The sequence below is a fragment of the Rhipicephalus sanguineus genome, chromosome 4, assembly GCF_013339695.2.
Source record: "Rhipicephalus sanguineus isolate Rsan-2018 chromosome 4, BIME_Rsan_1.4, whole genome shotgun sequence".
Classification (NCBI taxonomy): domain Eukaryota; kingdom Metazoa; phylum Arthropoda; class Arachnida; order Ixodida; family Ixodidae; genus Rhipicephalus; species Rhipicephalus sanguineus.
This window is the reverse complement of record NC_051179.1, coordinates 99,659,655-99,803,833: the sequence shown is the minus strand read 5'-3', so window position 1 is coordinate 99,803,833 and position 144,179 is coordinate 99,659,655. Positions and strand designations below refer to the sequence as shown.

The 144,179-nt window shown below is 45.6% G+C and overlaps 1 pseudogene; it reads left to right on the top strand.

Annotated features, from left to right (window-relative positions):
- The first annotated feature begins 51,042 nt into the window (after positions 1 to 51,042).
- LOC125758262 (uncharacterized) lies at positions 51,043 to 129,970 on the top strand (annotated as a pseudogene).
- Positions 129,971 to 144,179: the final 14,209 nt, after the last annotated feature.

Genomic DNA, 144,179 nt, shown 5'->3' with positions numbered 1-144,179 from the left:
CATGGAATGATCCAGTACAGTGTACTAAAACTTGTTATAACTCACAGTAACTATACTAATACACGTAGTTCCGATCAACATATTGCTTGAACGCCGGCGTCATTCGCCGCGCATTCTTTCATGGAACACGGCCACACGGCAGACTTGGCTTGCGCTCTTCCATGGCAAAGATAGGTGGCATACCAAGCGTACCGATGGCTGCTCACGACCGGCTGTGGTGAGGGAGGGTGGGTAGGATGGGTAAATTAGGCGAGAAAGAGACGGTACTTGTACAGCCTTTGAAGGACGCACGGGCAGGTGTTTGGGATAGATAAAAGCACTGAAAACATGGGAACAGTAAGAGAAGAGGAGAGAAGGCAGAGAAGCATACTTAGTCCGGGACGTGTTGAGTCGTCATGCATCCGGCTATCCAGCCCATTGTCCTCCATATGTTGCATAAAGGCTCTGTAGACTTGGGTGTACTAGCCGATAGGAAGCACAAAGTAGCTCCGTCCTGGTCCGAAGTTTTCCGATTATTATCGTATCGCGGTTGGTTTTATTGAGGGAAAATGGCACAGAACATGCACCAGTATCCAATTTTCCCAGCACTGTCTATGCGGTGCCGAATGTCCTGCTGTGTCGGTAGCTCCAAGCACGACCAGCCATGTTATACCACAGCGATCATGTGCACACCAACCTGAGACGATCATTTGTCCTTCAGCATTGTGGCTGCGTTTGCTACGGATCCAGGGAGTCTAAATCCTTTGTTGACGACTCTGCCTGATGAAATTTGAGGATGGCATTGCCATCTCTACCCTCATAATGATGCCTATATGGATCATTTTGAAAGAAGATATCAGGTGTTTTCACAAAAAACGACCAGATTTGAAGCGAAGACGTACAATGCATGACTGCGCCTGATAGGGCTACAATGTATCACGTATCATAAAGCGCATGCGGTGTCTCTAATACGCATGAAGAGGGTCACGTACAGGATTGTGCATACGTAAGATGTCGTAGAGCGTTTCCAAAACTTTAGGTAGACCGCGAGGATCAATTAACTGAGGGAAGTATCGCCTCTAAGAGGGGTAAGAACTGCTTTTTAGAAGTTGCACACGTTTGCATCACTTCTTGTGCAGCTCAACTGGCTCGCATACAATTGCTGTCTTTTTCTTAACAGATTGATTTTTAATATGAGGGAAATTACCGAACACATTAGAGGAAGAAGCTGAATATGCTTTTTGTCTGCTTTGAACGAAATTAGAAAATATACAATACCTGTCGTTGCAGAGGCAAGCAGAACAACTAGTTAGATAAGAAAGAAGGTTATTTACATTTTACCATTCTATGAACACCTTCATGCCGCCCAGCAGGCCACAGTAGGTGAGGATCTGTGTGTGTGTGTGTATGTGCGTGTGAGGAGTTACGTTGTTTGTATTTCCAGTTGTAACGCCGATATACAATAAAGCAACAACATAACTTGTGTTCCACATAAGCTGAGATAGCATTTTATTCGGCGTTCAGATATTTCACGCTGCCAGTTGTATGATCAGGCGATGAGCTGGACTTTTATAAAAAACAATAAACCAAGCTGCTTTTTGTAAACATTAATCGACGCACACGAAGCAGTTTAAAATTTGTTTGCGTTTAAAAGGCATTTTTACATACATCGGAAATAATTTTGTCTCTGCATGCTGTATTTTTTTCCCTTAACGAAAACTTGAAACCGATTTTAAAGGCAAACTACGCATTGCGCAATAGTATTTTACGTAATTTCTTGCTCAACAACCATTCCGATCTTGGGGCTTTGAGGGCATAAATGACGTTTTGAGCTAATTTTTAAAGAGCTGGCAGCACTTGCCTGAACGTGTTTCTCTACTTGTTTATCACTTTTTAAAGATAATACCTACGCACTGCTGGATTGCCTGAAAAATAATGAAAATAGAAAGAGCAGAATACGTTTGAGCAATGCGGGCCAGTTCCTGAGTAACAAACTTGCTGTAAATAGAAGAGGCAATGACTTCATAATAATTCTATGTTAGAGTAACTGTACTTCAAGCTGTGGAGACTCGAGGAAGGTTATCTTGATATCAGCTGGTTGACGTCGAGAGGTTATATTAGTATTGCGCTACACTGGCTATGTGCAGCGACGCATAAAAAACCACATCTATCTACGTAGCACATGTTGCTTGATGAACTCGCTCCATATCCGTACCCATTCGACGTTATTTTCGTAGACTACTACAACAATTCTTGTTATGCTGGTTTTATTACCTGGTAACCCTTCCACACTCTATATGGTGACGATTATGCCCGTGCTAGTAAGATGTCGCGTGATGACGAAGTCGAGGGATGAGGTCATCGCGTGATGGCTTATTGTTACATCATCATGCCGTCATAAACGTCACAAAGTCAGGTGATCTGTGACTTCATTTGGAGGTGACATAGCATCATCATTGATGGCGTCTTCTCACATTGACGTCATGTGACATTTGGTACGCCGCCTGTTCACAGACATTCACTTGAATATCACATGACTTTTGACCGACATTTATTAGGTTTTTTGCGTAACTCACTGTGACGCCGACGATGCCGACAAGGTCTTGCGAATTATCGTCAGGTCTCGCCAAATACCTAATACTGGTTGACTCACAGACATAAAGCTTCCGCCATAATATTGCAACGCGGCGCTGGAAGAGCGCGGAAGAAGAACGAAGAAGTAGAACGGGCACGAGGGATTTGGTGACGGCAGCATCTGGCCGTCTTTGTCTTTTGCCTGCCGCTTCATTGACCTCATTGTAAATAAACCCATATCATTGTTATGAGTGAAGTGCGCGAGTGTGGTGCGTCCGAGGGTTGGAACAGCAAAGACGACGAGGACGACGTACAACGTGCTACTTGCGCGAGCGCGCCGAGCATCGGTGCATTGAAAAAAAAATACACACGGAAACTAAAGAAATCACCGAGAGCCACTGCGCTGAAAAGAAAAAAATTGGCCGCGTATCTGCGTGCTTCGCTGCAAATGTCGTCTAAAGACGATAGAAGAGGCGCTGCGTGAGATGTGGACGTCATCTGGCAATACGTCGGGAAACATGAGTGCTGTGTTGCGGGCTGGTAGTCCTGGCGCAGCAGCAGGCGAATAGCGGCGGTGACCAACGCGACCGGTGGGAACGCCAGCCAGCGCGAACACGCGGTTTGGCACGAAGCGCTGAAGCAGAAGAAACTTCCGCACTCAACGAGTACTCTCCACACACTCTTTTATTTACACGTCTCCTGGCTAAAACAGGAATGCCAGAGCGGCGCCCCATGGCATTCGTACAGTGCAATACAGAACCGAAACCGAAACACAACAATGAGCTCGTGCAGAGGGCACGGAGGAAGTCAAGTTTAACGCGCAGTCGCATTTTTAGCGCAGCTTAAGGAACTAGGGTCTTTAGAATGACGTATGTATACATTTTCTATTGAAGGAACACACCACCTAATACTTACCTAATGATGTTGTGCCTCAGATATGCGTAATGTTTGCTTTTTGGTCGACAATCTACACAAGTATGAAGCTAGTCAGCCGTTCAAGATGGCAGGCCCTTGGGCAAGTGGTTCCGCTTTGGCCGAGTGGTTGAATCGAGGGACGTGCCGACAAACAGAAAGACAGAAAGGCAAACCAAAATTTCTCCGTTTAGATATCCCAAGAAAGACTATCGTCTTTAAAAGAAGAAGAGCCGGGCTGGCTGTTCGAGTAACGTGGCTAGGGTGCGAAATGCGAGCTTGTCGGGCGCTTGTATCCGGGCTCTGAAGGCGTTCACCTAGCCGGCGCAGGCCTGCACGCGGACCCGGCGACCATTCTACCGGCGTGGTTTTTGCTGAGGCCCCGGCTTGGCCTGGTTGTGGTGCTCGGGCGGGAGATAGCACCGCCGATAACGGCATCCACCGGGAGCGGAAGTGAGCCGTCGGGCTGAGGGCCCGAGCTTGGAGACTTCTACCACCGCATCCTCCTCACCTGAATGCTTGTGTGTCCAACCCGTTGGTGAGCCGTACCACTCTGTTTCCACATCAGGACTCTCCTGACGACGTTAGCGTATGGACATGCACGATTCTAGGCTTATGATAAAATTCCCTTGTTTAAGGAGAACTCTAGGTATTTGTGGTCAGGCTGACGCTTGTTAGTTTACCTCTTGTTCATTCTAGTGTTACCCTTTCGTTTTTTTGTGTGTGAAAATATATTTTCATTTCTCTGAAAATCAAACGCTCACCTCCGTCTCTTATTCAAGAACAGTATTGCACAGCTGATTCAACTGGCTTTATTAAACGAACCTGTCACAATCATACATAACAGTTCTGGTGGACGTGCTGGGTAACCGATGCCCTGGACGACACTGTCGCAGAAGACCTTCGAAGAAGCCGAAGCCTAGCCTGACTACCTCCGGAACACATAGACATGACCGACGCCCGCGAAGGCACGTCGGCCGGCAACGCCCATGCACCAACCGGTGTTACGGAACAAGGCAGCCACCAACCGAGACAACCTAGTTACTCGCAACCTGAGCCACACATATTCTCAGGTAGGACCGATGAAGATGCGGACGATTGGTTAAAGCACTACGATATAGTAAACCGCTATCACGAATGGAATACGTCGGCGAAGCTCGTGAACGTGGGATTCTTTCTCGCCGGGACCGCTCTACTTTGGTTCGAGAAACATGAACATATGCTGAACACTTGGCAGACCTTTGTTGAGGAATTGAACGCCTGCTTTGGGGACACAAGTTCTAAGAAAAAGAAGGCTGAACAAACACTCACGCGTAGAGCACAATTCCCCGGCGAAACTTGTAGGACCTACATTAAGCAAGTACTGAAGCTGTGTGGCATTGTTAACACGAACATGTCCAATGAAGACAAGGTCAGACATCTGTGAAAGGGCATCGCTGAAGATGTTATCATTACAGAGGAAAAGCTGAACACACCTTCCGAGGTTAGGCAGCAATGTCGGGCATTCGAGGCGCTGAATACCATACGAATATTACCGAAGTTCGCGCGCCTTGAAAACGTCCCTACGGTTCCAAGTATGGTCGTCGCCACCTGCGAAGAACTCCCTCTGATCGTGCGTCGAGTAGTTCAAGAAGACCTAGCACGGCTTCAGGTAGCAGAGGCTGGCTATCAATGCGCATTCGACGAGTTTCCCGAAGTACCATCCTTCTGGAAGCGAGAGCGTCGCATCGAGTATCGACCACTATCTGAGGAGACACACTCCAGCACAAGCTTCCGATCGCTCCCGACAAGTCACGGTCCCCGCGGGATGTCACCACCTCGTTGCGCTGCTGCGGAATATCCCCCGGCACCATGGCGTCTTTCTGCAGACTACTACGAGACGACACGACGTGCGCCTGCGGAGTACCACCGAACTCCGCGAGCCTCTGCTACCACTATTTCGAACCGCGACGTGCCAATATGCTACACTTGCGGCCTCCGAGGGCATATCTCGCGCTTCTGTCGCCCCCAGCCGCAGGCGCCACGTTTTTCGGCATACCCGGCTCGTGTACACGAAACATCGACCTCTCAATTTATCGTGAGCCCTCTACGACAGCAGTGGTCTAACAGATTGCGTGATGAGTCCCCAGCTTCCGAGCGAAACCTTACACCACCTTCGAGACGACCACGCCGTTCGCCGTCCCCGCGTCGTCGGTCGCGTTCTCCGCCCCAGATGGGAAACTAGCTGGTGCGACCGATGGAGGTGCGGTCGCGGGACGGTCACAATCGCCAATTCCTCCTTCTGCTGTGATGTTGAAGAACAAAGTGCGTGTTTGTATAGACGGTGTAAACACTACTGCTCTGGCAGATACTGGTGCGACAATTTTGGTTATGAGTCTTCATTTTAAAAATCACTTTTTGGACATAAATTTATGTTTGCGTGGGATCGTAATGAAACTACGTGGAGGTGGAGGAAAAATGTGGCGCCACGTTGGTTTTTGTTCAGTTTTAGTAACTCTTGGAGGACGAAGCTTTAGAGCAGAATTCATTGTATTGGCGCAAACAACTCATAGTGTCATCTAAGGGATAGACCTCCATCGTGAATGTGGCGCTACGCTTGACTGTGGGACTGGGGAAATTATTCTCCAAAGCACGTTGCCAGCTGCCTTCACTGACGATTTTCGGACTCAACCAGCCGACGTTCTTTCTTTGTGTGAAAATGCGTTGATCCCTGTTCATTCAGCCATGTTTATTCCCGCGTACTCTTCTCGTGTCCTGTTGGGATCCTTAAGCGGCCTAGTGGAACCAGATCATACCAACGCACTTAAAAAGAATGTGCTGGTCCCTCCGCCGTTTATTCAAGTCATCGACGCACGTGCTTTCATGCGGACAGTCAACGTTTCTGCAGAGTCTGTCTGTCTGCCAGCCGGATACAAATTGGGAACGTTTGAGGAGCAGACAACACTTGACGTCCGGACGGTCGAAGGGTCCCCAGACATCCGTCTACCAGTGCCTGACTACTCAGCCGACTTTTCGCGCATGATAAACAAATCGCTCTCTTCTACCGATATGGATGTTCTTCAAGAGGTACTTGCTAGATACACGCCAGTCTACGATGTTGCTCAGAGTGATCATTGTTTTACGCTGCCAAAATCCCGTATGCACCACCGTATCAACACGCGAGATGCTTCACCGATACGCCAGAAGCCTTAACGCGTACCCCCTTCGGAAAGGAAAGTTATCACCGAACATGTGAAGGACATGCTGCAGAAGGGTGTTATTCAGAAGTCCGGCAGCCCTTGGGCAGCTCTGGTCATACTTGTCAAAAAGAAAGACAACTCATGGAGATTTTGTGTCGACTACCGCCACCTTAACGCCGTCAGGAAGAAAGACATGCATCCTTTAGAACGCATCGACGATGCTGTTGATTGCCTGCACTCTGCCGCGTACTTTTATTCCGTCGACCTCAGGTCTGGGTACTGGCAGACACCAATGAATTTGTCTGACGAAGGTTATGGGATCGAATCCCGGCCGCGGCGGCTGCATTTCCGATGGAGGCGAAAATGTGTGAGGCCCGTGTACTTAGATTCAGGAGCACGTTAAAGAACCCCAGGTGGTCGAAATTTCCGGAGTCCTTCACTACGTTGTCTCTCATAATCATATCATGGGTTTGAGACGTTAAACCCAAGATATTATTATTATTATATTATTGCATCCGTCTTACAAAGACAAGACTGCTTTCATTACGCCTGACGGCTTATTGAGTTTAACATTATGCCATTTGGCTTATGTAACGCTCCAGAAAACTTCTAGCGATTTATGGACTCCATCCTTCGCGGTCTCAAATGGGAGACTTGTATGTGTTATCTCGATGACTTCGTTATTTTTGGCAGGACGTTTCACGAGCATAACCAGTGGCTGAGCGTTGTTCTCAATTGCATCAAAGAAGCTGGTCTTATTTTAAACTCAAAGAAGTACCACTTGGATGAGCGCCAAACCGTTGTACTTGGATATCTAGTTGATCAGGACGGCGTACGACCAGATCCCAACAACATTACTGCCATCCGCAACTTCAAGCCAATAAATACGGTGAAGGATCTGCGTAGCTTCGTTGACCTTTGCTATTATTTTCGCAGATTTATTAAAATTTCGCCCAGCTGGCTTATTCACAGACAGACTTGCTTCGGAAGGACATCTCCTACTAGTGGACCGCTGAGCGTGAGGCTGCTTTCGAACAGTTGAAGTACTTGCTCAGTTCTGGGCCCATTTCGCATCATTTCGACCCGGAGGCCATCTCGGAACTGCACACCGGTGCGAGTGGCGTGGGCTTTGGTGCTGTCCTCGTCCAGTTTCTCCAATGACGACAATTTCGAAAACTACTTTCCGATGATATCCTTCGACTTTCCTAGTGTAGACGCCTTCAGTCAGGAGCAGCGGCGCGACCCATCACTGAGACCAGTTATTGATGCGACCAACAGATCTCGATGTGCAACGCAATTCCCGATTGATGGCGGTGTTTTGTACTGCAAGAATTACTTAGGCAATGGTGCCCCACTGCTTCTCGTCGTCCCAGAACGCTTGCCCCATGCGGTGGCCTGAGCAGTGCACGATGACCTTACGCCTGGGCACCTTGGATTTGCTAGGATGCTTCATCGCATCCGACAGCGGTTCTACTGGCCTCGACTGTGGAAGACGACGAAGCAGTACGTTGCAGTAGTGATGTATGCCAACGCCAAAAGCAACCGACTGCTCTTCCTGCAGGTACACTGCAACAAGTTGCGTCACCGACTCCGCCTTTTGAAAAAGTCGGCATAGATTTGCTCGGCCCTTTCCCCAAGTCTTCCACCGGATGCCGCTGGATTATCGTCTGCGTGGATAATCCAACACGTTACACTTAGACGATGGCACTTGCTTCAGCCACCTCATATGATGTGTCCTGGTTCCTTCTGCATTCAATTATCCTCCGTCATGGAGCTCCCTGTGTGGTAATAAGGTTCATGGCCGGCTGTTCACTGCTGACGTTGTCGAAGAACTACTACGGCTCTGGGGGTACCACTATCGGTATTCCACGCCTTACCACCCGCAAAGCAATGGGCTAACTGAGCGCACCAATCGTTCTATCATAAACATGCTTTCAATATGTCTCAGCGGGCCATAAGAAATGAGATGCCGTATTACCTTTTATAAAGTATGCCTTTAACACCGCCAAACACGAAGTCACAGGTTATACACCTTTCTTTCTGCTCTACGTTCGCCATCCTCAACGTTTCCTCAACAACGTGCTTCCATTTTCGACGAATGAAAACGTAAGTGTCGCGCAGATCTTGTGTCGCGCCGAAGAAGCACGTCAACTGGCTCTGCTCAGAACTCTATCGTCCCATTCCCGTGCAAAGAGCCATTACGACGCAAGACATCTGCCAGTCATCTTTGAAACAGGTGATCTCGTGTGGCTGTCGACACCAGTAAGAAAGCGGAGACTTTCCTAAAGCGTCTTTCTAAGTATACCTGCCCATTCGTCATTATCAAAGGTATGAGTGACGTCACGTACGTCATCACAAGAGTGGCAGATGGCAACCGCCTTTCACGCAAGACGTATCTTGTCCATGTCGCACGACTGAAGCCCTACACTTAGCGAGCCCTCTGACTTGCTCGGTGAGCTTCGTCTCGCCCCGAGCAAAATGGAACGCGGCGCTGGAAGAGCGCGAAAAAAGATCGAAGTAGAACGGGCACGAGGGATTTGGTGATCGGCAGCATCTGACCATCCCTTGTCTTTTGCCTGCTGCTTCATTAACCGCATTGTAAATAAACCCATATCAACCGTAACAATATATATTTCACACAGGTATGACTGAGCACGGGTGTCGCTCAAGCTAACGTTTCGACAAGTGGTCCTGTGTTCTTCAAGTTACTGCCTTGAGGAAGCCAAGAACACTTGTGGAAACATTGTGCCCAGCGACACCCCGTCTTTAAGGATTTTTCATTCCTTCAAGCTTCCATCTTCCCCTGAAATTTTACAGCTACGTCCGACACATAAAATGTACTATATATTGTCACGTGGTCGTGACATCGACGAGGGCAGCAGTCAGCACGTCACAGATCAAACTCTTTACTTGGGCGAACTTGTGGCCGGGAAACTGAAAGTCAAGCTACAGCAATACACTGATAGCGGCGAACAAAGCGTCGACCGTCGAGCAACTGACCAGCGGTGAAGTGCGTCGGCATTTATACATGTGCCATCGATTACTCCAGCGCTATCGCTGGTTGTCGCGCAAGTTCTACAATAAGCTGGAGTGTTCGCGTCTTGCGCGCAATCTTAACAAAACGATCTACAATATTTGCGAAGCATCTCGAACAATGAGGCGCGGTTCGCGTTGAGCGTTGCTGTCACACTTTGTGGGCGAAAAACGAATACAGCAAAAGTGATAAGAAACGCACGTGGCAATGCCCCCCTCTGTAAAAGCATCGTCCCGATGCCTAAAACAGAAGAGGCAACGCGTGCAACAATAAATAAAAAAAATAAAGCAACCAAATAAAATAAACAATAAGCAAAAGCAAAAAAGTACAATAATAAAGCAAAATGACAGTCCTCAGATTCGCTAACGCGCGTAATATGGTTTGAGGCGCACGACATGGACGATATCAGGTCGCGCACGGCGCTGCTGAGAGTTCGTAATGCGTCAGGGACAACCTCGTAGTCGAGTGCGCCAAGGCGTGGAAGTACCCTGGATGGTCCGAAGTTACACAACGCAAAGTAATTTTCGTCAATGGACCTCAAGAGCGGTTACTGGCTAATAGAAGTTGACGAGAGAGACCGAGAAAAGACTGCCTTTATAACACCAGACGGCCTATTTGAGTTCAAGGCCATGCCTTTTGGTCTTTGCTCGGCACCTGCGACTTTTCAACGGGTTATGGATACAGTACTGGCCGGCTTGAAGTGGCAGACGTGGCTTGTGTTCTTGGACGACGTCGTTGTGTTTTCCACAAACTTCGACGAACACCTTCGGCGCCTTGAAGCTGTACTTCAAGCAATCAAGACCTCCGGACTCACTTTGAAGCCTGCAATGGCCGCTTCGCATACGAGGAGCTCTTGTTCATGGGTCATGTGATCAGCAAGGATGGTGTTCCCCCTGACCTGCGGAAAACAGCTGCCATCGCTGCCTTCCCGACGCCCACCGACAAGAAGGCCGTACGCCGTTTTTTTGGCTTTTGCGCCTATTACAGACGTTTCTTCAAGGCATTTTCACGGATCGCCGATCCGCTAACTCACCTCACGAAGAGCGAGTTCAAGTGGGGAACAGCGCAAGTCGAGGGATTTCAAGAACTGAAACGACGCCTGCAGACGCCTCCGATACTTGCGCATTTCGATGAGCACGCCGATACGGAAATCCTCACCGACGAAAGCAGAGTAGGACTCGGCGCCGTCCTTGTGCAGAAGACCGACGGATTGGAAAGGGTCATCAATTATGCTAGGCGGTCGCTACCAAAGGCAGAAATTAACTATACCACAACAGAAAAGGGGTGCCTGGCCATCCTCTGGGCTACATCGAAGTTTCGCCCCTACAGCTGCGGCCGGCCCTTCAAGGTTGTGAGCGACCACCACGCCTTCTGTTGGCTAGCCAACATGAAGGACCCTTCAGTTCGCCTCGTACGGTGGAGCCGTGCAAGGCTTCAAGAATTCGACATTACCGTCGTTTACAAGTGCGGCAGCAAGCACTCCGACGCCGACTGCTTGTCTCGTGCCCACTTCGACGCACCGCCGCAGGACGACCACAATGATGACTGCTTCTTGGGAACCATAAGTGCTAACGACTTCGCTGAACGACCGCAAGCCAACCCGGAACTCAGGGGCCTTGTGGAATACCTCAAGGTCAGGACCGCCGTCGTTCCGAAAATATTCAGGCGGGGATTGGCGTGATTTTTTTTGAAAAACGACGTCATCGAAAAGAACTTTTCGGCACGGGCCAACGACCTTATCTTGTACATTCGGCACTGAGACCTGAAGTACTGCAGGCCCTGCACGACGACCCGACGGCTGGCCACCTCGGCTTTTCCCGCACGCTCGCGAGCATACAGGAAAAATACTACAGGTCACGCCTTCCTGCCGACGTCGCCTACTACCTTAAGACTTGCCGAGATTGCCAGCGGCGGAAGACACCACCGACTAGGCCAACGGGACTTCTGCAGCCAATCGAACCACCTCCCCGGCCGTTCCAGCAAATCGGGATGGACCTACTGGGGCCGTTCTCGACATCGACTTCCGGCAACAAGTGGACCGTCGTAGCAACTGACTACCTCACCCGCTACGCCGAGACAAAGGCCTTGCCCAAAGGCAGTGCCGCCGAGGTAGCCAAGTTCTTCGTGGAGAACATCGTCTTGCGTCATGGCGCCCCAGAGGTCCTCATCACAGACAGAGGTAGCGCCTTTACTGCGGACCTAACTCAGCCGATCTTCAAGTAAAGCGACACGAGCCACCGCCGCACCACCACCTGCCACCCACAGACCAATGTCCTCACCGAGTGTCGAAATAAGACCATCGCCGAAATGCTGGCCATGTACGTCGTCCTTGAGCACAAGACTTGGGACGCCGTCCGCCCATACGTGAGCTGCGCTTACAACACGGCCGTCCAAGAAACGACGCAGATGACGCCGTACAAGTTCGTCTGCGGAAGGAGCCCGGCGACGAGACTTGGCGCCATGCTACCCAACGTCACCGACGAAGAAAATCTCGACGCCGCCGCTTACTTACAACGTGTCATTGATGCTGAACAGCTCGCCCGCCTGGGCATCAAGACCCAGCAGCACACCGACAGCCGTTGCAACAATCTTCGACGACGCTTCGGGAATTACCAGCCCGGCGACCGCGTCTGGGTGTGGACGCCAATAGGCCGACGCGGATTGAGCGAGAAGCTTCGACGATGCTTCGGACCGTACAAGGCACTGGGACGTCTCGGCGCACTCGACTACGAGGTTGTCCCCGACGGCATCACAAACTCTCAGAGGCACCGAGCTCGACCCGAGGTCGTGCATGTGGTGCGCCTTAAACCGTACTATGCTCAGTAAGGCACATGAGGACTCTAATGTTTGCTTGCTTTATTAGTTTTCTGTAGTATTGCATGTATTCATGTTCTGTTTTTCGGCATCTGGACGATGCCTTTTCAGAGGGGGCACTGCCACGTGCGTCTCTTATTGTCACTGTTGTTCTATTCGGTTTTCGCCCACAAAGTCTGTCAGTAACGCTCAGCAAAAACCGCGCCTCATTCTTCGAGAAGCTTCGCGATTATTGTAGATCATTTTCTTAAGATTGCGCGCTAGACGCGAACACTCGAGCTTATTCTAGAGATTGCGCGACAACCAGCGATGTCACTGCAATATTCTACGGCACACGCATAAATGTTGACGCGCTTCACCGCTTGTCAGTTGATCGACGGTCGACGCTCTGTTGACCGCTATCAGTGCATACCGTGTGTATTGCTGTAAATTACTCTCCGTTTCTCGGCCACACGTTCGGTCAAATAAAGAGTTTCATCTTGGACACCTCGCCTGCGGTCGTCGTCGACGTCACGACAACGTGACAATATAGTACGTGCCATTCCTTGCCCCCCTTTTCCCAGCTTGGGTGGGGTGTGGTGGGAAATGAGTTTAAGTGGCCCTTGACTCGTCCCCTCCGGCGCCTCCAAGTAAATACGCTTACGTAAACTGTTCAACCTAAATTTTTCTTTCAAAAATCTGGGTAATTACAACGTTAAACTACCCCGCATTGTTTCCTTCTTTCAGTAAACATTCTTAGCTGGTAATGATTGGTCGAAACTTTCTGGGTCATGCTCACAGTACCTGCTCTTAACACGACGCAGCAAATGACACGTAGGAATCCACCAGGTAATAACCACTTGCGCACGACTATGTCAAAGAAAAAACAAAAAAAAAAGCTGCCAGATCCCGCGCATTGTGGGAATCGATGTAATGCGAAGCAGCCAGCAAAGAGCTGCATACATCGTCTTGTCTATCATTGAGGAAAATGCGTGTCAGTCATGTTATTTAGGTTCGTTACACAGTAACGTCACGCAATACCAATTTCGAATTAGACCAAGCTAGCGAAACGGCCGCCAGCGCACCATGAGCGTGGCACGTAAGTCATGTTTTACACAGGGTTGCCACTGGCTTTCGAGCAAATGTCGCCAAACAACGAGCAGAAAGTCGCCAAAAGTCGCAATTTTTTTAGAAATTTCGCCAAAAAAGTCGTCATTCTAGATGTGTGCGGCATATCCTAGTAATAGGAATTTTCACTGATGTATAACCCCGTAGAATACAGTGCCATTCAAAGCCCTTAAAGTATCTTGACATTTCTCAATGCCAGGCGCATCGCGCCTTCACCTTGGGAGTGCTTGGTGCACCTGGTTCTCCGACTAGCCGCAAGATGTGCGCGGAGGCGCAAGTATGAAAGGATAAAACGCTCATGATATCCTTCCATCCCTGTCCGCTCGTTTCAAAGGTAAAAGTGTGGTAAACCTTGGGCGAAAGCCGCGAAGGCGTTATTTGTAGACAGCTTTACATCCCCTCATATGAAAAAAAGGATTAACAGGTTTATTGAAAGTAGTAAGACAGAATTCTTACAGGTATCGTTCATTAGTGAGTCTTATACCTTTCAGTGTGAACTAATATGATACCGGACGCCACTGTCCCTTTCATATATAATCACTTATATCTACCCGCGTCAATCCACTGCGTTATAATTGGACAGGTAGACATTGTAAAATGTTATATAGAATTTGTTTTCATTGCACACGCTCACCGAGAAAAGTAGAAAATGCCTGAATAAATCATTTTTTATTGCACGAACACCCGCGTATACGCCCATGTTCGCTATACGAGCTCGATTAGGGGATACTGCAGCGGTGAATAGGTCGCCAAGCTATTCAGAATAGTTGGAGCTTTGGCGGAGCAAATGGCCGGAACACACGACCAACCCGTCATCTAGCCCCTTCAGAAGCGAAACTTTAGCGAAGCTCTGAAGCATCTAGATGAATCTAGATGAATTGAGTTAGAAGCATCTACATGAATAGGCACCGTCCACTGACCAGAGGGAGCTGCGTTGCTCGCACTAGGCCGTCCCAAGTTCGCTGGCATTGGCCGTTAGGGGCACGCAGAAAACAGACGCGCGAACGCGTCCCCCGTGTAGCCCGGCCACAGTCCGCCCACTCATTCAGGGAGGGAGACGCGCACATCGCGTTCCATTTTGAGCAACCCCGTCTCATTATTTCGTTTTTTATCCGCTAGGTTTTGCGTTTTGGCGCTGCAGTCACACTGCCAAACTCGACTGCACGGTGCCTATTGAGGAGATACACACGAGTTACAGGACGGACATACAGAACGGCGCGTAATGTGCACCTCAAAACCCAGAAAAACATGGTTGATCCCTCCGTCATAGGAATCGGAATAACACGAAAGTAAAGCGTGAACTTACAGAAGTAACTGAATGTTTACTGCACATTGATATAAGAGAGTTTGCATAATGTATATTGATGTCTGGCAGCTATAGCACCGTTTGACGCGGATGTGCCCACTTTGATGATTGGTGGTACATCTCCATTTCGACGACTAACGTCCATGTTAAATGATTACACAAAACCTTGTGGTAGCTGTAGTAGTTAACGGTGAAAGCGTAATCAGAGAAGGAGGTGCGATAGCCAGAAGAGCGTCGCATATTGGACGCAGAACTTGGCCGGCATCCCGCGGCATGTTAAAATGTGATTGAACATCACGGCCGGACTAGAGGGAAATGCAAAGCGCGTCGTGCCGCCCCGGTAGCCCGGCCGCGATATTTCTAGGGGCGAGCGCCTGAGCGGGGAACGCGGTGTTACAGCCACGTGAGGCAGGCGCGCGTCGCAGAGCTATGAGCGAGGCCGACGCTATTACGACGTTTGGCTAAGGTCGCCACCTCGCGGTGTGTTAAGGCATTGACAAAATTGAACTTCTATTGAAAAACGCGCCGAATGGGAGGGACGCGTAACGCGTTGCAGGTGCTAATCGCGGAGGCCACAGTAATAACGAAATACTTTACAGCTCCCAGAGGGCACACCACCCCGCCGACCGGGAGAGTGGTAGATATAAAAGGCGCGTTTGTAAAGCCTCTAGAGTGTAACCGTGGCGCTCTGGATAGCGTGCCCAGCCTCTGCTGTTGCGGACCGAGCGGTCGTGGGTTCGGCTCCCGTTGACGGAACCTCTTTTTCTTTGCCATCTGATCGTGTATATTTTTTCGACGTCATTTCCGTGACGGAAATACGTCACTGAAGTCTTGGTGGACCCCGGCATAAAACACTTTCGTGTTAAAAAAAGTACAGAGAATAGTGCCGCTCATTCGTTGGGAAGGCACTGAGCTTAGGATGCATAACTCAGTGGAGACCTAAGCTGAAAATCGCCAAAAATTCGCCATGTCGCCATTTATAATTTTAGGTCGCCACGGGCCTCTCAAATTCGCCAATTTGGCGAAAAGTAGCCATCATTGGCAACCCTGGTTGTACATGACATGCGTGTCATGATTTTCATGTTAACTCGTGTTATTTATGTTCGTCACACAGTCACGTCGCGCAATAGCAATTTCGGGGTAGATCAAGGTAGGGAAACGGCCACCAGCGCACCATGAGCGTAGCACGTAAGTCATGCTGTACATGACAAGCGTTTCATGATTTTCATATTAGCTCGTGGTATTTATGTTCGTCACACACTCACCTTGCAAGATATCAATTTTGGTGTATATCAAGCTAGCGAAACGGCCTCCAGCGCACCATGAGCGTGGCACGTAAGTCATGCTGTAAATGACATGCTTGTCATGATTTTCATGTTAACTCGTGTTATTTATGTTCGTCACAAAGTCACGTCGCGCAATACCAATTCCGGGGTTGATCAAGCTAGCGAAACGGCCGCCAGTTCACCATGAGCGTGGCACGTTAGTGAAGCTGTACATGACATGCGTGTCATGATTTTCATGTCAACTCATGCTATTTATGTTCGTTACACAGTAACGTCGCACAGTACCAATGTTGTTATACATCAAGCCAGCGAAACGGCCGCGAGCGCGCCATGAACGTGGCATATATATCATGCTGTACCTGACATGCGTGTCATGATTTGCACCTTCACACCTGTCAGTTATGTTCGTCATACACTCATGTTACGCCGTATAAATTTTGGTATATATCAAGTTAACGAAACGGCCGTAAGAGCACCAAGACTGTGGCATGTATATCATGTCGTTCATGACATGCATGTTATGATTTTTATGTTATGACTCGTCATTCATGTTCGTCATACAGTCATGTTATGCCATACCAATTTTGGTGTGCATTCAATTAACGAAACGAACAGGAGAGCACAAAGTCGTCGGCGGCTAGATAGATAGATAGATAGATAGATAGATAGATAGATAGATAGATAGATAGATAGATAGATAGATAGATAGATAGATAGATAGATAGATAGATAGATAGATAGTACGCTCAAAGTCGCTGACGTTCGCTAAGAAATGCTTCGCATTTAAAAAACAATAAATTAACTTCAATACAATCTATTGTTGGTCATTTGGTCTTTGCTATTCGTCAAAAAGTGCCGGTGTGCCATGAAACCGCCTCCTTCAGGAATCAAGAACGTTTATTTCCAACGTAATAGTTGGGGGTCACCCCAGGCGAAAAGCGTATATAATGAACAAAAAATATTTAAAGCAATAAAAAAACAAAGAATATTGGTAAGCATATGGCATACATATACACACTGTATACACGCACATACATAAACGGAAAGAGAAGCATACCTTAATGTAATGACGTCGGATCACGATACGTACATTAAACATGTTGGCTTTAAACAGGTTTATATCGATATAATGTTACAACGCAAATATTAAAAAAAAATATTACATTGTACAAAGAAAGAAGTATGTAGCGGTAAATACAAATAGCACTGTTTAGTAGAGTTCAGATATATAATAATCGCACCACAATTTTTTACTAGCATTGTTAAAATCAATACCCTACTACTCATATTTGTTTAAAAGATATGGTACACTGAAAGCCAGTGATTGTTACCCATACGTTGTGCGCCATCGTATTACAAACCATTTCTCGTGTCCTGCAATTCTAGGATCACCTATTTGTTTTTTTAACCTGCAGTTACTACTTAAAATGTTGTTAGTACTTTTATTCGACGTCACAAGCCTGCGAAAACTCGCGGCGTTGAAGTGAAGTGTGCACATTAAACAACGAATCACTATGATGAACAATACCTAGATGTTTTTTGGAATAACCAGACAGTGTCTCATTATGAACGTAATATAAGAAGGCTGCCCGCCAATCACATTGGCAGCGGCTAATTATAGCAGCTGGTGAGACGGATTCATATGGGTATAGTAGATACTTTTAGACGTAGTATAGCGATTTTGAGCTGTTTTTGCGCGTATAGAACTCTCTGTGAACTCATACTTGCTGAGGGAGAGGTAGAGAGAGAAATAAACATGACTAGGGAACAGACGCAATCCTTTGCAGGTGGCCAGTATTCTTCGTCCAGAAAACCGTAGACGCTAATAATCTCCCTGGTCAGGTAATGAGGTTATGGGGCCAGCTTGAAAGGTGGGCTTCTCAGTGGGCTCTAGCCCACTGCCTTATTTATCGCCTTGTTACAAGCCGCCGCGATCGCTGCAGGCTACCTTATGCTAACCAAGGTGCAGCAGGTTAATCGAATACTAAAGCGGGAACCTTTTTTTAGCCATCCTGACTCGGCACAACTAGAATGATTCACCCTTCTGCACAGCGGCGATGCCATTCGCTTTCAAAGAAATACACAAAATATCCTGAAACAGGAAGAGCATTTGATCGGGTTAGAAAACGGTTACTGGTTCCTGCCCGTATTTTCCTCGCCGAAAACGTAAGTTTCAGGCCAGGCAGAACAAAATAAAATCATGACAGATTGCCCTAATATCTTATGTTATAGAGCCCCTGCTGAGCGGTAGCCTCATCTGCCATGCTCGAGCGCAAGGCTCGAAGGCGTGGCATAGGCAGCCCGCACCGTACAGAGCCTACAGGGCGTGGTCATGAAACACGGAGGACAGTCGTCACAGCAGATTTGTAGGACAAATTTTATTACATATAATACGTGCTTGCTGCGTTCAAGTAAAACTTTGCCTTACTTGCCACTTTCCCAGTCTGCCGCCGACAGTGACTATTGTCGAAAATGATGAGGGCTCCGCACCCCTAACTTTTCTCAGTGGGGGGTGGCGAGGGGGGGGGGGGGGGCTAGCGCCCTTGTTGCCCCCGGTAGATACGCCTATGCTACTTCTGAAGGGACTATCATCACGTGCGCGTGGTGGTGTTTGCGGAATGTAATCAGGGAGGGGTGCAGATCAAGTTAAGACAAATTTAACGCGGAAGTCTGGCGCCGTGTTCGCATTGAGAATGAAGTCGCAGAAAGAGAAAAATTGCGGCTTTTACAGTGTTTCTACGCCGAATAAGTACAGGACTTGGGTGTTCACAATGACCATGAAACTGTATTGATGTAACAGACATATGATTATTGTTCTCTTGATACTTTCAATAGTTGAGCGTTAGGTTAACTCGGACATTTTTTTCCACTCTCGTTAAACCCGAATTAACGAGCTGTTACTGTACTTGGAAGAGTAGCCGTGTGGGTTAGATGGTTTCCAATTTCTGTTCAAGTGGTGTGGCACGAAGCAGTTCAAGTCTTTATTGTCGTTGCGCGCCTTGTCCACTTCACGCTACACCACCTTGGGCAATATTTCACTCTCATGAACCCCACTGAAAGAAAAGTCGTTGTTGTCGCTATGCCAAATGGGAGTTTCCTATTGCTTGATGAGGCGTTCTTTAATCTCATACATGAATATTTTCATTTCGAGATCTCATGCTATATTGATTTTCTGTGTTTCAAGAAAATTATAACGGTGCATAGAGAAACACCTGAAGTAGTGGGATCTTTATTCTAGTTGTTGAGTTGACAGGAAAGTGCTCATATCTGGTTCTCACATCTGTATTTCGTATGTAACCATATAAACGAAATGGTGTTCCGCAGAAGTTTTGACTTCCTTGCCAATTTTATTTTTCTTAGGGGTATATATAACATATGACATTAGCTATTGCATGTTTCTATTTTGTCTGTGCTTGGTGCTACGCGCTCTTCCTAAGCCTATATGCAAACATATTTGACAAAGATCTGCCTGGCTGGGTGAAAAATGCAGTTGAGCATCTAGCAATCTTGAAGAAAGGTCCAAACAGGTTTCAAAACGTCGGGTCTGCCACAAACTGCAGCTATGCCACTTGATTCTTAAGCTCCATTTTTTTGCGATCGACATATATTTCAGATGTTCTTGCGTTTATTTTTTTAATCATCTGTGGAATGTTGTGTTGGAAAGGTTTCCGAAAACCGCACACAAGGCCACCACACAGCTCGCGTTGCGGACAACTGCCGATCTTGACAAAATGTTTAACAAGTTCAAATCTTCATATGTAAAAGTCTAGTTGTACGAAATGAAATTCAGCAGTTATGTTCGAGCGCAGCTTGCCTAGAACAGCATAAAATGCTATCAGCTAAAGACAGAGTACAGTTATTCACACTATGCGCTTTTTGAAGTTCCGAGCTAATGTTTTTGTTCACGTTAGGGTGGCTGTTGTTACATGAAAACAACGAACAATATTGCTGTAATAAATGGAAGAGGTAGACCAAGAATGCTCCGATCAATGACCGGGATGTTGCTGACAAAATGTTCAGCTGTAATCTTTCTAGTTGTTCTGTTGAGAACTTACTAAAAAATATCTCGGAAATTTATTTATTGCGCGACACTAATTTTTATTCAACTCATTTTGTTGCAGTAGTATTAGCAGTAGTGTTGACTTAAATTTGTATTTCTCATTGCCTAAAGATAAATGTAATTGCTGTAATATTATTATCTTATTCAGTGTCATGTAATTATGCAACAGGCAACTTTATTCGCTGAAAAGTTTTAAAGTTTTTACTCTTTGTATTTGTCAAAACGTAAGCTTAAATACTACCACCTGCACGAATAATTATCAACTAAGTATCAACGAGAGAACTGCATGTCCGTCCATTCATCACATAATTAAGCGAATCGCTAAAAAATTGCAGCTATATCACTCTCTGAAGGTGGATGACCGGTGGAGCTGACGGGCGTATCCCCGCCTCTGCTGTCGTCGGCGTTCCTCATAAGCGCTGCTACTCGGGTGTGCTCACAATGAACGGTGGACTCATAATTACCACGCAAGACCGCGCCAACGACTGACGCGGCGAAACACGCAAGAATAGGCGTACCGCTCTACTTGAACTTTCTGTGCAGCTTCCGCGAAAAGGCACCCTGTTATATCGGTCGCACTGTCTCCAGGATCGGCCAACCGCTGACCAATCGGCGATGTCAATTAGTGACATCATGTGGCATCGTGTATTGAGGTCGTCGAGTGAAGCCGCAAAAGTTTGCGATCTTTGAAGTCGTATTGACATCAAGTAAAGACGTCGTTACTTGACGTCATTGTTCGTTTATGGGAGGTCAAGCGTCTTTTTTTCTGTTAGTGGACGGACGTGAACGGCTTCAAAAATAAAGCAGGTATGCGATTTAGAGCTCCCTTGTAATAAAAGTCTGACATAAAAGTCTCTAATACATTACATACACGTCTCTTAATTTTATTTCCACCTAATGCTCGCCATGCGGTCGCGTCACGCAGTACAAATTTTGCTATATATCAATCTTGTGAAACGGACGCGAGCGCACCATAAGCTAACCATGTCATGCCGTATGTCGCATACATTACATGATTTTTATGTGGTCGCTTGTCCATTATGTTCGTCATAAGGGTCATGCCGCGTCATACCATTTTTGGCACATATTAAAAAAGCTAAACGGCCTCGAGCGCACCATGAGCATGGCAACTTAATCATGCTGTACATGACATACATTTAATGAATTTTATGTTATTACTTGTCATTTATGTTCGCCATATAGTCACGCTTATGCGATACTAATTCTGGTGTGCATCAAACTGGCGAAATGGCCGCGAACGCACCATGAGCGTTGCATGTAGGTCATGTCTTACATGACATGCATATCATAATTTGCATGTTACGACCGGTCATCTATGTTCGTTATACATTTCTGTCACGCCATAAAAATTTTGGTACATAGCCAGTGAATGAAGTGGCCGCGAGCTCAGTATGTAAATCATGCTTAACATGACATGCATGGCATTATATTTATGTTACCACCTGTCATATATGTTGGTTATACAACCACATCGCGCAACACCTATTTTGGCCTATATCAAGCGAGCGAAACGACCGCGTGCTCACCATGAGCTTGACATGTAAATCATGCGATGCATATTCATTAAGTTAAATGGCCGCGAGCGTCCCGAGACCAGGACATTGTAAAGCATGCCTTACATGACATGCCTGTCATGATTTGCACTTTAAGACTTGTCAGTTATATTTGACATACACTGTTGTCATGGCATACAAATTTTGGCATATATCAATTTAACAAAACTGCTGCAAGAGTGCCAATACCATGACAAATAAATTATGCCGTTTATGAGACGTACGTCATGGATTCCAGGATATGGGCTGTCATTTATGTTTTTCATACAGTCATGTTATACCATGCCAATTTTGATATACATCCCATGAGGCAAACGGCCATGAGAGCGCAAAGTCGTAGACACTTGGATAGATAGATAGATAGATAGATAGATAGATAGATAGATAGATAGATAGATAGATAGATAGATAGATAGATAGATAGATAGATAGATAGATAGATAGATAGATACGCTCAAGGGCGCCAAGATTCGCTAAAAATTGTTTTGCGTCAAAAAGCTATATTGCCACTCAGATACTTTTCGTTAGACACCACTGAACACTATATTTCATACAATCAAATAACGTTAATTAACCTGCATTGCTAATTAGGCATAACTATAAAGAGTACATGTCTATTATAAGAAATTATGATCTATCATTTATCGTAGCATTACGAATTGAAATACCATCTATACTATACATGTTCTTCCACACTGACATCTGGCCCCATACGTTATTAATAATTATTACTATTACTAATTGCCTGTACGTCAGAGTGACAATTTGCATCACATCTGCTCACTTTTTCTGAGTTGTAAGCGATCAACACGCACTTTTCGGTCATTTTAGCGACAGGCAATATTTTTACCCCTGTAGGGCGGCTTTCCCGCACTTGTGAATGAGAAAAACTCTTCCGGCAAAAAATCCGCCCGGCATATCACACCAAACTGCAAAAAACTTGGAAAAGGTTGTCCTAGTGTATCTGCCACTAGAGTGCGAATTGCGAATAATTGATCGTTGCGCCACAGTTTACTTTTAAAAAGTCACCCCGTGCATTTTGAAGGGAGGCACGAAAGTGTCTCGAAAAAAAAAATTCTGCCGGCGGATGAAAACTAACCGCGATGTTCAGCATAAGAACTTTGTTGGGGTTAAGTACCTTGCGTGCAAAGAGCGAAAAGCGAGGCACTGCTTAGTAATCATTTTTTAAACATCGCTCCCCATAGAGTTAAGCTGGGCGCATCACCTTGGGGTCGACTTTGCCGCAGTAGTCAATGTCCCTGAAAGCTGGACATGACCATTACGAAAATGCCAGATATGGCCCATATATGTTTTATATACGGACGTATATGATCAAATAAGGGGACATATAAAGTCATATATGGCCATATATGAATTTATATAGTTATATAAAAGTGTTCATATAAGTCCATATACTGCCATAACCTGCCATATACGGCTTCACATAAGGTCATGTACTGCCATATATGGTTGTACTGATATGCATATAAGGGCACTTATAAGGCTATATAATCCCATATATGAGTGTATTTATATGCATATAAAGGCTTATATATTGCTGTATACTCCCATATATGGATGCAAATATGAATGTAAATGTGTCCAAAAATCGCCAAAAATAAGGGAACTGAAGCATTTGCTCGCTGCCTTCATAATTACTTTTTCTGTGGTGGGAGACATCTTGAAATGACTAGACACACCAATTACGCCATAATTAAACAAAATTAATTAATTAGCTTTTTAATTAGCGGAGAGACGCGGTCGAGTCAAAAGGGAGAATTGCGGTCCTTCCGGCGAAAAGACCATTGCCGCTTTGACATCTTGAGAAATCGGCCTCTGGTAATAATTGCGGAGCAATGAAATTGAACCAAATTCACTGGCGAAACCAAAACCGTAGCTCCAATGAGCGCAACTGGCAGACGACCAGAATGACGTCAATATTCACGACGGCGATTGCAGTGGTGTTAGTTCTTCTGCATTTGTTAACGTAAGTGCACCATACGTGCTCTAATTGCACATGGAATCCGCACAACCCCGAAACGAAGTCAATTAATCGGTGGCTGGTAAAACACGCTCGCTCATTCTGGACATCTCGGAAAGGTAGTTGTGCTGTTCCGAGTTTGGGTTTCGCCTGTGAAATTTGTCAGATTTCATTATTCGCTAGTAATTGCCAGCGGCTGCTTTCGCAAAATCAAAAAGTGGCAACAAGCTCTTCGCAGAATTAAGGGCTGCAATTCTCCCATTTGACTGGACCACTTGTCTCCACTAATTAAAAAGTAAAATAACCCAATTTCTTTGATTCCTGTCGTAATTTATTCCTCTGCTCAGCTTAATTTGCCACCAAAAAAAGTAATTGTGAAGGCAGCGTGAATATATCTCATATTTTTATTTCCGAGGATTTTCGGATACATTTCTTGAAACACCCTGAATTAGGGTGCTTATAAAGTCATATACTATGCAATGAACCTACTTTCATTTATTCTAGCTCAATCATGCAGATATGACTTCCCAAAGAATCCATATTGCCTATTTTTGGTCTCTTGACATTGTGCCCCTCATTTTTCATCTGGTTCTTCCACTTGTAGCATTCCTTATTTTGTAATATCTTGAACCATATTGCAGTGAAAAACGAAACGTTTTCAAGCAAACAGCAGTGCCACAACAGAAGAACATAATGGGTAATAGTTGGTGCATATCTGTACTTTTTTTAGTGTGCAGACAGTACATTACTAGGAGACAGCAGTGTATTAAAATATTAGAAAAAAGAAGACGGAAGGAAGAAGTTTAAATTAACCATGAGTCGAACCCACAGACAACAGCACTACCAAGCTGTCCGCGTTGCGCGTTAACCGGCTACACCACCCGCGCGCTTTTCTTTCTTTCTTTTTCTTTATTGGATACCGCCCGTGCGCTTGGCAGTGCGAAGGCTTCATTTTTTTTAGTAAAAGCTGCGACCTATAATATCTGTGTTCTACTTAATAACAATCGCGCCAATTAAATCAGTGCTACGTCGTCAACACCCGGCGTGATCTAGATATCAATAGCTCCGTACTGTTCCGAGACGCGCTAGTTGCGATCTCGCTCGATCACTAACTCCGCACTGAACAAAGGCTAATTACCTCAATAAACAAATATTTTCTACCGTACAGGGAGCTCTAATGTACGTGCTAGCGTCGTAAGTACGTAGCGGCGACACCAGCAGAGTACGATAGCTTGTTAATTCATTTTGCTTCGACGCAATGTACGTACGAAATGCCACTGTTTGAAAGAGAAAATGCTGTCTTATGTGAAAATTCTACTATTTTTTAATCGACCTCTGAATAAATAAGAACGCACTGTACATACAAGTAATGCAGAGCACTGCTTCGACCGCCGATGGAAAAGTAAAGCGCACTGCCCGCGCTAGAAGCCTGTCGTCTGCTATGAAAACGCAAACAACAAAAAAAGGCAAATCTGTTGAAGTACTATTTGGCTTACATCGCATAAATTGCTCTTCAAGATAAGCTATTATTTTCATTGTAAACTATGTTTTTCGAATAACATGCGTGCACTTTTTAATTTGACTCGCTCACGTATTTTTCTTTTTTTTTCATCAACTCTACGAGCCAAAGCCATCCACAGCCAAAGCCAAATGTCATTTATTTTTTGTTCTGTGTCAGCGTCTCGTGTGAGCTCGTTACGTCTTCAAGAACGTTAATTTCATCTGAGAACGTGCCGCCCTCCTTTTTGCGATGTGCAAAGATCGTGCGCAAGTCGTGCGCTTTTTGGAGCGCCAGTCACGTACGAGTCGTTCAAGGAATCGAAGGAATGTACTACGGGCGCTCCTAGGACTCCGCAGCATGTCCGCAGCTGATGGCTGACGCCCGTGGCTACCGACACGAGACCGGCTACCGACTGCGTGACAGTATGAAAGGTAAGTGGCACATGCTATTATGCAAAGTACGCAACTCAGCGGAAGGCTGTGTTATCGCACGCGTACGAGGCGTTGTAGAGACGCAGCCTTATGCCCATTTGCGAGTGACAAACATTGTCATTGTCCCCGCTACCGATTCGCTATGACTACGCTCATACGAGCAGAAAGAGCCACGACGCATCGGTACGGCTTTACGGAAGGAAATTTGTAACAACTGAGATAACATGCATGCGTATGATGATCGATTTGTCTGATGAGCATCATAGTGAGCAGGACGCAGGCGTCACTCGCATTGCATCGTTGTTAAGAGAGCAAAGCAATGCTGCAACGCCATTTACTGTGCAGCCTTGTGCTCACGTTCGTGTGCAATGCGATTCGTGTGCGAAGCGGTATAATAAGCTGAAACTAATGGTGAAGTGCTGACTATGCGCTTAGACACTGACTTGAACTGGGTAAACGTAATAATGTTAATAGTGAGCTGGAGCCGTGTTTTCAGCATAGCGTAGAGACGTGTTCGTGCATCCACGATTATGAAAACTGGCATGCACAATGCGAGATTTCATATTTTGCCAGAGTGACCATGTGAACCTTATCCGAAGCAGCAGATTTCATATTCTGTCAGTGTTGCTTTTCATACATGAGTGTACTGCCTTCACGTAGTTGTATACATTACACTGCTGTGTGGTAGTGGTTTAATTAGCATGGTACTGTGCGGTTGCTTATGTAAACACGTTAGGAGGCAGAAGGATCTGAATAGGCTAGTTGTCTCATGAGGAATGTAAGTGTGCTAGCACAAACAAGACAAGGACAGAAGAAAGACGTAGCAACAGGACCAGCACTCTTACGCGTCTACCTTCTGTCCTCATCTTGTTTGTGCTAAGACACGTAGGTGCATATAATTTAGCAACAGGCTGTTTATGTAATGCTTTTGTTGCCCATTTAATGCTTCAGAACAAATAAAATAGATTGTGCATATATAAACACGCCTTGACAAAGCAAATTTCATGCTGTTATGCCGAACACCTAACAAAAGCCTATCACGTGGTCACTTGCTTTTGTTCCAGCTTCTGAATACTGTTTATTTTTATTAGTTTCTAACTTCAAGAAATTGCACGTCAAATTGATTAATGCTTCTTGACCTTATAATAAGTGCATTGAAAGTATTGCACGCAGTTACAAAGTGTGACCTTACACATATTCAATGCTGCTGCCTGCACATCTCTGTCATGCTTACTGTTTCTCATTTCTCCCTAACTTATTGCTTACCGTAAAATCCCGAGCAAGCGCCCCCCCCCCCCTCCCTTCTTCGGGAGATTTCAAATATGCGACCCATTCTCTCCTCCCACCATTTTCACTGTTTTCATTTGTCCAACGAGTATGAAGGAAAACAGGGAATGCATGCGTATTCAATAAAGCATTTCATTAGAAGCACGAGTGTGCATTTTGTATTCTTAGCGGCTCATCCACGGCCACCTTCAATTTTGATTCATGACCGAGCAAGGGCCCCCCTCCAAATCTTGTCGGATTATCGCTCACTGTAGGGGTGGCGCTTGCTCGGGATTTTACGGTAGTGTTTCTTACTTTCCTCTTTTTAGACACATGCATACAACGCGGTAAGGTAGGCCGCTTTGCTAGAGAGAAAATTGGTGCAGTCGAATATGTAAATAAACCTCGTACCTCTCAGGAGTCGCATACACCTCGCATAGCATGTATAATGTACAGTACTCACGGATTGAAATAGGACACTTGGAGCGCATATGGCCGCCGGTATATGCAGCGCCGCTCGTGGATCCCCTTACGGAAATGTCATATATGGCACTTATATAAATTATATGCGGCCATATATGAGTATATATGTCTGCATATGTGGCTACCGCTTACCATATATGGATGTAAATAGGGCCATATATGGCGCGATTGGCCCATATATGGAGACAAATACAGCCATATATGGCGCGGATGGTCCATATATAGAGTGAAATGCAGCCATATATGGCACGGCCACACCATATATGTACATCAAGTAGATCCATATATGGGGTTGTGCTACCATATATGGGATGAACAACGTATATACGGCACGAGTTACTAACATATATGGGGATTGTCATATAAGGCAATCCGTACAGGAAAGTGGCCTAATTGGTATCTACACCAACAAGAGTATCAAGTATAAACATTGTTGCAATGCAATCATAAAAGATAAAATAATAAGGTATATATGTACGTGTCAGTGCATGGTTCACTCGTGTATAGCTTGTACTGAGTCTTACATGAACTTTAGGCTTCCAACAATAGGTGGCAATTATTACGACGTCATTATTATATATACGAGATGTTTTTACAAGGGCGCTATCCTGTCCGCACATATAGTACATGCAAGCTCCCAAACCTCGCTATTCTCATTAACCAAGCCGATGTGTATAGTTGTGGTATATAAAAAACGCCATGCATGCAACTTCTATTGTTCACAGTAATGCATGGTTAAATAAAAGCTAGTTTTAATGCAGCTTTTTATCTCGCACATCAGTGGACAAACTTGCTGATAATTCGAAGTTTGTGATGGCTATATGCTGGACACTTCATTTAACGAGGTTTCTGTGAACGTTGTTTACTCACATCTGGGATCACTTTCAAATGACATTTACCATAGTAGTATGCGCAGAGCAATATTTTGAGGCAGTATTTTCAAAAACAAAAATGAGACAGTACAACTCGCAGGCCTTATGCTTACATTAAAATCGGTGTCGTGCTCATGTCTTGCAAAAATGCGCTTTGCGTTTCATTTGGCTGCGTATAAGCTTCTTGACTGTGCAGATCATCAACTTAATGTTCATTTGTAATGAGTACATTCAAAGAATTCATTTGATGCGAGGTTTGGAAGCGTCAGTTGAATCTCACTCGATACATGCTTAAGGGGTATACGTTAAGAAGTGTCCAATTGACGCTCACACGATGCACATTTATTTCACCAATTATTAAGCGCTCAGAATGTTGCAGTTTTATAACACCGAATTCACAAGACTTCTATTTTGTGTGTGTCATTTCTTGATCGGGATCGCTAATAACGTGCACCAATTGCCTTAAATGTTATCTTGCGAATGCATTTATCACGAGACGTTTTTGTGAATAATTAAGGGCCTTACATAAACCAGACTGGCCATTCTATTTACAGCGCTCCGTAGAGCAGCTACGTAATAAATAAAACTACATGGGGCTATATCCTTTCAACACTAACAGTGTGGCGCATATGCTTGTGAACTATACGCGAATACGTATACATATGCGCGCACATGCATAATTACACGCTCGCGCGCAGCGGCTCATGGGTACGCGGACACACCCGTTTGTTTCAATGGGGCCATATAATTTTTGCCATGGGAGTAATATCGTTGATTCAACGTTCATCTAGGGGTTGTAGGAACAGTACATTTATTATTACCATTATTATTATTATTATTATTATTATTATTATTATTATTATTATTATTATTATTAAAGCATGAGAAGTAAGATAAATATCCGGATCGAACACGTCGTGGCAGCCAGCGTACGTGAAGCAGCGAATTGCAGATTCTACGAACGCCTCCCTCAAAGGTCATGCACCTGTGCCTCTCGGCAGCCAGCGGGGATAGAGCGAGCCCTATTGTCCCGAAACCCGCGTGACTAGTTAAACGCGGTGCTGCTTGCTCGCGGCGAACACAAGCGAGGACGAGCGATTCCGGTCTGAGGGGTGAGCAATTCGGCGAACGCATACTGGAAACTTCCACTGCACGCAGGAATACAGACGACCAGAAGGCACGTAGGCCCATCTACGGTTGCGATAAAGAAAATAGCACACGAAAAGTTTAACTTGTAAGGTGTTAATATCGCGTTAATAATTATGAAGAGTTGAAACTTTGTTTGCCAATAAGCTTCGCAAAATTTACTGCAGCGACAACTGTGTAAATTGGTGATCTCACTGACACCTTAGCGATGCATCATGATCAAGGCTGTATCCATCCGCGCCGCTGTTGCTTCTTTGCTGACCGGAGCAGCATGCGCGTCTCGTGTTCGTCACTTGTGATCTCTCTTGCTCTTACTTCGTGTTCAGCGACTGCTTTGATTTTGCACTGACTTCAACGCAGACCTGAGGAATTTACTTCTCTGCATGTGGTGCAATTGTGGATGCAGAGGCAAGTGTGTTTTTGTGGAGAGGCCGTTGGTTTGACCATCGTTAACTTTTGGTGCGCAAAAATGGACGCCTAAGCTTGCGTGGAAGTTTTCCTCGCATCTTCCTTTCTGGAAAGCTGTACGGATAAGTGTGGTCGTCTTAAGTTGCGATTAAGTTCCTCTGGATTTACTGGCTCTGTACATCACAGGTTCTGCTAAATTTTAAGGTAAGTTTATCGTTTTCATTGCCTTCTTACGCTGTACTCGAAAATTATGAAAACTCACAAAGCGTAGTGCATTGCATGTTTTGATTAGTATATGACTGCATAATAATTGTGGTTACGTGATTAAGCCGTCGTATTCTAGCTATTTTATTTTTACAACACCATTTTGTTTTGTTTTTTCTATTTCTTCCAGACATGACTCCCCCAATTTATCGGAAGCAAGCGCTGTACCAACTAAATTATGGCTTTCGTGTTATTGTAGTTTTCGTAAAAATAAAGAAAACAAATATATCTGGATATTTTTTTTTTGCTTTGACATTTGAGAGAACACCAAAAGTCAATTACAACTTACGCAATTCACAAATGAAAAACAGTTGGCAATCCGCATCCCCAAGTATGTGTCATGACATTTATGTGCCCGTGTCTTAATTTGTCAGTTCTCGCCCAGCTTTTACCTTGTTTTTAGAATTACGCTTGTCTTGAAGATAAGTGCACACGGCTAAAACTTCTTGCGAGGGCAATTCTAGAAGACGGTGTACAGTACTCACGGATTGAAACGGGACAATTTAGGACCAATTAACGCACATACTTTCATCTCCACCGTCTTCAGTTCGGGTCATATCGGCGTAATTTCGACTCGAACGCGTAGACCAGAGCAACATTATATGTAGAGACCAGATTAGTCGTGATATGATGTGGTTATATCGAGCAGGTGCGCATACCAGTCGTTATACTAAAAAATGTGATGTCGCCTTTGAATCCGTGAGCACTGTACGTAATTTTGTACAAGTCGACAAATTAAGCCCGACTGATCTGCTTAGGGCTTGCAACTGATTAAAATATTAATGTTTTAGTAGCTGTATCAAAAGCAGGCAAGTTTTGAAAACACATTTTTTTACCGTCTGGTTTTCAAGAAATGTCACTCCATTTCTACTCGCACAGAGACTTATAGCCGCCATTTTTTCCACTAGCACATCACAAGCTTGCATACCAGCCGCTATTGGTCGAACTCCATAAAGGTTAAATATCATGTCCCCTAAATCATTCAATGCACACGCAGTCCACATGGTCAGTGGCAAGTAGATAATTTAATTTGTCTCGCAAAAGAATCCCAATTGACACGCAAAAATATTCTCAATAAAAACACGGTGGACAATGTGTTTATGAAACTGAATAGTAAAAATACGTTCTTTGTGCGCAAAACGTTTCAGAAAATACAGATAGGACAGAGCGCACTCCTATCTGTCTTTTCTGAAACGTTTTGCGCACAAATAACGTATTTTCCCTTTTAGAATGCAGTACCAACCAGCCCAAGTAGCCACCCTGTTGAAACTGAATAGAATATGTCGATAAGCACTCAATTTACACACTATGTATCTTTTCGTGAAAAGTTGATGTAGCCTGAATGAAATCACTAAAAAGAAACAAGAGAGCAACTTATTTGCATGCTTTTTAGCTACATGGGCACAGAATGCTTCGATCGTGCATGTTAAAAGAATATAACTGATCTGAATCTTAGCTGCCTTGCCAAACTGTTGTTGTGCAGTGAATGTCTCCATATATTAAAAAACTTGACTAACAGTCATGTGCTGACCCCAAACAGTAATAAACAGCAAAATGACAGTTTTAGCAATAAAGCTTTGAGGATAACTGTAATTTTTCTTGGCAGGGCAGTGAAACAGCTCCCATCCCTCGCGTTGAAAACACGACTGCTACTGCAGACCGTTGGGTGGCATCAATAATCAGGGAGTATTAATTTTAGCTGTAGAATGATTTCTGCAGCTTTAATTTATGCCGTCCTCACAAGCGGAATTCATATGTAGCAGTCATCCATATATGGCTATATATAAAAGTACCCATATAAAGCCATATATGGCTTGCATTCATATATAGGCCTCATCCATATATGGGGATATCAGGAATTGGGCATATCAGGCCATATATGGCACATATCAGGAATTGGGCATATCAAGCCATATATGGCTCTATATGGCACATATATGGCGAATATTCATATATGGGCCTGATATGCCCAATTCCTGATGTGGCCATATATGGGAATTTTTATATATGTCCATATATGGGATTTTTGTAAGGGTCCTCATGGAACCAAGGTGGTGCATTGGGGTATAAAGCAAGGGGGAGAACATCTACACAGCAGGATTGCTCCTTCCGGTCACCAACAAGCCGGCCTGTAGTTCACCACGCTGAGAGTGTGGCGCTGGAAGGCTTGCGCGCTTTCATATGCCGACCGAAATGGCTTGCCGGTGTGCACCTATTATATTGCCGCGCGAGCAGAGGGCGCTCTCGTTACACGCGCTTTGGTGATGCAGCACGAATGCTGTGCAAGACTAAGGGATTGTGCCTTACAGTGTGCATGTAAGCAGTCTATTCGGCCAACATTTAAGTGCAGGGCCCGCTATCGTCGCGGTTAATCGCAGTGACAAATCACGGTGAAATGAAATAATGTCTGTGTTCTTCCCGCTTTCTTTGCCCATGTTCAATGCCCAATCTGCATCGTGTTGCAAGCAGCGGCCAATGTAGCGTCAACGAACACATGTAAGGCACAATCTCTTAGCTGAATCCTGTGTCTTACTTGCACAGCGTGCGTTCCACATCGCCAAAGCGCGTGTAACGAGAGCGTCCTCTGCTCGCGCCTCAATATAGGAGGTGCGCACTTGGGAGCCATTTCGGTTGGCATACGAAAGCACGCAAGCCTTGCAGCGCCACGCTGGCAGTGTGGTGAACTAAAAGGCCGACTAGTTGACGAGCGGAAGGAGCAAACCTGCTGCGTCGATGTTCTCCTCGTCGCTCTATACCTCAATGCAACACCTTCGTTCCAAGAGCACCCACGAGCGGCGCTGCATATACCGACGGCCATGTGCTCCGAGTGTCCTATTTCAATCCGTGGGTACTGTGCACTGCACATATAATCCCAATTAGCTCTGATCGATTCATTTGTTCAGTTATGCTCTGCTTAAAAAGTGCAAATGAAGGGAAGGTGTTGGCATTTGTCGGTTCGGTGCATTACCTGGCCATCCTTTTTTATATTATTTTTTGTTCTTACTTTAAGAACTATGGCAGCGCAAGTTAGGAGGCAGACACAAACAAAGTGACGCACAACACAAAGCCTCAAATGCTAGTTGATAGTTTTATACAGGCAAAAGGGACAGAAAACAGGAAAACAGGTAGGGGGGGGGGATAAGTGGGTCTGAGTCCATTTAGTTATGCATCACTGTCGGGAGAAAATGAAAAGTGTAAGAGCAGTGAAAGTACAGTGTCACATATGGTTGCTGAGTCGGTTGGCCTTCAAAAGTCACAGACGCACTTTTGTGGCTTTCAGCAGCCTTGATATTGTGGCAAAGTAGGACAGTAGCACTGGCAATTTGGCGAGTTGGTACGGATGCATATATTTAGCCCGGTGCAACAATTCAGACGAAAAGACGAACAATCGATGGCACTTGTGTTCGTGTGATCATTCATTTTTTCATCTGCCTTGTTGCGCTGTCTAAAAGTAGGAGAGACAAGAAAAACCAGAGAGCATGACAGATTGACCGGCTTTATAGATACTGAACAAGCAGTGTCCTCAATTTTTCATTGAACTAAGGAACCCATGCGTTTCATTGTCGTCACCATGCCCTGGCAGGTACACGTGAAATCTGTGCGGCATTTGGCCCATGCTGAAAATTGTGTTACATCGTCATCGCTATGCCGTGGCACATACACACTTCAATATGGCCGTGGGAGTATGCACAACTACGGTCCTGACATCTTGTTCAACATTCTATTTGGCTGCCAAGAGAATGCCTTGTAATCAGAGGCTCAGAATAGAAGCCAGCATGTGACAGCTCTCAGCATGTGTTCTGCACAGCACTGTTTTGCCCCAAGCTTCTAAAATCATGCTTTGTTTATGTAACCACTCATGCAGAATTTGCCTTTGCTGCTGCATTAATATCGTCTAATCTCATTTGTCGTAAGTGTAAATACAGTGAAACCTCGGTGATACAATCACAGCTGATACGAATTTCGGGGTGATACGAATTTTTCGTTGGTCCCGGCCAAGGCCCATTAGCCTGCAATGCAATGGAGTACGGTTGTTGCGAATGGATTTTCACCCAGTGACGTTTGATACGAACGTATGCTACCGCACAGGTACGGAGAGGTGCTGTTGGTGCTGTCCTGGAAGATGCACCAAGCACGTGCGAGCGCGGGAACGCAAGCGTGGGCATGTGCGCCGCACCGCCAAATTGTCAGAATCACGGTATCAGAAAACACTTTTCTTACGGTCAGAATAAACCCTCAGAGACGCGTCACGGCCTCCGAGATTGTGTGCCCGAATCTTTGAAGCTCTTAAGTGCCTCCGTGTGCCTTCGCATTTAGATTACAGAGGATATTAGTGCCATGCTTCTTTTTCTAATGCGTCGATGCGGGCTCCTGTCGTTGTACTGTGTTTACACGTGCGTGCCTCATGCATCAGACATCCTGTGAAACGTGCACGAGGACCAAAAGAAGACCAGGACGGTCTTTGCGAAGGAGTCATGCCTCACAATGTCAACATGCACGACCGTTGATTTCGCACTTGTGCGGGCATGGCCGTAAATATCCCAAAAACATCCCCAACACCTCCACGATAACAAAATCATAACACAAGACTGTGGTTCTGTAATTTTGTGGCCTTGATCCATGGCGTCAAAGCGCTTCTTTCGTTACTTTTACTGCAGTACTCCGGTGTCATGAAAAACATACTAAAATTTTAAAGGGGCTACTGCTGTCGCGGGTCACAACGCGCCTGGTTCATTAATTAAATATGCGCGTATGGGCCATATATTTATCAGTACTGGTATGACTGCCGACATATAAAAACTTAACTGACAATCGTTCAGGGTTCTTGCGGACATTGCTGCGGCCCTGAAAAACAATAAATGAAAATGTACGCCAGGTTTCTTTTGTCGCATGCTAATTTTTCATGCTTTCTGCTGATACGAATTTTGGATGATACGAATATTTTTGGTAGTCCCGTGAGATTCGTATCACTGAGGTTTCCCTGTAGTAGTTGGACATGCTCATGCATAAATATCGTTCCTCTTCTGAACTTTTGGAATGGGTATCAACGGAAGAGTGTCTGAAGATATTTCACCACCATAGAAAGGAAATGAGATTTGTCTCGTTTCTGTCTTGTCTCCCTTCTATCGAGGCTACATGTCTTGTGTATTTCAGTTGAGGGGTGATTCTACAAGAGATCAAACATGCGTGTGCAGTCGATATTTTTGTTTTGTCTGGTTTTTTCATGTTATGCGGGCACATTGAAAGAGCATGGAACCGAAAATTTTATTTCCAAAAAACGCTCCCAGCGCGGCAAAAAATATTTGAAAGCGGCGCGCGGCGTCCTGTTTTTCCTCACTGCAATATTTTTAAATTTTACGGCCGAATTTAACGCGAACTATAAATTCTGTGTCGAAAACTTTTTCTGTTGATTTTAATACACATTACTGTGAATTACATCCATGCTTTCTTTATGCCGTCCTCAAAAGGAGAAAAATGTGAAAAAATGACAAACGGCCCAAATCAAAAAAGTTTGCTAAGTTTGATGTGCCTTGGTGCCTTTTCTTTTTCACACAGAAACTTCAAAACAGTGTCAAATACACAAAAAAGCCTTTGCAACATTTCTGCTGTAGATCGTTTTCCTACAGGCAGTGCAAAAGAAGAAAAAAAAATAGTTAAAAGAAGCAACTTTTTTCTAAAAAGCTCGTCTTCAAAGAAATAAAATAATAAAAAACTCCGGTCACAATTCTGACGACAATTTTTTATCGAAAAGCACTTATGTCAATGAAAACGCAGTTTTAATATCATATGCCCTCATTTGCATTATTCAGGAGATATAACAGGCCAAAATGACCCTTGCTGTGTGTGCTCACTTCAGTGCGATTTATGGTCGTTATCAGCTTGCATTGTGCGTAAATCTAGTTTTAATTGTTTTGCTGCAGCAAAACTTTGCTCTGGTGACTTGTCGTCAAGAAAAATGTGTTCTCAGATTTTACTTGTGTCTAGCATGTGCGAAAGTGCTAAAGGGCTAATGCCTACGCAGTTTGCAGCCTACAACCTGAACTTACCTGCCATTATTCGCTAATCAGGAGCACTCAAGACACCGTGAGCACATGGTTTAGGTAACTTTGCCAAAACTCGCCTTGCACACCAAACAAAGCATCTGTATGCAGCGGCAGGCCAGCTTAATCTGTAGCTAAATGCCACAATCCGGCCATAGGTCGGCAAAAATATTGGAACTCACTCCGACTCACTTAAAAGATATATTTTGCACTGAGAGCTCACTCAGACTCAGGCTCACCGAAATTTTCCTTAGCCAGACTCACTCGGACTCAGACTACTAAACTTTTTCTCAACTGGACTCACTCGGACTCAAACTCACCAACATCTTGCTCAGCCGGACTCACTCAGAGTCAGACTCACGGCTTGAACTGAGTCTGAGTGAGTCGACTCATGAGTTTGCTGGTGTAAAGTTAGCTTTTCCGATAATGGTGTAAATGCTCTTTAACGCCAATATCTCACATAATCGGTGCTCTACAATACACCTTTTGATCTTATACCTTCAAATAGTAGTTATGAGTGGTTGCAATCCAGTAAGGACGTTTTTATGAAATGTGCGACTCACACGAGATATTTCTATCAAGAACTTCCCATGCAAGAGTTTGCGGGAGTAGGTAATGGAACCCTCCCTTAGCACCACCGCCCCCACTCACACCTCTTATCAATAAACATTGTGGTGGAGCATGAACGCTAGTGCGTTGAGGCACGTGTGAATAGATTTGAGTATAAATGTAAGCCGGTGTAAGGCTAATAGTAATGCCGATAGGTGAGTAGATAAGTCCATTGGCCGGCAATGAAGGGTGGAGCTCGCTCAGACTCGCTCAATAAATATATGTTGCGCTTAGGGCTCACTCGGACTCAAACTCACTAAAGTTTCCCTCAACCGGACTCACTTGCACTCAAACTCACCAACGTATTGCTCAGCCGGACTCACCCAGACTCAGACTCACGGCTTGATCTGAGTCTGAGTGAGTCGACTCATGAGTGAGTTTGCCGACCACTTCACTCAATCAGCAGGCGCACTGTTATTGAGGTGCTTTCTCACTGCCTGCTTGCTTCCCTTTCATTACGTGCATTGTACACTCTAACCATCTTCCCCATTCAACGCACACTGTGCTAAACAGCATACGTAAAAAGTTATCTCAGTCATTTCTGAGTCGTTAATTTCGCTTCCCGCTATCATGTTTTCGGCGTCGCAGGTAACGTCTTCCTGTATCATCTTAACCTTTACCTCAGCACTTCAGCAGCCAGAAAATGTGCGGTGCGGCACGATTAAGCCATATAAGTGGCCGAAGCTGCCCAATTTATGATGTTTTGTTGGCACTTTACTGAAGTGCTTTCCCACGTTGAGAACAGCAGACGTCATTGGTGGCGCCAGACGGGCATTATCCTTAATTTTGACAAGGAGTCTGGCCCACAAATTAATTATCACACCCCAAAGCATTTAGACATCCTTGGTCATAAAATATGAAACCATGAGTAGTTAAGTGAGCAAATGTGTGCGGCGGTGTTGAGTATAAACGTTTCGGCTTGGTCTAGCTGTTCACTACACGGGATGCATGCAGCCCATGGCTAGGTCTGAGTATTCTGTGCCGATTACTTACGCATCCGCAAAAAGAAGATTGCTGAGAAAAACATTTTCGTTGCGTCAATTTTCTTTCATTCCTGCTTTTGTTGTTGTCTTCCTCCAGAAGCTACTGCCATAGGGTGAGGATCTTCGCGACACCTGTGAGGTCTGCTAGCATTGCTTTACGCGCCTCAAGGAAAACCTGTCTACATCTATGAGAATTGCGATGAGGTAGTCGAGGCATTTCTTCAGGAAGAAGAAGCGATTGATATCTTGAACAGGTGCGCCCACCTTTCCTCTGATGCCTGTACGTGAGGTTTTAGGCTGCAAACTACATACGCGTTAGCCCTTCAGAGGATGGCAGCAGCCCATTTTCGCACACGCTAGACACAAATAAAATCTGAGAACACGTTTTTCTTGACAAGCTACCAGAGCAAAGTAGATTTACGCACAATGCAAGCTGATAACCACTGATCACACTAAGTGAGCACACACAGCAAGGGTCATTTTGGCCCGTTATATCTCGTGAACAAAGCAAATGAGGACATATGATATTAAAACTGTGTTTTCACTGACATAAGCGCTCTTCGATAAAAATTGTCGTTAAAATTGAGACCGGTGTTTTCTTCATCTTAATTCTTGAAAATGGACCTTTTTTTAAAAAAAAACTGGCTTCTCTAACTATTTTTTTTCTTCTTTTGCGCTGCAAGTAGGAAAACGATCTCCTATAGAAATGTTGGAAATGTTCTTTCGACATTTGACATTGCTCTGAAGTTTCTGTGTGAAATAGAAAAGGCGCCAAGACGCATCAAACTTAGCGAACTTTTTTGATTTGGGCTGTGTTTGGCATTTTCTCACATTTTTTTCCTTTTGAGGACAGCATAAAAAAAGCATGGATGTAATTCACAGTAATGCATAATAAAACCAACAGAAAAAATTTCAACACAACGTTTATACTGCGCGTTAAATTTGCCCGTGAACTCCAAAAATATTGCGATGAGCTAAAACAGGATGGCCACACGGCCACCTAAAAATAGTTTTTTGGCACGCTGGGAGCGTTTTTTGGAAATAATATTTTCGGTTCCGTGCGCTTTGAATGTGGCCACATAACATATAAAAAACCCAGGCAAAACAAAAATATCGATTGGACAGGCATGTTCGATCTCTCGTGGAATCACCCTGAGGTAATGTTTGCATCTCTTTCAATGTAGTTGCACCATCAGTGTCCAAATGTGCCATTTAAAAAAAATGCTGCCCAGAATATCCCGTTAACTGGAGTTGTGGTTGTGCTGCCGTGACCTAGCTTAGTGCTCTCTTTACATACAGTATAAACATTCACCTTGAACATTACGGTTGGCTTTAGATGGATTGTGGCAGCTCAGAAAAATAATTAAAATGAAGGTTGCAAATGCAGAGCTGAACTGCTAAGAAAGAATGCCTGAGTTCGCCTCTTCAAAATGGGAGCTGTTTCTTCTGCAGAACTTTGGATGTCATGTTTTAAATTCTAAAAACCTCTTCTGCGACCTTGTGCAGGTCGATCTTGGCCCACGACTGTAAATGGAAAACCAAAAGTAGCGGTGGCGGTGTTCTCTGTCAGAGAAACAGCAAAAGTACTATCGCACAACGAAACATTGCACGACTGAAGCATCGCCTGTGCCTCATGCTGCTGTTTCATCAAAGATCAAGGTCATCGCCCTAGGAGGGACTTTATGCATGGCAGCGTGAGTGGCTGAATGGTCTTCTTTTTGTTCTGTCTTAGGCCGAATAATAGTATCCAAGTGCAACCTCGACAAAAAGCGCAATGGTGAAAATGACGTCGTCCACTTACAAGTGCACGCCTCAGTTTTTACACAGGAATGTCAGCAGCCTCAACATCATCCGGAAATCCAGTCTTGCTGCTCAAGCAGAAGGAAGGAAAAAGAGAGACAGGATAGAGAGTGGCCTTTTTTCTTGTTTCTGCTTGTGCAGCAAGACCAGAATTTAGTATGAACCAGCTAATCTGCAAAGAAGTATTGTCTCAACATTATATTTGCACAGTACACGTGATGAGGTCTTGCTTATGCTGGCACGTAAGAAATTGGAGCGTTTTACTTCTGTCAGGCAACGGGAAGCTGGGAGGGCGTAAACAAATGGTGCTCCACAGTTTTCATGAATGCAGGAGTGTAACTGTTCATCGACAAGTTCTTTGCTTTTTTCTACAATAGGAAGTCAGGCCTTCAGGTTTCATGCAAATACGTCTGTAACGGTTCAATAGGGAGGCAACTACTGGCCTCTCACAAGTGTTTGGAAGAACAATATTATGTTCAGGTACTGGGCAATGCATACTCTTTCTGTAAACATTGAAAGAGAGTGCTCCATTATTCCTGTTTACCAATACATTCAAAAAAGGTAGTTCCCAGTCTGCCTCCATCTCCACCATGAACTGAAAGAAATTTACTTGATAGATTAGATGCATTTGGAAGCTTCCAAAGCAGAGCGATTAATCACACACACAAAAAAAAAGATAATATTCATAGCACACAAAAATAATTGGTTTTGGGCTGAAAGAAGCAATGGAATTATATTCCAGCCACTGCATTGTCAGATTCGTGGTGTGCCTTGGACTTGCACTTAACATGGGCTTTTCGAAACACACGTAGTTATTGCCCAGGGAAAAACTGAGGAGCCTCTTCAAGTCGTGAACATCAATTTGAGACCTTTCTTGTAGGGCTGGATGAGCGTTGAGAGCAGCAGTACGCACTTCAATGGTCATGTCAATGATAATATAAGTAACCAGAACTGTATACTTCCATGCCCACTGACGTTGTTGATGTGAAAGTCCACAACTCGCCAATGGGTGACTGTCACAGTGGCTGCAAATTCACGCCCTCACTTCTTTCAGGCCAACAAACAAACATTTCAGCCAAGCACTTTTGTGTGTTATGTACTATCTGCATCAAATGAAACCTGAACAGCGGCAAGCCTTCGCAATGGTATAGTGCGCGCCGTCCAGTTATCACCAGGGACGGGTGCGCGTATGCGCAGTGTGGCTAAACCGGATGCACGCGCCTGTCAATGGTAATGACAGGACGGCGCGCACTGTACCATTGTGAAGGCTTGCCGCTGTTTGGGTTTCATTTGACGCAGATAGTACATTATTGTTCTTGCCTGATTAAGTGCGCTGCTCTGAAAGCTTTCACACCCATTTAACTCTTTCCCTGGAGAGCTTTTTTTGGCCACAATCGATACAAAAATACCCATATTTTTTATTTGGCTGGTTGATTCTAAGTGTCTTGAAACAACTAAAGATATTATTCAAGGACACTTTATTAGCATTATACATGCGACATATTTTTTGTATGTTATAAAATATGCAGATGATTGACTTCACCGCACTGCACCACGGAAAGCACCTAACATCTCCAGCCTTCAGTGCAGAAAATGTCTCTTGGAAATTTGAAATGTAAAGCGCAATTGGACTAGTGCAGTCCTTGAAAACAAACCTTTAGCGTGCTGGTAGGCGTTTGGTTACATCTAACGGTGTCCCCACTGTCGACGTATTGAGGCACGATAGTCATCTGAATCCAGCAGTTTAGAGAAGCTATCCTGCTTTTTGTAGTCACTGCCGCATTCACAGGAGAACTGCAATTCTTCATTTCACAACACTTCGGCAAACAAGCACTTTTTTTTTTTGAATGGAGCTGTTGCAAGCAAGCACGCACCTCTTGCGCACAGAGGAGGATGCCATTTTCTAATTCCAGTTGCCAGAATCAAGCCCTTCCTTGACTAAAATGCATGTTTTGAGCGTGTTTTTAAATTTTTTACTGTGCCATCTGTTGAAGCCAAAGAGAAGACAGCTAATTGAATCAGGGTAGCTTAACTGCGGCGCCTTCAAATGCTTGTTTCAGGGTGGACGAGCCTAGCTCGTCTTTCGTGTGAGCGGTACGGTACAAATTGTGTGGACAAGCTCAGCTCATCTTTGGTAAGGAAAGGGTTAAACCGTCGGGTATATTCCAGTAAATTCACAGTAGAGATGGAGCAGATTAGAAATTAACATTCTTTTGGATGAGTTGGCAAACAGGAAGAACAGAACACTGCATTCCTTCAGTGTTTACAGAAAGGATACACAGGGACTGGTACCTGAGCTTAATGTCTGCCCATCTGTGCATAATGTCTGCATTTTCCAGAGGTCAGCAGTTGCCCCTCTTGGACCGTTTACAGTCGCGTTTGCACGAAACCTGAAGACCTGACTTCCTAAATGTACAAAACTCAAAAGTACTTTTCGACAAATAGTTCCACTCTTGAGTACATGAAAACTGTGGAACACTGTTTGTCCAAACCCTCCTGGCCTGCCAGTATCCGACAGAAGTAATGCGCTTCTTACATGCCAGGGTAAGTGAGACCTCATGACGCGTACAGTGTAATTATGATGTTGGGGCTGCTAACCTTCCTGCGTACAAACTTGGGCAAGGACTCATATGGGGAAAAGACAAGCTGCCAAAAGAAGTCCTTACAGGCATTTTCTGCAAGATTCCCTGAGCAGACTGGGCGAGTGTCTACACCAGGGAGACTTACACAGCAGCTGCACCAACTTCATAAGAATGTCGATAAGAAAAAGATGACGGAGCACGCATGAAACAACTGAGCACAATACAGACTGGCTGAATTGTATATAGTACAATTGGCCAGTAAAGAAAATGAAAGTCATGTTTGTATCTGAAATCCTTTGAGATACAGACGCTTTTCTGTTGTACTTTCTTCCATTACGATCAATGCAATCGTGTTGCCCTTTTTTGCTGGTGCCCTCGAAGGCTGTGCACATATGAGCTTAGAAGCTCCCATGATTCCAAGTCTCTTCATCGAATTAATTTTACTGTCAGTTTCACCGTCATTGTTGAACTTGATGCGGTAATCGTGTTTCTCACAATAATGGTTGAGAGCATCGCGCTCTGAACAACACCCACTTTGGAGGATTGGCTTAAGAAATGGATAGGCTAACAGAAATGGACTTATATAATTTGTGTGATTGTTGAAAAAAAAGTTAGAATAATCAGTATGAATTAATAATGGTTATTTCAAAATTTAGATCAAAATGAAGGGACAAGGGGGCAGCACTAGAATGAATACAAAGGACAAGAAGACAGGACATGCGCTGTGTCCTGTCTTCTCGTCCTTTGTATTCGTCCTAGCGCTGCCCCCTTGTACCTTCATTATGAACCCAAACCAACTCGCCTACCTATTTGTGATTCTGTTAGATCAGAATCTTGATTCAGTAAAAGATTAATTGAATTTTAACTAAAAGAACCATATTAATCTAATTAATGCTGAAGGGCCTCAAAACCAGCTTCACTATTTTTAACATTTCAAGTAAATGTGTGCTTCGAGTTCAAACTTTTGCAACGATAAACAATGCCAAACATAGCCACGGAATAAAAAACAATCTTATGCTCCTCTTTGGGCCTTTCGGTATCCCCAGAGTTGGTAGTGACGCGACCAGAAAATCTGGTCATGTCAGCAGCTGAGAGAACCTGTTTGTCTGCCTGCAGGTATGCGTATTCGCTGCTTATCCTTCTTGCACGGTGAGGAGAGATAAGTTAACGAATGGAGTGTAGCGCATGAAAGAGTGAAACGAGGGAGGGCTGCATTTGGATCATCATACGCATGTAACTCCGCTAATAGAGCAGCATTTCAAAAAATTCTCGTGGCCACATGTTCACTGTAGTAAGGCAGAGTGACCGCGACTGGTGTGCAGGAAACACGACTCGTGTAAAGGAAGTGAGGAAATTTGAAGTAAGGCACGTTGAAGCAGAATATCTTAGGAAAGAATTTGCTAGTCATGTGATATATACAGCTCCACAGGTTATTTCTTGTATGCTATGCGTAAGGAACACTTCCAGGTTTAACAAAATAATTCAAGCATCCTTATCACTTTGTTAGATCGAGTTTTCACTGTAATCACTCAGTTCTTCTGTACCTGTTACATTCATAATATGAAAGTTAGCGAAAGTTAGTTTGCCTAAAATAACCTTCCTCATTCTTGTTTTCAATTGGGAAAAGTATATTACCTGTTATAGGGAACAGAGCAAGGCAGAGCAAGGCTTTGATTAAGACTTCTTTTATGATGTCTCTGAAAGTAAGGCAGTATGCATTATTCGAATTATTTCATAAACATGGCTTCATGTGGTTGGATAAACCAGTTGCATAAATTGATGTGATATTTCCAGGAATGACAAGTTCCCTGTGAGATTCACACACTAGTTTTCTCACGCAAATGACTAGGTGGCAGTGTAAGGTGTCTAATAGAAATAGTGATAGGAACCACCACAGTTCTCGAAGTGGCTGACACCAACAAACTTTCCATAAGTACCAGTGAAACATGGCTTATTATTTGATGGCAACACTGTTCCTCAGATGTGCACCGTAGAGTAGCTCTAGGTCCCTGTCTTTATATGTTTAATATGCTACACTGCCCAGGTGCAGCAATATATGACACCCAAAATATCACAACGACGGTAAATCGTGCTGTCTCTGTGTGTTCGTCCATCGTCTTTTCCGCTGTTATTTTATGATTACGATCCAAAATATAAAAAGCTGATATATGGGCATATAAAAATTTGCCAGATATGGCCATATATGACATTATATAGGGATCCCACATATGGGTATAATAAAAAATTGGGCAGATATGGACTTATATGGCCATATAAGGCCATATATGGCCTTATATGGCCATATAAGTCCATATCTGCCCAATTTTTAATATACCCATATATGGCTTTTTTTATATAAGTCCATACATGGTATTTTTGTAAGGGGAAGCACGCAATTACTATAAGGAATGTGTTAGAAAAGCACGGCACGTTAGCCACAAATTTTCAATCATGCGCACTAGTACACTATCTGCGAGAACGCGCGGATCCGATCTACAAAGTACGTCTGCCTGAAGAGTGTCGGACATGAGGTTGCAGACTCACTCTTCGATTTTGAGGAGCAGCCCTGAATAACTCAGTGAACATGCATGCGATCCGGACTGCATAAATTTCCATCGCGCGTCACTACCCGAGGATATACACGTTACATACAGGCCTAAGCCGCTGAGTTGCTGCAAAAACAGGATTCCTCGGTTGCGCGAAATACATCAGTAAAGTGACCGAGCACGCAGAAGGAAAAGAAATTAGTTGTCCTGCAGTTATTTACGTCTCACAGGAAAGGTTAATGCTCACCGCGACCTTTGCTGCTAGATCCTGCCTGTCCCGCTACGGCCACAGGACCGATCGTTGCCTGTCTATTAAAAGAGAGAGATCAGCCTCCAGCCTCTCATTCTTGCATGGTGGCTGAACACTGCATCTTCTGGAATACAAATGCATCCCTGGAGAGAGGCGTTGCCGCGAACCGAGACTGACCGGCCTTCTTTCCTCGTGTTTGCATGCGCTCGAATACGATAGCATTTTTTTTTACGTTTAACACCTTTTTACTTCTCGTATTTTGAGCACAGTATTTCGCTTACTCCATCCTCTCGCGTAATTGTATACGCATGCTTTTATCGCGGTGTGCTTTTATTTCGGAGTACCACTGAACACCGCGCCTTTTTTTAAGCATTGTTTATGAATTCCTACCGCACAGGCACAGCTATATGTAGACTCGTAAAAGCAGCCAATATGGCATCGCATTAGCCGATGTTTAGCTGAATTGATGTCCCACAGAAATGGATTACAGATGCTTTCTGCCGATCAAGGCAATCAATTATGTGCACAAAACGTCGTGGTTCACCGCGGTTTAACAAAGCTTGACGAGCGATAGCAGCCACTGTGGAAAGCACGCCACGGCGTTGTACCGCGCGGCGGCAGCGCCACGCGGCGAGCAATGGCAAGCTGACCACATTTCTCTTCCTATTTCCGGCACTGCGGTCGCATGACAGGTGTTGAGGTCTCGAGGCGCGCGTGCCCGCCGACTTGAGGCTCACGCCAACCGACGGGGTGGGGCGCGCGGGAAATGAGAATGCATCGACATTGCGCATGTTTATTGCTATGACAATGCGCAAATCAGGAGGATGAGCTATGAAGAGGCGCAAATTGTAGATATCTTTTGGCAACCTAAGAAGGAACAATTATTTGTCGATGTAAATAATTTAGGAAGGAATTCTCCATTTTCTGATATTACTTAAACAGGAAAACAGCGAAGTTAACCCGCATGTTCTGATCTAATACCTAACCTTGTTTTTAGGTTGCCTTGTTCATATTTAACTTATTTCACGGTACTGCGCCCCATTTCCTGTTGCAATCATTGTCGACTTCCGCGTCTGATTCTAAATTCAAACGAAAGTGGCTTCCCTTACTCTTCGAAAAACTTTATTATGTGTGGTGAGCTCTACCAGTTCTTTCCTAGGGTGGTAATGAACTGGCGAGATATCCAAGTAGAGAGTAATTGCAGACTAGCGTGTGTTCAACTTTTGAAAGGTTTATTTTGAAGATACATACACAATATCATCGGCACCAGCAAGAGAGACAAACCAGTGTACGGTGAGCTAGTTTAAAAAGGAAGTCCCACAAGTAAATGAGTTAAAGTGACACTAAAGAACAAAACGATTTTTCTCATAATAGTAAAGTACTCTTTCACGATACAAAAAACACCACGCTTGCTGCGAGAAGACGCCTAGTCAGCGAGGAAACGGGCAACAACAAAATGTCGGTGGCGACGCGACCTTGAAGTTTCCGCACCATTCGCCGTGACGTCACATGTTTTGACGGCGCCTGCTAGGGACTACGTAGTTCCTAATCGGTAAAAATGAAGTACATTGTCCTCCGAGGGGACCCTAGACTTAGCGTACCAATTTTGAGTTACTTTTCTTCAGCCAATGGCGCCAAAAAACGATAAATACACTTTCGAATCCGTGACGTCACGCGGAGAGATTTCGGCGCAAAATTTAAAAACGAAACTTTGAGCAACATTTTCTCCTCTATTAATAAACCTATGATGGCGAAATAGCGACGTTAAAGTTCTCAGAGCACAATTTATTGATCTAAACCAATTCATTGTTACGCTTTAGTGTCCCTTTATGTGCAATAAAGCTGAAGGGCCTAGTAGGTATTCCGGGCTCGTTATCTGCGATTGCTTGTTAAAGTATCTCTGTCACATATGTATGGGCCCAAGGAAAGAGGTAAATATAGACTACTCAATGATTAATGTTCGTTTAGCGTTTTTTACATTTATTTATTTTGTATGTGTCTCTCTTTATTTTTCTGGCGGATAATTCTGTGCAAGAGCAAGTCAGCGGATAATTCTGTGCAACAGCAAGACATGCATTAACATATTCAAAGAGGATTTTCTTAGCAAGCCGTGTTTCAGGATATTTGGCTGAAAAACTTGAACTCTGGCCGTGTGCTTCGATCGTCACCATCTATTGCCTTGCCTCGCATGCATATATATATATATATATATATATATATATATATATATATATATATATATACATATATCTATATATATATATATCTATATGCGACACACATTGCGGAACAGTGGGCCACACACTGTCGACCAAGCTCACGAGAAGCGTAACGCACTTCGCAGACGTTGCTTATGATTGGTTTCGTATGCTTACAGAAGTGTGAATTCCCACGAGCAATTGTTCGCTCTTCAGTGAATGCATGCGCTATTGCAATCTAAGCTATTCTGAACCTGTTATCGGTTTTCGGATGCATCGAAATGTACTTTGGTCCGTGTGTGTTATTACAGGCGGGCGCTGCCCTTCCTCTAGAGTGGAAGGATAATATGGTGGAATTCAGACATTGAACATGCTGGACAAATCCGTAAAGAATCAAGTTTTTATTGGGCGAACTTGTGCCCAGCAAATCAGGCAACACTTACTGTTAAACAAGTTAACACTCAGAGTGCAAAAAAAAGCAGCGGGTATACTCGCTTGGCGTCGATAATCATATCGTCGGAGACATAGAGTTTATTCAGTACTTACTAGAGGGAACTCTGGCACTAGTGTCTATGGGAGCTGCAACGTATGGAGCTTCAGCCAGCATAGGAATGATATGTAGTACACGGATTTGTCTAAAGTTCGTTCTTTTGGCTCCATTTGGCTCAGCGCGGCCTACATCCGCTTTGTCGCAAAACGAAGTTCAGCAAAAGTCAGTAGTTCCACTTGACTACATTGACATTTTAGCCTCACTAATTCAAATCTGGTCAGGACGTTCAGAACGATACATTATTTTACCCTAAAGAAAACCAAACCACAACAATAAATAAACGTTCAAAGCCCGCAAGTACGAAGACTAGGCAAATCCGTGTACAACCCATCATTCCCGTGGTGGCTGAACGAGCGCTGCGCCAGATTCCTCTCTAGTTAATTTTAGGAAACCCTATGGTCCGTGAAAGATGCTGGCCTTGATGCACACGTCATCGAAAATTCCAGTGCCATCGCTGGTACTCGCGTTACTTCCAGGATGAACTCAACTACTCGGGTGCCGCACGCAATCTTGTCATAACATTTCAAAACAATCGCGAAGGTTATCATACACTCTGGCGTGGCCTGCGCCAAGCGATAGCACTTCTTTAAACAGAGACACGCGGTCACAATGAAAAGAAAACAAATAGGTGTAAGAATATTTACAGCTTAGAAGAGTTTACATTGAGCTATGGAAACTCTAAAACTCTATCTAGGAGCAGTATTCTTATTGAAAGAGATCAGTGGTGAATTTATTACATCGCGCGTTTACGGTGTACGAGGTTTCGTCTTTCCGACAGTGTATTCTCCCAAACTACACTTAAGCTTATATGATCTAGAAGAGAAAATTGGGCTAGTTGGTGTTTCATCATTGTGAAAGAAAAACAGTGCAAAAATGGAGGATGACTAAGTAAGAGACGACACAGCGCCTATGTCGTGTTTTCCTTAGTCCTCGTCCCTTTTAACGCGATAGCGTTAGAGCGCTCTTGTAGCAGAAATTCCGGCGTCGGCGTCACTACCGACGTTTGTGAGCGAAAAATCATCCGTGAGCGAAAACTCGAGAAAGATGCAAATAAAATAAATCAATGAAAATATTCTGTCCCATTCAGGATGTCCTACCACAAAGCCACGATGCTACTCGCAGCTGCTTCGGAAAAAAACACAACATAATTGCCACGTAGTGGAAGGAGTCTCCTTAACGCATTTTGTTCGGCAGGTGTCACGGCGAAAATGAGCCCATTCGGCGATTTGTGGATGCATTGGCGAGGCCATCAAACTGCGCTTTTTTGCGCCACGCCATGCTTCGAAAAAGGCCGGGGTAGTGCAGCCATCGCCGATAAAAACGCACACAAACTTTCAAACAGCTCTAAAAATGGACAACTATGTCCATCTAGCGGAAAACATATCAAGCCAACGCCTGCTTTCCGTAGGAGGCGTTGATCAAGCAAACAGCAAACGCTAGATAATGTGCTGCCATCTGTCTCGGCTCTTCATGGCCTCCGAGATGGCGGGCGCGCGATGTGTATCTCAGAGGCCATGCGACTCTTGCACAGGGAAGTGCTTGAGATTGAAAACCTGTACCATTACTATAGATACATCGCGCGCGCGCGCGTGTGTGTGTGTGTCTTGGTGCGTGTGTGTAACAATACACATCAATAAGTATGCACTTAGTGGTTGAAGTGTGCACTAGAGGCCGGATTTCACTATCGCGTTGAACTTTCGCTATCGCGTTGAACTCAGCCTTCGTAGCGTTTGTAGCTGCAGTGGTTAATCCGAAAAGCGCGCAGTTATTTTATAAGCGGTATTTTTCGATCTGAAAGGCTCCAAACACGCATGGAGGCTTGCTCCAGCAACGCTGAGAATTGATAGCGATGCCGCTGGCCCTTGTGAAAGCTGTCGTTGTTCTCCTTTCGCAGGAGTTACTGTAACTGTGCTTAACCACCTTTATTTTGAGCTTTCCAACCATTTTTGAAAATAGCAAGCTGTTAGAATGAGATGTGTGGCTTTATACACCTTCCCGGTATTTGTACAGCGTTGTGTGCGCCTGCACCCAAGGTTGCCTGCGCCTGTGTCATGGATGGCTTGTCCCGGCGTCGTTACTCTCTCGATACACGAGCCGAGCCAAGCCATGTAATCGAAAACGTAACTGTGCATATGCACGGCCGCACCGAGTAGCAACGCGCGTCATTTCTGAGACGAAGTGTAGGTAGCAGAGCTATGTCGCTCCAAAATCTTAGCGACATGGAAACTGCGTGCACGGTTGCATGAGCATGCTGAAAAGTTGCTCAAGACGCGCTGACGAGCATGGGATCATTACGTCACGCGAAGGCAGAGCCACTTTAATGCATACTACTAACGCAGGCCTATATGTACATTATTATGGAGTAATACTATTTAATATAAAGAAACGAACAATATTTCAATACTAACAAAAAAATCGTCGACCGCGTACAGCAATCAACGGTCATGTGGCCGTCTTCATCGGATGATTCATGTTATTGCCGCCAGAGGCGCCACAGGTCATTTTTCGCGACTTTCAATTAAGAAATAAAAATATAAATTCATCTCTCACGAAAAAAACAGGGTTGGGTTGAGTATGTGCAACGGACAATCTTTACATCAGTGGAGTCAACTCATTTCATATCCTGGGCAGTTGTCGGTCCCTTTAAGGGTCCCCCAATTTTTTAGCGCTGTTTTTCCTTACTTATATGATCCTTTTATTAGATGCGCCGAAAAAAATATTTGGATTTGATGTCGTTCCAATGGCATCTAACACCATTGTTCCTTTTTATATCATCTAAACTATCCAGCCTCTGCAAGATGATTAATGGCGAACTATTGCAAACTCTCCGAAAAATGTTGCAGTAGCTAAGCTCGGCTATGCCAGGATATACGTAGTGTAAGCAAAGGTTCAGCTGATTATTCTCGTGTCTCCGCAGCACGTTTTCGTGTCTCCGCAGCACGTTTAGCCTTCTTCTGTTCAGTCTTCCTACGCTCAACTGCTAATTGCGAGGCAACTACTTCGGGATCCGATGGGTTAAGCTTCTCCGCTATTCTGCGCCGTTGAGCAGCATTTGCGCTCTCCCTCTCCATGGCTATACCGCGTCAGAAGCGCTATCAAGCGGCTCCATCGCATTGTCAGACGGCGACAGCACAGCGAAGGCGAATAGCTGCGCGCGCGCCGGCGCTAGTGCGTCTGCGACGACTACGACGTCACTCCTCTGGAATGCGCAGACCGGCAGCGGTGAGTAGCGCGCGGCGGCGGCGAAGTGCGCAGGGAGTTGCTGGCTCCGGTGCGCCAGCTGCGTGAAATCACTTATCCTCGAGCATGTGCAGCACGGCTCTTGAGCAGGTGCTCGAAACTGGCTCGGCTAGGTCAGTGTAGCTAACGCTACAAAAGAAGCACGCGCAACAATTTGTTGGATGTCGAGGGAATGTGGTTTATAAGATCCCTGTCACTTGCGGACAGTGCTACATTGGCCAAACCGGCCGATGAATCGAGGAGTGAATACGAGAACATGCGTACTCGCTAAAAGGGTCTGTGAGTAGTCATCTTGTAGATCACTGTAGCATATGTCACTGCGAGCCAGTTTTTAAAGATTTCGAAGTACTAGGCACTTATGCAGAGCAACGCTAACGTGAAATCTTTGAGACTTTTTGCAACCAGAATAGTAGAGACTGCTGCGTCAACGTAGCCTCGCTATCACTTCGCAAATAAATGGAATGCTGTGTATTTCAAAACGGTGATTTGGCAACGCTACAGCGATGTGTTGTTCCCTGAAGTGTGTACAAATTGTGTTTTTCCCTGTATATATTGACGGTGCAAATGCAATAAAATATTGCCACGCCCACTTCTTGTTCTATTTTGATGTATTCAGGTTTGAGCAGCAAGGACCGTTGTCAACGCTTGACGCTGTCCGCGCCGAAGTGTTCGAGAAGCTTCGCGATTGTAGTAGATCGTTTTGTTAAGATTGCGCGCAGGACGCGAATATTGTAGATTATTACAGAGCTTGCGTGACCACCAGTGACAAGACTGGAAACTTCGATGCGTGATGTATAAAAGACGGCGCATACCATCCATGAGCAGTTTATCGACGGCCGACGCCCTGTTCACCTCTATCAGTGTACAGCGTGTATTGTTGTAGCTTGATTTTTCATTTCCCGGCCACAAATTTGGCCATATAAAGAGTTTCAGCTTGAATACGACGACTGCTTTCTTCGTCGACATCACGCCCCCGTGACAATATGGTTGCTGGTCAGAGCAACCTCTTTGGTCAGAGCCGTGTTTGTGTCCCCTCGTCTTCGTCCTGTTCTAGCGCTATTTCTTCGTTGTGAATCGAAATTGAGAACTTAAAGGGACACTAAAGGGAAATATGAATTGGTTTAGATTGATAAAGTGTGCGCGGAGAACTCTTGTGTAGTTTATTTCACCACCATAGGTTTATTATTAGAGGAGAAAACCAAGTTCACAGTTTCATTTGTAAATTTCGCGCCGAACTTTGTAATTCGTGACGTAAGAGGTTTCAAAGAGCATTGAACGTATTTTGGCGCCACTGGCTCGACGAAATTTCCACAAACTCGTTATGTCAAGTCTCTGGCCCCTTCAGAGGACAATGTACTTCGATTTAATCGATTAGGAACTACGTAGGCCCAAGCAGGCGCCGTCAAAAATATGTGACGTGACGGCAAATGGTGCGAGAATTCCAAGGTGGGGTCGCCACCTGTATTTTCTTTTTGCGCGTTTTCTCGCTTATTAAGCGTCTTCTCGCATCAAGCATGGCGTTTTTGGTATCGTGGAAGACTACTTTACTAATGCGAGAAAAATCGTTTTGCTCTTTGTGTCCCTTTAAACGAGAAAGAGGGCTCTGTCACTAGCACTGCTTGTATGACCTCTTTTTTCTATTTGGTGCAACAGATACTTGTTCATACAAATTACGAGAAAAGAATGTGGGTAAATACTGTCCCTAGAGGTCAACGTTTGCAGCAAGTGGGCTTCGCGAATGCGTCATCATTTCTATTGAAAATAGTGCTTGAGATCGAAAGTCGACAACTTGTATCGGTGAGATATTTCATTAGGAAAGAAATATAACCGTTATTGCGCTCACTAACACAGGAAGAAATAGCTTAATGTGCTGAATGTCGCTTCTCATGTGATGCATAACACAAGATAATCGGGCGCGAAATCCGAAGGTCGCAGGTTCGGTGCCTGCCAGCGGCAAGTTGTCTTTTCGTCCACTTCACTTTCTTCACATATGTATCACAATTATCTTTATTCACTTAAACAAGTACAGTAAACGTCCCCTATTATCTGCTGGTTTTCATTAGGTTGGGTCAAACAAAGAAACGAGCCCTCGAAAATTTGCTTCCTTCATTCATATTACATGTAAGGCCATTTAAGCCCGACCACACCAATGCAGTGCTTTCTGCTTGCGAAATACACTAGGCGAATTTTGGTCAAACAACGATAATGGAAACAGGCATAGGAACGCTTATGTACACGCAGCACTATGGTCTTTAAAACAGTACACTTCGAAATGCACGCTTCGGCACTTCGAAACGTTTGCCAAATAATAAGAAAAGCAGTATGAAAGAAATTCTTGTCTATTATTCGCGCATTCGTGTGGCGCCTCTTCCTCTCTTCCTTTATTTGTTTTTCTCTCTTCTGTCAGTTTTTTCTGTCTTTTCTGGCTTTGTAAATTTCTATCTATCTATCTATCTATCTATCTATCTATCTATCTATCTATCTATCTATCTATCTATCTATCTATCTATCTATCTATCTATCTATCTATCTATCTATCTCTCTATCTATCTATCTATCTATCTATCTATCGATATCCTCCTGTATTTATTTCTCTTTCTTGTTCTTTCTATATTTCTATCTCTCTCCCTCTCTCTGTTTCTATCGCTCACTCTTTCTGTCTTTTTTCTCTTTGTTTTTCTCTGTTTCATTCTTTGCTGCGCTTTACTCTCCTCCTCTCCTCCTTTCTCTCCTCCTCACCCCACTTGCCTTTCCCACCCCCTTGCTATACTGTGCTAACCAGGCTGTGATGTGCTCTGTTTGCGTTGGGTGGCCGAGTGGTTAAGACGCTCGCCTTAGGATTGTGGGTACTCGGGTTTGAATCCCGCCTCGTGAAGAAATTTTTTTGGCTAAGAAATTTCTGGTTCTCTCAATCTCTTTTTTGTTCTTTTTCTCTCTCTTTCCCTCTTGCATTCGTTCTCTCTGTACTCGTTCTCTCGCCACAAGAGTTATTGCCAGACTCATTGGCGCACGTAGTCTGCGACCCAAGGATAAGATACAGAGGACGAAGAGAAAGAAGAGGTCGAACAGAGCGTGTGCCGGTTCATGGTGACGATCTCTTCTGTTGACTCGTTACGCACCAATGCTCGACATAAAGAGTTCCGCCATTAAAGAAAATAACCAGCTCATTCAAGCATTAATCACGTCTCCATATTAATAACAAGCGCTTTTGTTCTACATAACCCATGTAAAAACGGCATGTATACGGCGCCAGGTTATTCATAGCGTTCATCCATCGAGCCTAGCTATTGTGTGTAATTGTGTGTAATTGTTTGTATGTGTGTGGTTTTGCGTGAGAGCGTATGGGATTGCAACAATGCAATTGTAATGAAAGCGTCACTGCTGCTGTATATACCATGGTATTTTGTCAAAAGCGAAGGCCTGCAACGGCACCTACATGTTCAATCAGCCGGGACTAAATTATAAACTGGACCTTTGGCACAACTAATTGTCGAGGCTGTAAGCAATTATGATCAAAGTGCAGGAGTGAGAGAAAGAGCGGCTCCAGTTGATTTCTCTAATTTGCTGTAGGTCGACTTGGACAGAGATTTACTCGTGTCAGGGCGGAAAATCTTGGCCGGTCTCGGAGAATCTTGGCATCTTGGCTGGATAATCTGTCGCTGCTCCTGTGGGTATGAGCTGGCCACACGTAGGCTTGGAGCACAAAGCTGCCTAAGCAGTGTCTACACCACCGATCTACTTCGTCAACACGGCCTATCTCGAAGGCGTTGCAGTGTCAGATCCCGCTGCTGGATAGTCTTTTATGCGAACAAAGATCTCTGCAACACAAAAAAGCGATAAGGCCCATCTCTGCGTCTGAGTCTACCTCCTGGAAGAGAGCTTGTGTACGGGCTAGTTGAAACATACCACTTGGTGAAATTCCCGAGCCAACAGGCTAGCGGCTACCAAATTTGGCACCGTGCTGCCAGGAAAGCCCCGTGGACTGAGCGGGGCATAGCGAATGTCATGAGGCCAAAGGAATTTTCGAATGGCATTGTAAGGTAAGAGAGTTCAGACATAGCGAAAAATGAATATCGTGAGTTGGGCTGTACCATACACGCAGTTTTTATTCTGATATGAAACTTTCATAAAGCTACGTCTACCTTGGTGATGACAGCCGAATTCCATCACGACCACGAAAAATTCACATGCATGGCCTCCATCCTGGAGTTGCCTGTGTATGCTTGACTTATGAAGCTTGTGTCGCTAATACCGACTGAGCCAATACGATACGTGACGTTTCCCAACTTAAAATAAACCTAATGGCAATACTGCTATATAACTGCAAAGTGCGTGTCCAGTTGTGAAGTGGCATACACCTACAGGGTATCTTTGGGTGCATTCATTTCAATAACTTTACACATTACTATCTTTATATATGCTGCAACTTTAAATGCGTATCCAAGGAAACTCAAAATTTTTTTTCGCTTGCATATATTGAAGACTGCTTCGAGGTGCATGTTCTTGCATCTTTTTATAATGAACAGTTCTGAGTATGTGCTCCCCTGCCCATTATTTAGCAATTCCTACCGTGGTCCTTGCCTCTTCGCACTCAAATTTTCAAGAACGCCACCGTATCGACTCGCCTCACTTTCCATTTGTTTATACGTGCTTTGTCATCCGCTGCAGTAGCGGAACCCAAACGTGTCCTGTGGTTGTGCTCTAGTGTGTAGCATTAAATTCTGGCCACGGTAGTCGCATTTCAGTGGAGGGCTACTGCCACAAAAGGAATACATTGAAAAAAAATTGAATCTAGAAATACGGTACTTGGGCTTTTCTCGACTTCTCAAAAGCCTTCAACCTCATTATTCATGAAATTCTCCTTCAAAAGCTGGATCATCATTGTATAAGAGGCATTGCGCACAAATTAATGATGTCTTACATGCAACACCACACTCAATTCGCCATAATTGAGGGAAAACATTCTTCAATAAACTCCATTAAAACAGGAGTCCCGCAAGGAAGCATACTGGGACTGTTTCTCTTTATACTTTAATTAATGATATAGTCCGTATCAATGAATCAGCCCATTTTAAAATATACACTGATGATACCAGTTTATTTTTTTTTATTCAGGCAATTATAGCAGCGAACTAGGTAGTCGAGCGAATAACGCGCTGTCTGAAATCATTGCGTGAGCTCAAGTAAACTACCTAAAACTGAACATAAATAAAACTAAGGCTGTTTTATTTCACTGCCGCCACACGCAAGTCCAGTTTCCCATCATTTCATTATATAACTCAGAAACTGAAGTTGTCAAAAGATTCAAATCATTACTCGTGTATTTTTCACAAAAAATCACATGGGATGATCACGTGAACCATATTATCAGTAAACTATCTTGGACAATCTGCATTATGTGCCGCCATTGCTACTACTTTCCTGCTTCTGTTAACTTGCTCATATATAATTCGTTTTCTTCTTTATTGAATTATGTATTTCTTGTATGGTCGACAACAACAATCGTAAACATCAGTAAATTTACCGTCTTGCAAAAGAAAGCTTCGAGTCTAGCTTGTAAAGTGCCATATCGCTGGCACGCAGCAGACTTATTTAAAAAGCACCGTATCATTCAGGTTGCATCAATACACGATTACAAACTATGTCGTCTATATAAGTTTGGTTTATTGAAAAGGAATGATACCATTGCAAGAATAGCGAGGTTAAAGAAAACATCCCTGCTTATAAAGTACGTCAACCTGAAGTGCGGTACATATCGCAATGCAGAGCAAATTAGGCAAATCAAATTGAAATTTTCAAGTGCCTACACTTCTAAACCGCATAACAAAGAAACTCATCATTAACATATCTAGCATATCGCCAAAACAACTGCGATTAATGTTTGTGTAATGATGTGCTATGAATACTACCGTTTTGTCTGTGCCTGCAATGTAATCTATTATTTTTTCACCCACGCCATGAATTCATATATATTTCTTTTAGTAGGATGTACTTAGCCGCAGACTTCTTTGCTATCCTGTGTACCAGGGGGTCAGGGCTCCTCAAGCTGTCCGAACAGATTTTACCAGCCCTCCTCGTAACAACTGCTTGTTGCGGAATAAAATTTCAATTTCAATTTCCCAACGAAAATAAGTAAAAATTATTCTGGCGCGAGTGTGATTTTCCTCATGTCCTGCTGCGAACTGGGAAAAATACTCCAATCAGTGAAATGCGCTTTGCCATATACAACTGAGAGCAATGCCACCATTTCTCACGCCAAATTTATAGGCGTAGAATATATGCTGTTCACTGACTGTTCTTTAAACCAACACTAAACAGCACAAACAACAGTTACACTTATCCATGTATTATTAACTTTGTGCCTTGACTGTATTTGCAGGTGCGGAACTCTGGATGAGCCACGAGCAGTGCAGCGGTACGTACAGTCGATGGACCACATAGGCCGCAAGGTGATCGTTCACACATGTGGGCTCATGGTCCGGCCAGCCTCCCCGCGGCTGGGTGTCACACCAGACCGCGTCGTGTACCACGTTCACAAAGATGCACCTTTTGGTTTGATTGAGGTGAAGTGCCCTTGGAGCAAGAGGCCATCTAGTCTCCAAGCACTCGCCTCACCAGATTTTTTTATTGAAGACTTATATGACATTCCACACCTGAAAGAATCAAGTGACTACTATACACAAGTGATGGGACAGATGTTCTGTGCAGGACTCCTCTGGACACACTTTATAATATATGCAGAAGCATGAATGATTGCGTGCAGAGTTGAGTTTTGTGATGACACCTGGGCAGCAGTCTCACCAAAATTGGACAACTTGCAGACTTGAACTGGAAATAATTGCGTTGGAAGTGCATGCCAGGAAGCAAGTGCAATAAACGAAAGCAGTTTTGAAAGTGAAACGTTGCTTATTGTACCTTCTATGGCGTTCTGTCTCAACTACTTAAGCTGCCTCTATGAATATACACAAGGAAAAGGTTTAGCTTCAGCATTCTGAGCTAGCAGCTATGTATGGCTGCACAGGGATTTCTTGAACACATGTAAAAACTGCCAAGAAAAACAGTTCAATAAAAATACGTAGCACTTTATCAGATTGCTGATATAAACACTTAAATAGAAATACATAATACTTTAAGGACTCTTTAGCAGGGGTGTTTGGAAGTTAGTTCAGAGGGCACACATAGTACACACTTGGTTGATGATAGGTGCGATTGTGATGGGAATACTTTCGATCATCTTCAGCAGCGCTCCAAGAGGTTCAAGTAGGTCCCTGGTGGTGAACCCCTTATCAGCCATCACAACATCTCCTTGTTCAAATGGAAGCTCGAGAAAACGACTTCTTTTCACAAGCTCCCCTGTCTGAAACACTGCCTGTCACAAGTGGGGACAAAAAAGTAAGACCCCGTCAGGGGAAGCGCAAACCAGTCCCTTGAAAATATTGCTCGATTTATAGTTAGAGTAGGTCTCTGTGTGGAAAACGAAGGAACTTGGGACTTCATATCTTATCTCTGTAGCATCGAGGATTACCCGAGTCTTTGGATACTTCTTGAACTCATCAGGTATGTTTTTGTCAGCAACAGCTCGTGACGGCCACATTGGCAGGTCTGTGAACCTGTCGAACATGTGATTAATCCAGTCATTGAAAAGACGGCTTACTGTGTTTTGGTGATGTTAATACGATGGCCGAGGTCCTTTTGAAAAAGGCCTAGCCTCAAGTTCACGAGAACCATAAACAGCTGGTTCTCGATGGTGAGCACTGGAGGCCTACCGACTCCCCTTTTCAGATTTGGTGCATTTTGGTCCTCCTCCTTCAGGTCAGGTTTAAGATATTGAAGGAGCTTGATGAAATCACCATATGATGACAGGCCGGTATAAAACTCAAAATATTCATCGTTGTCTTTAAATTGCCCAATGCAAAATTGTGCTGCAGCCTTTCCAAGATAGCTGCACCTCTGCATGAGTAGACACACTATTGCTTCAAGTTTTGCAATTTTTGCCTTTGCTTGCGCCAACTCATTTTGCAGTTGCACTGCGTGTTGTTGCAGCAAAGCTGCGAAGTCGCATGGAGATTGTGCATCTTCACAAGCATCTCGAAACATGCCTTGTGTAATGTTTTCACTATTTTCTGTGATTGGTGTGTCATTGTTCACTGTGTCCTGCACAAACATGGCACGGAGAGGATTCTTCATGGTCGGGGCAGGTCGGGCTTTTGGTGGCTTCCTTTTTTCGGTGGCTTTCTTGAACGCAAAAAAACGGATGGAACTACATTCTCTTCTAGCATTCGGCGGCCACTAACAATGTTCTTGAGGCAATCTTCCTTGTTAAAGTGCCTGGAGCACACACGGGCTGTTCTAATATTAAATGGTCGCTGCCTATTGATCGCAGCCAGCCATACTTTCCGGACGCTGCTGTCATCAGAAATGCAGCGAAATGACACCTGAAAGAATTGAGAGATGCATGAGGCTCGCACGTCTGAAATACTGATAATTATCGGGTGGATTTATATATAAGTGAACTTATTTACGTCATATAACTGAGATGGAAATAAGAAAGTGCAACTGACCTCTATCAATGTGTACTTTCTAAGCTGTTTCTCTTAACTCTTACTGCAGTGTACAGTACGTTGTAAATGCGGTTGGAAATCAAGCTTGTCTCTTTTGCTATTTCATAAAACTGATGATTTGCTCTAGTGTAAAATATGTAGTCAACACAAATATTGTGCATTTAAATTGTCAAGAATTTATGCATCCCCACGTCGAAAGTGAACACGAAGGGTGTTGTTATAAAACATGTGTCGATTGGCTGGTATTGATGCGTTTTCATTCCGAGCTGTGCTGGTAACCCACATTTTAGGTCAATATAAAATAGCGCACCGCACTCCGTTCCTCTCGGAGCATATGATAGTCATGCGGACGTAACCGCCGTGCAGCAACACTCAACTTTGAGCCGCCGAGGTAACGCTCACGACTACTTTAGGGCAACCCACAAACGCGTTTAAAAGAATAAATTTAATCAATGTACCGAAAAAGCATTCTGAGTGCCAAGCATTTCTTGCGGACTTCTTCGACTTTGAGCGTATCTACCTAGCCGCCTAAGACTTTGTACTCTCGTGGCCGTTTCGTTAATGGGATGTATACCAAAATTGGTATCACGTGACATGACTGTATGACCAACATAAACGGCTGGTTATATACATGAAAATTATGGCATGCATGTCATGAATGACATGATATACATGCCATGGTCTTCGTGCTCGTGCGGTCATTTTGTTAACTTCATATATACCAAAATAGTTATTGTTGGACGTGACTGTATGATGAACATAAATGGCACGTGGTAACACAGGAATCATGACATTCACGTAATAAACAGCATCATTTACATACCACTGTCTTGGTGCTCTTGCAGCGTTCGCTACCTTGATATACACCGAAGTTGGTATTATGAGGCGTGATTGTATGACGAACATGAATGGCAGGTGGTAACAGGAAAATCACGATACGCATGTCATGTACGGCATGATTTGCGTGCCGCACTCATGATGGGCTCGAGAGCGTTCCTCGATCATGACATATACCAAAACTGGTATGACCTGGCATGACTAAACGACAAGCGTAAACAACAGGTGGTAACACGAAAATCATGACATGCATGTCATGTGCAACATGTTTTACATGCCACGCTCATGATATGTTGGTGGCCACTTCACTAGCTTCACATATACCGAGATTTGTATGGGGTGACATGACTCTATGACAAACATAAACGACAGATCTAAACATTAAAATCACGAAATGCATGTAATGTACGGAATGATTGAAATACCACGCTCATGGTGCTCTCACGGTCGTTTGGCCATTGTGATATATACGAAAATTGGTGTGGCATGACGTGACTGTATGACAAACATATATGAGAGATCGCAACCTCAAAGTTTCATCATGCCCCGCTCATGTCATGAATGCCTTGATTTGCCTAAGAAAAAAAACAATGCGGCATATGCCTCTCCTCGCTGACTGATTCACATTACCGTATTTACTCAAATGTAGCGCAAGTTTTTTTTTTCAATATTTTGGTACCTAAATTCGGCCCTCGCGTTACAATCAAATATTGAAATACATACGAAACGCCTATCTTTTCTTGCTGGGCGCAATGAAAAGTCACCCCTTCCGTTACAATTGTGTTCGCGTTACAATCTAGTAAACACGGTATATCGATTCCCACAATGCGCGAGATCTGCCAAATTTCGCCATAGGAGCAAGACACTCCTGAGGTGTCTGATAACGTGCCGTAGCACATCGAATGCTTAAAAAAATATCCGCAGTGATACGCAAGGCATCCCACTAAACGGCAGCTTGTCACACGTACTCTAGAATCGAAAACGAAACTACATAGGAGAAAGGTGTTTCAGTACCATCGGTTCTTCATTGGAATCCACCGACGACGCGCACTAGCTTCCCATTTAGCGTGTGCCGTTACCGAAACGTAAACAAAACAGCACATTCAATGAAATGCAGGTACGCGCGAGCAGCCGCAATAAAGCTCGTTGCGTGAAGGTGGCTTCTGTGTGAAGCGTACAAATCGTCTCCACTTGGTAAACAGCTGCTAGCGAAAACGTTGCAAAAACTGCCTCGCTTCGGCATGCAGGAACTTCTGGGAGTACAAGTACAGATGCTGTTACACGTCTTATTTGCTTACAAAGGCGAACGCAAACACATTACTCGGGAGCAGTAGCAGGAGCACATGCTGGAAACGTCGACAGCCAAGAAAAAAAGCAAGGGGCTGTTTACTGTTTAACTTTTTCCCTTCAGCATCCCGTGTTCCGCTCTGTGTGCAGCAATGGACGCAGCAATACGTCGGCATTGCGGTTGTTATCCACTGCATGCCTCACGTCGATACGCGTTGCATATACGTACGTATACGCACGCAGATTGTGCGGACTGCGCCGCGCTTAGCCTCTAATATGGCAGCTATGCACATGACGGCCGACAGATGGCAGCAATTTTGCATAAGGTCTATAGGTCTTCGGAACTAGAGCGTGGTCGCTAGATGATACACCAGCTAATCACTCACTTCCGGCTTCTCAGTCGCTCGACCCCTATTGAAAATCCTAGCTTGGTGAATGCTGGAATTTTTGGTGGATATGACGGAAAAAATAGTAGACAAGGTGGAAAGAATAGTGGATGTGGTGGAAGCCGTGGTTGTTTTACTGGCTTATGATGGCGCGACTGTAAAACATGTGATAGTGGCGAGCCTCTTTTGGTGTCAAGTGGAAAATGCTGGCTGATGGTGGCGATGCAAAACAAGTTTTGGTGGATGGCTTGGTGAAGAAGCTGGATGACGGTGGAATGACTGAAGCATGGTAGATGATGGTGGCGTGATGGCGGTGCACAGGACAATATATGAAATCAGTCATTTCTAATGTTTTCCTGTTGAATGTGCAGAAAAATGTGTTTACAGTTCAAAAAAGCCAACGCCGATCATTGCGCGTTCTAGCACGCTTTTTCTTTACCCATGCGGCGTCAATAACCGCCTCAAGTTTTGTGGAGCACAGCAGCCGTGAATGTTTACATTTTGCGCACGTACGTATTAGGTTTACATCCGTGATGTGTTGCTGTATTGTGATGTTTACAAGTCTAGAGGTGTCGGTGTGAACAGCGACAGTACTGTGTTACACGGCCGCGCAGTTGTCGAGAAGTAAGCGAGCTCTGGCTGCGCAATTGCCCCTTCTAGCAGGTAGACCAGATAACAGCCGCGGCTTCATACTGCCACGCTAGAAACGCAATTCTGGCAATTCTTGCACACTCACATAACTCAGCGGCACTTTAAGGCTACAGTGAAAATGCATGCGAAGCTAAAATGTACAAACTTTAACTTCGGCCTGTCTCGAGGTAAGCCACACCAAGTATGACTTCCGCCATGATATTCTACCACCATGATTGCCACCAAAGGTTAGGCATAGCGTACCGACTGAGTCCGTCTACGTGTCATCGGCGCTTCTGGGTTTCAGGATGCACGATCACGATGAGTACGAATAATTTTACAGCGGAGCTGTCTCATCGGCTAACCTAAATGAAGCATTTTTTTTCTTGTGTACGATGTCCGCACAAGACAAAATGAACATCGATGCGACGCCCTTCCAGGAAACGCCTCCGGTCACCGGCCGGAGGCGTTTGATATAAAAGCGAGAAACGGCTAATAAACTTGGCAGTAACAGCCGGTAAACTATACCCCCCTGTCGAAGAAAACAGCGTGTCCCAGTGCAATTTTGACACTGCGTGACACTGGAAACGTTGTTTCGCACTGGAAAAGGCGCTGTAGCATGCTGTCAGACACTGGGCAGCAGTGCATTTTCGCTGGCACGCACTGGGCAGCGCTGTCATGTCACTGGTTAACGCTGTAATGTCACTGGACCACACTTGATAGCGCTGGAACGACACTGCACGCACTGGGTTTGGCACTGCAGGCTGCGGCAGCGTGCAATGCCCCACATTGGACGCTGTCACTGGACGTTGTTACTGCACGCTGTCACGCTGCACTGGCAGCGCTGCCCTTCGGCTGGGATACTTGGGCGTCGATATATTCTCTGTACAGGAATTAGAGCACGGTATACGTCTCAGCTGCCTTGCGCTTGACAGCAACCAAGCTAACATGCTACGCCGAGGGAAAATGTCGTAACGGTAGTTCACTTTTCCAGAAAAAGTAGTTAAATTGTTCTGCAGACCGGCACACGTATATCGTCCTGCCGATCACCCGATTTAGCGCAGCTTTCTGTTCCTCCCTTAAACACTAGCCAGACGACTAGCAGCTTCTTTATTGCACAGGAAGTAACAGTAGTACAGGCTGATGAAAGGCTGACGAAGCTACCGGGTCCCCACGCCGTTTACTTGGTTTACTGACCTAGGTGTGCCAGGTACGCGCCGCCGCCCTACGCGCTTGCTTGCTTCGACGTGAAAAATTTTCCTAGCTTCGCGTCTGCAGCTGCACACATTAACTCTTGCGCGTGGCAATCTTAGACTAAAAATACACGTAAGCGCCATAACCCCATTCAGGCGCAACGTCCACATACGTGGACGCAACTTGTTTTTGCCAGTTTTTTCGACTAGCCGGAAAGAAAAGCCAAGATACATTGCGCATAGCATCAATTTTACCTTCTGCATGGTCAACGTGCCTTGATTTAACCTCAATGTGCTAAGTACGACCATAACCGATCACTTTGGTGAAGGCACTACGATGTTAGACGGGATGTTCGACGTGCCGCATTCCAGGACCAACGTCATAAGTATTATTTTTCTCCGCACGAAATCAATGCAACCAAAAACAAAATGCACATGCATTTTAAGCCAACAATTTCCTTATTCTTATATAAAAATGGAGCATGACTGACTGCTGAATAATTAAATATTCAATTATTCTCTAATTAAGATTAATTAGCAAAACTCGCAAACAACAGCATATTACTTTATTTTCTTTCTTGGAATGTAATAATGAGTGCCTTAGAATTACGTTGTGCGAATTTGAGACATGTGCAGGCAGTGCATCATAATTCGCGCCTGAAGGGGATAATGTTAGTGTGAACGATCGAAAGATTTAACCATCGGCCCACACGTGAGTTTACCCGCCACTGCGGCAACTACGTGCAACTACTACAATCTACGTATAGCGGTGACAGGCCCACGAAAACGCTCAAAACCTCGTGCACTTTGAGCACCCGACATAACTGACGCACGTAGTGCGATGTTACTATGCTTTTATGCGAGTTGTAGGCATGAGCGTTCGGGTGACATTTTTATATGTAGTAGCAATGAGCTACGCGGCTTGATAAGCACACTCATGTACCGCATATCCGTGTGAAACACCCTGCAGAATTGCGAGCCAATTTTTCAGGTCACACACTATCACTAATCTAGCCGGTCATGTCACGGCTGCCTGTTCTAGATTTTCACTCCTCCCCCCTCCTGAGGATCCAACCCCTGCAAAAGGTTCTGCGGACGCCCATGGTTGTAGGCATTCACTAAAGCACTTTCTTTGCCCCAAGTTCTCATGTTCCTGCACTTTCGTGGCTTTAAGTCATGAATGTGCGCCTGTTACGTACACAATAATCTGTGCGAAAGTAATTCAAGGAAAAAACGACGTTGTTTCCATTGCCTACATTATTTGAAAACTGCCTTGCATAACTGCCCCCATTCAGAAAGAACATTTGCAAAGCAAGCATGATTAGTGTCACAACACCACCTCTGCCCACCTCCCACCATTCAATAATATGGCAACAAAATAATGCCCCCACCTCCCCGAAGGGAATCGTCAGGAAATGCGAATGCATTTCTTGCGCCGAGAGTACACGGCGTAGTAATTTTAATGGCGTAAAGCTGGACACATCGACGCTCTCAAGTGTCTCCCTTTTCGGCGCCTCTTTCAACGAACGCTTCTTACGTGCGTTCGTAATCACCTCAAAGATGTTGCCACCGCCTTCAATGCAGCACAAACGCGTTTAGAACGCGCTGTTTTCAGGCTGTGCCAAGGCAGCACAAGCGCTACAAACGCGTTTCAAACGCACTGCATTGAGGCGGTGGCGCAGGGAGGAGAGAGAGCGAACGGCAAGAGAAGGAGCGGCGAAGCACTGGACCTACCCTCTCCACACACGCGGGAGCTCCGCCGAGCCAATGCCACCTAGAAAAAAATTGCGCTGGCCGAGCTCCCGCGATGCAAGCGCCCTCACACGCCAGAGCGCGCTCCTCCTCTCCACTCACTCTCCGCTACTCCGCCCGCACCACCTGCTCTGGTTGCTAGGAGCGAGGACAAGCGCGCGCACCCGCAGCTGTAGCTATGGGAGAGGGAATGAGAGCGGAGAGGCACGCGGACAACGCCGGATGCCTTACATAGCCCGACTAAGAAATGCATTCGCATTTAAAAGACATCCAAATGTTCCTATAAAGAATGCGTTTTTTTAGTGGCGATCGCCTAGACATTGATGCACTTTTTGCAGGATTATACGACTTATGAGACAACGACAAGGTTTATGTGGTCTGTGGGTATATCAAGATAGATTCAAAGCTTTTACTTACAGTGCAGATTAGCCAGTTAACTTATAATCGTAAAATGGCAACATAGAGAACAGTAAATGAAATAACTTATACAGGCAACAACAGACAAGCAGCATTTCAATTATTCATACATAAACTTTTTATTATTGCTCAGTCAGCAGCACCGATGGTGTATTGTGATGAAAAATTATGATAACCATACATGCAAGCGAGAGCTGCATGTATATGTCAGACCGCACTAGTCCGAACACTTCATTTATAACCCGATGCCACCTAAACCGATAATGTGCAGAAAAAGATTACTTTAAAAACTGGCAAAGTACTTCCATATCTGTGGAGGTAAATTGAGTATAGCTATTTGATAAAGGACACAAAATCCATACTGAGATGAAATAGACAGGACAAGTGCCATACTTGTTTTATTTGGCCCTCTATATACAGGAAATAGTACATTCAAAATATACACACTACTTTAGGCCAACTGCTAAAATACTATTCACGGAAATAGGTAATCGTTTCATGTTTCATGCATGAAAACAGCTGCTTTGTTCCGTCTTGTGGTGTGACATAGCGCTAAAAGTTCACCACGCTAACCAGTCATAGCAAACTGGCTTGTAGCATAGCGTATAAACACACAGGGACAAATAAGAAGACCGGACGAACACAGTGTTGGCAAACGCAGGTGGCGCTTCACTCAATACACATCAACTCAGCATCACTGCCACTGCCATGTCAACTGAGGCAAACTGCAAAGACATCTGTGTACTTCGATTTGGGTGCATGTTAAAAACTCCAGCTGGCCAACGTTATTATCGAATGGCGTCGTAATGTATATGTACCTGCAATTCTATGTATAGCTGCTTTTTAAACTAAAACACATCACCACCCGCAGTTTTAGAAACTAGGCTGCATTGCCATGCCAGCTCTCTGCATGGCTAAGCAACGTATAAGACACTTTGTCAACAGCACCAGACAGAAGCTGCTCGCACCTTTTTTTACCACTGTTGTGGTCAGAACATAGCAGTGTAACTCGTATAATTAACTACCTAGCTTCACTTGCGGCCCACTCGCTATTTCTAGCTAGCTGGAAGCTAACTCAGCCGCCTTTATTATTGGCTGCACACTAATGTTGACAGAATGAAGTTCGAATGTAAAAACATGGAAAGAGTGGTCATGGAGGCCAGTGACAGTGTACATCAAGGCACAGAGCTGCAACTTGTAGCACATAGTGAATTTCAGCCCTGTCTGTAAGTTCACAACATTCGACGCTCAAAATAGCACTGTAGAAGGCCTATAAGCAGTAGCATATTTTATGTCCACTATTGGACACCATGTAGTCGATCACAGTCAATGCAAAAAATACTCTGTGGTGCCACTCACAACCCAGAGATAATTTTTAGTCAACAGAGGCTATATTAGCCTATCAACCTTCACTATTGATTCCACCAGCAAGTGTCATTTACGGTTTTAATAAAAATTTATTTAGTCTGGTAGTTTCACTCAACTACAAAAATTAAAGGTGCAACTATATCAACCTCTTTCACGTTTGACTTGATCCATGAACGCAAGATTAGGATAGATTGCAGAGTACATAGGGCAGCTGCCTTTTTATCACAGGCTTGGTCTGCGTGTCGCTATGTTTCAAATCTTCGATTTGTAGTGAATATTGATACATAGGTATCTGTTCCACAACAGTGATATATCAAATTTATTAATATTTTCCCAAAACTGGTTAGTAGTGCCCAACCTGACATCCACAATCATGGCTCGACTTCACACTCCCTTCAGAGGGCGGTAAGAGTTTCTGATAAGTACGATATAATAAAGGAAGCTACATTGGGCAATAACTGCACAGGATATCATTGTTGAGAGTACAAGCTTTATCACTGAAAAATATAAAAAAATAGTGAGGCATTAACATACTCCTGGTATAACATTAAGGTATATATAGAAAGGAGAAGTCCTTAGTGCATCCACCACTTTTGAAGGGGGGTATAAATCAACAATGGGTAGCAGGCAGAAAGCCGTCACAGCGAAAAATTGCCAGGCCTCTGCTGAAACCGCAGCACAGTCAGAGCGAAAGCTGGAAGAGCGGCGTTTCTAGAGCCCGTTGCATGCTCTCTTGCGGCTACTAATAAAAGTACACTAGCAAGGTACCCACTACGCCATAAATCACAATTTTTGTGAAGTTGCGAAGCACCTACTAAGCCATTATTCGTCATTCTGCGGAGAACCGAGGCACCAGCTACACGTCTGTAAGGCATTATGTGCACTTTGTTTAAGCGACGACATGCGCAAATGGATCATGCGCTTATAGGCTTCCTTGGCAACCAATACAAGTGCATTTGGGAGGAACCCACTACGCTATAAATCATTGTATTTTACTGAGACCACGAGGAAGTGGATCATGCGCTTATGGGCTTCCTTGGCAAGCAATACAAGTGCACTTGCGAGGAACCCACTACGCTATAAATCATTGTAATTTTTGAGATGTAGGGCAGCAGGCACTGTGCCATTTTTCGTCATTCTACGGAGAGCGTTGGTAGCTGCTAACGCATGTAAGGCATTATGCGCACTTTGTTGATGCTGTGTCTGATGACGATGAAGAATTATGGCAGAGCCCTTTGTAATGGGTTGGAAGCATTCAACAACCTACTCGTTGCGCAATTCGCATTGTGTGACGCCTGGTTACAGAATTCGCGTTGTGCGACGCTTGGTGCTTATTTTACTCTTCTACCACGCTATATTGCATATGCTAATGTGGTTCCTTCCCGACATGAAGCCTGTATAGGACCTTTTTGCAAAGCAGTTTGAAGCACCGGCATGGCTCAGAGGTTGAATACTGGGCTCCCACGCAGAGGGTCCAAGTTCGAACCTCGTTCCATCCTGAATTTTTTTTTCTTATTTCGTTTTTTTTTTCTTATTTCGAGCGATACTGGTTACGGACACCGGCGGCGGCGGCGGCGGACAACTACGGCGCCAAAAACGGCTGGTGAAATGATCTCATAACAGCCTTCGCTGTAAAACAGTCCAACACGCTCTGTGCCAACAGCTCACGATCACGTATCACACCAAAAAAGCGTCCCACTGCTCAATGCCTAGCTCATTGACCACTACACTAGTATTTCTGAGGCTTTACATGCCAAAACCAGCATATGATTATTAATTTCTAATTTCTTTGAGTTCACGTGCCAAAACAATGTTATCATAATGAGGCACCGCCAAGTGGAGGGCTCCCGAAATCGCGACCACCTGGGGTTCTTTAACGTCCACCTGAATCTAAGTACAGTCGCCTCTAGCATTTCACCTCTATCGAAATTCCACTGGGATCGAGCTCATGCCTTTCGGGTCAGTAACCAAGCGCAGTAACCACTGCAATACTCTAGCAAGCAAAGAACAAGTATGAATATATGTGAAAAAAAGAACAGCTCAAGACTATGCCAACATACGAGTACCTACAACTGTACACATAGCATGCTCTTTAAAACCCGGTTCATCTAAGAAAGAAGTCCGGATTTTACCGTACATGCACATTGTACCCACTTGTACAAGGACACTCTAAATGCTTACAACAGTAAAACCAGCACTGTGACCATATAGCAATGTACCAACATGATAAATTTGAAGAGAACAATGACACACAATGAAAGCAAAACAAAATGCACACAGAAATTAGAACTAAGTATGCAAACCTATTTTAACATCCTTTTGAAAACAGGTGATTATTATGTCCACTGTAACAGAAAATAAAGTTGCATGATAAAGAAAGTACTTCTTTGCAGTTCTGGAGCAGCGCTATCAAAACACAGCCAGTATTCAGCTCATTCACAGATCAGTTTTGTGCTGTCTAAATAAAGTAGCCTAGTGATATCTCAGACCCCAAGAATTCGAGCTTGTAGATATTTCAGGCGTCACAAATGAACTGTCACTTGCCACATAAGGCCTTGCATGTAACAACGATTGTTTCGGAATTATGCCTATAAGAACTAACAATATCAGAACTAATAGACAATAATGCCAAGGAAAGTATCGGGGAGGTTATTTGCAGTGATAAGGGTAACAATGTAAACAAAGTGAAGTGGACGAAAAGATAATTTGCCACCGGCAGCGACCGAACCAGCGACCTTTGAACGACGCGTCCCATGCTCTACCACTGAGCTACGGCGGCGCTGATCCTCCCGTCAACATATGGGGTAGATATGTGAACTAAAACCTAGGAGTGTTAGTCAGCGCCGATCGCAGCCATGGCGGCAACAGTGGAACACTCTTTTTTCTGTCTGTTGGCGTCACATAGCACGTGAACATTTTAAGAGCCGGCTCCTGACCAACAATTCTTCGCACACTACCTGAAGGCAATAGGTCTACCGGAACGAGACCCTCGGTATGAATGAAGGTAAGATGAAGACTTTTAATGGCTCGTTTTTCTTTGTTAGACACAATATTGTCACGTGCGTTCCTTATTATCACATTTGCTGTATTCGGTTTTCGCCCACAAAGGCTGTCAGCAACGCTCAGCGCAAGCCCCGCCTCATTGTTCGAGAAGCTTCGCGATTATTGTAGATAATTTTGTTAAGAGTGCGCGCAAGACGCGAACACGCGAGCTTATTCTAGATATTGCGCGACAACCAGCGACAACGCTGGAATATTCTACGGCACATGAATAAATGCCGACGCGCTTCACCGCTTCTCAGTTGATCGAAGGTCGACGCTCTGTTCGCCGCTATCAGTGCATACCGTGTGTATTGCTGTAAATTACCTTTCTGTTGATCGGCCACAAGTCCGGCCAAATAACGAGTTTCATCTTGGACACCTCGCCTGTGGTCTTCGCCGACGTCACGACCCCGTGACATCTGGTGGAGGCGCTTCCAGCTTCATGTACTGAACACCCCGCTCCAGCCGTGAGCCAAGGCCACACCGTCAATGGGACCTCGGCGCCACCGCTGACCAGCTAGACAGCCGAAAACAACAAGGTCTCCCACCAGAATACAGAATCCTACCGAACAATCCAAAACCACGGCAACGAAGGCAACAAGAACGATGACTGCAGCAGTGCCACCTACAGCGATCGTGATGCAGCCACCCAGGGAGCCGCCGACCTTCCGTGGTTCTCCATGTGAAGATCCCGAGACTTAGGACGAGACCTTCGAAAGGGTTTCGACATTTATGTCTGGGACTCCGAGGACAAGCTGCGCCACGTATACATTTACCTGGAAGAAGCAGCAAGGACATGGATCGAGAACCGAGAATCGACACTTTGAATCTGGGACCCCTTTCGCAGCACTTTCTTGGAGACCTTCCCGAGCGTCGTCCAAAAGGAAAGGGCGACGACCTTGCTGGAGACACGGGCACAACTGCCAAAAGAGAACGTGAACATTTAGCGGTAGAAATGACTCGACTCTTCCGCCACACTGACCCCGACATGCCCGAGGAGAAGAAAGTCGGTTTCCTCATGCGAGGAGTCAAACAAGAACTCTTCACTGGGCTGATGCGGAACCCACGCAAGACCGTCCAGGAATTTCTGTCAGAGGCAACAGCGATCGAGAAGAAGCTGGAAATGAGCACCCGGCAGTATTCTCGGCGCACAATTCAAGACAACGCAGCTGTTCATGCCCTTGAGTCCGAAGATTTGCGCAAAATGATCCGAACCATCGTCCGAAAAGGGCTGCGAAAGCTTGCACCTTTTTCGTAACCCGAAGTGACGTGGATTGCCGATGTTGTGCGGGAAGAAACTCAACAGTCACTGGGTGTTCTTCAGCCAGCGCCGCCTCAGCCGCAAGCCATGATCTACGCTGCAGCAGCCCGACGCTCCGTTCCGCCTCCGCGCCCACGTCAAGACAACGCATCGCCACAGTTCGGCCGCCAGACGCAGTCGCCGCCACCACCACCGACGCCCTACCGTCCTCCTATCGCCCAGCGCTATGCCCAGCGCTACGCGCCAAAAGGGACCGATGTTTGGCGCGCCCCATACAACCGCCCGCTCTGCTACCACGGCGGCGAAGCCGGCCACACGAACCACCGCTACCAGTACCGACAGATGGGGCTACGCGGATTCGCCGTCAACGCGCTGCGACCGCGGCCAGGAGATCGGCCTCGCGACATCGGCGACTACCTCACCGGAAAACAATGGCAAGAACGACGACCTTCCCGCTCGCCGTCGCCCGGCCGCTACATGTCACCGCACCGCCGGCAGTACACTAACCCAAACCGGGGCCGGTCGCCTAACCCGTATCCGAAAAAATCACAGCATATCCACGGAGTGAATGATGATGAGTGGGCGAAGCTGCGGAGGTTCATCGGTTGGTTGGTTGGTTCCTCAGTACTTTGGCTCAATCCACTGCGGGGGATAGGCCATGAAGCGGAAGGTTCATCGGTAAACCGTGAATCTTCCGTGAATTCTGCCCAGTACATCATCACCGAGGTGAGATCGGGCGCGTTTATACTAAAGGTTCGATGAGTTATGACGACTTGCAGCTCACTTTAATTTTACATGTACGCTGTGAATTTTCATTGTTTAGAAAACCATTGCTTTAGAAAAATCTGGCGTCTTTCGTTAAGCAGCTGGCGTCTTTTCGTTTTGCTTTAGAAACATCTGGCGTTCTTTCGTTTTGCTTTTACAAAACATCTGGCGTCTTTCGTTGGTTTATTTCATCAATCAACGGCGTTTTGAACAAATTTTTTATTGTTTAATCACGTACAGGAGAAATCTCACCAGGCACTACCTTGGAGGTAAACAATGGCTGCTAATGGGAATGAGAGACAGAAGAAGTCGGCTTTTAGCTAACACTTACACTTCTACTTCTACTAACGTTTCCTACTGGAACATGCCAATGGCTGCTAATGGGGAATAAGAGACAGAAGAATTCGGCTTTTAGTTAACGCGCACGCTGCGAATTTTTTATTGTTAAACAACGCACAGGAAAAATCTCCCACCGGCACCACCTTGGAGGTCAAAGCGTAAGACTTGTTACGGACTACGACTACTACTACTACCACTACGACGACGACGACGACTACGAGGGACGAACGGGTGCCGCCTTAAGGAGCTTCGCCCCTAAAACTAAGGGCCGCAACCGATGGAGGTGCGGTTGCTGTACGAAGAACTGCTGAAGATCCTCTGCCGCCCCCGACGACGCCGCGACGAAGCCTTCAGAGCACGACTCGAACCAGACACCCCCTGACGAAGAAATCTCGCGGACCGAAGAAGACCCGACGACGCAACATGGAAGCAGCGGAACAAACCGACGCAGCTGTGACCCCACGCCGCGACCCAACTGCAACGCAAGACGACGAACTAGCGGCCTCGACGTTCTTATCGACGACCAGAACGACACCGCTCTCGTCGATACTGAAGCCGAATATTCCGTCATCAGTGGGCCTTTCGCCATGAAGTGGAAGAAACTTAAAACTGCTTGGGAAGGCCCCGAAATCCGTACCGCTAGAGGACATCTCATAACGCCGTCTGGAGTCTGTATAGCAAGAGTCGCAATCAATAATCGCACATATCCTGCGAGTTTCGTAATCTTGCAACACTGCTCCAGAGACGTCATACTTAGCATGGACTTCTTAAACCACCACGGCGCCGTCATCGACTTAAGAACCAAGTCGATAACCCTATCGTCGGACAAAACAACACCGCGGGATATGAAGCCATGTCAACGTGCCCTGAACGTGCTCGAGGATCAAGTTACCATCCCGCCTTGCTCCAGCGTCATAATTCCTGTCAGTACCTAAAAAACACCATCTTCCCAAAGGGAACCCTGATGGTATGCGAAGCAGCAGCGTTGGGCACCGGTGGCGTCACGGGTTGAACGGCGCTAACGCGGTGGAGAGGGGGAAGCGAGAGAGAGGTGACACGTACAGACATGTTTCAACGCATACGTTAGGCGCGCGTCAGGTTTATTGCGCGTGAACCGACGAGTCGGCGGTGTAGCGAGCGGCGTTCGCGGTAGCGGAGTGAGCGGCGGTACTGGCAGGTGCTGCGGGCGAACGGACGAGGCGGCATCTGCGGGCACTGCGGCGAGCGCGCGGCAGGCGAGGGAGAGAGTGACGTCAGCGCGCTCTGTGAGGGGAGCGTGACGTCAACGCGCAGCTGCGGCGTGACCTACTTGGCACCGCTCCAACAGTTGCGGCGAGGGGAGCGCGTTGCGGCGCGTTCCTACGGACGCATGGAGGGAGAGCGTTACACAGGCTAGTCAAAGAGCTGCTTCGCATCTAAAAGCTGAAGACATCGAAGGTGTGATCGAGAACGATCAGCGTTTGCTGCTAGACTGTGACATTTTCGTAGCAAGGGGCATTGCTCGGTTGCATGAAGGAAAAGGAAGCGTGATGCTAACGAACTTCTACCAAGAATACAGACACCTGAGCATGGGCACGACGATTGCATTTTCAGATTCTGACGAAGCTACGACGACTACCGCAATACCTGAGCCACTCTTCGACGTAAACCAAAGTCTCCCCGCTCGCCAACAGCAACAGCTTCGATGCCTTCTGCAGGAATACAAGGACTGTTTCTTCTCGTCATCGGGGGTCCGACAAACGCCCCTTGCTAAGCACAGCATTATAATAGAAGAAAATGCTGGACCCCTCCGTCAGAGTCCCTACCGGGTTTCGTCGCGGGAACGGGAGGCCGTTAAGAAAAAGTCGACGAAAGGCTACGCGACGACGTCATCCAGCCGTCCAACAGCCCGTGGGCGTCTCCCGTGGTGTTAGTGAAGAACGATGGAACGCTACGTTTCTGCGTCGATTATCGTCACCTGAAGAAAATCACAAAAAAGGGCGTTTACCCTCTCCTACGGATATAAGACGCCCTGGATCGACTCCACAACGCGAAGTACTTTTCGTCTATGGACCTCAAAACCGGCTACTAGCAAATCGAAGTCCACGAGACAGACCGAGAAAAAACTGCCTTTATAACACCGGACGGCCTGTTCGAGTTCAAGGTCATGCATTTTGGTCTTTTCTCGGCACCTGCGACTTTCCAACGCGTTATGGATACATTGCTGGCTGGCTTGAAGCGGCAGACGTGTCTTGTGTACTTGGACGACGTCGTTGTGTTTGCCTCAAACTTCGACGAACACCTTCGGCGCCTTGAAGTTGTACTTCAGGCAATCAAAACCTCCGGAATCACCCTGAAGCCACAAAAGCGCCGTTTCGCGTACGAGGAGCTCCTTTTATTGGGCTACGTCATTAGCAAATATGGAGTTCGCCCCGACCCGCGGAAAACAGGTGCCATCCCTGCCTTCCCGCCACCCACCGCCAAAAGGCCGTACGCCAATTTCTCGGCCTGTGCGCTTATTACAGACGCTTCGTGAAGGAATTTTCATGGATCGCCGAGCCACTAACTCACCTCACGAAGAGTGACGTGGAGTTCAAAATGGAAACTGCGCAAGTTGAGCCATTTCAAGAACTGAAACGACGCCTGCAGACGCACCGATACTTGCGCATTTCGGCGAATACGCCGATGAGAAATCCACACCGACGCAAGCAGCGTAGCACTCGGCTCCGTTTTTGTGCAGAAGACTGACGCACTGGAAAGGGTCATCAGTAATGCTAGCCGGTCTCTATCTAAAGCAGAAGGTAACTATTGCACAACGGAAAAGGAGTATCTTGTCATCGTCTGGGCTACGTTTAAATTTCGCACCTACCTGGCCTTCAAAGTTTTGAGCGACCACCACGCCTTGTGTTGGCTAGCCAACTTGAAAGACCCTCCAGGTCGCCTAGAACGGTGGAGCCTAAGACTTGAAGAATTCGACATTACCGTCGTTTACAAGGGCGGAAGAAAACACTCCGATGCCGACTGCCTGTCCGTGCCCCCGTCGACGCCCCGCCGCAGGAAGACCACGATGATGACTGCTTCTTGGGAACCACAAGGGCCGACGAATTCGCTGAACGACAGCAAGCCGACCCGCAACTTAGGGGGATTGCGGAATACCTCAAGGGCAGGACCGCCGTTGTACCGAAAGTATTGAGGCGGGGATTGGTGTCATTTTTCTTGAAAAATGACGTCCTCGTAAAGAAGAACTTCTCTCCGTCCCGGGCCAACTACATTATCGCTGTACCTTCGGCACTGCGACCAGACGTTCTGCAGGCCCTGTAAGACGACCTCACAGCTGGCCACCTCGGCTTTTCCCGCACGCTCGCGAGGATACATTGCATTAAAATGGAGTTGGCCGAAAATTAATGAAATGTAAATTAAAAAAACTATGCCCTGCCTCCACCACCTAAGTATCGCAGGCGAAAATTGATAAATTAGATAAAAGAATAAAATGTACTTAACTTTCGATTAAAAAGAGAAAATAGAAAATAAAAAAGTAAGCATTTGATCCCAACACCTAGCGAAACCACCTCGAAGGGAAATATTTTCTAAATTACATACTACGGTTTCTCTTCATCTTGACTTACAAATGTTTATATACAATGGATCTCCGATCAGGTCGTCTTGACTAACAAGTCTTCCATTCTTTTTTTTTCCTCTTGTCTCTCTTGTGTGACTTTCCATTCCTCTCTTTGTTGGGTCCCCCTGTTGGAGAGATGGGTCCCTGTTGAGCTTGTCATCCAGTATGTCCTTTTGAGGCTTACTGTAAAACACATTAAATTGATAAGTCACTCAACAGGATTTTAATGAATACAGGTTAGTTGTTATGGGTTTTCTTTTCTTTTTTTATGACTTTTATTTACTACCCCAGCTCCTCCCTAACTCCACCGTCTCTTACAGAAGTATTGAGGGATAATAATAATATCATAACGATATAAAGATGCACTGTATCGGCTTCAAATCACATCACTACAAGTACATGTAGTATAATTACGCAAGTTCAAGCACGGAAGGCGGTCACAAATCCGCCACCGGTCCCCATGCAACCTATTCATCCTCCGGAAACGCCTTTTGAAATAGTGGGACTTGACCACATGGGCCCGTTTCCACGTACGTCGCGCGGCAACAGGTTCCTCATCGTTGCCACGGACTATCTCACGAAGTGTACCGAAGTCAGGGCCATCCCTAACTCTTCGACGCAGCACGTCCTCACGTTCGTAAACGAGTGCGTCGTTTTTCGACACGGTACACCACGCTTGCTCGTCACTGACCGCGGCACGGCCTTCACGTCGCGCGCATTCAGGAACCTATTGAATAACCACGGAATTCGACATACAGCGGTCACCCGTCAGGACCCACAAACAAACGGTCTCGTGGAACGTACAAACCGTACCGTAAAGACATACTGTCGTCATACGTGAGTCCAAGTCATGACAACTGGGACGAATACGTTGCCGCAGCTGTCTTCGCCCTCAGTACGTCACAGCAGGAAATCACACGGGAGTCACCGTTCAAACTTGTCTATGGAAGGACGCCAAGGCTTCCGAAGGAGAGTTTATTTGATTTGAACACAACGGCGCACCACCATCCGCACGACACCAGTACAGCAGAGCTCCTTCGGAAGGCCCGCTTTAGAGCGCACCTGGCCATAGCGCATCACCAGGCGAAATTCCGCTCGCCATCCCGTGAGAATTACACCCCTTTCAAACCGGGAGACCTAGTGCTGGTTAGACGCACCCAGCGTGTTCCACAGCGCTGCCAGAAGTTTCTTCCCCGGTTTGCGGGTCCATTTCTGGTGGCGAAAGCCCTAGGCCCTGTTACGTTCCGCTTGGAAGTTATTCCAGAACTAGGCACCAAAAGCCAAAACCGTGTTTTTCCCGCCCATGCAACACAGTGGAAATTTTATGTGCCGCGTTATTTTTATGTTCTCTCCTCTTCGTCTTCAACCTCCGACTCTGTATGTAGTGGATCATACCAAGGATGTGACTGGGTCCAACGAAGTGGCTGGCGCGTGAGGGGGAGTCTAATGAAGGAAAACGAAAAACGACGGAGTTGTGTTGGATCGTGTTTCTCTGAGTTGATCTTGTACGTTACGACATATAATAATAATATCAGAAAGCAATAAAGATGCACTGTATCGGCTTCAAATCACATCAATACAAGGACATGTATAATCACACAAAGTCAATCATACAATAATTGCCAAATTACCCAGGCCATGTTGATGGCAATGATTGATAACAATATGTCCAGTACATATTTGGTCCATTTGATTTTCTTGTCTTGCTTTTCTTTTTCATGTTTTTCCTCCCTTTTTTCTTCGTTTACCTTCTATTTTTTCTTCTTCTCTTTTTCATCTTTCTTTTTCGTTTATTTCTTTTTCCTTCTCTCTTTTTTTTTCTTTTGTGTCATTTTCTGTTCTCTCTCTTTTCGAGTCTTTTGTATTTTTTATTTATATTTTTTAAAATTTTCTCTCTTTTTTCTCACCCTGTATTTTTTTCCGGAGATTATAAGGCCGAAATGAATTGAAACTATAACTGCTGACATCGTATTTTTCTCTAGGTTTTTCACGTTTTGTTTAAAAGAAGATATGGTAGATGAATATACATTGGTCAAAAAATCCTTTTTCCAATTATTGATAGCTTCTCCAGAGGAGGAACATGCCACAAAATGTGGGTGTATACCCAGTGGGGTTTTTGTTAGGGGACTATTTCGAGGGAGTTGTTTTAACCTTTTAGCAAGGTTCCTCTCTAACCGAAAGCGGTGTGACCCTACTGGTGACGATTTCTTCTGAATGTCTTTCATGGATGCATCCTTGTGTGGAATTCAGCTGGTAGAGAATTTGGGTGGTGTCCTTTGTCCTTCCTGTTGCACCGTGCTGCATCCCTGTTGGGGAAATATATTGATTGATACCACCCTCCGTTTACGACGAAATCCCCTCCTCGAGAAAGTAAGTTGGCCGAATGGGGGTGTATTATTTGGCCTTTGAATTGCTACCTGATATAAATTTTTGCATTTGTTTCCTCTACCATTTCCTCCAATATTTTAAGTGCCTTTTCTTTGTTGAACATATGTGTTTTTTTCGATCAAGTTGTTTCTAAACTCTACTTTGAATTTGCCTTGGTAGTTTTTCGCTTTTCTTTGTTAGGCACAATAATAATGAGAACTAACAGACAGTAATTCCAAGGAAAGTATCGGGGACGTTATTTGTAGTAATTAGGATGTAAATGTGAAGGAAGTAAAGTGGACAAAAAGATAACTTGCCGCCGGCAGGGACCGAACCTGCGACCTACGAATAACGCGTCCGGAGCTCTACCACTGAGCTACTGCGGTGGTCCACTAAGTCGTGTCCACCACTTGCATCTATGAGAGGTAACATTTCAGTGGTGGCTCTGGACTTATCAGGGACTTATCAGTCCTTTGATGGTGAGCTTGTGACCAAAGAAGATCTCTTGTCCTGTATTTGATTCTAGTATCTGATTGCAATGCAGATGCTTTTGTGCATCTCTTGTGCAGCCTCTTCAACCTCCACCTTCTGTTATGGTCTTCCTGGGTCATGTTACTAGATGCGAAGCATCTTATAGCGGAGTTCAAACCGGTGGTGGTGGTGGTGTGCGGCGTGACCACCCTTACTGCGCATGCGCATACCCTTTCCACACATCTGCTCTCCACTCCCCCTCCCCACTACCCCTGCCCACTCCCCTCTCCTTTTCCCCCTTTCTCCCTCTCCCATCCCCCTTTCTACTGTTCCTGTGAAACGCGGGCTAGACATGCCGAAATTCTCTCCTGCGCAACACCGCGATGAGCGCCAGTGCATGCGCGTCCCCTTCCACTATCTCTACTCTCCTACGCTGCCCCCCTCTCGCACGCCTGTCGATTGTGTTCCCCGCTCGCACCGTGAGAATTAACAGCCAGGCTAGAGGGAAGACAAGACGTGCGTAGTGTTACTCTTCGCGTGCCACGACGCGAGGTCGGTAGCATGCCCAACGAACGCCAATCGTGCAAGTGGTCCGGCTTCGCATCGCCTCATGGTCCCCTTTAGAGGGAAATGGTGTAATTCTTTCCAGTACCATACACAAGTATGTCAGTTGCGGCAGGTGACGCCTTCTGGGCCATCAAGTACTGTTTAGAGTCGCTTATGAAAAATCTGCTCACAACCAAACCAAATGGTAACTAAGGCCATCTGTACCATCCAAAAGCGTTCTGGAATGTTGTCAGCTGACTCGACTTTGATCCAAGATGCAAAGCTAGCATCCGTTCTTTATATCCAGTTTGAAGAAAACTTTTGCTTGTGAAAGTTCTTGTAAGATATCATCTAGCACTGGCAGGGGGTGTTCTCTCCTTCGTTCAACGTTTTCAAAATGATGCAGATTCGCACTTCGCAGCAGTTCTATTTGTCAATTACCACGCAGCTCACCCATGGTGTTAGCTGGTCCACGTTGGCAATTATTTATTTTTTTCGAGTTCTTGTAGGACGTACGGTATTTGTGGCTTTATGCCGTGTAGTTGACACCTCAGGTGTAACTGCAAGCCGAGTAACAGTGTTTTTTAACACGATAGTGGTTTATGCCGGGTTCCACCACAGCCCTACTGACGTATTTTCCTCACGGATATTGCGTTGTAAAATACAAAGACTAACAGATGGCAACGAAAACAACGAAAAGAAAAAGTTCCGTCAACGGGAGTCAAACTTGCGACCCCTCGCTCCCCAGCGCGCGGCGCGAAACGATTCGTCCACAGACGGCAGCTGCCTCGCTATGCTAACGCCGAGCTATTTTTATACACCATTTGCCGGTGGTGGTACTCCGAGATCGGTGGTACATAAGCGTGTTTTGGTTATCACTAGCGAGATGGCAAGAAGGGCTCGAAGGGCGCGCTTTAAAGGTCGTCGTCCCGCGCGTCGTGGCCCCGCTCTACAGGGGCTGGTCGCTCCTGCGCGCGTGAGCGCTTATCTCGTGATGACGGTGGTTTGTACGTCTTGTGCTCTCACCGTAAGTTCGCCTTGAGAGCACGAAGGCCACTTGACTCACTGCAGAGGCAGCTTTTGTGAAAGGAGTGCACTGCTTAATCAGAAATAAGTTACAACTGTGACAGTTCGCGCTCATCCTGTGTATGTTCGTTCCGTGCCTCCTTTCTGCTTGAGCGGCGCGCTGCAAGTTTAGAGCTTACATTCTTTGCGTGAGAATAAAATTTGTTGCCACTGCATTCCTTCCTTCGTCCTTGTGCTGAAACAATGCGCAATAAATGGGCAACTACGTCTGTGAAGACGTGTTTCACTTTCGCGTTATACCGATTCCTACGACAAAGGGACCAGCCACTTTTTTTCGCTTTTATGTACCGTCAGGTGTCACATGGGTCTGCGCTGAAATGTATTATTCTTGAAAAGTTTCCTTGATTTTCTGTAAAGACTTCTCGGAATCTGTATGCAATAGTGCTCTTCAATGATGCTGGGCTCTGTCCAAGGGCAGACATCAACATGTAGTTCACCGTTGAGTCCCATCTTTGATGTTTCCCTTCCCAGTAAAGGTGCAAAGTGCTTGTCCACTACGACAATCTTGACTGAGAGATGGAGTCAACACTTCTCTTTTGGAACAATGATTGCTCCGTTGTACATTATGAAGTGTGAAGGCATTTCCTCAAGCTTGTTTCGCAGATAGCTTTTAGGAGTGGCATTCACCGATGCTCTGCTGACAACTTCGAATCTCATCTTCTCATTGTTCTATGTAATCTGAAGCGCAACAAAGATGCCATCATTTTCTTTTCTTAGCACACTACTTCCTCCTGGCTCGATTCTCTCTTGTGTACTGCTAACGTGCCTGCTCAGGATTTGTATTGCCTAGAAAAGTGGTTTTGTTAAGAGCAGTCTTGCTTCATTTTGTTAAAACGCTCTTTTTACAGCGAAAGCTATTATGAGATCAGAAGGGCCGTTTTTGGTGCCGTAGTTGTGCGCCGCCGCAGCCGGCGTCCGTAACCACAGTCGCGCAAAATAAGAAAAAATTAACATAAATATTCAGGATGGAACGAGGTTCGAACCTGCGCCCTCTGCGTGGGAGTTCAGTGTTCTACCTCAGAGACATGCCGGTTTTTTTGCTTTATTGCCCGTTTCTAGACACAAATTACATCAACAGGTACATAGAGGTTATAACGACAAATCGTGTCAGTCCTACTGGACGGACATCAATTTTAAAATACTTTGAGCACTTTCCAGGGTTCCACCCTCGACAAAAACTCAGGTGGAAACTCCTGCGCTTTCTTTAATTCAAGAAATTTCGACATGCGCTCTCGAGAGCACATTCTTGCGGTCCTTGCATCAGCCATGCCGGTGCTTGAAATTGCTTTGCAAAAAGACCCTATACAGGCTTCATGTCGGGAATGAACCAGATTAATATATGTAATGTAGTGTGATAGAAGAGTAAAATAACAACGAGGCGTCACACAACGCGAATTTTGTAACCAGGAGTCGCACAATGCGAATTGCGCAATGAGTGGGTCGTTGGATGCTTCCAACACATTACAAAGGGCTCTGCCATAATTCTTTATTGGCGTCAGGCACAGCATCAACAACGTGCACATAATGCCATGCCGGTGTTTAGCGGGCGTCACGGTTCTCCGCAGAATGATGAAAAATTGCATAGTGCCTGCTTGCTTACTTCACGAAAATTACGATGATAAGTGCAATTCTCTTGGTTGCCAAGGAAGCCCATGAGGCGGATCCCATGATCGATTTCCTCAGCGTCTCAATTAAGTTAATTCCCCCTCTCTTTTTTTCTCACGTTAACGTAAGTTCTAAAGCGTGGTGGGAGAGTTAAATAACGAGCGGGCGTCACACAATGCTAATTACTTAACTAGTTGATCTTTTAAAGCTTCCAACCAATTACAAAGGGTTCAGTCATATTTCTTCATTGTCATCAACCGTCGTATTAACAAAGTGCACACAATGCCTTACAGATGGTACCTCGCTTCTCCGCAGAATGACGAATAATATCACGGTGGGTGCTTCCCAACTTGCTGGTGTACTTGTATTAGTCGCCGCAAGATAGTTTCTAACGGGCTCTAGAAATGCCGCTCTTGCAGCTTCCGCTGTGACTGTGCTGCGCTTTCGCGTAGGCCTGGCATTGTTTTGTAAAAACATGTGCATTTTCACAGTACCTGCTCAATCAGAGGAAATCGCTGCTGCGTGTTGCTTGTGCTTGGTTACCTTGACGACGTGCAAAGGGTATGTCTCTTCCTTGGACACGCTGGCATCCTGTCTGAATGCTTCTATTTGACACGTGAGCGTTTCATGGGTTAGGTACTTTTGCAGATGTTTACAAGGTTGGGTCCTCTAGTTTCAGCACTTTCATGTATACATCTTTATTGTTCAACCTGAAAATGACTTGGTCGTGGATCATCTTGGCTCGCTGACCTTTGTAGTTACAGTCTCGTCTTTGCCTTGAGCTCAGTGAGAAATGCGCTGAATGATTACCCCGGCTTTGATTCCTGTATGGTAATAGGTATTGTGCGTAGACCTGATTTCTTCTGGGCGCCAAGTAGCCATTGAATTACTGTACCACTGTGTCGACTACCATTTTAGTTTCTGGAACTGTCAGTGTTGGCACATCCAAATCCTTGTTTTACACATTGATGACACCAGATCCTGCAATAGTCACAGCAGTGCAACCTTATGTTAATCTGACTTGTCCTTTTGACCATTTGCTGTCATGTATATTTGAAGTGCTGTTTTAAGGACTTCCAGTTGCCTTGAAGGTGTCCTGTGAGACACATCTCTGATGGCTTAATCGTCATGTTGCTCACCATTATTTAACTCGGGCAACGTTGTCACAACAGTTCTCGCGCTGCATAGCCATGGAGTTTGCTCATTCGAAATGCGCCATGGTATTGATTGCTACTTGGCGGCTCTTCTTATTTCCTTGTGAGCCGTTTCCCACTATCTGGCACCTTCAGTTGCGTTTTAATACTAAAACGGACCCAGAATGTGTCGGGAGGCAAAACTAGCTGCGACACGATGCCAAAGTGATGGCCTGCCCCGATGATGCTGAATGTTAAAGCAAAAGAGAAAACACATATTGCAACATAGCAGTGTTATATTTACGACCGCACAGTACTTGTTAACATGGACAGGCATCTGTATTCTACAAGTCTGTAGGCATACCTGTTGAGAGAAAGCCTAGAGCAGGCCTTTTATTGCCTGAAAACTTGGTGTCTGAACCCCTTTGACAAGGTCATAAAATGCTGAATGTTGCTGGTAATTTTTTTACACATGTGAATTTACTGTGTTTTCTGCATTTGGATAAATATATAAAAGGGCAACATTGGCTACAGCTGCATGTGATCCATAGAAAGATTGGAGTGTGAAAAACACAGACAGAAATGCTGAGCTCTAACTCTTGTCTGTGTTGTGCGTGCTTCTTCAGTCGTTTATTAAACCGCACCAACTAGTCATTGTCAACCTTTATTCAAATATGAGCATACAGAAAAGTCGAAAAGGTTGCCATTTGTGTTATTCGACGTTTCAGAGAATATTTTCTCTACGTGGCCACTACGTTAACTTTTAAACATTGGCTTGATGTCTATATAGACCGCTGATGTCAGGTGATCATTCGATTGTTGTTGCAACATTAACAACACAACGTTAAGGCAACGTAGCACCAGTAACGTTAATAGAATGTTATGTTTCACTGTCTAACGTTGCCTCACATTAGTTACATTCAAACAACATCACTCAAATTTCTGCGTCACTTGGGTATATCCTCGTATCCCAGTTTCATGCTTACGCGACCACGATCGCATCGCAGTCGTCTAAGAGCTCGGTATACACGTGATCGATTATACAGGGAAGAGCACCGGTAATGCCTCACACATTGGAGGTCTGGGAGCGTGAAAAGTGAACAAGAATGATCACTTCTTATATTTATTCCTGGAAACGTGCTTAGTTATTTGAGCAATACTATAGTCTTGTAACGACGTAGTTACGCTTCACACTGCTGTGGTGATTCAAATTTTTTTTCGTTTTTCAGCTCGCACAGCCGACAGAAAGAGTTGCAAAACCATTCATACGTACCAGTGAGGCATGTGCGTACGCGTCTTAGTTATAGATACTGTGAGCTAAAACTCTATGATGACCCCTCTTGCCGGGCTCTCGTATCCTCAACATTTAGAGAATGAATAGCTCACCCAAAGGAAACAAAAAAGATGGTTGATCCCCCTGTCATAGAAATCGGTATAACATGAAAATGAAACCTTCCGTCACAGAAGTAGTTGATTGCTTTAGTGCACTCGTATATCAGAGCTTGTATAATATCTGTGGTTGTTTAGCAGATGTAGCACCGTCTTATGTGGACGGACTCACGTTGACGCCTATTGGTACATCTCCGCACCTACGACTAACGCCCATGATCATAATTTAACCCTTGCGGTAGCTCAAGTTCTTAACATGGACACTGCATATTGTGAATCCCGCGCAAATATGGCATTACAAGCACATATTAAACACTGATACTCGATATGCACTCCTCCAAAGCGTCGTGAAACGCGGTGAAATGCTTCGTGCGTTGTGTCTTCCGTCTAGCCTGGCAGGTAATTCTCACAGGACGAGCAGGGAATGTGGTGCGACAGCCAGGCGAGCGTCGGAGGGCTATTTTTCGATATGGATAAATGCTATGAGCGAAGCTTGGGCTAAAGCCACCACCTCACGGTGTGTTAAACGAAATTACACTTCTATTGGTAACCCGCCAAATGGGACGGTCGTAGCAGCGGTGTATTTTTTTTTTTGATTTGCGAGCCTGGTGGCACACATGTCACCACCCCGTTATAAAGGGGACGCTCATAGTATCCGTCCATCCATCGATGCAAGAGCAATGTGAAAGATAAAAGGCGCGGTAAAAGGCGATAAAAGGCGTGTGAAAGATAAAAGGCGCGTTCATGTAGCCTCCATTATGTGTTTGGCGTTCATTAAGGTGTTGTGCTGGGCCAGTTGGTGCAACATATTGTAGATTGTATGAGCGGGAACAGCAGGAATAGAAGTCAAGTTCTTTCCTTCTATGCCTGCTGTTTCCGCTCATACAATCTACAATACAATGTGTTCAGCAGTATCCCAGCGGGCAAAACGCCCGCAAGCCATCGTCGCGGACCCAGAGGTCATGTGTTCAACCCCTGTCAACGGAACTTTTTCTTATAGTTTTTTCTTTGCCATTTGATGGCGGTCAATTCACTGACGTATTTCCGTGACGGAAATACGTCACAAAAATCTTGGTGCACCCCGGCATAAACCACTTCTGTGTTAAAACGACGAGACAATGAAAGATCAAGCCAACTCGGGAATGCATGGTCAATTGACCCAGAAAAAACCGCAGCGCTCGCTGCTGGAATGACTCTAGCGTAGAGTTAGCTCTAGCGTGGATGCCCTGGCGTCACTGAGAGTAAATAAGAAAGGCGGGGCGTGTTTTTATCTACCGAGTGAGGTTGCATTTTGTACCGGAAATTATGTTAGTGTGCGTGTGTACGCGCGCACGGACAGAATAGGCGGCTCGTTCGGTCCGAGTAATAATCCTTGCGCTGAGCGCGACGAAGGTCGTCCGCTGAAAAAGAGAGAAGGGGGGGGGGGGCGAGTAGAAGCAACAGGTGAGGCAAGCGTGACCACGCAGGTGTGTCACTGGGTACACCGACACAGCTTGCGCGTCCCGGCTCCTCGTGCTCGCTAGTGAGAAGTCAAAGAGCGAATAAAGTGTCCGACGCACGGTTCTGAACTTTATGCAAGAGCACGATACTCGCAGACTCAACGCCTACATCAAAATTTTAGTATAACGACTTGTATGCGCAATTACTCGAGATAACCACGTCAGGTCGCGACAAATCTGGTCTCTAAAGGTAATCTTGGGGCTGATTTACGAATTCGAGTAGAAATCACGGCAATATGACTCAAATTGGAGACGGTGGAAACGAAAGAATGTGCGTTACTTAGCCCTAAATTGTCCTATTGTAATTAGTGAGTACTGTATACATGCGAGCTCGTATTGACGATTGAAGTATTCACTATTTAAATAGCGCTAGAAGAACATTTATGATTTTTATTATTACGAATTCGAAAGCCTTTCCTATCCGATTCACGCGCTCGGCTTTAGGGCTTACTGTTCGAAGTTGCTGAATAGTCGTTTCTGTTGAAATTAACGGAGCCCCGAACCACCACCTCTCGAAGTTAAAAGGTGCCTCCCTGAAATGTATCACCTAAAAGAATTTAAAAAGAAAAAAATCACAGCATATCCACGGAGTAAATGATGATGATTGGGCGAAGCTGCGAAATTTCATCGGTAAACCGTGAATCTCCGGTGAATTCTGCCCAGTACATCATCATCGACGTGAGATCGGGCGCGTTTATACTAAAGGTTCGATGAGTTATGACGACTTGCAGCTCACTTTAATTTTACATGTACGCTGTGAATTTTCATTGTTTAGAAAACCATTGCCTTAGAAAACATCTGGCGTCTTTCGTTAAGCAGCTGGCGTCTTTTCGTTTTGCTTTAGAAACATCTGGCGTTCTTTCGTTTTGCTTTTACAAAACATCTGGCGTCTTTCGTTGGTTTATTTCATCAATGAACGGCGTTTTGAACAAAATTTTTATTGTTTAATCACGCACAGGAGAAATCTCACCAGGCACTACCTTGGAGGTAAACAATGGCTGCTAATGGGAATGAGAGACAGAAGAAGTCGGCTTTTAGCTAACACTTACACTTCTACTTCTACTAACGTTTCCTACTGGAACATGCCAATCGCTGCTAATGGGGAATGAGACAGAAGAATTCGGCTTTTAGTTAACGCGCACGCTGCGAATTTTTTATTGTTCAACAACGCACAGGAAAAATCTCCCACCGGCACCACCTTGGAGGTCAAAGCGTAAGACTGGTTACGCACTACGACTACTAGGACTACGACTAGGGGACGAACGGTTGCCGCCTTAAGGAGCTTCGCCCCTAAAAATGTCACAGTTTCGACTCAAGGGCGAAGCAATGAATGCGATAGCAAGAAATGCGAATGCCACAGGAAGGCCGGCAAGCAGCTAGAAACTTGCTACGCACTGCTCAAACACAAGGACACGGGAAAATAAAACATATAAGGCGAGTGCGAACTAACAAATGGCACAGCTCGAGACTTGCAGCGGGCTGCAGAGACGCATAGAAGAACTCAAGAAACTAACACGCAGGTATACATAGGGCGAGCGCGAACTGTCACAGTTGTCACTTCAACTAACTGCGGCTTCTTTGGCTCTTCAAGCTAGCAGATCACTCATTTTGCAAATGCGGCCGCTGAAGCGAGCAAAGTGACCGTCGTGTGGTCTATACTTTCAACGCAGACTTTGCTGGAAGCACAAGACGTACAAAACTCTACCTCAAGAGATAATCGTGCGAGCACGGTCGACCACACCCTGTATGTCAAAATACAATTCGAAGGTGCACATCCGAACTCTGGCGGAACACTAGAGAGTTTTAGAATTGTGGACCCAAGAAATTTGGGAGCGGCCAGGAATCATGCGCAGAACGCAAGCCACACTCGAATTCATGCGCTCATGTTGTTCCAAGACCCTGCAGCGCCTCCGTTTGGGCGGCCAACAAAACCGAAGAGCCCGCGACCTCAAGAGAAGAAATAAAGACAGGTGCTTGGCAGGACACGGCTCGCGTTGCCTACGAGCGTCTATTGTTGGCACTAAGAAACAACGTCATTTGGCTCTAGTTGGTACATATTCCTGAGGCTAAATTTACAGTGCAAACGCACTTCTTTGTACTTCTTACTTCTTCATTACTTCTATCAAACTAGAGCACGCGACGTAGTAGAGCGAGCGCCGCATGCTACAGTTGGCTATGCTATGTGTGGTTTTGCCTGCGTTACTATCATCATCAAGGCGCTCGAAGAACTAGAGGAAGAAGACTTCTCTTTCGCGCGAGCGTGCGCTGAGATGCTTATACTTTACCTGCGTAACGTGTGCTTGTGTTCTACCGCTAGTATCAAAGAGACCGAATGAGACATGGCGTCATTGAAATACCCTTTTTGTCTGTTAGATTTTCTAATGAGTATCTGTTCTCAGTGACACGTAAAAAGCTGTACAAAGATGTGTGTGATGCAATTTTACCTGTCCCTCTGTACAGGGCCATACACAATAGAGGCTACGGGCAGGATGTGCTAAAAGGGTTAAAAGAATGCAAGTGGCGCCTTCCACGAAGTCCTTCTTTTTTAAGCATCACACAGGCACATTGCATGTCAAGGTATTCCTTGAGGAGCCTGGTTTTTTTCTTACCTTGGGTCTCAGACTGCCTTATCTGTAATAAGCCAGAAACTATTGACCATGTTTTCTTACATTGTTGGGAGGGCGTGTACTTGTGGTATGTATTACAGAGGACAATCATTATAGATTTCAAAACAGGAGAAAGTGCCTCAGATCAGGCTGGCCGACGTTTCGATAGGGGACCTATCTTTGTCAAAGGCGCCTTGTCATCCCTGGCGTGTTAGTTTTATGGGGTTAGTGATGACGTCATGTCAGCGGCGGCGCGTCTGTTGCTGTTGGTAATTGATGCCTGGAAAGAGAGAAACTCGAAAGCAGAGGAGTAAAGCCCTTGCCACATTTCAAGAGAGTTTGCAAACACGTTCGGGTCTGCCATGTCAGAGTTAAAGGTAGCTGCAAAGAAAGAAAAAAAAAAGAAAAAAAAGAAAAAAAAGGGGGGGGGCGGTTACAACCAAGCGAGAGGGCGAGTGCAGCCATCACAAAGAGCTGCAGAAGGTGGTGAGGAAGGGAACTACAGGCGGGGAGCAAAACAGGGCGGCTTCCGTTTAAATTCTAAAAAGAGACAGGGCGTGCAAACACGGACAAAAGAAAGAGATCAGGACACCACAAACGCCGACTAACAACCGTGTTTGCACGCCCTGTCTCTTTTTAGAATGAATACGTACCAACTAGCTCAGCTCTCTGTTATTCTAAGCTTCATTCCGTTTAAATGTCCGCCAAGGATCTGCAGAAGGTGGTGGGGAAGGCAGCTACAGACGACAAAAAAAAAAGAAAAAGGAAGGTACTCGGGCGGCGTACGTTTAAAATGCCGCCTGCCTACTTTAAGTGATATTGAAAGGGTTGCCTGAAAAGCAAGCTCCTGCTTAATGGGTGAAGTAATTGGCTGGCATATGCATCCAGTGTCGTCGGTGGCTTCCGAAAATTGGGCGCCCGTCAACTAAGAGGGAAAAAAAAAAAGTTGAAAGGAACGAGGGGCGGCCGGGGGGGAACAATCGGAATAAGACTCGTAGAACTTCCTGAGAAAGCGAGGGCTGTGACAATGCTGGCCAGAAGCGGCCTTTGGAGCGCGGAAAGGGGGAAGGAAACCGTGGTTCGGATTCACTAGAAAATGAAAACATCTTAAGAGAATAATATCTACACGTATGTGCACATTTATACATGCAAGGTTAAGAGATATTAAAAAAGAATATTGATAGTGTATTATGGGAGCTGGTCGGGATTTTATTTTGCGAATAGGTTAAGGTTTTTGAAAGCTGAGCGTACTTCATGTCTCTTAATATTATAGGAATCATGCTATGGCTTTTAACGATTCCAAATTACCACGAGCTAGATTTATTCCTGATGGGTGTAGGGATTGAAATTTGTGTATCAAATACGATTCCATGTATTTCCTCTCACGTGGTGACCGGAAGTTTGTTTGTAGAATGTAAAGTTTGGCTTGATCGAATTGTGGTCTTGTTGATTGAAGTGGCTGGCTACTGCTTTTGGTAAGTTGTGCTTTGTGTCTGCGCGGTGGCCGTTCAGTCTTACATGAATTGGTTGTCCAGTTTCGCCTATGTACTGTTTTTTACAGGTGGCACACTCAATGCAGTAGATCAGGTTGTTTGAGGTGCACGTGAAGTTCGATGTTACCTTGTGAAGGTAATCGGATGCTGTGCTTTTTACGTTGGTGGCTGGCTGTATATGTTTGCACGTAGAACATCTTGGACGCCCACAGGGTCCAGACGTTGGTGTAGTTTTTGTTGCGAGTTTGCATGTACGAGCATATCTTTAAAATTGGCGTTGCGTCTGTAGGCAACCTTAGGCGGTTCGGGGAAGATTTTTTTAAGTTTCTGGTTGGTTGTTAGAATCGGATAGTATTTTGCGAGGATGTTGTTTATGTTCGGAAGTGCGTTGGAAAATTTTGTAGTGAGAAGAGGCGTTGTTGTTGTTGTGGTTTTAGGGCGTGGTTTGAGTGTCTCAGTGCGATCTAGTTTTAGTGCGTCCGTGTAAGCCTTATGAAGGAACGCATTTGGATGGCTTCTGTTTGCTAGTGTTTCTTTTAGGGTAGTAAGTCTGTTTACGTAATCCTGATCCTCTACGCATATGCGACGTAACCTTGTTGCTTGGCTCCTGAAAATGCCCTGTTTACAATGTTTTGGGTGATGGCTAGTATAATCTAGGTATTGTTGCTTGTCAAATGGTTTCTTATACAGCGTAGTCTTTAATATACCATTCTCAAGATATATGGTTGTGTCAAGAAAGTTGATGCTCTCAGCTGAGGTCTCGGACGTGAACTTTATCGTTGGATGAAAGGAGTTTAGGAACGATGTAAATTTAGCTAGATTGTCCCTGCCGTGACCCCATATTATAAGTATGTCATCAATGTACCGAAGGTATGTGTGGGGTTTGTCTGCGCAGCGAGCCAGGAAGTCTGTTTCCAGAATTCCCATGAATATGTTTGCATAAGTGGGTGCGAATGGGGTGCCCATGCTTGTTCCTTGTATTTGAAGGTAGTAATTTTCTTCAAATTCAAAATAGTTGTGTGATAGTACTAGTTCGAGTAATGATAAATATACTTCAGTAGAATGCTGTACATTATGTTGATTTAAAGTTTGCTTTATTGAGGTTAGGCCCTCTGGGATCGGGATATTCGTGTATAAAGCGGTAACGTCTAGTGTGACGAGGATGGCGTTTTGCGGTAGTGTGCCTTTGCTGTTAATCTCTTCTATTATTCGCAGTAGGTGTGGGGTGTCCTGTACAAATGACGGGAATGTCTTCGGAATGTCCCCGAGAAAGTGGTTAAGGAATTCGGAGAGGCTCTCGGTTGGGGTGTTGTTATTTGATACTATTGGGCGCCCTGGAATATTGGCAGTGTATAATTCGGTGGATGGTACTTTGTGAATTTTGGGGAGGAGGTAAAACCGCCCTGCTGCTTTGTTGTTTGGTTTCAGAAACTTGAATTCTGATGGAGTTATTAATTCATCAGCAAGGAGGGATCTAAGTGTGTTAGTGATTGTGAGTGTGTATTGTTCTGTTGGATCGCTGTCTAGTTTGCGGTAGTGTTCTGGGTTATTGAGTTGTCTGTAAGCCTCGTGCTTGTACTTCTGTGTTGGCCAAATGACTATGCTTCCTCCCTTATCGGCTTCCTTGATGATAATGTCTTCGCGCGACTTGAGGTTAGAGATGATGCGACTCTCCGAATAAGTCATGTTCCTAGGCTTTTTAGATGATTTCGATTGATTAATGATTTCTGTAGTGATAGCTTTAAGATATAAGTCGAGTTCAATTGCCTGTTCTGGTTCGGGAGTCCAAGTAGACTGAGCCCTGAGCGTTGTAGTACCTGTTTCTGCTCCATCGTTATCTGCAAAAAAGTGTCTAATGCGCATTCTTCGTGAAAATTCTGTGAGGTCTCTGTGGAGTTCGAATTCATCTATTGTGTTGTTGGTTGGACAAAAGACAAAAGCAATCAAGAAAGAATTTCCGTTAAATCCATATGGTACCAGGTTTCTCCCAATAGATAATGATCATGGATTGCCGTTAGACCTAATAATGTTAACAGGCCTTCACTGTTAATGGCGGGCGCGTATGGCGGGATTTTATTGCGATCCAGATGCACGGCCCGCACGGATGCATTTTCGTGAGTGTTGACCAAGTTTGTGGAACTCCAGAAAGCTCAGGAGTTTGTACCTGAGTGGTTGTCGAGGGTAGAACCCTTGACAGCGCTCAAGGAATTTTAAACTTGTGTCTGTCCAGTAGGACTGACACAACTTTGGTCTTTCTTTCACGTCCTTATTGCTTGATGTACATGTCTAATAACAGGCAATATAGCAAAAAAAGAGACATGGCGTCATTGTCTAAGGCAGCAAGCTGCGGAGCGAAGGTCGCAGGTTCGAAACCCCGGTCAAGCACTTAGGGATTTTTTTTTGTTCTGAACTATTTTTATTTCTTGCCTTTACTTATATATACATACATATACATATCCGGGGCATGACGGTGACGGTGACGGCAAAAATCCACGAGAGTGTCCCTATAATTGCTATCGCAATAAAATCTTAATAATATAATTACCTAAGGCCTCCTCTAAACGTTTGTCGATCTTCCTAAGGTATAAATCAAGAAGAAACGAAGCAACCTTAGAATCAATGCAAATTCCTGATTTCTGCACATAAATGCCTTCCTTCGAACCTACAAGCGTCAACTTTAAATACATGAAAATCATTTCTAGAAAAGCATCCGTAGACACACCGCAGTTGTCAGTGTAAACCGTTTCCTGCACTTGTTCATTAATAGAATACTCAACACATTTTAATAACCCTTCATGCAGCAAAGAGTAATAAAGATCTTCGATGTACATGCCAAAGGCTTTACAATCACCAGGGTTCTTCTTTGAGAGAAACTTTGCTAGCGCCTGAGAATTGGGCATGGGAATAGGGTCTGAAAAACTCAGTTAGGTTAAAGGAGTACTGACACGATTTTAAGACATCGCAAATAGGATGTTTTTTGTTTCCTTCATATGCGGTGTCAACGCTCTCCACACGCCGGAGTAGGAGAACACGTACAAAATATTTTAATTTGTCTTTGAAGTTTTCGTTGCTGAGCATCTGCAAGACAGCCCCACTGTAATTGATATTATCCCGACGAGTCAACACAATTCCCCCGAGTTTGCGAGTTCTGCGTCCTACATGCAGCCTAAATCACAGAAATCACTGTCAGAGTCCCTGGACGACAATTCACTCACCTTTGTTTATGTGCACCACGAGCAGATAACGGAATATGCCGCGAGTACGGCACGAGTTTCTGTATTCCCGTGACGTCACACTGCTATGAAACGTCATTGAAAAGCCATCCCCTCGATATCGAAATCGAGAGTGTCTTTTTAAGGTAGCGGTAATTAAATATATTCCATGCATTCCCAGGCGTCACAATACTCGTGTTAGGTTACTCGACACCAGTATATTATTTTAAAGCAACAATCCGAAATTTTATTAAATTCGAGTCAGTACTCCTTTAAGCTGTTCTGCAAGTAACTAGAAACAGCGATTTGCCAAGTGTCTTTTTCAGAAACAATAGCTCGAAAAGGAATCTCGTTCTTATGCCTTTTCGATGAAAAAAACAATTCTAAACTGAGCGATTTAGCCTTCTTGACATTACACGCTATTCTTTCAAGATTGTCTTAAAAAAAGGTTGACAGCACGCTGCCTAACTGCCGATCGTTCAAGCTTTTCCTGCCTAAAATTCTTTTTGTGTCATGACATTTTTTGTCAAGACGGTCGAAAATATCAATAGGAAGGTTGTTAACCACAGTTTCAACCACTCCTGAGAAAGCAAAACCTTGAGCATAATGCGAGGAGGGCTATCGGCATCGCTATCACTTCACTGCGTTGCTGGAGGACATGCACGTACACTTAAGTGGCTTTATGAGATCGAAAAATACTGTTAATAAAACAACCACGCGCTCTTGGAATTAACCGCTGCCACTACAAACACTACGAAGTGTGGGCTTTCTAGAGCTCCGTAAAAAAACTGGGTCGAGAAAAATCGGTTGTCGGTCCCATTGAGCCGGTAAAGATGAAACATTATTGGATGAACTTAGATAAAAAAATCACGCCATATCCACAGAATGAATGATGATAAGTGGGCGAAGCTCGAGAGGGGGAGATCATCGGTAAACCCTAACTCTCCCGTGAAAGTTAGATCATTACATCATTAGAAAGACGTAAGCCTGTGCGTATATTATACAAAATCAACTTTTATTTTGTTCTTGTTTGTTGTTTCGTTTCTTCGTTTGTTCTCTTCATTTCGTCGTTGTCAAGGCGGCTGGATTGCGAGGTCCCTTCATTATGACGGCTTTATGGTCCGTGAAATGAAGCGAGAGAGGTTCTTGTACTGGCTGCAGTGGGAAGTTTGCAAACACTAAGTCTATGCACGTCCCTCAGATCGTGGTAGGTTGCATATGGATACATCTGAGTGCGTATTTGGAAAGCATGTGCTGCACGATCCAGTCATTGGCAATGAGGTCCACGTTGCAGTCCCCAACCAGCACAAACGGACGGTTCTTGTACTTGTTGTCGTAGTCACGTAACGCAGCGTCTATAAACGACTCGACGTCCCCGATAGACAGGTTAGGTGCGAGGTACACGGTCATGACGGCGACTAGCAGACGGCGACTGAATCGGTGGACCGGTGTTTCGACACGTGGTGGCGATTCCGGGCTCGATTGTCGGCTCCGCGATGTAGTGCGAAGCATGAAGCTTACCCCGCACCTCCACCAGTGTAACGACGTGGGATCGACGAGGACACGGAGCACGACAAACAAACACGCTTGATCGATCAGTGAAAGAACTGCAACGTCTTCTTCGTCCCTGCGCTGGGCCAAGAACACTCGCGCTGCTTCGTCGCCATCACCACTGGCACATACGCGCGGCATAGGCGGTCACGTACGAGCTAGGAGGGACAGACCCACGGCTTCAGGAGCTTCGCCCCTAAAAGAATCACAGTGAGATTTCAACGACATCGGCGCACACAGTCGTCGCTCGTCGAAAAGCTGTTCAGGGGTAAGGCGCGTCGGCATTTATAGACGTGGTATCGAACATTCCAGTGTCATCGCTGGTCGCCCCGTTAGTTCCAAAAGAAACTCTGCTGTTCAGGTTGCGCACAATCTTATCAGAAGAGCTTAAAATAATCTGGGAGGTTCCCAGACATTCCAGCGTGGCATGCCCAAGGAAATCGTTACACATGTAACAGACCAGTTACATAAAGTCAGAAAATGAGGCGCGCTTGACTCTATTCACACAGGGACAGTGGCGTAGTCAGGGGTGGCACACTGGGACCGTGCACCCCGACCCCCGTAATTTTTGTCTCCCATGGAATATAGAGCACAAAAAACACTCGGCCACTTACGAAACAAATTTTTGCCTAGGCCACTGCACAGGGGTGTTCTGGAGATATTGCCCCTCTGCCAGTTCCACCTACAAATTGAAACCATGGATCATTATTAGGGCGAAGGCCTTAGATGCCTCATCAAGCAAAAAAATTGTCCGGCGTCACCCGTCGGCATCTCCCGTCGGTGGCGTCCACATGAGTCATGCAAACAATCATCATCACGTGATGACGTCATCATGGCGTCACTTATCGCCGAAGTTTGGAACGCCACGTAAGGTATCTTCACATGATGACCTCATCATATTACCTCATAGCTTGGTCAAAGGTGATGGAACGATCACGGAGGCAGTGGAATACCAGGTGAGGTGCCTTCGATCCTGGAGGCAGTGGAAAACCATGTTAGATGCAGAACGTTTTCGGAGGGTTGCCGGGCAGGATCAATACACTGACTGAGAAGAACACGAAGACGACTGTCGCCTTCCAGTCGTCTTAGGTGAGTGCATAAGGGTTCATGTGACTATCTTTTTATTATGTGGCCGATATATATCGTTTAGGAAAATATTTTTCGAAATGCCACTCGCTAAACTTGGGTTCAACTTAACGGAACCGACAACTGAGTTTTCTCGACCCATTTTTGTACGGTGCGACAGAAAGATCACCCTTCGCAGCGTTTGTAGCTGCAGCAGTTAATGCTTTATTTAGAGCTTTTCAACTCTTTTTGAAAATACCAAGCTGTTATGAATGAAACGATGTTGTATTATACTCCTTTCCTGTATTTGTATCGCGTTGTGTGCACACGCGTCCAAGGTTGCCTGCGCCTGTGCCATGGGTGGCTTGTCACGGCGTCGTTACTCTCTCGATGCACGAGCAAAGCCCAGTCATCAAAAACGTCACTACGCATATGCGAGGCCGCGCCGTGTAGCAGCGCGCGTCATTTCTGAGACGAAGTGTAGGTAGCAAAACTATGTCACTCCAAAATCTTAGCGACACGGAAATTGCGTGAACGGAATTGCTTGAGCACACAGAAAAGTTGCTCACGCGAAGGCAGAGCCACTTAACTGCATACAAATAACGCAAGCCTATATGTACATTTTTAGGGTGTAATACCTTTTAATATAAAGAAACAGATAGAATTTCAATACTCACAAAAATCGTAAACCGTGTACAGCAATCAACGGTCACGTGGCCTGGTACATCGGAACGTTCATGTTCTGCCCGCCAGAGACACCACAGGTCATTTTTCGCGACTTTCAAATAAGAAATAAAAATGTAAAGCCATCTCTCACTAATAAAACAGGGTTGCTCTAATTCAATGCGACGGACAATCTTTCCATCAGTGGAGTCATTTCATGTTCTGGGAAGTTTTCGGTCCCTTTAAAGGAGTATATATTGACAGAAAAATTTTTGCATGCCGTGTTTTTGCTGCAATGTGTTGCTGGGGGCCTGTTATTCATGGCACGGCACATCGCTTGCTGCAGAGCGCGACAGAAAATAATTACAGACTCCTGATTACCGACCAGTGTCAGTCTCGGTTTCAAAAACGACAAGCCTCCGGCTGCAACTATCCCCACATGCGGGTGCAGCGCTCGATCACGTCAGCACACAGAACTGAGAAGCACTTCCGCGCGGTTCGCGAGCAGCAGCCGAGAAGTACGCTGCTGGAGCAAACGCGGCAAGAACATGGCGGCAATGACGTCATCCATACCTTGTTGTAGCGTGGTCACGTGATGGAAGTAGGGGGTCAACAAGGGTAACTGTCATGTGTAAATAGCGCGAAAACGTCGGCGCGGACCACCGAGCACGGAGGGAAGAAAAAGAAGAGCGCGGTGGCACGGCCTGCCGCGTGAAGCTCGCCTGCTCGGTTGTTCGCCTGCTCTTGGGGTAGTGGCCAAGAATTGAGTAGCTGCTTTTTAGGTTTTTTGTGCAGATCAGACCGGACAGGATGCCCTTTTCGTCTCCAGGACCAGGGACTTTCCTCTGGTCGGATTCCATTGCTCCCCAAGAGTTGCCAGTGGATCTTTTCTTGCGTAACGGCATCGCTTCTGTTCCTGTGGCTCTCGTCCCTACCAATGATGGCGTCATTCGAATGAAGAACCCGAAAGCGATCCAGACGGAATTGCGGTCGGTGACGGCCCATTTCCAGAGCATCACAGAGGTCCGTCAGTTCGGCAGAGGGGGTATAATCTGCTTTTCCCCAGACCAGTCCTGTGTGCAAGACCTTCTAAAGTGTTCGATGTTCGCATCCACTTCGGTGAGCGCATTCATTCCTCCACATTTAGCATGCACCAAAGGTCTAGTCCGTGGCGTAGACGTGAACATGACACCATCTGAAATACTAGAATTGTTCTCTCCAGCAGGTGTTATTTCGGTTTATCGGTGTGGACGTGTGGTAGACAAGAACAAAGTACCAACCGAGACTGTCATAGTAACATTTGCAGGGACAGTTCGGCCATCAGAAATTAAGGCATGGCCTCTAATTTACAAGGTAGAACCCCTTTCCCCTCGCCCTCTCCAATGTCTAAAGTGTTGGCGTTATGGGCACACCATAAGAGGTTGTAGGGTCTAATGTCAGGTGTCGAGTATGTGGGGAGGATCACAATTCTAGTGACTGTCAAAGTAAGGAAGAAAGTGTTGCCTTTGTAACGAAGCTCATGCTGCAGACTGTGCAAGCTGTGCCGCAAAGGCTCGTGAGCTGCAAATTCTCGAAATAGCAGAACGGAGGACGTTGCTCTCGCAGAGAAGCAATAGCTGAATTACAGACGAGATCACAAGGTTACGCTGGTGTACTGCTCGCCATATGCCATCAATGGAAGGGTCCTCTATCCGCTGCTATTGCTGAAGCGATCGACACGGCAATGGAAAAAGCGATGGAACGCCTTGCTGGGAAACTTTGCGAGTCTCTGGCCCAAATCATCACTAACCAGGTGGCACAGATAGTTAGCACAGCAGAAATGTTAGCTTAACACCTCAAAACAGTGACACTTCACGACCATCAAAGGAGGAGGTGTCGGTTATCTCATCTCAGGATACTCAGTCTGCAGGTACATCCGCCGTTGCCAGACAGTATCAAGGTGAAGATATAGATGACGTGCAGGCTCAGATGAGATGGAGATGGATCCACGATCGTTAAAACGCTCAAGATCCCCTTTGACTAAAAAAGGTACTTCGCCAACCCACTCAAAGACCAAGAAGTACCAGAAGGATAGCCTGACTAAAAGCGCTTTCTTAAAGAAAGCATTTTAAGCAAGGCAGTTACAGAGTCTATTTATATCAAAACCATAGGTTCACTCAAATTCTTCACTGGAATTGCCGATCAAATTCACTCAGCAGTAACTGATTTGGTGTACTTGGCATCGAAATTCACTCCAGATATTATTGCACTACAAGAAACCTGGCTTTCAATGCATCAGCCTTTTCAATTAAGTAGATTCAGATCTTTCCGGCTAGACCGACCATCGAAAGGCGGAGGTCTAGCGTTCTTTATCAATAATAGAATAAGCCTCAAGGCAAAAATTGCATATAAGCATATGACACCTGACAGCGAAATTTTTGCATTAGAAATAACTTTGCCAGGCTGCCTGCCTTCTTGTTGATAAATGCATACTTTCCTACAGGGGTACAAGATACTCGGTGTTTGGACTCTGCAGTTACATCTCGTGTAAAGTAAAATTCTGGTGGGGGATTTCAACTCCCATCATACGTGTTGGGGCTTTCGAACAGATAGCTGTGGCAAACGATTGGGGATTGGACAGTAGATACAGCCTGTCTTGCCTTAATTCGGAACGCCTACTTTTATTCGTGCGCGATCCCGTTCAGCCTTGGATTTAAGCTTTGTAAGTTCGTCTCTCACTAGTCTGTCATGGGCAGCCATGGACTGTGCCACCAACAGCGATCATTGCCAGTAATATTTGAGATTGTTTGTCCAGTAACTTCATCCTGTTCTCAGACTCGAGTATTTATAAATTATGGCAAATTTAAAAAGATCTAGAAAATGCGTTGACCCACATTCGGATGAGCGAGACGATATAAAAGCTATGAGGCTAAGTGCATTATTAAAAGGACGTACAAAAAAGCAGAATTTGTTGTTGAGTCTGCAAAGTCCATTTCCGGTAGTCCTTGGTGCAATTCAGATTGTACACGAGATTACCGTCGACGACAGGCAGCTTGGAAGAAGCTTATGTTAACCAGTCCCCCAAAATTGTCCGATTACAAATTTTACGCTGCAATATTTAAACGCACAGTTTCTTTAGCTAAAGAAGCTACGATAGGAAACACTATGATTACCTATCGAATCCTAAGAACAAAAAATCGCTGTTTAGGTTTATGAGATCACGAAAATTTTACCATCACCAAGTAATTAGACTGTGAAATTATGTCATCAGATGAAATGAAGAAATCTTGGAAGGCATAGCTAAAGGCCTGGAATGTAGATTTACATCAACTAAGTTATACAATTTGCAAGTACCAGCGCTAACGGTGGATTTTACTAAAGTTTCATTGGAATTAGGTCCAGTGATTCAAGATTTACCCTCGTCAGCTCCAGGTCCGGACGGAATTACGGTTGATATGATAAAGATATTATTCAAATTATCACCGTGTGACCTCATCAATACAATAAATTATTCGTTAAAAAATGCCTGGATTCCATATGATGGAAATTAGCTAAAATAATTCCGGTACAAAAAGACAAGGATTAGGCTATACCATAGAAAACATTCGACCTATTTCTCTTACTTCTAATATGGTAAAACTCATAGAGAGGGTGCTCCATAATAGAATTTCAATCTGGATGGCGGATAATTTATTGTTAAATCCAAATCAAATTGGCTTCAGAGCAGACTGTTCTATATGGGTGCACACGCCGATTTAGAAAAGCCGTATTCAACTTGCTCGAAAGAAGGCAACACGCAGCTTTGGTGACGTTAGATGTCGCCAAAGCGTATGATAGTGTGGAGCATTCAGTTTTATTGGACCACTTACAGAGGCGTAATTTCCCTCAATATATCATTGCGTGGTTGGGCGAATTTTGAGGGCAAGAGAATTTTATTGTTATAAGGACGGATGTGCATCATTAAAGTTCAAACAGACTCGCGGAGTCCCCCAAGGAGCAGTGTTGTCTCCAGTATTATTTAATGTATTAATGAGCTCAATCCCCAATTGCCAGGATGTGCAGGTATATGTTTATGCCGACGATATTGCATTCTTCGCGGCTGATAGTGATATTTATTCTCTATATCAGAAATTACAGAGATATATGAGTATGCTAGAGGTATGGCTAGAGACAATTTGCATGTCCTTAAATGTAAACAAAAGCGCATTGTTGATATTTCCAATCGCAGATCCAATTTCAATTTCAATATTCTATAAACAAGAGCCTATTCCGCAGGTTGAGTCGCTAAAATATTTGGGAATCATTTATAATGGGACACTAAACTGGACTCCACACATAGAGAGTATCGTACCTAAGGCACAACGTGCCTTAGGCATACTACGTAGGATGAGCAGCAGACGATATGGACTACGTAGGGACACACTTTTGATGGTCTATAAAATGTACATGCGCCCTATATTAGAATTTGGGTGTGTCTTGTTCTCGGGTGGCCCTGCGTACAAACTTAAGCCTCTGGTTATGCTGGAGCGAGAAGCCTTGCGATTGTGTCTGGGACTCCCTGGGTTTGTAGCAATCAACGTTCTGTATCAGGAAGCGCGCTTGCCAACATTGCCTTGTCGATTCCGAATCCTGACGGTGCAGACATTTTTAAAATTTTATAGCTTTCCGTTAAGACGATCCGAATATGCTTTTATAAATGAGCCAGACTCCTTTTTTCTTGCTCATTGGCCACGTTTTCGTACACCACAGATTATTTTTGTTCAGAAGCAGCTAGACCGGATAAACGTGAAGATTCGAGATGTGCCTGCAGCAAATGTGTCCAATCAAAATCTTAAGATAGAATTCGATGAGATTTTCCCCTCTAAGCCTAAATTTCAATCATACAGGGTATTAAATAGTCGGCTGCAAGATTATCTTACACACGCGAAAACAAAAAATATAGTAGCCACAGATGCTTCAGTAATTGACGAAAAGGCAGGCGTAGGTATTTACTCCCCTTCGCTTGGCTGGTCATTTTCATTAAGACTGCCGGATTTCACCCCTGTGTTTGAAGCGGAACTCTCGGCAATTATACTGGCGCTGCGAAAACTAGATTTGAACGACCATTGCGCAATAATAATAACAGATTCCCTGTCAGTATGTACATCTCTAACAATGTCATCAAAATCAATTGCCTTAAAAACGCTCCTTACGCTAGTGCCTCCACAATTGAAAATTTTGAAATTATTATGGGTACCTGGCCATTGTGGATTAGAAATAAATGAAATGGCCGACACACTAGCGAGAGCGGCATTGAACGGTCCAATAATTTCGGTCCTCCCTGAAGTAGCCAGCATAACTGCGATTAGGTATAGGAAATTTTCCCTTCGAGCAGACGCCATAGAATCAATAACTTCATGGACAGAATTTAGACATCTAAAATTTCCATGGAAAACTCAGTGGTGTCAAACTAGACAATTAGAAGTATTATTAACTAGATTACGATGCCGAGTGCCCCCGTTGAATCTATATGCACACAGGGCTCGTCTGGTGATATCTCCCCTCTGTCACTTTTGTTCAGAAATCGAATCGATAGAGCATTATTTTTTATCGTGTCGCCGCTATATATTACAAAGAAAAAGACTTCTTGAAACTCATTGTGCTAAGCTGGGAATAATTTTAACAATAGACACTATTCTCACCTTCGGTGCTTCGGATTTGGGCGTCAGACACAGGAATGTTTTTGATGCCGTAATTGCTTTCCTTCAGGAAACAAAACGAATGTGTTTTTAAGTTCTTAAATGCAAACCTGTTCAGATAATAGCAATGAATCAATAAGAAAAAAAAATCAATAAAAAAGAAGACGTTCGGTACCACAGTAATTTCATTATTCTAATTTCTAGTTAGGATGAGAAGTCTGGGCTGAATGTAGAAATAATTATTGCACTAGTTCTTTTTATGTGTGCTTGTCTTTTGTGTTAACTTAGTAGTTTTAAATCTTCATATCTACAATTCTTGGCCAATCCCCCAGAGTGGGTAAGAGCCATGAGTGGAGGATCATCATCATCATCATCACGGTGGCACGAGGCGCGCTCGCAGTGTTCGGGCCAGGGCGTGCAATTCTGAGCTCGGACGAGCGGGACGTTCTGCCGGCCGAGACGCGTGGGCACGGAGGACCACGGAGCCGGGCGAGGTCAAGGGTGGCCAAGGATCCAGGTGCCAGGGGTGGAGTTGCTGACTGCATCGAGGGTCGCCGAGCGGTGCCGAGCCGTACCGAGCGACGCGCCAGACTCAGACGTGGGCCGCGAGCCCATGAGCTGTTCCCCGAGCTGTACCTGACCGCCTGACCAAGGCGTGGATCACCGATGAATGAGCTGCCGCACCACAGCTGTGGCGAGCAGCATTCCAGCACGGCGCAGACGGTGCTGTGCTGGCCAGAACCCGCCCGTGGAACCGCTGCGCTCGGGTGGTGATCAGGACGTCGGAAACAAGGTCCGAGGTCGCGCTGGTCCCGGCATCTCCTAGACCCCGCCACCGCTGCTCGCAAGCCGTGAGACCACGGGACTCTTCCTCCTCGTGGGCTGGGTGGTCGTCCCGACCGCACCGACACCACCAACTTTTGATATCGTTTCATTTTGTACATAAATGTTTAAATACGTCTCGCTGTCTGTTTCCTGCGCTGCTGCACAATAGGGGAAGTGCTCGAACCGTCCTAAACATCACAGTAACCTTTGTTCATTTCATTTAAAATAACTTCCAAGCTATATTCGCTGTTGGTATTTTGTAGATGGTATACGCATGTTCACCGTAATCGATCGCGCAGGCTATCTAGGTCGCGAAATATTCGGTCAGTATCTTTTACCATCAAAAGAAAGAAGTTCTCACGTTACGAGCCTCGGTACTAGATTTCACCAACAAGGACGTCTTTGATGCCGTTTCTGGTTCTATACAAGCAACTACACGTATACGGCTTTGATTCACAGTTTTTAAAAATGTTCATCGTACATATGTTGAACAGGCAGTGGAAGGCATGGCTTGCGGACGACGAAAACAGCAGAGCTAAATGCTTGACCAAGCCCAGCGAGCCGCTCATGCCAGCGGAGCCCTGGACTGAGGACCTGAGCATAGCTGCTTGTTATTAGGAGCTTGCTGCTTATGCTCGGGGCTTGTCCATCGCCGTAGTAGCCGCTAGTTCTCATTGCTCCCACTAGCTTGGCGTAACACAGGTAAAGTATAGCCATCTCAGCATACGTTCGCGTGAAAGAGAAGTGTACTTCCTCTTGTTCTTCGAGCACCTTGATGATGATTGATATTAACGCAGGCAAAACGACATATAGCATAGCCAACTGTAGCATGCGGCGCTCGCTGCACTCTGGCGCGTGCTCTAGTTTGACAGGAGACCACTAGAGGGCCACAACTGCACGCTTCCTCTCTCTTTCGACAGTCGTCATTCAGTGCGCTTCGATAGTATTAACATGAACGAAGACAAGGCGGCGGAGCAGCGGTGAGAGCTCGCGAGGCCGAAGAGAAACGTCAGCGTCGTGCTGACCCCGAGATAAAAGCCCGCGAACCCGAAGCAGCGCGGAAGCGGCGGCAAGAGAACCTCGAAGAGGTACGGGCGCGGGGTGCAGCGGCCAGGCGACGAAAACGGTCGCTACCTGAAGTTGGTGGCGCTTACGCGCGCTTCAAGCGTGATTTCCTCGGCCACACGTTCGGCCACAGCTGCAAGGTCTGCGAAGACTTGTGGTTCGACAACAACCTGACCACAATCGCTACTATAACAACGTGTCACGTCTTTATATGACAGTAGATGAATTGTACGGATCATTCCCGGTTTACCCGAGTATCTCCGTGCAAGCTCCTGTAACATAAATCGCTTCGTGGATACCGTGGGGATTTATTTTATTGCGATAACAATTATATGGACAGTCTCGGCTGATTTTTGCCGTCGGCGTCGCCGTCGCCGCCGTCATGCACCGTATATGTCTATATATTTATATATATATATATGTATATATATATATATATATATATATATATATATATATATATACATATATATATACATATATATATATATATATATATATATATATATATATATATATATATATATATATATATATATATATATATCAAAGCCACAAAGAAAACTAATTCAGAAAAACTTTCCGACGCGCGGAATCTAACGGGTGACCTCCCGTTTTCCAGCGCGCGGCGTTGACGGTTAGGCCACGAACAGCTCCGTCTTTCAGCCTGCTAACGGCGAGCTATTTATATACACCACTTACATCAGCATGCTTTTAGATGCGAAGTATCTTATGGCGGAGTTCAATCCGGTGGTGGTGGTGGTGGTGTGTGGCGTGACCACACTTACTGCGCATGCGCATACCCTCTCCACTCACCCTCTCCCACCCCCTGTACACTTACCCTCCCCCTCCCACTTCCACCTCTCCCATCTCCCCTATCCACTCTCCCCTCCCCCTCTCCCTCTCCCCTCCCCTTCTCCACTTCCCCTCTGCCTTTCCACTCTTCCTCTGAAACGCGGGCTAGACATGCCGAAATTCTCTCCTGCGCAACGCCGCGATGAGCACCAGCGCATGCGCGTCTTCTCCCCCTCTCTCTCCTCTCCCAGGCTGCCCCCCTCTCGCACGCTTGCCGACTGCGTTCCCCGCTCGCCCTGTGAGAATTAACGGCCAGGCTAGAGGGAAGATAAGACGCGCGTAGCGTTCCTCTTCGCGTTCCACGACGCGAGGTCGGTAGCATGCCAAAGAACGCCAACGGAACGCGATCGTGCGAGTGCTCCGGCTTCGCATCGCCTCATGGTCCCCTTTAGCGGAAAATGGTGTAATTTCTGAGTTACCACATAGATGGCGCGATGTCCACGTGTGGCGCGCTTTAAAGATCGTCGCCCCGTTCTTCCGAACACCGTTGCTCTTCGCCTACAGGGCGTGGTCGCCTTCGTGCGCTTATCTCGAGGAAAGAAGGGGCGGCTAGCGGGGAGGAGGGAACGGGGGGTTGTATGTCTTGTGCTTTCCCCGCAATGTCTGCGCTGAAGTTACAGAGCGTACGAAGGTCGCTTCGACGCTGCAGCGGCCGCGTTTGCGAAAGGGGCGCGCTTTTCAAACAGAAATAAGTAACGACTGGGACAGTTAGTTCGCGCTCGTCCTGTATGTACCTGCTCGTTCGTTTCCTGCGTCCTGCTTTATGTTTGAGCAGTGCGCTTCCAGTGTCGAGCTGTGACGCATAATAGTTCGCGCTGATGCTGTGTGCGTTCTTTTCGTGCGTCCTTTGGGCTCGAGCGACGCGCTGGCAATTTCGAGCTGCTTTCGGCTCTTCGCGTTACATTCCAATTTATTGCTATCGCATTCATTGCTTCGCCGTTGCGGCGAAACTGTGACTTTTTTTAATACGGTTTCCATCTTTAATAAGGTTGTAAGAAGGTTTATATCTACCCAGGGACGGCCAGAACAGATATTGGTAATTTAAATGCAAGAGCGTTAGGAAAAGCCGGCGTTGGCAGCGTTGACCCGATGAACGGAAAGAATAAGAAGGGGGATCTCAGCAGGAATCGAACGCAAGCATTCTGCGTGGCAGTCAGGTATTCTACCACAGACCCATGCCAGGTCTATAAACTCGTTTGGAAAAAGAGCCTATGCAGGCGTTATGTCGGAGCAGCGTCAATGCTCATTGCAGTGCTGGTTATCTAATTTTATACAAAATCAATAAACACTACATATGTACTTCTACTATACAGGTGTCATATGAGATTAACGTCTGTGGTTCCAGTGTTGGCTGCGCTTTTATAGCAGTCTAATGAACATTACGTTTGTAATCCTTTGATTCATCAAGCTATATTTATGCATTGCTTGACGATGGAGAAATAAATTAAGAAAAGTTAAGTATGATATTCACACGATTGCAACATATTGTTCATTTAGTTTCAACAACACTGACGTATGTACTCTAACGTGATGGCTGACGTTACGTCGCACCATTAGTTACTCTTTAAGCGACAGTATTGTCGACGTGCCTGTCAAGCCTACGATGTACACACGGCTACTACACTTACAATAAAAATCACGCCATATCCACGAAGTGAATGATGATTGAGGTGCTGGCTCGGAGATAATCAAATAAACCGTGAATGATCCGAACAAATCCTGTACTGTCATATAAAGACGTCACACGTTGATATAGTAGCGATTGTTGTCAGGGTGTTGTCGAACCACAAGCGGTCGCAGATCTTGCAGCAGTGGCCAAACGTGTGGTCGAGGAAATCGAGGAAATGTGGTTTTGCCTGCGTTAGTCTCATCATCAAGGCGCTCGAAGAACAAGAGGAAGAAGACTTCTCTTTCGCGTGAACGTGCGCATGCTACGGTTAGCTATGCTATATGTGCTTTTGCCTGCGTTAATATCATCACCAAGGCGCTCGAAGAAGAAGAGGAAGACCTCTTTCGTGCGAGCTGCCCTGGTAGCGGTCGCGTCTGGAACTAAGGTTACGCTACGACGCGGGACTTTGCCCTAGCTTATTAAGCAGGCGAGCCAGCTCCTAAAACACGTCAATCCGCTTCGTAACGCTTAGCTCAAAGCCATAAAATACAGCACAGAAGCACTCGCTGGCTGGTTCACATGAACACGATTCCAGCAACGCGTGGCATCTGCCGAATTTTTTGAAAGATGTCTAGCGCTAAAAATTGAACACAAACACGCAGGGAAACATGGCGCGACGGGATAACCTTTCAAAAAGAAAAATATGCATCACCAAGTAGCCCCGCAACGAGTTTTGTTAAGCGAAATCTCAAGGTACCTAGTAACCATAGGTTCAGTTGCTCATTCTTGGCCAATCGTGCCCCAGTGCGGGTACACACCATCTTATAGCAACACAGTCATCATCATAATCAGCTCCCGCGCCGCCTGCCTAAAGCAGTCTCGTTTCCCGAGCCGCCGCGAGCGGTCCTGTCGATGGCCAATCCCCCACTGCCATACCCTTGAATGAAAAATTTGGTAGATCCCACGTACCGTGGGAATCAATTTTATGCGAAGCATGCGCGGGATGGTGACTGTGGCGTAATTTTCACATTGAGGGAAACGTTACGGAATGACGCTAGATAAATATGGAAGGGGTATGCGCACACTCATATGTTGAAGAGTCGCATATCTATTATATAACCAGTTGTTTACAGTTGCGTAGCGATGGCAACAGACACATGGGTGTTACCAACACCAGACGTGGTAAGCTGATATCACTTCTTGAATACTGGATAGCACGAATCCGAACAGTACAAAGATGAAACACAGACGCACAGGGCAGGCGTAACTCGCAACTAAGTTCCATTCAGGAAAGTTTCCCTAGATATATACACAGCCGCATGGCACGCGCAAGCGCACTGCACGTACGTTACAGTCACAGTTACAGTTGTGATGCCTAGAATTGTCCATTATGACGGAGAACCCACGCACATGAGCAGAACGAACACACGCACGCACGGACCCGTTGCATGTGTGGAAAGGGTTCTTGAAAGTTCTTGATCAAGGTCATCATCAAAGTGATCAGTGAGCCCGAGCAACTGCACTGGACTTGTTAATCGGATCCGTTCGTGATCGCGGTTACGAGGGGTCTAAGTGTGCTGGAGTGCGAGGTATAGAACAACTGGTGGAAATCCTGGATACCTCTTACGATGAAGTGATGTATGATGCATCCTGTTGTGGACGTGGCAGCGAGGGTTTTGATGCCATCTCCACATCCAATCCGTCTTTCACGCAGTATAAGGACCAAACATTTTTGGGTCTTGATAAATCAATGTTGAAGACACCGGTAATGATGAGAGGCCTTGTTATTGTAGGAAGCATTGACACCGGTTTTTGTGTAATGCACGTGGTCCACGTTGTGGACCCCGTGAACGAGTGGATGGTGGTTGAGCGTCTTCCAGGGGTGTTCTGTCTTCAGTTTCCTCACATTCCTTGCGTCCGCCGCGGTGGTGTACCGATTAATGTGCTCGGCTGCCGACCCGAAGGTCGCGGGTTCGATCCCGGCCGCGGCGGTCTCATTTCAATAGAGGCAGAATGCTAGATGCCCGTGTTCTGTGAGATCTCGCTACACGTTAAAGAATACCCAATGGTCAAAATTTCCGGAGCCATTCGCTACGGCGTCTCTCATATCATATCGTGGTTTTCGGACATAAAACCCCAACAAGTATTATTTTATCACTTTCTTTGCGTGTGAATGTGTGCGTTCGCGGTTACTTTGTTGGTTGAGACTCTGTATCACCTGTGGCACATACCCGCATAACAATAATTCTGGTTTACGGGTATGTGCCATACGTGACTGAGAGAAAGGGTTTCATGACGTACGCGACAGGTATTTTGCGTCATTCATGTCATGACCAGTGAATCGTGTTCGACATACACTGATCCCCTGCTAGGCCTATTTTGGTATATTACAAGCTATGCAGACGACCAGGAGAGCGCCCAGACGTAGGCGGCTAGATAGATAGATAGATAGATAGATAGATAGATAGATAGATAGATAGATAGATAGATAGATAGATAGATAGATAGATAGATAGATAGATAGATAGATAGATACGTAGTTAGTTAGTGCCTGAGTTTCGCTAAGAAATGCTTCGCATTTAAAAACATGGCTCATCCCTCTGTCATAGGAATCGGTATAACACGAAAGTAAAACGCGTCTTCACAGACCTAGTTGAGCGTTGATTGTTCATTGTTTCGCCCCAAGGGCGAAGGAACGAATACTGTAGCAACAAGTTGTAATATCACGCGAAGGGCGGCAAGCAGTTCTAAACTTTCAACGCGCTGCTTAAGCAGAAAGGACGCACGGAACGAACATGCACAGGATGAGCGCGAGCTAACCACTGTCACAGCTCGACAATGAAAGCGCGGTGGTCACTTACAAAGGAGGACTCACGAAATGAACGTACAAGTATACACGGGATGAGCGCGAGCTGTCACAGTTGTAACTTATTTGTTTGTGAGCAGCGCGCTCCTTTCGCAAAAGCGGCCGCTGCACGCAGCGAAGTGATCTTCGTGCTCTCTGTAGCTTCAACGCAAACTTGGTGAGAGCGCAAGACGTACAAGATAATCGCGCGCGCAGGAGCGAGCACACCCTGTAGAGGCACACGCTCATCTCAACGCGTGGGGCGACGACCTTTAAAGCGCGCTCTTCGAGCCCTTCGCGCCATCTCGCTAGTGATAACGAAAACACGCTGATGTACCCAGATCTCTGTGTACCGCCACTGGCAAATGGCGTATAGATGATTTTCCGCAGCTGGTTTGTTCAATCAAAACTAGATGGCGCCACCACGCCGTGACCGTCCCCCTACCGTGGCCGTCTCTATGGCCATCACCCTGCCACAGCCTCCTATACTTTCGTTGCCTGCCGGATGAGCGCGAAACGCCCGTCATCTATGGCAGCGCCACTTACGTAGGGTTAGGGTCCTTGTACTTGGCCTTTGAGATTATCAACCGCGGCGCTTCCTACTCTCGGAGGCCATGCCTTGTATTGAAGGGAAGCGACAATCGCCACCTGGCGCTACGGCAGCCATGCCACGGAGCAGTTCAGCCGCAGCAGACGACTTAAGTAGCAGACGATTTTTTTTGAAAACCGCAGAAGCGATGAAACGACGTTGTGAATGTTTTACTGTTTTCCCTGAGTTTCTCCGAACCTGTGTCACCGAGAAGGCAAAGTTGATGTTCAAGAAGTGAAGATTTCACGCTGGAGCACCGAAATCAAGTAAGTATTTGCGATTGTAGTGAATTAAATATGATTTAATAGTGCAGTGAAGTTCGCTACAACTGTGTCACCGTTACGCTTACTTTTTTATGTCGTAGAAAGTTTAATTTGTGAGTTGAAATAGTACTTCTTGCACGCAGTGCATTCAGTTACACGCGAAAGAAGTTTATAATTGCATATATGTCGCTGTTTGAAGCATTATTATTAGAGCTGTGCGAATAGCGAAATTTTGGGTGCGAAGCGAATTCGAATATTGAAGTTTGAGTGCGAATCGAATCGAATATTTTTCGAATAACTTTGGAATGTTTCTCAAATGTTTTTCGAACACTTCGAAGTGAAATTATAGAGTAGCAGAGGTTCTCTAAGCGCATTATTATGAGATAGGAACATGGAAGTGTTTCGTTTGGCGATCAGGTTGGTGAAGCGCTGGAGGGATGGTGTTCCCTGGTTGTTTCATCAAGGATGAGACAATGTGGAGGCCGAATTGTATTTATTTACTTGATGGGGTGCTACCAGTGTGGTGTCACAATACTTTACACGTGAAAGCAAAAGATGCCATTGCCTCAGCCTCTCCGACTATATTGACTTCAATGGAAGCCCAACTAATGTGGTGTACAAGAGCACGCCTTTTTCGAGTCTAGAGTTCCTAATCTGCCTCATAGATGTGAATATAAAAGAAAATCTGAAATTGCGGTTGCTAAAAATATTTGGCGTCCGGTTTTTTTTTTTACTTTCTGCCCAAATTTGGGTCCAAAACGGCATTAATTGAACCCCCACCTCTGCTGCGTCTATCGTCTTTGTATTGATGAAAACCAGCGTTTTCTTGAGTCGATAAATTTGCGAACGTAGTACCGTATTTGCTCGTGTGTAAGCCGCAGAAAACACTGTTACATTTGAAGAAAAAAAAATGCGTGTCATGGTTTTCATGTTAACTCCTATTATTTATGTTCGTCACACAGTAACGTCGCGCAATATCAACTTCGGGGTAGATCAAGCTAGCGAAACGGCCGCCAGCGCACCGTGAGCCTGGCACGTAAGTCATGCTGTACATGACATGCGTGTCATGATTTTCATGTTAACTCGTGGTATTTATGCTCGTCACATAGTCACGTCGCAAGATACCAATTTTCGTGTATATCAAGCTAGCGAAACGGCCAGCAGCGCACCATGAGCGTGGCATGTAAATCATGCTGTACATGACATGATTTTCATGTTATGACTTGTCATTTATGTTCGTCATACAGTCATGTTACGCTATACCAACTTTGGTGTACTAGTACATTCGATTATCCAAGCGACCAGGAGAGCACAAAGTCGTAGGCGGCTAGATAGATAGATAGATACGCTCAAAGTCGCAGAAGTTCGCTAAGAAATGCTTCGCATTAAAAAAAAAAACGCAAATTTTCGTTTGTAAAGCTGGCATCACGGCAGGACTTTTCAGCTGTGCAAGGAAGGTAGCTTCACGGCGATACGCGGGGATCCTTTTTAGAAAATGATCCACGAATCGTTGTAGAGGGTGCAGGTGATACGCGATAAAAATACGTTAGTTTGAAAGACAGCTTTGCTGCTATGCACATGTGTAAAATGGCGAAGCATACCAAAAATTTGAAGGGGCCACTCTTAATCGGACATTGACCGTATTTGTTTTCGCGAAGTTTGAATGCTTTGAATAGCAAAATTCCGGGCGAATCGAATAGCAAACACTATTCGAAAGTTATTCGAAATGTCGAATATTCGCAAACCCCTATTATTATGTGTCTCGTCGAAGTAATGTTTTGCTTTCTAAAAGGGTACAAAATGGGTCGGTTTGTTATAAAAAATGTTGTATACGATTTTAAGAAATGAGAGAGGCAAAACATTATTGTTTTTTTTTCTCTCTCTCTCTTCGCAGCAAGATGACATACAGTTGTGTGCCCAACTGCAAGTCGGATGCAAAAAAAAAAAGGCACCGGGTGTATCTTTTCATGAAATCCCTGCCGACTCTACACTGCGAGAAGCATGGCTCAGAGCAATCGACAGACGTGGATGGACCTCAAATGTGACTTGAAATTATTCGAAGGTCTGCAGCAAACATTTCAAAGATGAAGATTTCAACGTTGGCCAAAGGCGCTGTCTGAAGGGCACAGTACCGACGATCTTTCTGCGTGTGCCTGAAGCAGAAAACACAGTTGAGCACATGCGACTGTCAGAAGAGAAACCTGAAGAGACGGCAGCAACCGAAAGCCCAGCTAGTGAGACAGAGACGCCAATGGAACATGAAAGGACCACCGAGGAAGAGCCATCAAAACAATCCTCCACTGCGTCGCTAGAGCAACTGTGTGCACCTCAGACGACGACTCTCGACGATCACTCAGACGACGACTCTCGTATGCTTGTCGAAGAGACGAAGCTCGACGATGATGAGGCTTGCAGTCTTGCAAGCGAGTGAGTGCGATGACTGAGGAAAGAAAGGGACATGAAAAGAAGAATCGACAGACTCCAGAAAACAATGGATAAGTATACGGCGGAATTAGATAAGGTCAAAGAAGACTGCAACTTTGCGGATATGTCCCACATAAGGCAGCAAGCCATGCAGAAAGGCACATCAGCCGTCTTTCTGTGGAATCAAATAATTATTTCAGACGCAAAAAACCCACATGGTCGGAAGACGTTGTGCGTGAGTGCATCATACTGAGGCACCTCCCTTATGAAAATGACTTGATTTTCCATTGCCGGAGTATGATCGAATTATTGACTTTATTGATTATCAATGATTCCGCAATACTCATGGACTTGCTTCAATACATCGTCAACGATATTTCTGTTGAGCAGTTCACAATAAAAATGTCATTGACTCATTCCTATCGAAATATCATTGAGGGAATATTTCCTCAATAATATTTCTGTTGAGCAATTTGCGATAAATATTTCATTGACTCATTTCAATCGAAAACCATTGAGCGAATATTTCCTCAACAATTTTTCCGTTGAGAAATTTGCAATAAATATTTCATTGACTCATTGCAATCGAAATACCATTGAGGACATAATTCGTAAACAATATTTCTGTTGAGCATTTCGCAATAAAATTCCATTGACTCATTTCTTTCGAAATACCAATGCATGAGGACGTAATTCGTAAACAATATTTCTCTTGAGCACTTTGCAATAAAAATTTCATTGACGCAATTATTTTGAAATACAACTGAGGAAATATTTCTGTTGAGTAGTTTGCAATAAAAATGTCATTGACGCTGTTATGTCGAAGTATCACCTAGGCGTTATTCACTGCCGACGGAGCTGTCGTGCGACTTAAAGTAGTTCACGCGCCAACCCCTTCTAATTAAGCCCCATTTATTTCACTTAGTGCAATGGATGCCTCGTAAATATTAATACTGTAGGTCGATTCAACACACGTGCACAGATACACACACACACACACACACACACACACACACACACACACACACACACACACACACACACACACAAACGCGCGTCCGCGCTGGTCGAAGTCTTGACTCTGACGAAGGTTGTGCCTCGGCGAAATCGTTCACAAAGCAGTATAATGCACGCAGTTTTCGTAAGTACGCCCTTTCATTTCTCCAACCATATGTGCACCGGACCTACAGAACTTCCTCGCACCCTAACCTTTGAAACTCCACGTTTCTTTTGTGAACATTCGTCGCAGTTCGCTCTTCTCGACCGATCCTGTATTGTAAAACCACGGCCGGTCTGGAGGCGCGCGCTCGCTCCGCGCCCCCCCGCTCCTCCCCCCTGGTTTCGCCGGTAGTGTGCGTGTCGGTCGTTCTCATCGTTATTAAAGACGATATTAAAGACGATAGCCTTTCTTGGGGAACTTAAACGCCCAAATTTTGGTCTGTCTTTCTGTTTGTCGGCACGTCCCTCGATTCAGCCACCCGGCCAAAGTTGAACCACTTGCCCAAGGGCCAGCCACCTTGAACGGATGACTAGGTTCACACTTGTGTACATTGTTGATCAAAAAGCAAACATTACGCATATCTGAGGCGCAACATCACTAGTTAAGTGTTAGGTGTTGTGTTCCTTTAATAGAAAATACATAGATACGTAATTCTAGAGACCCTAGTTTCGTAAGCTGCGCTGAAAATGCGACGGCGCTGAAACTTTTCTTGCTCCGTGCCCTCTGCACGAGCTCATTGTTGTGTTTCGGTATCGGTTCCGTATTGCACTGTATGAATGCCATGGGGCACGCTCTGGCATTCCTGTTTTACCCAGGCGACGTGTAAATAAAAGAGTGTGTGCAGAGCACTCGTTGAATGCGGACGTTATTTCTGCTTCGGCGCTTCCCGCCAAACCGCGTGTTCGGGCTGGCTGGCGTCCCCGCCGGTCGCGTTGGTCACCGCAAGTCTTCGCCTGCTGCTGCGCCGGGACTACCAGCCCGCAACACAGCACTCATGTTTGCCGACGTATTGCCAGATGGCGTCCATATCTCACGCAGCGCCTCTTCTATCGTCTTTAGACGACATTTGCAGCGAAGCACGCAGATACGCAGCCAATTTTTTACCACTAATGTCTTATTTACCCATCTGAGAACAGTTTTTGTGTATGCACGGGTTCTTTGACTCTAACCCTCCTGGGATCAATGATGCTATAAAAACGCATCGAAACTTGTAAATTTTGTCTTGTATTTATAAATCGCACTTTTAACGAACACAGTAACTCACAAAAGAAACTAATATAACTGCAAGGACCGTATGGCCTCTCCGCCTTCGTTTGTCCATTGCCAAGGACAACGTATTTCATGGAATACTGCAAAGCGCAATGTCGAAGCGGGACAACGGTCACGCTGAACACAGGAAAACAGCCTCTTTCAAGACATAAATAGCAGAATTCAGTGCAGTATTGCTGTTTCTGTTACTATTCAGTATGCACAGTACGTTGGCTTTCTTTTCGGATATAAATGAACTTGCCCAGAAGCGAAGTTTGTGAAACTACTATTTTGTCGATTAGCTGTCGCCTTTCAACAAATAAGTATTTTCTCCTGCTTTTATTACGACGACGTTCAATGTACTTGTGAATAGTGTTTAAATGGGCAATTTCAAATTGATAGTAACTTGCTTACCTGCCCCACTTAGAATATATCTGCTGCATACGTCTGTTACGTTCGTTTATTAGAAGCACACTGCGAATACATGGAAACAATGGGTCTGTTCTTCGGGAGAGGGTAGCGTGCCCTCGGCGCATGCGCTGCTGCTTGGTCCTCTGGCGGTGGAATCTCTTGTGGCCTAAACCGAAACTCGCGCACAACACTGAACCCGATACTCACGAACACCACACATCAATTAAGGCTAACAAAGTACATCAATAAGAAAGAAGCTGCAGCTCAATCACACTAAGGGCGAGGCATTGATGGTGCCATTGGTTCGTTGCTCAATACGAAGAGGCAGGCACGTAGAAACGATTTTTTTTCGGGGGGGGGGGGGGGGGGGCTTGCCTACGTGCCTGCGAAGAGGTATTAAGTAATACAGTGAACACTTGTTGTCAAAAGCCCCCGGTTTTCGACGTGCTTTTGTTTTGCACACGCACGGACGTGTACTCTTAGCCAGCCGTAAAGACAGCAGCTGTTACTTTTAGCAGTAATTAAAACGCACCACTCGTGTACAGATGCTGTATATATTTTTAAACAGCAAAAGCGCAGTAGTAGTATTAAGAACCGATCAGACGCGGTTGACGCGTTGCGGCCGCCCCATTGTACAGTACAGTACAGGCGCGCGTCCGAGAAAGAAGTGGTGAACAAGGCATGGCCTCCAAGATTGCGCGCCGGCGTATCGGAGGCCATGAAAAGGGAGATGCAGTAGACGAAAGGGAGAGAGAGTTGCCGCAACTCAGTTCAAGGATTCAAATCGCCCGCTGAGCGAGAGAGCCAATCAGTTCCAACCGGAGAACGCGCACGCGTGGAGACGTCAATGAACACGTGACGTTCAGGCTGGTTCAAACGGGTTCCAAGGTCAATCTAAATAGGTCGCGAAAGTCGGAACGAAAAGTGGTCGGAAACCTATTGCGACAAACATCAACACCCGCGTGACGATTAAAGCGCTACTAGGTGAGGGGGGGACAAATAATGAAAACAAAAAATTAATTAAGCGTTTATTTTCATTAGTTTTAAGTTTATTTGTCACGAATTAAATTAGTAGATTACTTTAATCAAACTTTAGTCTTGGGTATGTGGTTGAGTGGCCAATTTTTTTCGTTTATTTTCAGAAACAGCGGGCACATGCAGGCAGTCTGGTAACATGGGCCAACGGTTTTGCGCATTTTGAGATGCAAATGGCGTCGCTCGTTTTTGCGCAGTAGGATTGTGCCTGTCGTCCGTAGATATTTCCTCGCATAACCGTTGTTTTCTAGTCGTGGTACTTGGCAGAAGGTAATATAGCCCATCGCAGCCATCGGGAACCGTTTCAGTGACTGTGTTTTGCCAGCGCACGGCCGGCGTGCTGTCGCCCTTCGGGACGATGAGTCCGCCACGCTACGCGAAGAAACGCTGCGCTGTCTACGGATGCAAGAGCAACACGTGTGCAAGGTTTGTGTGTGTGATGATGTGGATTGTGTGGCCCGTGACGGGGCGAAGAGGGAACGACAGTTCTGCTCAGCGGTACGCCTTGGAGGGGAAGACGACGAAAAGGAAGCGCGAGCGGGACGTGCGGCTCGAGGAGTTGGAGCGCGACACGGTTGGAACGGCAGCCGTTGGTCGGCGGTTCGGATCGCGACATCGCTTAACCAGGCGTCCGGCAGCCATGTGGACCTGGTGAGCCTGATTCCCGCTCTGTGCCCCGTGCTGACACAGAGACCGGCAGCCTAGTCTGTTCCTGGCCTGAGGTCCTGGGGCCCGAGTGGTGTCACGAGGTGGCCGCGGCTCATGTTGGTGACGGGCAGCTAACCTGCGCTGCAGTGGCCTGGTGATCTACCGGCCTGCAGTGCCATCATCACCACCACTACCACCTCGCCACGGTCAAGGCAGCGTGACTGTTGACTGCCCAAGGAGTACCGGTGACGACCGACCTCGCCGCAGCGGCAACAGTTCATAACGGCGAGTAGGACAGTTTGTGTGCGAGGCGCGTAGGACGTTTAGGATGTAGATAAGGAATGCTGTAGTGTGTTGTGTGTGAATCGTCAGAGTTATCGGTTGTGTTAAAGTATGTGTTGTGTGTACAGAATCACCTGATTGCCGGTTGAATTATTTCGGATCCTGGGCCCACATTACACCATCACAGTGTGCACGTTGAATTGTTATGCTACTTCTGATTTCTGTGTTATATATGTTGGGGTAATATCCTGTCAACTGCAATATTTCGCCAATAAAATACACCTTATTTATCAAATCTGTCTTTTTCGTCTTCCCGTTATCTTGCAGGCTTCCATTATGGAGCCGTCATAGTGATAAGAAAAAGAACATGCAGCTATAAAAAAAAGTAAGAAGCGGCGCCCTGTCAAAAAATTTCATAATTTCGCGCCCATCGCGTTAAAACGTGACGTCATTTCCGCTTCCGGTTGTGACGTCATCTTTTTCTTTTTTTAATTCTGTTTGTCCCCTCCTCACATAGATGGCGACTGTTGCAACAACTAGCCACCGGCTTGACACGTGGGCTTCTACGGAAGTTACGCTACCAGTTTACATATACCTTGCGGGTTCCGTTGAAAGGCTCCCTGCGCTCGCTGCGAACGAAGTGGTGTATCGCGAATCCATTTTTACCGTGTTTATCAATATTACGTGCGGTTATCGTTGTTGAATGAACACGTACTACTTACATCGCGTGTCGGGACGTTCGGGTCGTTGTTTGACATGGAATCGACGGCGGCGATGCGTCGTCGTGGCACCAACCAACGGACGCGAGCTTTGAACAAGATCGCAAGCGCGGGCCGTTTGACGAGACAGTCGCCGCAGCGGATACAACACCTCGGTGAGTTCAAGAATGTTGCCAAATTGCGTTACTGAGTTACCTTAGTGCATGAAAACTTTTATGCAGGAAAGAGTGCCTGGGTGGGCGGCCAGTTACCACAGAAGTGATGCTGCGCAAGAGAAAGGGCCTGCTAAAAAAGTATGCATTGTGCTAGTATCGCTGCTTTCTGTGCTCTTCGTTATACCTTTCTACGGAGCGGTTGCCGTGTGCGTTGATTACAGTTGAAAACAAGCTGAAGAGTTCGCGTTACATTACGGGATTCTGTGCTCCTGCCACGCACGCGCCTTGTGTTGTTGAGCCGTTATAACTTGGCTAGACGAGATCGTCGCTTGGAGCGACTTGCACATTGCCTTGTCGCCGTAAAAGTGGGTCCGCTTTTAAACATACTGGTCGTTCCACACCCTTTCTGTGGTGTAAATGCAATTGAAGGTATAGTTCCATAAGCATAGGTATAATGAATTAACTTGCAGAGGTAGACGGGGACGCAGGTAGGAAGACACAATGCTGTCATGCACACGCTATGTCATGCACACTGCTCAGAGCATATGTGTCTGGTTGCGTCGGCGTCTACCGTGCTGCGTCGTTTTTGCAAGTAATTAGCACAGTTGCCTTCTGGCTGCGCAAGGTCGCGGCTCGTAGCACCTAGATGTGACTGGATGCCCATTAGAAGCAATGCATTTGTGTGCATGCATGTAGTGTGTGTGTTTTCTTTTTGGACATTACATATTTTTTATAAACGTTGTGTGACAGTCAGGCTCCTGTCATTTTCGCTCATTAACATGAAGTCGAGGCGGGAATACTTTGCCGCAAGCAAAATTACATTTACGCGGTCAATTAACAACTCGTTCATCCACTTTTTTAATTATTGAGAGAGGTAGTTTATATTAAAAAGATATAGTGCGTGCTAAGTTGTGGCATGCCGTTTTTTTTTTCTTTTTTTGAAATCGCGAGATTTGCACGTTATCCGAGATATTCAACTTCCAATTTTAAGGTTGATACAGAAACTGGGCGCGCCCGGCGCGGGACACGCGGCTTGTCTGAACTGCACGCGACAAGGAAGGGACGACATTTCAAGCAAAAATTGGTATGCGCTAAATTGTCATGCACCACAACTTTCTAATATAAACAACTGCACTCAAGTCAGCAATTAAAAAGTAGTTAATGAGTGCTTGATAATTAGTGTCACTTCAATTAAGCTTATTAAGCAAGTACATGCTCTGCTTGTTGCTGTGTTTGTGTGATAAAAATTGGGTCAGATATCTGACATGCCACTTCATATTTTCTGTGATGAACCATACACGTTGTAATACAAATTCTTGTAACAGGGAATAGCACCATTGCAAAAGCTTCTTATCCCAAATGGTCAATGGTTTAGGCTGTGCTGGTGCATTGAAACACTACTTGATTGTGTTGTACTATATAGTTCTTGTTTTCCTTGGCGCTTTGCTAAAGAAAGAGGAAATTGAAAGGGGGTTCTTATTTGCAGGATGCACAACTAAGATCTAGCATTCAGTGAAATTGGTGACAATGCTGCTTTAGTTTATGAAGTAATTAATTAGAGACCGTAATTTCTGATATCTGTATATGTGTTTGCAGATCACATTGAAGTTACTGGTTCTCAGGCGTGCTTACAGCACTGAGAAATTGAACAAACTAAAAAAATAGAATAGATCAAGGGGCTCAGTTTTTTTGTTCGACAAAACATGATGAAGCCAAGGGAGGTATAGGGGAGATTATTCGTAGTTTTTAAAAGTAGTGTAGTAATTATGACATAAAGAGCAATTAATGTAGATAAAAATACAAACATTCTGCTGCCAGGGCCTGAACCTACAACAAAGTGTTGCATCTCATACTCCACCACTCTAGCTACGACATAGTCGTTCTCTCATCCACACCACTGGGCACTTGTGTGTGTGTAATCCCGGCAGTGCCACACCAGCATTCGTAGTCATGCTGGTGTCGCATAGCCCGTGAAGTCTACGAGCTGGTAGCTGATCAATAAACCGTCATGTGCTACCTGAGGGCATCAAGTTTGCTGGCACGAGGCCCTCGCTATTAAAGAACAAAAGAACGGGAGTGGATCAAGGGCTCATTAAATTGAACAGGCACTTCTACTGTACAGGACCAGGTCTGCACATAAATGGACTTTAGTACAGCAAGGATAGTTGTTTCAGAGAGAGCAAAATTGGGCATGTTGCTAAAGCGTGCCCAAGATTTAATGAAAGTTTGGACAGCAGAGGGACAGAAAAACTGACACAGTGCTCAATCTTTTCTTTCCCGTCTGGCATTCTTGCTCTTTTACTGAATCTTAAGCTTTTTTGAAATCTCCACATTCATGGTGTCATAAAATAAATAGGCTCATTGTCATCGATTCTGCAAATTGACCACACGTATATTTATTTAATATTTTGGTGGGAGTGCTCCTGGAATTTTCTTGTGTTCAAATTACCATTATGGCAAGCTGTATATCTCACCGTTTTGTAATACACAATTGTAGGAAAATTCGACACCTAATGCAAATTACAATTATTTGCAGTGACCCACTATTAATCTAATACTTGTTCTTAATGCATCCTGGGCCTATTTTCAAGGACAATTTTGGTATATAATGATATGCCTGTGTTAAGCCATCATGCTTAATATTACTACTTGTGTACTGTAAGGACTCTTTGTGCGCAAGTTGACGGAACTTTCTGTGGTATGTTATGCATGTATCCAGCATAGACAGCTGCTCAAGAGACTGAAGTGGTGGACAGCTTGCTGTGAAAGATGGAAGCATTCTTCCTGCAAATCTGGACAAGGCCATCTTAAATGGTATTTATTTGTTTCCATCACTACAAATCGATTGTTTAGACCTTTTCAATTGAGAGACTTATTGCTCCTATGTTGTGAGCAACTCCAAGACAGGAAACAATATGTAATAGCAAGTGCATGTCATATACATGTTCCACTTGGCCATTCATGCTTGTGGCCAGCTGCTTCTGGTAGGATGTGCTGAAAAAATATGTTGTCAGCTACCTGCACAGCGCCATAGCAGGATATCTCACTGTTTGAGGAAACTTGGGACATCTATGCGAGGCAGAATTAACAAATTGATTTTCAGAGTTTCATGATGAAGTAAAACTTGGTAAAACAAGTTGTAAGGTATGCATGCTTGTGTGTTAGAGTGCCGTCTTAGGCATTGTATTTGCCCTAACCAAGTTGTGCCAATGAACTGGCAGCGGACTATGGCATTCAAGTATTATTCTTTACTTTTATGTGCAAAACAGCAATAACGAAGAGCAAGACTGGTAGAGCACAGCCAGAGTGCTGACTACGAACTGAATGTTATTAGTAAAATCCAGCCATATATTGCAGTTTCAAAAAGTAATTTTCACAAAGGAAAGGAAAAAAGGGACACATGAGGTGTCTTAGCATTGAGCAATGTTACTTCTGCTGCCATATCTATTAATGGCGTGCTGACTATCTTGTCACCAGATGAAGCAAATTTTTGCATGCACGCTCCTTCTACTATAATGCTCAGTGACTTCCATATTCTTTTTTACATTGTTTGGCCCCTGACAAGGTGGTGTAGTGGTTATGGCGCCCGACTGCTGGCCCAAAGTTTGCGGGATCGAATCCCGGTCGCGGCGGCTGCATTTCGATTGAGGCGAAAATGTTTGAGGCCCGTGTACTTAGATTTAGGTGCACGTTAAAAACGCCAGGTGTTCCAAATTTCCGGAGTCCTCCACTACGGCATCTCTCATAATCATATCGTGGTTTTGGGTCGATAAGCCCCGGATATTATTACATTGTTTGCGCGTTCCATAGCTTGGTCGTTAACATTGTCCCGGCTGCTGTTTAAAACTTCAATACAAGCTAATAGGATATTGTATTCCAGATGAGTTATTCGATGTCTTGTGTGATTGGTGGTCCCCTTATATTTGCATGTGATGTTTGGTGCTTGATTGCCAGTAAGCACCTAGCCCATTTATAACACGCCATCAATCAACTTCGCTGCTAAGTTAGGGAAAACGTGTTTAACATTTTTCAATATGCTGACTAAATCAAACAGCTCTGAATAGACGTTTGATGTCTGCTATTTCTCGCTTCTTACAAACTGTGACATGTACCTTAGAATCTTACTGTGAAACTGTTCAACTCTTTCGTGATTTCTTACTTCAAAAGGAGCATTTGGCTGCTCGTAGACTGCTTGTCAGTAAGTGTGGGTTTATAGTTATAAAAAAATAATATTCTTACAAGTATATCCCACAGTGAATATGCCACTTTTGAAACAGAACATTTCTTATAGCTGTTGTGTTCTGCGGGCTTTATTCTAACCAGCTTGCATAACTGCAGTAAAGCCATAGTAAAATGGTGTTCTGAAGTTTGAAGACACACTTCATTGTCAGCCGTGTTCTTACGTTTGTTTGTAGAGAAGCCTATGAAGAGTTATTATGACATACCAAATGCACTTAACAGCATATCAGTTTGTACGATGCAAATTAAATTGAAGCTACTCTTCATTCTTGTGGCGTGGTGGAATTTCGTTTAGGAGCAATGAAAATATGGTACACGATACGAACTTCCAAAAGCTGTTTGCATCTCACTTGGGTAAACAGAGAAAATTACTTCAGAATGTCTGGTAGTTTTTGTAAGTTTTCTTAGTAAACATATTGTTACTCAGTAGGCAATGGTAAATAAGAGAGTTGGGCTAGTTTGTGTGATTGCTTTAGCTGTGACCCATCTCCTAACGCCTATGCTGAACAGGAAAATGAAGAGTGAAGGGGCAGAGGCAGCTCAATCTTTATGGCAGCTCAACTGCCAGAGAGCGCTAGGCTTCAGCTGACGAAATTGAAACAATCATGCATGCAAGGAAGTCACTTTACGTGCGAGCAAATCCACTGAGCAATGCACTCTATTTATTTGACTGTTAAAACTAAAGACGTAACTCGTGTTTTTAACTAGATATGTGGGTTCTGACTGCTCTCTAGACAGTACAGGCAGTAAGACTGTTGCATTTTCATGGCTGGTGATAAATATGTAAGCGTGCCATTTTTGAACTTGTTGGGCAAGAAGTGGCATATCTTGAGAAGCTTACCAACGACTTCTGTCGCCAGTGAAATTTTTTTGCTGACCTGCTTGAATGTTATTTCTGGCACACTTGATGGATCATTTGTTTGTCCATTGGGGATACTCTGGGTTTGTGAATGAATTTCAGCAGTTGAAGGCAAGAGCTCTGCCCTGTCTCTCCTCTTATGTTTGTTATATGTTTAGCTGGAAATTATGTTGCAGCCAAAGTGGTAAAGTATGGTTCACACCTTTGACATAGAAGGTATTCATAAAGCTCTGGCACAGCGTGCTTTTCGTTCTTGCCCTCTTTTGCATTTTTAGTAGGGAACGCAATGTGCTGGTCATGCACTGCAGTTATACCCATACAGAACTAATAAAATAATTTCATCGTGACGTGTGCACAGTTTGTTATATTTTTCTCGTGGAACTTTTAGTTATAAGTGCCCTGTCCTTCTGTCGCAGGCTTCATCTGTCACAAATCGCTGGCCACGAATGTAAAGAACTTCTTGGCCCCACTTCTGTCGAGGGAACCGAAGTTGCCTGAACAGATGAAGAGCGGTGGTGCTACCAATAGTGAACGACGGTGATTTTATAATGTGCAAGTGTATGAACAATCGCGTTACGCTAATTTAACTATAATTGCATTCACTAGTCAATTGTTGCAATATTGTAATGTGTAAGTTTATGCACAGTTGCATTAAGTGAGCGCTCAGTCAAGCTTCAAGTTTGCAATCACATATTTTGGTGGTATTCATAGGGCACACATTCCACTTTAAATTCTGATCTGCTCCTTTACTGAGGGTGCATGCAGGTCCTTGAAACGATTGAAATCCCTTGAAAAGGTAAAAGTACATTTTAAAGCCCTGAAACCCTTGAAAACCCTTGGAATTTCTAAGCACATAGTGTCCAATATTGACAATGCTAATTTCTTTCTGTGTTCTGTAAACATTTGTCTAGCAAACTGAGGGAACATGTCGTGCTCAGTGATGATTCCGCTACTGTGTTTACCTTGCTTGCATCACTGCTTGACCGATCATTCATTTCGTTTCTGCAACTGTCGGTCTGCCTTCTCCCCCTTTCTCTTGATTTGGCTCCTTGGGACTCCACTTCACTTCCAGCGCCTAGCTGCTCTTCTTCTATAGCAAGCTCACTACGTGTGATAGATCTTCTAGCTCAACAAACATCCACTATCCTATAATGCAGGCAAAATGTGAAAAAAAGTAGACGCTTTGTGCTAGAAACCAAGTACTTTTGACTAAAGCTGATGACATTGCTGCTCAGGCTTAGTGATTGACTCTCATGTAGTGATTGTTATTGTTCTTTTGTCTAAACAAGAACCTTGACTTTATATGTAGAGGATATTTGCTAAGTTAATTGCTCTACTGGCATAAATCCTATTCGCACTTGACTCAATTGTTATCAAAGCCGAAAAACAGGAGAAGCATGATGACTGCACGGAGTCAAAAATGTATTCAACGATCAAATTGTAAAAATTGGGGATAAAATTTTAAAGCAGTGATTACTATTTTGCTGTTTAGCAGGTCAGTACTCGGAAAAAGTAGAAGCGTCGTACATCACCGTCATAAAACTGAACAGTCTCTCAATGCCTGAAAAAGTGAGACGGGGGAACTGAACATGATTACTTATCTAATATAAAAGATGTCCCAGCAGCTGCATTAATGCTGTGAATATTGTACACAGTAGGAAGTTAATATGATCAGGCAGAGTATCGGACGCATTATCTCAAGGTTGTAGATTTGGTCCCTATCAGCAGCAAGTTGATTTTTATCCTGTTTAATTCCTTTCCATTTATGTCATAATTACTACTCTACAGTTAAAGCCTACGAATTATGTGCTTTATACTTTCCTTGGCTTCATTGTCTCTAGGTCCTCACTTGGCTGAATCCTATTTTATACTTTAAATGCATAAAGCTGCCCGTATTGTTTTGGAAACTTTGTTAGAGCAGAAAATTGATACTTGTGATGCTGCCTTCCATCCTCCAAGAACCTTCTATAGGAATCCTTGAAGATCCACGAATTTGGGCTTTGAAACCAGTATGAGCCCTCTTCAATCCTTGTGCACATTTCTTCGCGTAGTGTGTGTGCTTTGTCAGCAGTGTTTATGCGCTATTTTACCTTCTGATACCTGTAGTTGTCTAAAATTTATTTATTAAAGTGGTGCTTTACATAGTGTCTAACTTATTTTGTCAACTTGGATGCGGTTTACACATTACAGTGGGGGGTTCTCGCTATGTCAAACCACAAATACTTGGAAACTTGAAGAAAAGTTGTTGCTAACAAATAAATATTTTACTTAGAAAACTGTTCTCTTCTTTCTTCCCAAGCTGCACGAAAACTCGGCTAGTGTCCATTAAAACAAGCTAATAGAGAAGAACAGAAGTTCATGGCAGCGTTAATGTGTTGATGCTTGGCATGTGCCTTGGTTTCGACAACCTCGGGTGCAAGTATAAGTGTCGTTTACTCACAGGTGTTTGCACCCTGCAAATACTACCTGAATGGACAAAGGGAGCCATGTACACTGCTAAAATATGACCTGTGTGAATATGTGTTGGTAGAGGAGACTGGTATATAGCTTTGGCTGTGATAGACTTCGAGATATAAACAGATTTGAGTAAGCTTTAAACATTACCTCCTTTGCTGCACCTTACAGCGTGTGAAAAACAAGCAGTGTATTCATAAACGATGATGCTAAAGGTTTTATTCCAGCTGGCAGCAATCTGAAGCTATGTCGCATAATTGAGATTATTGTTGTTTTGAAAGAATGGGTAAATGAAAGTGTAGGCACTTATGTACTGCAAGCCCAAGGTGACCTAGCTAGGCCTGCAGTACACATGTACTTACATTTACATTTGGCCGTTTTCGCAAACCAAGAATGATCTCAGTCAGGCTATGAGCGTCACCCATGTTTCATTGACCTTTCAGTGTTGAATGTGAAAACCCTATCAACAATGCTTGAATTTGACGTTCACCGTTTTTTCAACGATAAATCAATATTGATTCCTTAATGGTCGTTCAATTGAATGTCGTGGGCCAATTTTCAATACTGGTCAACAGCTTGCTCAACGGTTTTTCTATTTATGCACAACGTATTTTCAATTAATGTTTCTTTTTCTTTCAACGACAAATCAATCTTGACTTGCTTAATGGTCATTCAATTGAAAGTCGTGGGCCAATTTTCAGTACTGGTCAATAGCTTGCTCAAGGTTTTTCTATTGATCCACAACGTATATTCAATTGACGTTTCTTTTTTTTTCAACGACAAATCAATGTTGATTTGCTTAATGGTCGTTCAATTGAAAGTCGCGGGCCAATTTTCAATACTGGTCAACAGTTTTCTCAACGGTTTTTCTATTGATCCACAATGTATTTTCAGTGCCATCTGTTGACATTGCTCAATAACTTCTCTATGTTTTTTCAATAAGAATTTTTGTAAGGGAAAGCTTATGAACACGCCAGAAAAGAAGAACTGCTCAAGCTGCCAGGGAGAACAACCCTCCGAGAATTCATCGGAGGCGCGAGCGGAGAAACGGGCTTTTAATTCCTTGATTAGGCTGCGCTTAAAAGCACAGAGCGAAATTCTAACCTCGCATTTTTCAAGGCATTGCTCCCTCATCATAGATGAGATGCGCATAAAACCAAAGTTTTAGTACAAAAAATAGCAAGATTGTTTCGTAGGCCATGTTGACGCAGGCGTGGACGACCCGGCGAATGAGCCCGTGCTAGCAAATTCGCTGTTGTGCTTCGTCATAAATGGCCTGTCAACATCGTACAGAATTCAAGTGTCGTATTTTTTTACAAAGGGCCTCACTGGTAATCAACTGGCGCAGCTGGACCGAACAGTTATCGAGAACGTCGAGGAATCAGGATGCAATGTCGGCAGACTCGTGGCCGAGAACCACAAGACAAATGTTAGTGCCATGAAAGACCTGTGCGGAGGATTTCTAACCTATAGAATCGAGCACCCGGTTGAGCCCGAGAGATTGTTATTTTTAAGTTTCGACTGCTGCCATGTGCTGAAAAACATGAGGTCTCAATTTTTAGAAAGAGAAATTGGCCCGAACGGAGAAATCTTTTCCCGTTATTTGAAAAAGCTGTACGATCTGCAGAAAAATCTCATTGTTAAACCTGTAAGAAAATTAACCATGAAGCACGTCTATCCAAACAATATTGAAAAAATGCATGTCGGGCGTGCATTGGGAATTTTCTCTCCCAGTGTAACGGCGGCCTTAGAATTTTTGAGAGAGCAAGCAGGGCACAGCTGCGACGCCGCCTTTGCGGCAGCAGGACCAACGATCGCTTCATGCGAAACATTTACCGCTGGTTTCTGCTGCATGACACGAGCAACACCTCACAGTACATTCATCAGAACAACCCTGATGTGAGGCACTATGACGACCCCCAGGACAGCCGCCTCGAATTGCTCGAATTACCCGTTCCTATGTATGTGGAAGAAATAAAAAACAGGTCACCTTCCACACAAAATTTTTTCACTGCAGAAACGTACGAAGCGCTTCTCCTAACAACGTACTCCACGGTAGCTTTCATTCGGCATTTGCTTTCAAGAAGAAGTTTTGCTTTGTGCTCACCAGGAAGTTTAACAGTGACCCTATTGAATCCCTGTTCGGTACGTTGAGAAGATCACTGGGATCGAATGACACCCTGGACGTGCGGTCTGCAATGCAGGCCTCGAGAAGCTGCTGAAAACGGGAATAGCTGCCGTGCCTGAAGGCAGCAACGTCCTAACACGAGCAAGAGTCCGGACCAAGCAATGCGCTCCCTGCTGCAGCCCGCACACCCGGGGATCCATCTGAGCTTCCACGCGGCGGCACAGCCGTTCTCAAGCGTTTCAAAGTGAAAACTGTACCAGCCATCGTGCCAACCCTGCAAGTTACGGCCACCGTATATATGGGTGGCTACATCGCGCCCGTTGTAAGGGAACACATAGATTATGATTACTGCTGGCAACTAACGAGTAATGTTCCCAGTAGCCAGCCGCTGCAACAGTTCACCAGGCAACAGGACAGAGGCGGACTTCTGTATCCCTCCGACGAACTTCTCTACGTCCTAGAGACGCTAAGAATGCTCGCTAGCCGTGCACTGCAGGAGAGACTTAATCTGCAAAGACCCCTGACATCCTTGCTAAACGTAGCTGTGCCAGCGCTGGTAGATTCAGCCCTTTTGAAATGCGCAAGTCTTGGCGACGACCAGCATCGCCAAGACTTGGCTGAGCTTGTGTGCTCCCGTTTCATTAAGCCCCTACTTGTCAACTACGCCTCAGCTGCAACCGACAGAAGCGATGCGTGCAAAAACTTCACTCGAAAACCTTTGTCGAGGAAGTACCTGAGGTTGTAATATGCCAGCACATTACTGATGCAGAGGATTACACATAGCAACGACAGCTCCTGAGAATTCAGCCGACAGGATGAACACGTCAGCCTAAAGTGCTTCCATCGGTAATAATATGTGGGGTTTAACGTCCCAAAACCACGATATGAATATGAGAGACGCCGTAGTGGAAGGCTCCGGAAACTTCGACCACCTGGGGTTCTTTAACGTGCGCCTGAATACAACCACACGGGCCTCAACAAGTTCTTTAACGTGCGCCTGAATACGAACACACGGGCCTCAAATATTTCGGCTCCATCGAAAATGCAGCCGCCGCGGCCGGGATTCGATCCCGCGACCTTCGGGTCATCAGTCGAGTGCCATAACCACTAGGCCACCGTGGCGTTGATTTCATTGGTGATTCCATATGCATTTTGTTGCCATAGTGCCACATCCGAAACCAGTGAGCGACATCGGAAAATGCTGTTGCTGCCTTCATGAGGCCGTGTATGCCGATACAGCCATCTCCAACAGCTCGCCTGGCATTCAGCGTACCGAGCGTACCTCACTTTGAAGACCACAGTCCTGACTGCCGTCGACATCAGTGCGTCTTCGTAGTGAAACACAGCCGGTGACTTTCTAGTGACCCTGCGTCCACGTTGCGTCTGTAGCGAATAGCAGAACAAAAAATTGGGGGACCCTTAAGCTTCGCCTTTAAGTGTTGAACGCGATAGCGATTTCTGGCCCCTAGTGCACCCCCTACGTCTGTTAAACAGAATCCGCGCACTGCGATATGCGCCGTAATAGGTCGAACGCTTTGAACCAGGAGCAATGATGGGTGGCCGGCTTTAAACCACCAACTCTGAACGTTTGTAATGCTTGGGCCTTGAAAACACCCCCTCGTTTCGCAATTCGCATCTTTCGACGCCTGAAGTGATTGTACGCTTCCGCCACGCTATATAAAATGTGCAGAATCACTGTGACTTTGTGGTATGTCGCCTGCTTCCCACCCAGACCCAGACGGCCCGGTTCGATCCTGGCTTGGACCGAAGTTTTTATTATTTATTTTATTTGCAGTTTTCTCGATTTTTCGGTCACGGATGATTTTTCGCTCACAACCAACGACGCCGTCATTGACGCCGACGGCGGACTTTCTGCGAAACGAGCTCTCGAACGCTATCGCGTTAATAATGCTGCTACATCGAGTTACAAAAACCAACTGTTTCATTCCCACGCTCAAGTGCTCAGCCCGCTCGCGCCACTGCTGCCTTCTTTGTCGTCGCTGCCTCGGCACACTAGCACGCGACAGCGGCACGGCTCCCCCGCAGCTCCCCCAGCAATCTTGTTTAGACCAGTGGAGCCTCTTTTACTTTGTTCGAGATGGCTTCGTGAAAGATGGCGGTTGAAGTAGAATGCTGGTACCATTTACAGAGGATGCATATACACAAAGTTGCTTGAACTGCGTGCGACAGCAGTACGTCTCATGGATATTTGATACAAATGAAACATCGCACTTGAGTCCTCTGAGAGTTGCCTTCTTCTTTGGAACTCGTGTTTTAAGCTCCAGGCGTGCCTTCGTATAGCCTCTCGATCGTTCTACTTGCCTAGATCTCATTGCGTGCCCCATCAGACTGCTCGTCCACCCACGTTCTTCTTGCACCCTGAACCCATGCGCTTACCCGACGCTGCAAAATAGGATGGCGTCATTCCGAAAACGTTTAGGTGATGCCAGCTTGACCACACGGTTTCATCATTCGGTTCACGGCCAAACGTCCTCACAGCTGCCTTGATCAACGCACGCTTGCACACCGTGATTTTCTTAGTTGAAGAAAACGGAAAGGAAGAAGTCACAAGAATTCCTATCGGCAACAAGAATCCAACCTACACATAACGAGTCTCATCGAAGTCCCAAAAGGTACAAGGTGTGTTGAGTCGGGCGCTGACAGGTCGTGGTGCGTTGAGGAAAACACTGGCGGTGTCGATGTAGCGATCGCTCGGGGTCTGGTGCAGTATGGTCATTCTGGCGCTCGCGTCTGCCCGACTGGCAGAGCTGCAGACTGATTCGACAATCGTCTGCTCGGACGGGCGTTGTCGGCGTTTCCAGGTCCTCGAACTTGCCCATTAGCTTGAGTCCGAAGCCCAACGGCACGCGTGCACACTCTTCGCCTATCCCGTAAAACGATTTCCCTTTACAGCGCTTTTCTTTCCTCCAAACTCTAATGAACTTCTTTTGGTTTCGGTTCGAAAAGGTCTTCGGCCACAACATCAACATTACATCGACGACACACATCAGATAAGGCCGTGAGTTCGTGTGCACAATTCATCACAGGAACTGAAGAACTGCAACGACCGACGTTATTGCTATAATAAAGCATTATTTGTTCAAGTACCTATCGCAGTTTATTTCTTCATCACTATGACGAGCGATGCATGATGACTTATTTTTTTATCACTAACAATAACACGTCTTTCAAAGCTTAAGGAGCAACGTCGCAATCGCATGGTGCATCAGTCGATGGATGCATAATAGCCTGTGGTATTTCAGGTGCAAAAACCACGAGATGATCGTAAGAGTCGCCGTAGCGGGAGCTCCGCATTTTGACACATGGTGTCAGTGGCATAGGCAGAAATATTTTTCGGGGGGGGGGGGGGACACGCCCTTGATCCGTCATGGGGTCTGGGCAGGTATATGTGGTCGAGTATGTGTCATTTTGTGCCATGTATTCCATGGTAGGAAAAATTTCGTGACGGGGGGGGGGGCACGTGCCCGGTCTGCCACCCCCTGGCTATACGCCACTACATGGTGTCCTCCACAATGCAGCTGAACCACGTTGTCAAAATAATGCCTGAACCTGAGTTCGCGCTTCTTTCTTTTTAAATATTTCCTGTAGCGCCAATACGCGATCTTTAGAAATACACGGGCTTCTTTTTTTTTCCTTTTGATGATCGCATAATGACCAACAAAAAGCATTAAACATTTCATCCTGATGTCAAACGTCACTATCATGGACACTTTGTCAGTGATAGTGAACCCGCAAGTGACTGTAGGATCCTAACTCATACCACTGCTCATACGAGCGTGTAGTCGCCGACACTTAAAAAGCGCGCCTTAGAACCATACGTAAGTAGCGCCCCCAACCAAAAGTTTCGCCAACAACATTTTTTAACTTCTAAATGCATAATACAGTAAATTATAATTACGTTTACGCCTTTTTAAAACTTTTTAGGTTACTTTGTTGCATATAAGATCCAAAAACGTAAAAACTTATTCAAAGAAAACCCTACGTAAGTGGCGCCAAGACCGCAGTTCCGACGACGGCCGCTTCCCACGTGACCGCCGATAATCCGGCAGGCAAGGGAAATCTAGGAGGCTGTGACCCTGCAGCGCTGCTCAATATGTCTCCATCCGCATCGCGTCGTCTGCTCGGCGTTCTCATATCGTCTGCGCGAAGGCGAGTAAAAGCGAGCAGACGGCTGCGCCGGAAAAGTAAACATGGCGGCAACTGTGGATGCAGTTTCCTTCCGCCTCGAATTTATCACGTCGTCGTCCTGCGCTATGTGGTCCGCAAGTTGAAAACCTACGCATTTATTTGCTTTATATTCGCGTCCTGAAGCTTCGAGAGCAATGTACTCGTCGGTATTATGCATTGTTTCCAAGATTCATTGTCATACTGTCGGAGACAAGGCCTAGCAGGCGTGGGTAAATAAAGACAGCTGATCGCAATAATAAAGAGAAAGCATACCTGACGCTTTTTCTCCAGCGTGAGCTGACACAAAGCGATGGCCGATTTTGCCATTTATTTATTGCTGTGAGGACAGTGGGTGAGTAGCAAGCGCGAGTTCGGATCGAAGCGGGCTGCCGCGTCTGCATGGGGGCTGCCATGTTGCCTTGTAACACCAGCAACTGAAGGTTGCTAATACAACAATTAAGGGCATACACCATAAATACGAAGTAGATTAAATATATCGCTTATCGTTGTGGCGTGGTACGTATCAAACGAACGCAAATGTCTCAGCGGTTTCAACTTTGAGGCGATTACATTTAGAACTATGTTTTGCTGCGCAAGCATGTGACTTGCTTACACCCTGCTGCAACCAGCTTGTGTGGTACAGCTACGGCCGCTTCGCTGGCTCAATGCGTCGGCTGGGGCAAATGGTTGGGGGGAAGGCCAGTTACGATCACGTGATCAAACATGGCAGCGCCCGTGCGCTGCTGCGGAAAATCGTCTGTATAAATAGCACGCCGTTAGTATGACGGAGTCATACTAACGTATGATAGAGTCTGTGGCGGAGAGTATGACGGAGTCTGTGGCGGAGTCGTTTCGCGCTGCGCGCTGGGCATCGAGGGGTCGTGAGTTCGACTCTCGGTGACGAAACTTTCTCTTCTAGTTTTCTTCTTTGTCATATGTTAGTCTTTATATTTTATAACGTCATATCCGTGACGGAAATGCGTCAGTGGAGCCGTGGTCGGCCCCGGCATAAAACACTTTCGTGTTCAAAACAAAACAAAGAATCCACCGCGGTGGCGCGAGCCTCGCAATAATGCGTCCCAGCTAAGTGCGACATTACAATGGCATTCGAAATGTTATACGGAAAATTAAGAATTGCTGTTAACTCTGAAAACATTCTTTCCCTTGGGGCACCTTCTCTGGTCCACAGCAACATGAATGTTTGCTTCGCTGTATGGGAATATCTTTTTTGGTGTATTCATGTAGGAGGTAGTGGCCATGTACTACACCAGGGTGGTCAATCCTGCTCTGGTGAGGGAGTGCATTGCTGGCTGTGGTCGCCAGCGAGGCTGCACCCCAGGCATTTATACACAATTCCATCATCACGCGGATTTTTTTTAATCCGGTTGGGAATTGTCCGGCACCGGGATTCGAACCACGGACCTCTTGCATGCGTAATGCATTGCATTATGCATTGCCTAATGGAAGAAATCTACAGCGGATCCACAGCCACTATAGTCCTCCATAAAGAAAGCAACAGAATCCCAATAAAGAAGGGCGTAGGGCAGGGAGACACGATCTCTCCAATGTTATTCACCGCGTGTTTACAAGAGGTTTTCAGGGCCCTAGATTGGGAAGAGTTAGGGATAAGAGTTAATGGAGGGTATCTCAGTAACCTACGATTCGCTGATGACATTGCATTGATGAGTAACGCGGGAGACGAATTACAGCTCATGATTACTGAACTGGATACGGAAAGTAGAGGAGTAGGTCTGAAAATTAATACGCATAAAACTAAAGTAATGTGGAACAATCTTGGCAGAGAACAGCGCTTTGCGATAGGTGGCGAGACACTGGAAGTTGTAAAGGAGTACGTCTACTTAGGACAGGTAGTAACCGCGGAGCCGAACCATGAGAGTGAAATAACTAGAAGAATAAGGATGGGTTGGGGCTCATTCGGCAAGCATTATCAAATCATGAATGGTAATCTACCACTATCCCTCAAGAGGAAGCTATATAACAGCTGCATCTTACCGGTACTTACCTACGGAGCAGAAACCTGGAGACTTATAAAGAGGGTTCAACTTAAATTGAGGACGACGCAGCGAGCGATGGAAAGGAAAATGATAGGTGTAACTTTAAGAGACAGGAAGGGAGCAGAGTTGTTCAGGGAACAAACGGGGGTTAAGCACATCATAGTTGAAATCAAGAAGAAGAAATGGATATGGGCCGGGCCCGTAGCACGTCGGCAGGATAACCGGTGGTCATTAAGGGTAACTGACTGGATTCCAAGAGATAGCAAACGCGTGAGGGGGAGACAGAAAATTAGGTGGGTAGATGAGATTAAGAAGTTTGTAGGTATAACGTGGCAGCAGAAAGCACAGGACCGGGTTGATTGGCGGAACATGGGAGAGGCCTTTGCCCTGCAGTGGGCGTAGACAGGCTGACGATGATGATGATGATGATGGGAATTTCTTACGACACAAGATGAATTCCTTGTTAATTATTCTCAATCAAAATTTAGTATATCCTTCTTCCTCGCGCTAATTCAGTGTATTCCATATCCATGGCACATTCCTATTTTTATTTGTCCATAAACTATTAATTCCTCAATTTTTCTATATACCCTACACTGTCGATTAGTTGCTTTTCCTTCGTCTAAACTCTAAATTTGCCCACTTATATAAACCGCCGGTTTCATGGCCAATTCCCCGTAGTGGTTAATACGGCAGTCTGGTCTACCAGCGCAATTGCACTGTCATTACAGTATCTATTTCTTACGGTATCTATTATTCCATTTGTTCCTTTCATTTATCATTTTTTATCATTCTTCATTTTTCAAGGCATCTTCTAAACTTTATAACACGAATTATTTGCCAATCCCCCAGAGTGGGTATGTGCCATGCTGGATAACAGTAAACCCAGCAGACTTTTAATGTAATGCGTTAGCTAGCAAGCCCCATGCAGTGGGCACCTCTCTTTTCCAAGCGTAAAAGCGGCATCCCTTCGTTATGGCGGCGAGAAACATCAAGGCGAAGAGCACCTACGTCAGCCAGCGAGGCAATCGCCGTCGACCTCAAAATGAGAGGACCGCGAAGCCAAGGGACATAGAAGACATAGCCGAGATACCCGATGAAGGCGGTAAGAACTTCTCGCGCTAACGTCACTGAAATAGCCGCGTTAGAGAGCGAACATGGTGGGACGCAAACTATGTGATGTCACGTTAGTGTCATCAGTACATCGCATGCTGGTTCTTTCACTACTCATGCACAGCGGCCAATTACGTTCCAGCAACGTCGTTATCACACTGGAGCAAGTTAATCATCGCGTGATTATACTAGTTTGACGTCATCTAAGGCGCCATGTCAGAGCCATGTTATTCTTCCATGACGTCACGTGCAACCTATTGATGCCTTGACTTGGGCGAGTTTTTACATATTCGGAGAAATGCAGCGTTTGTCTGTACCGATCTGTGTGTCCTGTCTTCGTCTAAGCCGCGCTGCTTTCGTTCAAGAAATTCGAAGCGCCCGAAACAGTGTAAGGAAAGCCTGTACTAGCACGGCATAGCTGCGATAGGGGCCAGTTGATTATATAATAGACAGCATTGGAATTTGGTACGCAGATGTTGGACTTGCTAGATTTGTCGGGTTTGCTTAAGTGTGCCGTACATGCTCTTGGCATTATTGCCTGCTAGTTCTCAATAGGCTTCCCAAGAAACGACGAACGGCGCCACTGATCTTAGAGCAACTGGGGGCATCGACGGCCACAATACTGCCGCCCCCACTTCCGCGCACTCGCAGACCTCTCGGATTGTATCTGTGGTGTGTCACAATGTAACTATTTCTGACTAGCAGTGCTCTAGGCCGAATGAGCCCTTACAAAAATTCTTATTGAGGAATTATTGAAACACCGTTGGTCAATGTTGACATATAATATTGAAGAGCAGTTGTCGGTCCATTGAATAATAATTGATTTTAATGTTGACACATAGGGAAAATTGGCCACTAAGATTTTACAACAATTTTATTGAAAGAGATATCTCTGTTGAATAGTAGTTGACTTGTTATTTAAGGTACATTGTGCATTGAGAATTCTTCCTGACTGTTCTGTTGAATAATTATTCACATATAGGTAAGTGCCGGTAAGATGCAGCTGTTATATATCTTACTCTTGAGCGGTAGTGGTAAACTACCATTCATGATTTTCACCCCGCCACGGTGGTATAGTGGTTATGGCGCTCTACTGCTGGCACGAAGGTCGCGTGATCAAATGCCGGCCGCGGCGACTGCATTTTCGATGGAGGCGAGCATGTTTGAGGCCCCTGTGCTTAGATTTCGGTGCACGTTAAAAACTCCAGGCGGTCTAAATTTCCCGAGCCTTCTGCTACGGCGTCTCTCATAACAATATCGAGGTTTTGGGACGTTAAACCCCCATATTATGATTTATGTTTTTTTTCTAGTTACTTTAGTCTCATGGTTGGGCTTTGTGGTTACTACCCGTGCTAAGTAAACCTATGCCTTCACAACTTCCAGTGTCTCGCTACCTATCGCGAAGCGCTGTTCTATCCCGAGACTGTTGCACATTACATTACTTCTATGCATACTAATTTTGAGACCTACTCGTCTGCTTTCCTTGTCCGATTCTGTGATGATGAGTTGTACTTCGTCCCCTGAGTTACTGATCAATGCAATGTCATTGGCGCCTCTCTTACAGTAAACATTCAACTGCTTCTGTAAGGACACGTTTTACTTTCTTGTTATACTGATTCTTATGATATAGGGATAAACCACGTTTTTTTTTGCCGAGCCTGGTGCCGCAAGTGTCACCACCTTGTTATAAATGAGACGCTCATAGCATCCATCCATTCATCCATTGAACAAAGGGCAGCAGAAAGGGGAGTGGAATAATGGCATTCATTCATAGAGGTACGAGTTCGCAAATGGCTAAGCCGTAGTGCTCGAACAAAGAGTGCATGATCTGGGTCGGCATAGCGGCTGCCGCTGCTCTTAGGTTTCCGCGTGAAATTGGCGATGACGGTACGGCCATGTGGGCTGCATCTCTCGCAGTGCATTACAGACGCTTTCTGGGTCTCTGTGCTTATTATCGACGGTTTATCGCGGACTTCACACGCATCGCGTCACCTTTAACTCGCCTGACGAGAGACGACATTGCCTTCGAGTGGAATGACAAACACGAAGCTGCGTTTATTGATGTGCACCAACATCTTCAAACACCCCCAGTGCTAGCCCACATCGACAAGCAAGACCCCACGATGCTTCCCACTCACGCTAGCAACGGAGGTCTGGGAGCTTTGCTAGTGCAGCGACAGGAAGACACAGAAAGAGTGATTGCCTACGCAAGCAGAACGCTAACACGCGCAGAGGCTAATTATTTAACAACAGAGAAAGAATGCCTCCACGTTGTTTGGGCAGATACGAAATTTCGCCCGTATTTGAATGGCCGTCCCTTCAAAGTTATTAGCGACCATCATTCACTTTGTTGGTCGACTAATCTTAAACATCCCACCGACCGATTAGCGCGTTGGAGTCTGAGGCTGCAAGAGTTTGATATGATGGTCATACACAAGTCAGGGGAGCGACATATGCACGCCTACTGCCTGTCCCGATCACCAATACAGTCGGCTTCTCTACCTGGTGAGGATGAAACTCCATTCCTTGGTGTCCTCGGCCCTTCCGCCATCGTGCAACAACAACCTGACCCCCGTGTTACTTGGTTTATATAATTACTTAGACGGACGGTCTCCGAGTGCACCCAGAGTTGTTGCAAGAATATTGTCATCGTTTTGTCTATGCAACAGCGTCCCATGCCACAACAAGGTGACTTCTGGCTACTAAGGCTACACACGCACGTTGGCAAGAGTTCGGTAAAGATACTACTAGCCAAGACTCACAACATCCGTGAAGCACCACATTGGTACTCGCCTTGGCTGCCAGCGACGCAAGGCACCCCCGACTAAGCCAGCCGGTCTGCTGCAACCCGTTCAGGTTCCACGAACACCGTGTGACCAGATCGGAATGGATATTTTGGATCGACTTCCTATTTCTACTGCAGGCTATTCAAAGAAGCACAGGAGCGGAGGTCGCGAGATTTTTCATCAAAAATTTACTGCGACGTAGTGCACCAAGCGTCGTGATAACAGGCCGTGGAAACGCATTCACGGCAGCTCGTTTAGACGACGCCTTGATGCTAAGTGGAACGACTCATCGTAAGACCACCGCCTACCACCCGCCTAAAGAAGACGACCGAGGACATGCTTTCCATGTACGTGGATGTCCAACATAAACACTGGGATAAAATCTTGCCCTGTATCACATTCGCATACAATAAAGCTAAGCAAGAAACGACTCGCATGACTCCATTCAGCCTCGTTCACGGACGGGAGGTACGGACGATGCTGGATGCGATGTTACTACATAAATGGCATGACACTGAAAAGGATGCCGACATGTTTACTCAACGCGCTGAAGAAGCTACGCAGCTCGCACGCTTGCAGATCCGCCAGCAACATGACTACGACGTAGGCCGCTATAATGCCCACCGCGGAACCTTAACCTACGAAACCAGCGACAAAGTGTGGGTTTGGACGCCCGTAAGAAAACGTGGACTATCCGAGAAACTGTTAAGGCGATACTTCGGACCATATCGAGTATCGCGACAGCTGAGTGAAGTCACCTACGAGGTCGTACCCGACAGTCCCTATTGCACGAGGCGTCGCCGGCACCGCCTGAACTTGTGCATGTAGTACGCATGAAGCCGTATGTCAGCGACTGACTGTGCGTTCCCATAAAACGGCGGTCCTGGTTGAGCAGCGGGGCGATGCTCTTTTAAGGAGAGGCAAGTCACACGTCTGTATACATAAGAGAATGACAATGGGAAGGTTTTAGAGACTCTGGCTAGTGGGGCAGTATGTTCTGAACAGACGAAGACCTTTTTCTGTACAGCTGGTTTTGAACACGCTGTTTCGCTGTCGCAAGTTGTTCTTGTTCTTTCTTCGCGTTGCACCGCGACAATATAATAATTTCACATTTACAGTCTGCGAGAAAACTTTCTATGACCGCTGTCCCAACTCAACATGTGCTTCGCACAAGGGCTTGCACTTGCCTTCTTGGAGGTGTCGTGAACTTAAAGGGGCCCTTCAACACTTTTTAACGTAATGGTTTCATTAAAAGAGCTTGTTCCCTCACAAATCAACTGCCGCAAAAGTTTTGCGGATACGTCAAGTACGAGCGCATTTATAGGAATTTGCGACATGCTTCAAGCGCTTTCTCTCTACTTTTGTAACAACGCTATCGGGGGGGGGGGGGTGGCTGAGGTGGATGACAAGAGGCCAAGATTAGTCCCTTCGTCAGCGTCCGTCATGGCCTTGAGCAATTTTCTTTTTTTCTTTGAACGCGCGGCTTACTTTCGTTTGATCGCGGGTGCTAGCGCGGGCCCGTGGCGGCATACCGCGGTTGCCGCAGTAACTATGCACATCACCATACTCAGCCAATGGTCCTGGACTTTGGGTTTATAGCGCAGTCATTTGGGTTTGTCGCATGATTTGTCGAGGGAAGGAACGATTTCTAGCTGACTGAGATTTATTTGTAAGTTCGAGGCCACGTGCTGCACTATATTGTCTCACTCGCGAATTCTCAGCAGCCAGGGAATAGGCTCTCTCTCCCTCCCAGGAGCTTCAACTATCGATTGGAAGCCTTTTCTGACCATGCTGAAAAAGCGTTGCAGGGCCCCATTGAAATCCTATGCGTCTAGCTGAACAAGCTCAGCGCCTGCACACATAGCACAACTATTTCCCCTGTTGCGCCACTGAAATCATTTAGAACGACTACTGTGTGGTGATCGGTCGCAAGATGTGTTTATATCAAGCTTGACTCCACAATTTCCAGCTTGTAATAAATTGCCGAACATTCCTTTTGGCATGCCAATTAATGTAGCCGGTGGACGGTGATGTGTCCTAAACATATGTTTAACGGCGAAAAGTTTGGAAATTATCGATTCGTTAATTAGCCTCCTTCACATGCGACTGCAGAGCGGTGTTTGCGGTGATCCAGCGGCAACGCGATGCGCGGCTTCGCTTCCCATGCACCGCGCGATGCCTGTCTCTAGGACATGCTGGGGCGGACAGCGCCTGTTCCTCAGGAGGCAGGCCAGTGCCCCTCTCACGTTCTCTACCACTGTGCAGACGCTGGCCAGTAGTTTCCAGCTGTGGTGGTTTTGATCACAACAGCGTTGAGAAGCAAGCTTTGGGACTTGCGGAAAGACCACAGCGCCAGTTTTGGAGCAAAGTTGCGGTTATGTTAAACAGGATTGAGTGGTTGAACGAGTGGCTAATTGTTGCCGCTCAGCAAATTGGTGTTAAGTAGTAAACTTTGTTTGCGATAACATTTTTCAATGTCATGGAAGCCCGAATGATAAACATAAGACCACCGATTAAGCCATAAATATCACTGAGGTGCAGAAACCACGATGATAATGTTTGATCCTAGGGTCGACAGCTGCCATACGTCATGAGCCGCCGCGGTAGTACAGTGGTTGCGGTACTCGGCTGCTGCCGCGGAAGTCGCGGGTTCGGTCCCAACCGTGGAGGTCGCGTTTCGATGGAGCCGAAATGCTGGAGTCCCTTATATTGTGCGATATCAATGCACGTTAAACAAACCCAGGCGGTCGATCGAAATTTCCGGAACCATCGACTAAGGCGTGCCTAAAGATTATATCGTGGTTTCCGCAAGCAACAGTTGTGTACCTTTGCTGGACATAGCCATTAAAGTTGCAGGGACCTCAATAATGAAAACAGAGTCAGTTGAGCATTGGTGTTATCCTTGATATTCCCGTTGTAACGAGAAAAGCTTAAAACATACACAACGATGGCGAATAAATCGCCTTTTCCTAATGCGAATCCCTGCTTTCCATACTGCAGATCCGAAGCCTGAAGAAGCCAAGCCGACGCCCACTCCTTCAACTTCTGATCCAGCGGAAGACCCGGCCGCTCTGAGAAGCGAAAGACCGCCACGCCACGTAATTACGCCATCGCCACCATCTTTAATATTTCGACTAGTTCGGCGACCGCTTAAAAGGGCAGTAACTGAAGGCGGAATTGCCGCTAGGGTCGCTGGAGATTCAAAACTAAAGCATCCAATGGCCGGCTGCCGGACCCGCCGCTGTGCCGACAAAGCCGTGCGCCCCGCGCCAGTCGCGGAGGCCGTGCGCGCGCCGCGACATAGCTTTGAATTCCTTGAAAGTTCAGTTGTAGCATGAAGCGAGTGTTGAGCGCGGGTACCAGGCTGGTCGTGCAGGCAGGCCATGCTTGGGTGACACCTGTAAGTCACTCACATGATACAGACACTAGGCAGCAGGATCTCGGCGGGAGCGTCACGCAGTCAGCTCCTCGCAAACGCTTGTGTCGGTCGTCAGTGGTGGTCGTGGTGGTGTCGACATACGGTTGTGCGAAAAACGTCAGGATACCGTCCGAGATGTTGATGACAGCGTCGTACTCTCGCAGAAAATCCATACCCAAACTGAGCTCTTTACAACATTTAGTAAAATTCAAAAGTGGCGACGAAGCTGGAATCGCCGATTACGAAGCGAGCGTTGCATCTACCCGTTGGAGTCATTAGCTGACCACCATCACTTCTTACGTGCGGCCTTGACCGCGGCGTCTAGACCTTCCGAAGAGGGTTGGCGAGTTCTGGCCGCATAATTGAAAAGTCAGCGTCTGTGTCAAAAGGCGCTGTCACGTGATGTCCGTCTATGAGAACGCCAAGATCGGCACGTACAACTTCGTCGGAATTAGTATTCGTCGTCGTCGTAGTCATCTTCATATCACCTTCTTGCGGTGCTGGGGGTAATTTTCGGCGTGTGGACGATTGGCAACCTTGCCCCCGGAGGTCGCAGCAGTTAGTTTCCCCGGCGCGGGCTAGGTGAACGGCCTCTGGCGACGTCAGGGTAGCTTTGGCGCTTCGGGGAAGTGTGATGCACAGGTGACGGAGATTGCCAACGACGACTCGGGGAAGCTATTTGGCTGGTCGACAGGCGACAACAGTCGTGGGACCCACGCTCTTCAAAGCGAAAGGAAGCGCGACGAGAAAAGTTGCCAAACCCTGCATCTCGATGACGGCAGTGCGGGAAATGTGGCCTGGTTCCCCACAGTGGAAGTTAAGGGGTCGACGGTTAGCTATGCGCCACAAGTCGGTTCTGCGAACTGGTGATCGTCTGACAGAATCCCATTGCCACCAAAGCATGGCAGCGGGCGGTGGCTGGAAGGGCGCTGCCTCAGGTGAATGTGGAGGACGACGCACCACTTCAACATAGCTTAATGGATGTGGCTCAGGACATGGTGTGGATGAAGTAAAGGCTTGCCGCAACTCCTGGCGCACGTTCTTGGCAACCGAAGCAACTGGCGGGTCGGTAGAAGGAACGCCGAGGGCCCGAAGTTCCTCACAAAGTATTTCCCTGATCATTTGTCGCAAGGAACTTTCGCCAACGGCAGTGTTCTCAGCCGCAGCACTGATTGGTTTGTGGTTGGGCAGGTGGTCAAAATGGCGGCATCGTTGCTGCAGTGCCCGCTCGATAACAGTCGCCTTCTTTATACATTCGTCTGCTGTTGCCGGATTTCGTACGACGCCTGCGAAGAACGGTTCCTTGACGCCCTGCATCAGATGACGCACCTTCTTCCACTCAGGCATGACAGGGTCAGCTTGGTGAAATAGACGAGTCATGTACTCTGCGAACCTGGCAACGGTTTCGTTGGGTTTTTTCACGCGGGCTTCAATCAGTTGCTGTGCGTGATGCCGCCGGTCCGAGCTCTGGAATGTTTCTAGTAGCTTGTGAAGGAAATTGTCCCAAGTTTGGAAAGTAGGCTCCCGGTTCTCGTACCATGTGCGAGCGCTATTTTCCATCGCGAAATACGCACGCCAAGCATTTGTTGTTCGCTCCAGCGATTCACCAGAGCAACCCGTTCAAACTGTTCGAGCCCGTCCTCGACATAAGCACCCCACGGAACATTTCAGGCACGTGAGGATGCTCAAGAGTCACTTGGGAAGGAAGGAGATCCGCTGATGTTGTAGGAGCTGCCATGCTGTGAAGAGGAAGAACAGTTGAGAACTCCGGACTTAGGCCTCGTAGGCGCCGGTTGAATCGGTGTACTGGAGTCGTGACGAGAGGCTGAGTCTGCGGACTGGGTGTACGTGTCCGAATATGGCTTTCCTGCATCAAGTTGCAGGCTCCGGCACCTCCACCACTGTCGTGACGTCAAGAGAGAGGTCGCGACGAAAAGGTCGAGAGAAGAGCAGCAGGTCGGTCTTTTTAATACCGCGCGCCAGTGAGCTCTTCTTTCTGCCTCCAGTATAAAGTGTATGCGCCTTCGCGCTGTCGTCTTCGTCTGTCTCATAGCACGCACGTGGCATTATAATGAATGTCTTGCGTTTATCATTCTCTTTCTCTGCCAAGCTAGAAATTGCGGGGCATGTGTGGCACCCGTTAGCATAGCGTCTATCGGTACCATCGAATCGAACATTCTACATTCAACGATACTGAACTACAGTGAAACCTCGGTGATACGAATCTCACGGGACCACCAAAAATATTCGT